This window comes from Xylaria bambusicola (genome assembly GCF_022495145.1).
Source record: "Xylaria bambusicola strain CBS 139988 unplaced genomic scaffold F5B22scaffold_29, whole genome shotgun sequence".
NCBI lineage: Eukaryota > Fungi > Ascomycota > Sordariomycetes > Xylariales > Xylariaceae > Xylaria > Xylaria bambusicola.
In genome coordinates this window covers 401,228-523,342 of record NW_025953582.1, presented here as the reverse complement: position 1 = coordinate 523,342, position 122,115 = coordinate 401,228, and the positions used below count along the sequence as shown (strand labels likewise).

At 37.9% G+C, this 122,115-nt stretch overlaps 30 protein-coding genes across 30 annotated transcripts; 17 read left to right on the top strand and 13 right to left on the bottom strand.

The window, feature by feature from the left end:
• The first annotated feature begins 3,731 nt into the window (after positions 1-3,731).
• F5B22DRAFT_249351 (uncharacterized protein) lies at positions 3,732-5,306 on the top strand. The gene is made up of 2 exons (XM_047969996.1): positions 3,732-4,342; positions 4,471-5,306. The coding sequence occupies exons 1-2, from the start codon at positions 4,273-4,275 to the stop codon at positions 5,133-5,135; spliced, it is 735 nt and encodes a 244-aa protein (XP_047829635.1). The 5' UTR covers positions 3,732-4,272; the 3' UTR covers positions 5,136-5,306.
• A 323-nt stretch (positions 5,307-5,629) lies between these two features.
• F5B22DRAFT_612160 (uncharacterized protein) lies at positions 5,630-6,575 on the bottom strand. The gene is made up of 2 exons (XM_047975331.1): positions 6,170-6,575; positions 5,630-5,999 (listed from the first exon to the last, which is right to left on the bottom strand). The coding sequence occupies exons 1-2, from the start codon at positions 6,381-6,383 to the stop codon at positions 5,842-5,844; spliced, it is 372 nt and encodes a 123-aa protein (XP_047829634.1). The 5' UTR covers positions 6,384-6,575; the 3' UTR covers positions 5,630-5,841.
• A 242-nt stretch (positions 6,576-6,817) lies between these two features.
• On the top strand, positions 6,818-7,867 carry F5B22DRAFT_637260 (ribosomal L27 protein-domain-containing protein; the record flags this gene model as incomplete). The annotated part of the gene is made up of 2 exons (XM_047977415.1): positions 6,818-7,046; positions 7,176-7,867. The coding sequence occupies 2 exons, from the start codon at positions 6,818-6,820 to the stop codon at positions 7,865-7,867; spliced, it is 921 nt and encodes a 306-aa protein (XP_047829633.1).
• A 1,908-nt stretch (positions 7,868-9,775) lies between these two features.
• F5B22DRAFT_612155 (uncharacterized protein) lies at positions 9,776-11,260 on the bottom strand. The gene is made up of 3 exons (XM_047975330.1): positions 11,022-11,260; positions 10,299-10,897; positions 9,776-10,243 (listed from the first exon to the last, which is right to left on the bottom strand). Exon 2 carries the CDS (start codon positions 10,694-10,696, stop codon positions 10,373-10,375), a length of 324 nt encoding a protein of 107 aa, XP_047829632.1. The 5' UTR covers positions 10,697-10,897; positions 11,022-11,260; the 3' UTR covers positions 9,776-10,243; positions 10,299-10,372.
• Positions 11,261-11,436: 176 nt separating this feature from the next.
• On the top strand, positions 11,437-14,210 carry F5B22DRAFT_612152 (cytochrome P450). Its single transcript, XM_047975329.1, has 5 exons — positions 11,437-12,283; positions 12,333-12,432; positions 12,512-12,580; positions 12,640-13,242; positions 13,309-14,210. The coding sequence occupies exons 1-5, from the start codon at positions 11,900-11,902 to the stop codon at positions 13,737-13,739; spliced, it is 1,587 nt and encodes a 528-aa protein (XP_047829631.1). The 5' UTR covers positions 11,437-11,899; the 3' UTR covers positions 13,740-14,210.
• A 1,580-nt stretch (positions 14,211-15,790) lies between these two features.
• Positions 15,791-16,446, top strand: F5B22DRAFT_612147 (uncharacterized protein; the record flags this gene model as incomplete). The annotated part of the gene is made up of 1 exon (XM_047975328.1): positions 15,791-16,446. A coding segment is annotated over exon 1 (461 nt), but the record flags the coding sequence as incomplete, so codon positions are not given.
• A 233-nt stretch (positions 16,447-16,679) lies between these two features.
• On the top strand, positions 16,680-19,821 carry F5B22DRAFT_647892 (uncharacterized protein; the record flags this gene model as incomplete). The annotated part of the gene is made up of 11 exons (XM_047978947.1): positions 16,680-17,319; positions 17,466-17,591; positions 17,724-17,968; positions 18,028-18,123; positions 18,180-18,258; positions 18,309-18,714; positions 18,791-18,809; positions 18,896-18,910; positions 18,978-19,134; positions 19,200-19,235; positions 19,322-19,821. The coding sequence occupies 11 exons, from the start codon at positions 16,680-16,682 to the stop codon at positions 19,819-19,821; spliced, it is 2,319 nt and encodes a 772-aa protein (XP_047829629.1).
• A 1,397-nt stretch (positions 19,822-21,218) lies between these two features.
• Positions 21,219-25,620, top strand: F5B22DRAFT_647891 (uncharacterized protein; the record flags this gene model as incomplete). Its single annotated transcript, XM_047978946.1, has 7 exons — positions 21,219-21,936; positions 21,989-23,241; positions 23,304-24,027; positions 24,080-24,321; positions 24,374-24,775; positions 24,860-25,097; positions 25,238-25,620. The coding sequence occupies 7 exons, from the start codon at positions 21,219-21,221 to the stop codon at positions 25,618-25,620; spliced, it is 3,960 nt and encodes a 1,319-aa protein (XP_047829628.1).
• A 1,585-nt stretch (positions 25,621-27,205) lies between these two features.
• Positions 27,206-29,388, bottom strand: F5B22DRAFT_249177 (uncharacterized protein). Its single transcript, XM_047969995.1, has 4 exons — positions 29,017-29,388; positions 28,680-28,881; positions 27,512-28,623; positions 27,206-27,462 (listed from the first exon to the last, which is right to left on the bottom strand). The coding sequence occupies exons 1-4, from the start codon at positions 29,185-29,187 to the stop codon at positions 27,388-27,390; spliced, it is 1,560 nt and encodes a 519-aa protein (XP_047829627.1). The 5' UTR covers positions 29,188-29,388; the 3' UTR covers positions 27,206-27,387.
• A 1,507-nt stretch (positions 29,389-30,895) lies between these two features.
• Positions 30,896-31,744, top strand: F5B22DRAFT_637256 (glutathione S-transferase; the record flags this gene model as incomplete). Its single annotated transcript, XM_047977414.1, has 1 exon — positions 30,896-31,744. The coding sequence occupies one exon, from the start codon at positions 30,896-30,898 to the stop codon at positions 31,742-31,744; it is 849 nt and encodes a 282-aa protein (XP_047829626.1).
• Positions 31,745-33,495: 1,751 nt separating this feature from the next.
• F5B22DRAFT_637255 (hydrophobic surface binding protein A-domain-containing protein) lies at positions 33,496-34,461 on the top strand (the record flags this gene model as incomplete). Its single annotated transcript, XM_047977413.1, has 1 exon — positions 33,496-34,461. The coding sequence occupies one exon, from the start codon at positions 33,496-33,498 to the stop codon at positions 34,459-34,461; it is 966 nt and encodes a 321-aa protein (XP_047829625.1).
• A 490-nt stretch (positions 34,462-34,951) lies between these two features.
• On the bottom strand, positions 34,952-35,713 carry F5B22DRAFT_647887 (uncharacterized protein; the record flags this gene model as incomplete). Its single annotated transcript, XM_047978945.1, has 4 exons — positions 34,952-35,036; positions 35,090-35,260; positions 35,324-35,476; positions 35,556-35,713. 4 exons carry the CDS (start codon positions 35,711-35,713, stop codon positions 34,952-34,954), a joined length of 567 nt encoding a protein of 188 aa, XP_047829624.1.
• A 2,073-nt stretch (positions 35,714-37,786) lies between these two features.
• Positions 37,787-39,568, top strand: F5B22DRAFT_248957 (uncharacterized protein). The gene has a single exon (XM_047969994.1). The coding sequence runs from the start codon at positions 38,238-38,240 to the stop codon at positions 39,390-39,392; it is 1,155 nt and encodes a 384-aa protein (XP_047829623.1). The 5' UTR covers positions 37,787-38,237; the 3' UTR covers positions 39,393-39,568.
• Positions 39,569-41,020: 1,452 nt separating this feature from the next.
• On the bottom strand, positions 41,021-44,700 carry F5B22DRAFT_612111 (putative amidophosphoribosyltransferase). The gene is made up of 11 exons (XM_047975327.1): positions 43,936-44,700; positions 43,796-43,859; positions 43,591-43,633; positions 43,335-43,381; positions 42,993-43,234; positions 42,635-42,872; positions 42,480-42,510; positions 42,063-42,384; positions 41,897-42,000; positions 41,799-41,846; positions 41,021-41,703 (listed from the first exon to the last, which is right to left on the bottom strand). Exons 1-11 carry the CDS (start codon positions 44,090-44,092, stop codon positions 41,296-41,298), a joined length of 1,704 nt encoding a protein of 567 aa, XP_047829622.1. The 5' UTR covers positions 44,093-44,700; the 3' UTR covers positions 41,021-41,295.
• A 2,530-nt stretch (positions 44,701-47,230) lies between these two features.
• On the bottom strand, positions 47,231-48,932 carry F5B22DRAFT_657015 (cytochrome P450; the record flags this gene model as incomplete). The annotated part of the gene is made up of 8 exons (XM_047980013.1): positions 47,231-47,300; positions 47,460-47,652; positions 47,705-47,809; positions 47,876-47,882; positions 47,913-48,034; positions 48,229-48,540; positions 48,610-48,648; positions 48,755-48,932. 8 exons carry the CDS (start codon positions 48,930-48,932, stop codon positions 47,231-47,233), a joined length of 1,026 nt encoding a protein of 341 aa, XP_047829621.1.
• Positions 48,933-50,145: 1,213 nt separating this feature from the next.
• F5B22DRAFT_612107 (trypsin-like cysteine/serine peptidase domain-containing protein) lies at positions 50,146-51,865 on the bottom strand. Its single transcript, XM_047975326.1, has 3 exons — positions 51,265-51,865; positions 50,706-51,197; positions 50,146-50,650 (listed from the first exon to the last, which is right to left on the bottom strand). The coding sequence occupies exons 1-3, from the start codon at positions 51,569-51,571 to the stop codon at positions 50,409-50,411; spliced, it is 1,041 nt and encodes a 346-aa protein (XP_047829620.1). The 5' UTR covers positions 51,572-51,865; the 3' UTR covers positions 50,146-50,408.
• A 1,772-nt stretch (positions 51,866-53,637) lies between these two features.
• F5B22DRAFT_647882 (uncharacterized protein) lies at positions 53,638-54,417 on the top strand (the record flags this gene model as incomplete). The annotated part of the gene is made up of 2 exons (XM_047978944.1): positions 53,638-53,667; positions 54,115-54,417. The coding sequence occupies 2 exons, from the start codon at positions 53,638-53,640 to the stop codon at positions 54,415-54,417; spliced, it is 333 nt and encodes a 110-aa protein (XP_047829619.1).
• Positions 54,418-56,657: 2,240 nt separating this feature from the next.
• On the top strand, positions 56,658-57,491 carry F5B22DRAFT_612093 (uncharacterized protein). Its single transcript, XM_047975325.1, has 3 exons — positions 56,658-57,047; positions 57,166-57,268; positions 57,335-57,491. The coding sequence occupies exons 1-3, from the start codon at positions 56,942-56,944 to the stop codon at positions 57,363-57,365; spliced, it is 240 nt and encodes a 79-aa protein (XP_047829618.1). The 5' UTR covers positions 56,658-56,941; the 3' UTR covers positions 57,366-57,491.
• A 985-nt stretch (positions 57,492-58,476) lies between these two features.
• F5B22DRAFT_612091 (TAF6-like protein) lies at positions 58,477-60,454 on the top strand. Its single transcript, XM_047975324.1, has 2 exons — positions 58,477-59,008; positions 59,072-60,454. Exons 1-2 carry the CDS (start codon positions 58,576-58,578, stop codon positions 60,070-60,072), a joined length of 1,434 nt encoding a protein of 477 aa, XP_047829617.1. The 5' UTR covers positions 58,477-58,575; the 3' UTR covers positions 60,073-60,454.
• On the bottom strand, positions 60,455-61,780 carry F5B22DRAFT_612088 (succinate dehydrogenase cytochrome b subunit). The gene is made up of 3 exons (XM_047975323.1): positions 61,511-61,780; positions 61,261-61,324; positions 60,455-61,163 (listed from the first exon to the last, which is right to left on the bottom strand). Exons 1-3 carry the CDS (start codon positions 61,548-61,550, stop codon positions 60,719-60,721), a joined length of 549 nt encoding a protein of 182 aa, XP_047829616.1. The 5' UTR covers positions 61,551-61,780; the 3' UTR covers positions 60,455-60,718.
• Positions 61,781-64,128: 2,348 nt separating this feature from the next.
• Positions 64,129-65,417, top strand: F5B22DRAFT_248698 (uncharacterized protein). The gene is made up of 2 exons (XM_047969993.1): positions 64,129-64,274; positions 64,367-65,417. The coding sequence occupies exons 1-2, from the start codon at positions 64,235-64,237 to the stop codon at positions 64,912-64,914; spliced, it is 588 nt and encodes a 195-aa protein (XP_047829615.1). The 5' UTR covers positions 64,129-64,234; the 3' UTR covers positions 64,915-65,417.
• On the bottom strand, positions 65,170-68,208 carry F5B22DRAFT_248684 (ankyrin repeat-containing domain protein). Its single transcript, XM_047969992.1, has 2 exons — positions 68,101-68,208; positions 65,170-67,918 (listed from the first exon to the last, which is right to left on the bottom strand). The coding sequence occupies exon 2, from the start codon at positions 67,888-67,890 to the stop codon at positions 65,425-65,427; it is 2,466 nt and encodes an 821-aa protein (XP_047829614.1). The 5' UTR covers positions 67,891-67,918; positions 68,101-68,208; the 3' UTR covers positions 65,170-65,424.
• Positions 67,676-72,436, bottom strand: F5B22DRAFT_248616 (uncharacterized protein). The gene is made up of 3 exons (XM_047969991.1): positions 70,234-72,436; positions 68,101-70,179; positions 67,676-68,014 (listed from the first exon to the last, which is right to left on the bottom strand). Exons 1-3 carry the CDS (start codon positions 72,130-72,132, stop codon positions 68,000-68,002), a joined length of 3,993 nt encoding a protein of 1,330 aa, XP_047829613.1. The 5' UTR covers positions 72,133-72,436; the 3' UTR covers positions 67,676-67,999.
• Positions 72,437-72,533: 97 nt separating this feature from the next.
• On the bottom strand, positions 72,534-73,703 carry F5B22DRAFT_248570 (uncharacterized protein). Its single transcript, XM_047969989.1, has one exon. The coding sequence runs from the start codon at positions 73,480-73,482 to the stop codon at positions 72,934-72,936; it is 549 nt and encodes a 182-aa protein (XP_047829612.1). The 5' UTR covers positions 73,483-73,703; the 3' UTR covers positions 72,534-72,933.
• Position 73,704: 1 nt separating this feature from the next.
• On the top strand, positions 73,705-74,713 carry F5B22DRAFT_248514 (uncharacterized protein). Its single transcript, XM_047969988.1, has one exon. The coding sequence runs from the start codon at positions 73,984-73,986 to the stop codon at positions 74,638-74,640; it is 657 nt and encodes a 218-aa protein (XP_047829611.1). The 5' UTR covers positions 73,705-73,983; the 3' UTR covers positions 74,641-74,713.
• Positions 74,714-74,796: 83 nt separating this feature from the next.
• Positions 74,797-75,219, top strand: F5B22DRAFT_647872 (uncharacterized protein; the record flags this gene model as incomplete). Its single annotated transcript, XM_047978943.1, has 1 exon — positions 74,797-75,219. One exon carries the CDS (start codon positions 74,797-74,799, stop codon positions 75,217-75,219), a length of 423 nt encoding a protein of 140 aa, XP_047829610.1.
• A 1,175-nt stretch (positions 75,220-76,394) lies between these two features.
• F5B22DRAFT_637248 (l-lactate dehydrogenase) lies at positions 76,395-77,351 on the top strand (the record flags this gene model as incomplete). The annotated part of the gene is made up of 1 exon (XM_047977412.1): positions 76,395-77,351. The coding sequence occupies one exon, from the start codon at positions 76,395-76,397 to the stop codon at positions 77,349-77,351; it is 957 nt and encodes a 318-aa protein (XP_047829609.1).
• A 356-nt stretch (positions 77,352-77,707) lies between these two features.
• F5B22DRAFT_647870 (uncharacterized protein) lies at positions 77,708-79,972 on the bottom strand (the record flags this gene model as incomplete). Its single annotated transcript, XM_047978942.1, has 2 exons — positions 77,708-79,154; positions 79,212-79,972. The coding sequence occupies 2 exons, from the start codon at positions 79,970-79,972 to the stop codon at positions 77,708-77,710; spliced, it is 2,208 nt and encodes a 735-aa protein (XP_047829608.1).
• Positions 79,973-85,866: 5,894 nt separating this feature from the next.
• F5B22DRAFT_612077 (uncharacterized protein) lies at positions 85,867-86,756 on the top strand (the record flags this gene model as incomplete). Its single annotated transcript, XM_047975322.1, has 1 exon — positions 85,867-86,756. A coding segment is annotated over exon 1 (272 nt), but the record flags the coding sequence as incomplete, so codon positions are not given.
• A 27,448-nt stretch (positions 86,757-114,204) lies between these two features.
• Positions 114,205-115,880, bottom strand: F5B22DRAFT_612073 (uncharacterized protein). Its single transcript, XM_047975321.1, has 3 exons — positions 115,828-115,880; positions 115,461-115,768; positions 114,205-115,324 (listed from the first exon to the last, which is right to left on the bottom strand). The coding sequence occupies exon 3, from the start codon at positions 115,176-115,178 to the stop codon at positions 114,489-114,491; it is 690 nt and encodes a 229-aa protein (XP_047829606.1). The 5' UTR covers positions 115,179-115,324; positions 115,461-115,768; positions 115,828-115,880; the 3' UTR covers positions 114,205-114,488.
• Positions 115,881-122,115: the final 6,235 nt, after the last annotated feature.

The window sequence follows — 122,115 nt, the reverse complement described above, 5'->3', positions numbered from 1 at the left end:
TATAATATTATTATAATATATAATAAATTTAAAATAGGTATAAAATAGCTTTATACCTTTTTATTAGTTTAATTATTAATTATATTAAAATAATTCTAATAAGTTAAAAGGAAGTATAAATATAATTTAATAAAGTAATATTAAATAGCTATAATATTAATATAAAATTTAAATAAATTAAATTAAAGTTTTACTTTATTATTATTTATAGCTTAAATGTTATTAATAATTATTTTAAGTATAAATGTTTATTAATTCTATTTAAGGAGTTTAATAAAGCGGATAATTTTAAAAGTTATTATAAATAAAAGTTAAATTTAAATAAATAATAATTTATATATAATATAAGTATAAAAATATTAATAGGTTTATATATTTAATATACTTTAATATATTTATAATAATTAATAAAGCTAAATTTATTAAATAAATAATTAAGTTTAAATAAAAAATTAAAATTAAATTAATATATATATTTAATATATTTAATATAACTATAATATATTAATATAAATAATATAGCTATAAGGTTAATATATTTATTATAACGTTAATTTTTTATCTTTATAAATTATTTATATTTTTTTTAGGGGTTTTTACCTTTAATATTTAAGTTACCCCTATAGCTTGAATGATTATTAGGTGGAGGGTTAATAGATTTGTTGTAGCTTTAGCTTAAACTACCCTTTTTGTGGTTATCGTTGTTGTTGTTGCCGCCTGGTGGCGGTGTTGGTGGTGCTAGCGGTGGCGGCGTAAGTATTTTGTTATTAACGCGTTTTTCGTTTATATCCTTATTGTGTTTGGATAGCGGTGGTGGTAGTAATGCTTTACCCTTACCGTTATAGGTAATGCGGTTATTTTTTAGGGCTTGGGCTTTACCTTTACCCTTTTTACCTTTAAAAGGTATAATTTAAACAATAGTAATAATAATACAAATATAATAAAAAAAGAAAAGGAAATAAAGTAAAGATAAAGGTAATATAATAGTTTTTAATTAAAACTAATTTTTAAAATTAATAGCAATTAAAGAAAAAAGAAAAAAAGAAAAGAAAAAGTTAATAAATAATTAATAGGAATATATATATAAATTTTATTATAAAGGTAATATATAATATATATAATTTATAATATAAATATAAGCTTAATATTTATATACTTTTATTATAATAATGCTTTATATAAATAAACTATATTAATATATTTATTATAATATTTTATATTATATATTTATATAATTGGACTTTTTATTTTATATTTAATTAATAAATTAATTATATATTAAGTTAAAAATAACTTAATTAAGGAAAAAGGAATAGTTATTATACTATAGTATTTTAAGGCCCTTATAATATATATACTTTATATATATCTTATACCCTTTTTATATATACTTTAAAGGAGATTTTTCCCTTTTTTAAGCTTTAATTTTATTAAATACCTATTATAAAATTAAAAAGATTTATAACATTATACCTAACTTTTAAAATTTAACCTACCTATAATAACTTTAAATAAAATAATCTTAAGCTTTATATTTAAATTTATTTTAAAATTTCTTTACAAATAATAACTTAACCTAATATTTAAAATTAAAACATATAATATAATAGCTTTATTATTAATAATAATTAAAGCTTATTATAATTAATATTATTAACCTATATTTTTTAATGTTAATTAATAGGTTTTACTTAAATTATATAAAAGCTATAATATTCCTTAAGCTATTATTTTTAAAAGGAAATTAGGATAACAATTTATAAAACCTTTTAAAATCTTTAAAAGAATTAACCGCTTTATATATAAGTTAAAATTCCCCTTATACTTTAAAATCTATAACGTTATCTTTATAAATTACCTTAAGCTTATATCCCTTATAAATATATTTAAATATTATCTTCCCTTTATAAGTAAAGTATATATTAAACTTTATATATAAAAACTAGTTAATAAGGATTATTAAAAGAAAAGGTATTTATTAAAATATATAGGATTAGGATTTAAATATTATAAATAGGTTATTTTAATAAAATTAAAAGATAAAGTAGGAGGATTATTAATAAATTATAGATTAAAAAGACTAGCTAAATAAAAGGTTTAGCTTAGGAAAAGCTAATTAACCCTTAAGAAAATGTAATTATCTTAGCAACGATGAGGGTATCGGCATTTTTAGCCCGGGGCACCTTGTTACCTAACCTACACTGGTTATCCCCATTATAAGTAGCATCCTGTATACAGTGGTACTACAATTAGACTACTACCACTTCTACAACTTCATACAAGCCAATACAACAGATGCAGCAGATTGCCAGGATCTTCCTACAATGGGGGATGCTACATATCATGATGTCAGCAGACGCACTCTGGGATAAGTGTGGGCTATGTAGACTGTACTTCTTCCAAACCATGACTCTGCATGGTGTTCAGGTGTTGGTAATGTGTATCCTATACCTATCACATTCTCATGGAGTCAGTCACGGAAGCGTGTAGGTACATGCCCTTCAAGCGCGGAATGTGGAAGTACCCAACATCCCACGCGGTTCCATTGTTCATCGATTTTGCCTACCTTAGGTACTTCGTAGTAGCGATCCAACCATGACAATGCTTGGCAATGACGACACCTTGGACCCCGACTTTGCGAGGGGAATTGTATTGGGTGCTCGATAGGACGTCGTTCGCGAATGCTACTGAAAAGGAAAGATCTAGATTTGGCTCCTTTTTGATTTGTAAATAGGTACTACGTGTAAGCTAAGTGAGGGATACATATGTACTTACCTAGGCCACTCGCGTTCTCTATTTGTCGCTAGATTGGACATGAATGATGTACGACAATGAGAATACGACGGTCCCAGGAAAAAAAAGTCACGAGGTGTAGGGTGTATGAAGTATGAAGAAAGGGAATTGGATTGCGGGTTTCAGCTCGGTCATTCCCCCTCCTCATTTGTACTCTACACCCCCCATACAGGCAGACGATTTGTGGTGTGAATTCGCACACAATTGGCCACGGTCTCGCGTTTATAGGCGATGGTGATATGTAGGGTGATATGTAGGGTGATATGTAGGATGATCCTGGGAGAGCCGGAATAAGAAAAAATTTAAAAATTCGACCCTCGTAATCGACAATGCCATCGATAGATCTACATCGGATTCGTATATTTTGCATGAAAATGGTAAGAATTAGCGTTCTCATCCTTATTCGAAGTACATGTTGTCTACTGAGAGACTTTTTGTGAATAGTCTAAACACGCTTATCAGTAGCTACTTGGTATAATCATGCAAGTGTCCGAAAAGAATAATCAATAAAATGTCTCGGTTTGATGCGCACTTAGGGTACACGATACCTACAATACAATCGAGATTGGCGGGTTGGGGCACGTTAGCTGGACCATCCATTGTTGCTGAATTAAGCAGGTCCTTTCCCTGTAGATAGAGGCTTAAAGTACTCGCCTACAGATCAAAGAGGGAGTGAAATATTCCTGACCTGATCTGTCAATCTCGTGTCTTTTGATACCGAAACAATCGAGAGGGGCTGGTAGATAGTGAGTGACCTGTATCTATCCATCCATCCCATCCCATCCCTCTCTCCATCCACGCTGCATCGCCCGCATCGTTCCACCTCCACCTCCGCAAGTGACTAAGAGCTTTCCCCGCGATATTTCACTTGAGACTTGACCTAGCCACCTATATACATACTTACTTATTTTCCACCCCAGATCCCTGGTTCCATCTGCCAATTCGTCCCTCCTGTCCATCGATTCTGTCATCCAGTCATTCATTAGCATCGGCATAATTCTTCAAGCTTATATCCTGCGCTTGGGCTACGGCCAGTGACATAAAGTACACCCTGCTCTTTTCAAGGCCGAGCGTTTCAAATAACCTTCAACTTACTTCAATTTACCTCACACCATCCTCCCCGCTTGCATACTATTCTTATTACCAACCAACTCTATCAACTCTATTCACCACATCCTTGGCCACATCTCCTCGGGAACACGGCAGTCAATCCAAACAAATAAACAATCCTTGGCTTTGCTGCCGCTTCACGATCCCCTCTACCCGAGCCCCTCAACGTACCGCCGCCTACGGTATCGGTATCTTGTCCTTCAGGCGACAGCCCAACCCCGCCACTTCACTGGTGAAAGCAGCCTAGGACAAGCTACCTCCTACTGTACTTCTCCCCGCCTCGACCCACTGCGCACCGCTCACTCAACACACTCACCGAGTGCTACTTCTCCAAACCTACCATCACTCTTCAAATCCATAAACATCAAAATGGCCACCGTTGAAACCAGTCCCAAGGCCATTCATGCGCCTCCCGCGCCGAGTGCGCGACGTCCTAAAGGTATGTAGATAGCCTGACTCACCCACTCCAGTCCATCGGTTCCCTCGTCCCCTTCCCTCCTCGTCTCCTTGTCTCTCTCCCTCATTACATCATCGCCAGTAGAATACTAACACAGCAGATGAAACCAGGCATCTTGAAGAACTCCTACCAAAAGTCTCCACCAGAGTCACCCGTCAAAGAAAAAGACATGTCCGAAAAAGAACTCACCATTCTCAACACCCAGACGAATGCCGGCCATCGTCGATCGTCTAGTAGCGCCAGCCGACCTGGAGGCAGCCGCCGCCGATCGTCGCGCACATTCTCCCACGGCGGAGCAGACGACCCGGCCGGCAACCAACGTCTACAATGGGACGAGGCAAATCTATACCTGACGGAACAGGAGCGCACATCGACCATGAAGATCACCGAGCCAAAGACACCCTACGCCCGACATTACGAGCCGTCAGAGGACGAAGACGACGAGATGGCCGATGGGGATCCGATATCGGGGTTTTCACTGGGCGAGCCTGAGGAGGAGATCCCTGACTCCGGGTTCGCGCGAAAGCAGAGCAAGGTTCACGTTAGCGACGAGGATGCCACGCCCCAACATGACGCTGAGCAAGACTACATCGGCATGACACCCGAGGAGAGGGAGAAGCACCGCAAATTCGAGCAGCTGAGGAAGAAGCACTACGAGATGAAGGGCGTTGCGAAATTCCTCGGCCACCCGGAAGAGCTCGACGACATGGATGAGAACGACGACCCGCCACCGATGCCTACCATTAATGGTGCCGAGGTTCGCGCTGACGACTAGCAAGGGCGCGCGAGCACCCCCGGCCTCGGAGGAGGAAGCGGAAGACAGAGACAGAGATACGGCATACTAAGGAAAGGTCGAAGGATATTCCCAGTTGAACATGGAAAGGGATGATGAACAGGGTTCTATCGCGGATGTCCTCGCGAACACCAATGCATATTATATGGAATTTGGCCAGTCGTGCCACATTACCATATTCCATATTTCCTTTTGTTTAAATTATTCCCCCCAACCCCTCTTAATTCAACGCTGGCTTGAGTCAAGGATATATGTTGCCACGTACCTTACTCGGATGAAGCAAGGAGAAGCAGACCTTACACATTCCATTCCAATGTGCGCAAATGAAAGTTTCCAAATCCCCTCTGTTCCCCGCGGTTACCTCTTTTATCAATTCATTGTACAATAGGATGATATCAAGGACCTCGCTGTCGGGTCTAAATCACAAACGAGGCTCAATGAGAAGAAAGCATAGACCGAGAGGATTCGGATTCAAATAAGTGTCCCGCCTATCTATCTAATTCTACCTCGTGAAACAAAACGAGAACGCCATCGTGAAATTCGTAAATGCTCCATGCCTAGGTATCCCCATATCACACGCTATCACGCGCGAGAGCTATATGTAGATATATAGATGCAGAAAGTAACATGGTCTGTAAAGGATGTGTAACTATGTAATTGTTTAGTAGTAGATATTGTAATTATGGATTTAGAGCAGCCCTTTCCGCGCTAATTCGACCTTCCTGCTTGCCTCGCCGGCTCGGAAACCACCCTTGGAAACGCATATCCTGTGGCCGTCGCCTGTCTCGAATTTATCTTCGTGGTTGGGCCAGGCGCAGGGGCAGTGGTGCGGGAAGTGTACGCATGCTAGATAGAGAACGCGGTTAGTTACGTTCTTAATTCTCTATTTGAGTATTCATGGAGAAACAGCGGTAGGAGATGTAGATATATGTGTGCGCGTGGGTGTATGTATGTATGTGTATATGTATGTATGTATGTAGGGATGTATGTAGGATGTGTAGGGAAATGCGGCTTACCGAGTGTATCGGGACATAAGTAATTATCGCAATGCATGCGCTCAAACTGCGCTTGATAGAACGAGGAGTCGCTTGGCACGTTCTGTGGCCGCTGCTGCTGCTGCTGCTGTCCGCCTTGTTGCCCGAACATTTGGTCAAAGAAGCCGAATTGTGCCTGGGCTACGGATGCCAGGAGCGCGAGGACGATCAAGGGGAATGGGTTGTGGGGATACATGGTTCTTTTTTGCGCCGGCTGATGCGATTTGGGTGTTGTGTTGCTTGTCGTATATATAAGATGGCTATTTCGAGATTTGGTCTAGGTATGGTGTTTCGTTATGGCCAGGTATTGTCGTCGTGATATTTTATTTCCTGTATGGTATTCTCATCGAGATATTGTTGCACTTACACCTGGCTACTAGGTAGGTATTACAGCAGCGACAGCTTTAGCCTACGTAGCTGCATCGCTGGCAACATCCCCCCAAAGGTATGGGTCTTATCGTTATCGCAGCCACTGAATACAGCGCCTAGGCCAGGTACAAGTACAGCAGTCAATGGGGGTCGCCGACTTATGTAAGCAGAAATTTTGGTCCCCAGTCCAATGAGAAAGCTCACCTTGGTACGGGCTCAACATCAGTTCGACCCTCACCACCACAAGACCACTTCCAAGCCATGCGGGTGACTCAATTGAGGCGGCCGCTTGTGGCCGCTACATCTGGAATCACGAGATCGGCGACGACTCCCACGATACGGCATGTTCAGGATATATTCGCTCAGCTGAGGATAGGAACCGGGGCCGTGGTTGAAGGCCGCAGACACGCTTCCGTTAAGGCGCAGGGAGCGTATAAAATACGAGATTCGAGCACGATTCCCAAGAAGTTGGGTGCGAAGAAGACAGGAGGTACGTCTATTACACATCGGCTCGTAACTCTCCTGCAGCATACGAATCAAGAGTTCAGAGGGGCATTGAATGAACGAGGCGAACAACCAGATGGATGGACCGACGAACATTTTACTAATTGCTTTCCAGACTCATACGTGATACCAGGCAACATAATCTACAAACAGCGCGGCACAAAATGGTTTCCAGGCGAAAACTGCGGGATCGGTCGGGACCACACAATCTTCTCCCTAGCCACAGGCTACGTGAAATACTACCGCGATCCCTCGCTGCACCCCAAGCGACAATACATCGGGGTAGTCTTCAACAAGTCCGACAAGCTCCCCTACCCCAAAAACGCCGTCCGCAAGCGCAAGCTGAACATGGTCTCCGTCCCGATCCCCCCTCCACAGCCACAACCCGATCTATCCCCCTCCGGCATCCCCACGCAAGTCGTCCGCCAAGGCCGCGGGCGTAAGCCGCACCCGCGCGACGAGCGGATCATCAAGCTCGTACAAGACGGATCGTACGCGTACCGCGAGGAGAACTGGCGTCTTGGCACGCTCGTCCGGACCGAGAAGCGGAAGATGGGATCACGTCGTGTCGCGATGAAGCATAGAAGGAGGAAGACGAGAGCGATTGGCCTGGAGATGAGGGCTATGAGGGAGGATAAGATTGCGCGACGCAAGGAGGCGCTCGATGCGCAGCGCAAGGCGAAGATGAGGAAGATAGCGGATTACAAGAAGCGCATGGCGGAGCAGAAGAAGGGTGGTGGTGCTGCTGCCGGGGCGCAGACGATGACGGGGACCACGACGCCGGATGCGACTAGGGCGGATGTGTAGACTGGCTTGAGCCTCGTAGGCGGATGATGATGGGGTTTCAAAAGAGCCGCGGAATAGACCCAGCTAGAATGGGACTACGTCAATCTTCTACAGGAGAATCACGATGGGTTACGTACACTACTCGGATGTTTCACACTGAGGACAGACAGTATACGCGGCTTTATGTACTATCATCGCATTATCAAATGTATTAAACACCTGTCTATCTATCTATATGTCTGCCTCGATAATATCGCTGCCACGTTCCTATCCTATCCTTAGCTTGATGAACAGGATGCGGGCAGGAGAGGAAAGTGTAAAGTGTAAAGTACAGGCGGAGAGAAGATATGAGATGTAGAAATGAGAATCAATGATCGAAACACGATGGTTAGGTGCTATACTAGCAGAAGCAGAAGGCAGGTGAGTACGCTTTTCATCATGTTGAGTTGAGTCGAGTCGAGTTCTGCCTTGATACGCCAGAGGATAAGATTCGCGTAGCGATGGGACCGAAACCAACTTACATTGTTGGACGGTCGGGAAAAGAGATTAGAGCGGTAGAAATTACCTGAGAGGACTCGGAAAAGCCACGAGGTAGAAAGAGTCATGCTGAGACTCCGGCTGATAATAACATTGCTCCAGCGAGAAAGCGCAAGGCCGATATCAAAGGCGAGGTCGGGGTTTCCATCATTGGCTATCGACGCTTGTATTTGGGTCTATTATATGTGCGATCTTGTATATATATATATAAATTTAGAAGCAGGCAGTCAGGCGTCAGATTTTCTTCGTTGACATCCACGTCCATGCGTCTCGATCGTAGAATTGTTCTATTGTGAAATATGCTGTAGTATCAGAATCCCAGAGTACCTTTTTAGACAAGAGGAACATTCCGTCTATGGAACGAGTAGAATGCCCTCGGCTTGGTACCATTGATCGATGAGAGCGGAGGATGATTCGTGATATCATTGTCGTTTCGGCGGAACGCGTCCATGGTATGTATGAACCGGTCATTGTCGCGCGATCGCAGGAGGGAAAGTGTAGATTCAGCCATTGATGCGTCAGACAGGCGGAGAGCTCAAAGAACTGAGCTAAGGTTTCTTTTTACGCTTTGATAAACTGCATGGTGATCTATGTTCTATTTAGCATAAGCAATTCCCCAACGTGCAGAGCGACCAAGTTACGACAGATCATTGATGATAACGATAAATGGATTCAGGAACTTCGTGATGTGCTACGGACTGGCGTTTGGTCAAGCTTCGTCGAAAAGCTCTTATCAGAATAGAAGCTGTCTTTGCATGACTAAGGTTCTTGTTTGTATTTCTTCTCCATAATCTTTTTCTTCATCCCCTTTCCTCTCCTTCTCCCTTCGAGCACGTCGATACTTGTACTATTCGCCTGTTGAGACTTGGGTGGTTGCGGCGAGCGAAGATCGTGGAGTATGGCTGATTTCCTTGAGGGAGAAACCTCATGAGGGGTAATGAGAGAGTGCGCGAAGATTTTGCATGAGGGTTTGCGAATCGAGCCTCCGATAAGCGTCGGCGGACGTGCAAATCGCAGTTGGAAGAAGAAAAGTTATATATTTAGATTAGGGGATGGAGACAGACTCCTTATATAGATTTTCAGAAAGGACTCCCGTACGTAGACTCCCGACTTGCGTTTGTACTCGTTCTCCTCTTCTTCCCCCCCTCTTAGCTTAGAAGGCTTGAAGGTGCGAGCTGAGCAGCAGAGTGGTATTTTATTGTGCTGTATTGTGGTGCGGTGCGTGTTGATCGATGTCCCGGTGCATATCAATAGCATTGATCGCGGAATGGGAAGTTTTTGCTTTCTAGCTCATGATGAATTGGTACTCAACGTTACTGAGTAGATTGATGTGATTTGTAATATTGGGCTTGCGATGTCGCTCTTCGTAACTCCGCCAATCGACGACTTGTCTGGGAAATGGTCCAATCTCTGCGCAATGACGGCGCACGCCATGTTGATTCGAGAAACTGGGGCTGTGCTCGGAACCGGACGTAGTGGGCGACATTGGAATGGCGCGGCGTTGAGGTGATCGAGTACAGATCTGTCCAATAGTGAAAACCAAACACTAACTGGTTGTAGCATCGCTTAGCAAGTTGAAAAGAACATTGAAGTTGGATATATATAAGTATGATTATTATGTCTTGAGAATATTAAAACTGTGTTATGGCGCGTCGGCCTTAATAGAATCTCAGTCGCGACTTGTTACAGATGAGAAAGGATTTGAACGCTTTCTGTTACTTGTTGCATATTAACCAGCAGCTCCAGTGGGCCGAGGTCTGTAAGGTCGCAAAGTTTTCCCTTCATCCCACAGCGCTCCTGTGCCAACGATCTTAACGCAGAACTTGGGGCAGAACCGGTCAAGTTGGATTGTAAGGCGAGCTATAAAACCTTTAGTTCACTGCTGGATGGCATCTTCTAAGTCAGGAACACTCACTGCGTCCGAAATTGCCAGTTATGACTAGTTCTCAGCTTCACCGTAGAGCTGCTCAGATTGGAAGTTGACAATGGTTATCCCGTGAAGGAAGGTGAAACGGGGGAATGTGGCATCGATTCTGGGAAGGATGACTCTATTTCCTTCACCTCTCCCTCTCCCTCCACCTCTCCCTCTTCCTCTGCTTCTTCCTCTAGTATGTCGGAAACGGCGGCCGCCAGTTCTGAGACTAAAACAGATGGAGATGGAGATGTGAATACCAATGCACCAATAATAACCGTAATAACGAGTGAAATAATGCTCCTCAAAACCATACCGACCACTATCCTATAGGGGATAAGTGCCAAATAAATAATACATCCAAAGAGGCCACCCAAGAGACCGCGGTTTGTAAAAGTCATGATGATGATGATGATGGAGAGATGAGAAGTAGTTGAGTAATGTGCATGATGGAGTAAAGAGAATGATTGTCCTGAGGGAGAGCGGGGGCAAGATTTATACCCAATATATCTAAGTTCTGACGTATCTCTAGGTGAGTTTTGATTGTGCTATTCCATCAGCCGTACTTGTGTTTTGTTAGGTTTGCGAAGATGTGCAGTAGTCTGGTTTCAGTTGGTTTGAGTTTGCAGTGCCAGGGAATCATGAAGACGCAGCGACATAAAAGCACACAGGCTGGAGGAGAACAAGTTTTGGCACTGTTTGAGGTAGAAGATAGTGAGTACCTACCTAACCGAAAGTTTGTCTCTGTCTGACCATTGCACTTTGCTTATTATTTGCTTAATGTGGTATCATTTGCTCTGGCAGGCAATTCAGAGCCATATTTGAGCAGCTTGAACCCTTCACTGATTCAATTGTGCAAGTTTTACTCACTTGAGGATTGTGTAAATTTGGTTGCCATTGTGGCAACACACCTCATGATGGGTTATTTGCGTCTGCCAATCACCACCATAACTTGATCGTGATCTTACTTAGCATCTCCGTGCTTTCTTGTATTCTGCATATGCAGGACAGTGTAGATAACCTCACTAACTGGATATCTTTAACAACTGTAACTTGTAAGCATAAACTAAATCATACTGAATTGTCTTGGCACCGGCAAGCAGGGAGTGGCCGAGTAGCGTCTCGGGTAGCTGTCCGCTGTGGATACCGGAATCTTATGTCAACGTCCTATCAACCAACCTTTCTCCTCCGGCGGTAAAGATTCTGAGGTGGCACAATGTGGTAACGCAGAGATATCGTCATGATATCTAGCTTAACATAAAGTGCTTGGTAGGACTCCTCTGGACTGCCTACTGGCAGGCTGAGTTTCGGTTATGAGATCTCGGACTTACCCTATTAAGGTTGGCGGCGGATTTGGCTTGGAATAGTGTACAGTAAGAGATCCCTAGCTTAAACGGTAGCATGATTGACCGTTTTGATGACCAATACCTCGCATCTCGTTCCCCGAGTGAATACCGGCGTTTGCGTTCCCCATCTTCCCCGGCCGTCTCCATAGACAGTCGTGATATCGCGGGAAGTGGTCCAGCGCAGCGCGCCTTTGCTATACGTCCAGGTCGCCATATTGCTGAAGTTGGGCATAGCCGTCCGTTAAAAGCACATTCGCCATGGATGCCGCGCAGCCTTCGCCGGCGACCACTTGGTCCTGGCTGGAGTCCGACGCTGTCCCGCATATCGTGTCACAACCTTTACCTATGATCGTGACTATTCTTGCTGCTATCTTCGTTGCTTATTCAGCCTGGAGCTCGAGACTTCGAAAGCTGCCGCCGATCCTTAACACTCCCAGTCGTTTTGACATGAGTAATTCTCTGGCCAAGCTAGATTTTCTCCAGAAAGCTGCCAGCCTATTGAAAACCGCGAACAACGATTACGCCAACAAGCCAGTTCGCATTGCGACGGACACTGGCAATTTGATTATTTTACCACCGAATCACCTCGCCCAGGAGATCCGAAATGAACCCAATTTGAGCTTTTTCGCCAGCTCTGAAGAAGTAAATGCATTTCCTATCCGTTGTGAGACTAGTCTTACATGCCCTACAGGACTTCCATGGCAAGCTTCCAGGCTTCGAGGCGTTCAACGCCGAGAAGGCCGCCGGCATGCTTCTTAAGGTGACTCGAAATCAATTGACAAAATACCTAAGTAAGTGGCGACACACGTTCATCCGACCTTCGTGTCTTCCAGCCTCCTCCTATAGCCCCGAGCTAAATGGTCTATATAGCGAAGGTAACAAAGCCGGTATCCTTGGAGGCAAGCTATGCGCTGCACAACCTGCTTGGGGACTCTCCTGGTAAGTTAGAATAGTCCTGGGTTGTTATCCCACATTACTCACCTTCCGAAAACCCGCAGAATGGAAAGAGGTCAATGTCCACCACACGAGCGTGAAGTTTGTGTCAAGTCTGTCTTCTCGCATTTTCTTGGGTGACGAACTTTGCCGTAATAAGCTCTGGTTAGACACCACCTCTCAGTATGCCATTAATTCTATGCACGCGGTCAAGAGATTGCGCTTGTATCCGAAGTTCTCGCGTCGCTTCGTTCACTGGTTCCTACCTGAATGCCGATTGATTCGCAGGCTGCTCAATGAAGCTCGGGGTATCATTCAAGAAGTCCTTGACAGAAGACGGGCGGAAAAGATCGCAGCTGGCAAAGAGGGTCGGCCAATTCCACGTCACAACGATGCTATTGACTGGGCTGAGGAGGAGTCGAAGAATGACCCTTACGACCCTGCTGTCTATCAGATTGGTCTCTCCATGGCCGCCATTCACACTACATCGGACCTACTAAACCAGACTCTGCATAACCTAGTTCAGCGACCAGAACTGATCAACGACTTGCGCAAGGAGGTTATAGAGGTTCTGAAAAGCGAAGGTCTCACGAAGACTGCGCTTTACAATCTCAAGCTGATGGATAGCGTTCTCAAGGAGACACAGAGGCTGAAGCCGATAAAGATGAGTAAGCGTGCTTGGCATCTCTTGCTCATTACTTAGTCATCTAACTGACCACATCTGACTGCTACAGCAACCATGCATCGTATTGCCCTTGCAGATGTCACGCTGTCAGATGGCACTGTCATACCCAAGGGCACCAAGTGTGCTGTTCGCTCTACCAAACGCCTCGACCCGAACGTCTACGAAAATCCGGACGTCTTCGACGGGGCTCGATTCATGCGTATGCGTGACGTCGATGGCAAATCAAACCAAGCACATCTCGTGACTACTGGGACCGAGGCGCTTGGCTTCGGCCACGGTCTCCATGCTTGTCCTGGGAGATTCTTTGCGGCGAACGAGCTCAAGATCGCGCTTGTCCATCTACTTCTCAAGTATGACCTGAAGCCCACAAAGGACTACGTCCACAAGGTCATTGAGCTGGGATTCGATCTTCGAGTCGACCCTAAAAGCCAAATCATGGTCAGGAGACGAAAGGAGGAGATAGATCTGGATTCATTATGATCGTCTGCGTTTGGCTGTAGTGCGCTCGACTCACCATAGTTCTGGTCATGTTCTGAAATAACCTGTATATCATCATTCTGCATATAACTCTGCAGCCACCTAGGCTACAGCTACTTTTGCAACGCCCTCTTTTCTGACCATTGGGGGACGCTTTTGCTACGTACACAAGTCTTGGGGAATTCTGCAGTCATCTTTCTTTTCCATTTGCTCTTAGGGTACTCTGAAATGGCATCTAGCCTGCCGTTATCTTCATATCGCTTCGTAAGCTCTTCGTGGATGTCCGTCTCGGCGCTTTTTTGTTGAAATCGTGACGATCGAAGGCCTCCGGACCAGGCTGCTATCAATAGATGCTCAATTCTGATAAGTCTCTATTCTATGGAGTGCATGTGGATAGTGTACTCGCAATGAAATACGAAAGTCCTGTATGGACATGAGTTTAGGTAGCTGCTCGAGTCCTAGGTCCCATAGTTAGCTGGGTCACGCTGGATGTACCCCAAAGTCAGGGTAAGAGGAATAATTTCTTTGATCTACGGCGTTCAATCAACTTATAACAAGGACAGAGATACTAGGCTTGGAACTAGGAATTCAGATTATAATGAACAACTAGGGCTGCATGAGTCCTTGACCAAACCAACTCCTTCTTGGCTGTTGGTGGCTTGACTCGACTCTATATACAACTGGTCTGCCAGCCCAGACCGCCTAGGTCTCTGGGGTCTGTTTCAAGAAGCGAAGTCTGTATAACCTCACTTTCCAATATTGCCCAATATTGCCTGCATGTCTTGAAAGATCATGAACAGCCTGCAATGGCCCTTGGTACGGCCGAAGTGCAAGGCGAACTGCATATTCAGCTGGCACAGCGGTTGTACGTGTAGCACAACTTGAAATTACAGAATTGTGAATTGTTTCAATGAGGCTACATCACTCCAAAATCCATTATTGGTGTTGTGTATTTTATGTAATGTCTTTATTAGCTCCTTGAATGTGATGCTACAATGAAAGTGAGTCGAAGCATTGATACCAGACCTTTTTGGTCCAGGCTCAGCACATCAATTGATATGTCCAAGTTGTCCTTGATAGGGATTTGGGGGAATGATGTATATCTGGTCATGGTGAATGAACACTGCATAAGACTCAATTAGCCATTGACTTGAGAACACTACCCTTCAACACAAGTATATCATCATTGATAATATAATGAACAGTGTGGCCACGAGACTTAAATGAAGTACCAGAGCTGTATTGATTGGTCATTATACTATGTTCATCATAGAAGATAGAAGTAAACCACTATTAACTAGAATCTACTCTGTTGATAGATAAATATGTAGCGTAGGCAGCTAAGCAGCGTTCAGTTAAGCAGCGTTCAGTTAAGCAGCGTTCAGTTAAGCAGCGTTCATTTAAACAGCGTTCATTTAAACAGCGTTCACTTAAACAGCGTGCAGTTAAGCAGCGTGCACTTCACCATAAATCTACACCTCTCCTCCGAAGACAAGGCCATGTTTGTTTTTCCTTTTCTTCCTCCAGACAGCTCACATTGTCATCTCGTGAGTCCCTACAATCACCCACTCTCATAGTCCAAGCTTGAAAGAGTACTCCCAATCAGGTATGTATGAGAATCTCTTGCAACATTAGGCACACACACTCTTTCCTGATTATGGGGACTTCCTGACTGATTTCATGGCCTAGAAGCTCTAAACGACGATGGAGATTGACGACAACGAGGACCATCGCCGGATGATTGCGGCTGAAGCTTTGCTTCTCTTGGCCTCTGTAAGACCTCATAATATCTCCAACTGATGAATGTTAACTCACATTGTTGCTAGGGACGCCTGCTTACTCAGCCTTCCGAATTGCCTCCACCAGACCAGGCCCCTACCGCATCCACCAACCCCAACTCTGTCGATGCCTCTACTAGCATGCAAGAGAACATAGTGGAGGAAGGAGATGAACATGAAGCCATGGAAGAAGAGGATGAAGAGGATGATGTCAGTATTGACTCGAAATTCATGACACCTAGGATACTAATCTGAAGAAAGGAAGCAGAGAACCCTCTCAAGAAATATATCCTGATCAAGGAATTCTGGGAAGTGGACGAGTCTGATTGGCCAGCGAATGTGGCTGATATGGCTAAGCTTCCCCCACTGAGAATAGTGGAGAGAACAAGAGCGGCCTTTTTGCCCGATCCGATGGAATGGGATATGCTGGCTGCCGTAGGGCAGTGTGTTGGTCGCCAGGTCGCCGAACCTTGTGATCGCTGCAAAGCCGGGAACGGAGGCTTCAGTGGAGGCTGTATCCTTCCACCCCTGGGAATACAAAATTTGAAGAAGCCTTGGTGCTGCTTGTGCTGCCAGTACCAGTGGCAGTATGGTAATTGCTCTTTCGAACCACCTGAAGAAAGAAAAAAGAGATTAAGTAAGAAAAACAAAAGAGGAAAGAAGGTGAAGAAAGCTCAGGTGAAGAAGACCAAGGTGAAGAAGACCCAAGGAAAGAAAACGCTGGGAAAGAAAGCTCTGGGCAAGAAGACTCTAGGCAAGAAAACTCAGGGCAAGAGAACTCATGGAATGAAGACTCGCGGTCATCGTAGTTAAATGATAGGTGCATGACTACCTAAGCAAGCCGCTTCCCCGTAAGGAATTGATGTATTCTTAGCACAACTTTCAATTCCAAATAAAATTGTCTCCGAAAAACTGGAGTAAATCATGCTTAATGAGAGGGTATAATAGATTGGGAGTGACAAAGGCTTAGGTGTGCTTGCTAGCAAGCTTACATACTTGAACACGGGGCTGTCCACCCTTTGTTTTGATGCACGCATCCGGCCATAATTCCTACTGGTGCACCTCTCAAAGGAAGCAAGACTATAAATCTATATCATTCGTGCATGTGCCGATTCATGTCTATTTTCTTGATCTTGTTACAAAGAACGTTCGACGATCTGTGATCATGAATGCACCAGGATCTGCCGCAGCGCCAGACACTCCGCCCTCATCACCTTGGGCGCAACGTTATCCACTGAAGGAATCTGTTGTCGTGGTGGGGAATAAGAAACGATCATTACTCCGCCCGCATTACCCAAGTATCGAAGATCCGAAGTACTATGACCAAGACCTGAAGCAGATTGTCAACCTGGGTATCTGGAATCCTACGGAGGTAGACACTGTTCTTTGGAGCGAGAAAATTCAAAGAAGAACCTTTTGGGGAAGTCGAACATGGCAACTTGCTGCCCTGAATCGTTATCTTAAGTTTCATGCTGGTCCGCCCTTCGTGCCCGTCCCTAGCGGTCACAAGCCACCTGTCGATAAGCTCGCAGCAGGCGTTGCTGGATTGAAGATCTCCTCATACCTAAGGCTCGATCCTGTTGCAGTACATGATAGAAGAAAAATAAAGATTGAAGAAAGAGAATGGCTAAGCTTTTTGCACAAAGATCGATGGTTCGACTGGATCCAAACTTCCCCGGGTAAACGCAAAAGACCGATTAAAACTTGGAGTGTCGATGAAGAGGATATTTGGCTTGCTTTAAGACCTGTGCTTGAGCTAACTAACCGCTTCTTCCAAGCCCTCATCGACGATAGTCATCCTGCTGGTATGCCAAAGGTTCTATGATGATATTGGATCAGAAGCTAACATGATTCTTAATTGTAGTAAGCGAACCATAACATCATCAACATCCGCTCGATGATTCATAGGCTTATTATAATTAGCTCCGGACATTTATATACGGCCGTATAGAAGACTGGAGGAATTTCAGCGATGTATTTGGCGAAGCACCTGTCGAAGACGCAACCGTTCTCATCAGTTACGAAATGGAAGAGATCATTGCTAAGAAACGAAACAAGGGACTTGAATTCGATCATGGTAAGCATAATGACATTCAGTACAATTAGTGGTAATTGATATTCACTGTATTTTGCGGGGGCCTCGATTGAGGCTTATTTTGTTCATTACTTTTATCTCTAGATATTAATACTAATATCTACCGTGAAATAGCTCTCGTTCGTACCAACCAACAAGTGCGTAACAGACTAGAGAAACTTCTGTCGAGTCTGATATGGGGTTTCGGAGATCTTCAAACATCCCATGCTTTCACCTGCGAGCCTTCAAAAGGCTTTGCTAGCATGGCGCATAATTACACCATCATGGTTACTCTCAACATCGCTAAAATCCAAGGTCTACTAAACCCGGATTTAACTATTAGGGAACTATGTGTCCTACAATTCGACTTAGCAAACTTGGTAAGTAATTACAACAAAGATTGATATGTTCCCAATGCATGAAACTTATTTCATCTCAGCTCCTCCACGAGATCGCGCATGCAATTTTGTGCAGTCGTAACTCCTTTGTCGGCAATCGCTCAAGTATGCAAAACGAAAACGCCACACGCGAGCCTGTATGACCCTCTAATTTTCCAAATTGCTGCCTAATCTCCTAATCGTGTTTCTGTAGTATTATGATGGCAAATGGCTCCCTGAGGCTGGATTCATAATGGAGCAGCTTGTATTTGGAGGTGTACATGAGTCGCTACGTATTTCAACCTTTGCCATCTCTTAAAGCACAGCTAACAGCATATCATAGCTTACAAGCCAGATGGCGTTTCCCCACCACCTATGCTACATGTGCTCAGGGAGTGGCCGTATGCGAGCCACGCAAAATTATGGCCACCTGCAGATTGGGACAGTACATATCTCAAAGATGGTGCATTAACAAGAACATATGTCTTACCTGCGACCTACTCCTCCAAGTTGCTCTCCGAGGAGTTTTGGGAAGATCCGTTGATAAAGTGTAAAAGCGACAATTACTTCCATAACAGCCGCATCTTTCGTGTGACTGCGCCTATTCGAAACCTCCGTACAACGAGATGTGGAACGCCCAAGGTTGTGAAAAAGAGGAGGAACCAACCCCGATACCCTGAAGATAAGATCCTAATACAAGAGTGGAATGCACAAAAAGAGGCATTGGAAAAATATCAAGAGATATGGCTGTAGGTCATTGTGCTCTTGTTTTGGCTTAATGCTTTATGAAATATCAATGGCTTGCGCTAATCTTTGGGGACCTAGTCACAAAGATTACGCCAAAGTACGTTAAACGGTTCATATGCGTTCTCCCACAAAGCCCAATAACTCTGATATCGTACAAAAGCATACTGATTTTAACACATCTAGTGGGATGCCAGCCCGGTATGTCTGACAAAAGTTTCCACCTTTATATCGCAACCCATGATCAGCTAATGATAAGGTTTGATAGTGGAGTGCAATTTGGCCGCGTCAAGCCCTTCGTTCGTTTGCAGATGCTTTTGAAGAAAGGGACCATATAGAATGTGCCAGACTTGCGAGAGGTTATATAGAGTACGTCGACTGGAGCCATGGCCATAACGAATTTGCAGAATGTATGCCAACAAACGGTTCGTATCACTTTTTATTACGGTTACTTATGGCAACAAGGCTAACAGTAGATTCTGCTCGATAGAAGTCGCTTCTGCTTATTGGATATGGCATTGCATAGGTACGTGTAAATGCAATCACCGGATCAGCTCCGAACCCAATGCTGTTAGGAGTGTACCTACATCTCCACGCTAATCATATAAACAGGACTCCTCATGCTGGCGTCGCTCCCCATCCGGACAGAACCGCTTGTTGAGAACGAGACTCCCACGCACTATATCGTCGAATTAGCACCTAGTAAGGCGGCCGCCGCCGGCGGTCGTGTAGAGCAAGTATATAACTGGCCGGATACACCAGAGCCGACAGAACTTGTTGTACCAGTCAGTGAATTCTATGACCAAACATGCATTAATGGGTATTATGGCAAGGGAAGAGTGAGAGACTTTTCTCAGCGTGATTATCTTGTGTTGGTTGGTAAGGTAATTAGGATGATCATGTATAGACAGGGGCGCGTATATATCAAGTTCGTGGACGCCATCAACAAAGCCAAAAAGAAGCTCTCTAAACAGCGATTCATGTTGGAGGAGGATTATCCGCGAGGTGCTCATAAGACGAGATGGGTCTCAAAATGGCCGTTCGAGTTGCCTGAGTATGACCCGACTGTCATGATACACAGCGGAATTGAATGGGAAAAGCCACAATCCTAGAATCCATCAGTATTATGGGAGTTGAGGGCGCCATTAAAAATTAGCACGTCGCCTTAGAGACTTTGGATGTGTTTCGGTTGTTTTATGTAAATATATCTTAGGTTATGCAAATCATATTCATCTCATCCATGCCTTGTAAAACTAGAGGATTACACCTCCGATAGTACTGATGTTTTCAAGGACTTTAGCGTGTATTCGAATAGCCGAGGACATCAATTCTCGTTACCAGAGTGTCGAATATTATCTATACTGACATAGCTCTGCGTTTTAGCGATACTCAAATAGCGTAGTCTGTTACATAGTCTATGTCTTTCTAAACCGACACAGCTTCTATACGCTTCTTGAAAGGCATCGGGTCTGAATTAGTGTGTACGTCCGCAAAGCTATAGGTACAATGCAGCTCTTCATAGGTTTGTTGAAGAAGCGCATGTGGCTGAGTGTTGCTCTGAAGAGTTGGGATCGGAAATGAAAAGTGAAATCTCAGGGTTGTCAGCAAGATGATCCTCGATGAGCTCTTGGGGAGCTGGGCGCAGTAGAGATTGACGCCGCTGTAGGACTGACTGGATTGCCTCGAATATATGGCATCATTTCCCATGTTGAATGATCGCGAGAAGGGAATATCACGATGAATTCCCACGGTGACGTTCATTGCGCCTGCTACTGTTCCAGGCTGTTGCTTGTATGAAATCATCGTCTGCCCTTGTTAGAACACGTCGCTGAAATCATCCTGAGCATGGCGACGTTGCAAAATTGAGAAACTTGCCACTGCATCACCTAAGCGGTAATGAGGCTCACATATTTAGGTTAGTCGAGATATGAGGCATGATTATTTTCAACAACTTTCCCATTTTGCCACGGAATTCATGAGATATTTGTTCTCGATCGCCTGATGTTGTAAGACGCTGGTCATTCGTGCGTATGTTGCCCTCTCAATGTGACAAGGATCTGACCCAGCCGCAGCTAGTGTGACGATCCGCCCGGAATAGGGTGCCATGCTGACCCCCTAATCCGCATTTGGGGTGTATTCTGCGCTTGTAACGCCACTTTTTGTGCGTCAGGTCAGCAGGGCTCGCGTTCATCGTGTTGCACTGAGTTCACTTTCGATCATAGTGTAGGGCTACGGGATGAGATAAACAACAAGTGTCCCGCTCAGTCTGGGGAAGTCGATCGGTCGATCACGTATTCTCACCTCACGTCAGCGGAATGAGAACCTGCCTCGCCTGCCTTATGATGAAGAACATGGATGGAAAGTGCTCATTAATGACAGCTTCTTAAAGGGTGTGAGTACCCCTCTCACTACTTGCATTTCTTTTCAAAATTGTCGCGTCAAGCCCGTGACCACTGACCAGCAAATCGCAATCGGAGTTCTCCGTGTGACATATTGAGCATGGGCTAACATGGCTTCAGACATGCGCGATTGGCAGAACTCCAATGTAATTGCCAATATGGAGATACAAGAAGCCGCCGCTCGTGGTGATGCGACAGAAGGCCATGGAGCAGAAAGAGAGTCACGACGCAGCGATGCCACTACAACCACAGATCCAGAAATGGCAAAATCGAATCGTAGTAGCGGCTCGCACTGGGGATCGGAACCTGGCTTTGAGCAAATTGATGGCGACGTGGAAGGGTGTGGTTATAATGAGACAACTGTCGACATCATTGCGGTTCCATGCATCGGCGCCTCGCCTATCGACACTTGGGCGCGAGACCCTCTCAGCGAGGGTTATTTCACATTCCCGCCGACGAACGAACTGGATAAGTACTCCACCGTCAAAGAGTTGCCAGGTAGTAGCGTCCTAACGCCGACCATCAATCGCGTCCTGCCAAAGGCCAATCATATATGGATTCGCCAGGGGATCAGAAGGGAAGTTAGCAAGGCTCGCGTTATGCTCTATCGACACCGCGAATTGGCAGAGGGGATGACTATCGAGACGGCTGCCGATGATCTCATTGAGCAGCTAGTCAAGATGCGCACAGGTCTTGAGAAAGCTCGCCCCATCTTCTTCATCTGTCATAGTATCGGCGGACTGGTGGTTAAATTAGCTCTCGTCAAGGCAAGGAAGCGCGACGAGTTGCGACCGCTCGTGTTCGACTGTCACGGAATCACATTCTTCGGTCAGTAAGTTCTTTGATAGCGAGGAACCCAATACACTAACTATCTAAACAGCCACCCCTCATCGCGGCTCGAGTTATCTATCGATGCCAAATCTTAGAGAGAGCATCCAGCATCTGCTGTTCTTGGAAAAGCCACTCCCCAGATCCATCACCGATGAACTTCGCTTAGGCTATAAGCCACTACTGAAGCTTCATGACAAATTCATCGATGTTGCTAGCGAGCTTCGCGTCTGGACCTTTTACGAAACTGTTGACTCTCAACTTTCCGGCCTCGGAAGCTACGACTTCGACGAGGTTCATTTCAGCGCACCGATTACTTCGATCAAGTCTGGTCTTGTTGGCTTACGGACAGAGCAAGCATTATCTCTCGAGAGTGATCATGCTCACTGTGCTTCATTCGGTCCTCAAAATCTTCATATCATGCACTCGTTTCTATATGATCTCGGCGCAGCAGTTCGTAAAGCCGAACTACTCAGTTCTTCATTCATACACACTCCATTACGCCTATCCAGTAAAGTAAAAGTTGAGCTCATAGGCTTTTATGATGATCCAGACGGTGAAGCGGACCGGAGCATACGGCTATACATCTCAAAACATTACCTTAATGAGTTCCTAGAAAAGGGACTGGAAGATTGCCTACGGGAACGGATGAAAACGATGGCCCCGAAGATCCGACGAGCTGTTCTTCCCCCATCCCGACGCACTGCCGGTAGTCCGCCGAGGATATCTGGTGTCGGAAGTGTCGTCTGGAGCGGCGTGCGTGGATTTGGTCAGAGAATACTAGGATCATCCCATTCCAACGAGGAATCACGGAGCCCAGAACGTGACATACCACATCAACAGTCTCCCGAAATAGTAGTAACAAGCCATACGCCTAGACGGCCGTCTCTCGCGGGCGCGACGTCGGAACCCCTGCCGGCTGTTAACGTTTCTCCGACAAGAAGCAGAGGGTTAACCATACCCTCTTCGGCGACTTCTGGGCTTTCTCATGCACCTAGTGGGTCGAGTAATGAAAGTGTCAGATCTAGTATCGATGATGTATTGAGAACTCAGTCCGAGCCTATCGCGGCCGATACTTCGCCAAAGACAACTGAGAGTCGCCAGGGCCGCGATAGCGGGCAGACAATAGGTGAAATACCTATTTCCGAAGAAGGGAGATCTGATACCGGACGTAAGAGTCGTAGAGAACAGGTGAGCCGTGCTGCATCGTGGCAAGACCTTACAGCCGGGTTTTCACGACCGAATCCAATGAAGAGGAAATTCATGTGGGTTCATTTACCATTCAACAATCCATATTGGGTAAAGGTAGGAGCAGCTCAATGATCATTAGCGATAAGTGGTGACGTGGATATGCTGATATCCCATAGAGTATATTTGACAAAATGTCCGAGAGCCAAGACCGGAGCTACTCCAAACTCCTTAGCAACGACTACTGGGCCAGCAAGCATGTGCAAGGCAGACGTGCGAACTGGCATGTTTCGTATGTGAAGCCAGGATGCGCGTTCGTCCCAGCGGAAACAACAGGCGCGCCTCGGTCCCCATCCCCTGGGAAGAGTGGAAGAAGTATCAGCCCCAACGTATCTCCCGCACACTTCTATCTCTATCTTCCCTACCTCCATTATGACACCTACATTAACATTATCGCGCGCCGTAATATCATCAGGCGTCGGAAGAAACACGGAAGAGCCAGACCAGTTCCAAAAGACATAGCCGAACTCGAGTCGCTAGAATCTCGCGTGATCTGGGAATTCATCGGGCACGACCCCCCGCTCAATTGTCGGAGAACGCTAGATCAGTATGGCTATCCAGCGCTTCAAGACACCTGGGCCCGTGATGACGATCAGATGTTGTACAAGCTGACCAGAGAGAGGATCATGGACCCGTTGAAACGCAAGCGAGATATGTATCACGCGGGCGAAGACCTGTCGAGCGCTGTCTCTCCGGCTAGTCGATTAATCTCAGTAGCAGAGAAGCTCGGCAGACCCAATGGCACAAAGGGTGACGAGGAAAACGAATCCGACGGAGACGCGGATATTATCAACGGGAATGTCCTGATGATAGACCAGCTATGGCTTTGGGCCGTTGATAATAGTAAGCACTCCCAAGTTTGTCAAGGCGTCATAGTAACTAATTAAACAATCAGCTACGCTATTAACCTTCTTCCCCAAACGAGAATCTCACCCGATAGAAGGTCCCATGTTCCAGCAAGCAGATCTCCGCAACAGCATCTACAACGAGCTGAACGGCGATCTCACAGGTCGATGTGAGAATGTGTTAGATCTAGCCGCTTTCGTCACTCTTCACGCGGTGACAGTCCTCCTAGACCGGGCTGCCCACCCGGACCTCGACATATTCCGAATTTTCGATGAAGCCATTGGAATATTAGTAAGATAGTTTACTCGCGATATACGCATTCCATCATTCTAACTCTACCCAGACCGAAAGAATGACCTCCTCGCTCAAGAGATTCCGCATGGAATCCTACAACAAAACGCACTCAGACTCGGACTCAGACACGGACGACCCCGACGACAACCGCACGGAAACCATCAAGAAGCGGCACAACCGCGAAGTCGAGCGCGCCGAGCGCCAGAACCGCGAAATCACGTCCGCCGTCCTGGAGCTGCGCGACATGGAAGACGAGCTGCGCACGCTGCTGAATCTCTTCGCGGAGCAGCAAGACGTGATTAAGAAGATGCGCACCGGCTCGCAGTATTCAGACGTCGCGACGCTGACCGATTACGGACGCGAGTATCTCAAGGAAGCACTGCAGCGCCTAGACGAGTACGAGAAACAAGCGCACGACATGCTGGCCCGCGTCGACGCGACACGAAAAGACGTAAGATTCATCCAACTCGTCCAAATTCACATGTCGTTAACAAGGGAAATAACACTAATATTAACCAACACCTGCCACGTCTAGTTCGAGAAACTCCAAGGCATGATCCAGCGCCAAGCCCAAGTCGACGAAGTCCGGTGGTCGCGTCTGCAAGCCGAGCTCGCGAGCTCGCAGAACCTGTCGGTGATGATCTTCACGACCTTCACGGTGATTTTCCTACCGCTCAGTTTCTTCACCAGCCTCTTCGGCATGAACACGCAGGAATGGGGCGGGCCGGACGAGAACAACTTCCCGAGCCTGAAGCTCATCGGGGCTATATCGCGTATGCTACCTATCCCTACCCTACATTTACACACTTACATTTTACACTCGCTTTCTTCCCTGTCTATTATCTTTGATCTATATCTTGTGTAGTCTAGAAACAAGCCTCTATGAATAATATCTAACTAACACCCTCCCCAGTCCCCGCCTCCGCCTTCCTAATAGCAATAACCCTCGTAGCCGCCTTCAGCGGACGCATACAGGGTCTAATCAAGCTGATATACCGGTACTTCGAAGCCTTCGAGGAGCTATGCTACCGCCCGATCAACGGCGCCGCCGACCGCCTCGGGCGGCTGCGCACGAAGTCCTCCAGGGAATCCGCCGCGAAGCGCAAGCGCCTGAAGGCCCTCGAGAAGAAGCGGCTGCAGCGCGAGCGCGAGCGCGGGTACGATTTCTGGGGCGCCATGCGCGCCGAACGGCGGAGCGAGTACGAGATTCCCGAGATCAATCGCAAGAGGGCTATGCGGAGCCGGGTCCCTGGTCGGGGGACGTGGGGGAGGTTCGTGGGTGATGATGGGCGGTAGAGGCCGTACTTGATACGCGGATGCTGTGAGGAGGTTAGGTTGTGGGGTTGATTTTGTGAGGCGCGTGGTAGATACCCTATTGTCATGTGAATTTGACAAGTTAAGATAATAAATGGAATAAAGCCCAAAGAATCTGGAAGTGAATGATAAGGATGAAAGTTTATCCTGACAAATACATCGGTGGCAACCGTTAAATATAAATATAAGAAGGAATATCAATATACATATATATATATATGCCAGATCACCCCGCAACATCTATATTTCTATTCAAGTGCAGCTGAAGCTCATTCACAATATCGTATCTCCCCATGGCCTGCGCCAACGGGATCCTATCGACAGCACTTTCAGGCTTCGCACCCTCTCTAAGAAGCACGCGGACAACCGACAGATGGCCGTACTCAACGGCCCACGAGAGGACTGTCCTAGCGCCCTTCTCGAGATCGTTGACGCCATGTGCAATGAGTGCTTCAACAATACCTGGTCGGTCCCGCTGAATCGCCCAGGCTAACGGTGTCCAGCCGTCGACGTCGCTGTCGTCGAATCCTTTCGCCCCGTATTTGAGTAGGACGCGGAGCGGAGCCTCGTGTCCATGTCCGCAAACCCAGGAGATAGGGTTCCGCCCGTCCTGGTCGACTTTATCCATCTCAACCTTCTTCTTTCGCGCGAGAATTCTGACCGTGCCGGCATGGCCGTTACCCGCTGCCCAGGACAGAGGCGTCCTGCCTTTCTGGTCTTGCAGGTTGACGTCGACGCCTCGCACCTTCAGTAGGTCTTTCAAAATGTCTTCCATGCCATCACCTGCAGCCCATGACACTGCGGTACGCCCTGCTCTGTCACGGCGGTTAATGTCAACACCAGGGTGTTTGACTATCATTGATACAATGAGTGCATGACCTCCCCGCGCTGCCCACATTAGCGGTGTGCCTCCAGAGTTGTCGCCCTCATCGGCTTTGCAATTGTCTTGTGCCAGAAGATGCTTGACGATGTCATGATGGCCGTTACCGGCAGCGAACGACAAGGCAGTCCGCCCACTCTTTCCTCTCACGTTCAAGTCATAATGTCCTCCCTCCAACAGCCTAATTACACAATCCATGTGTCCGTGAGCCGCAGAAGTAGTGAGTGCCGTCTGTGTCTCAACGGCATGATATTCGGGATTTGCGCCTGCTTCCAGTAGCGTAGAGACAATCCGGCTATGGCCGGCTTCAGCACCCCAGAACAGGGCTTGATCCTTGTCAAGTTGGGATGAATCAAGGCTTTCCAGAAAGTCGACCAGCGTGTCTTGGAGGTTAAAATACGCCGCCAGCGCGAGCGGATTGGAACTACCATATATGTCCTCAGGAGAATTAGTAATCTCTGACCGGTAGAAATGTAACCAATTCCGACAATTTGCGGTTCTAACATCCAAGAGGGACTTGGCCGCGTTTCTTAGCTCCATTGGCGCCGAAGCTTCGCAGAGGGAAAAGTGTTCCGTCCAGTGTAGCGACGCATAGTTGTAGAACGCGTGCTTGGAAGCAATGACTTGGGATATATCGGCATCTAAAGCATCAGATTCGCGAAACAGTACATCTGCACCAAGTTCTAGCCCACTCTCGTCCCATAGATCTCCAAAGGATTCGGCTACAGGTAGGTCATGGGATGATCTGGAAGAAAGGGAGCTAGATTCAACTGGTGAATGTTGCGGGGAGTAGAGATTCTCTGAAAAATCTCCCAAGAGGAGGTAATTAATACAAGCAGAAGCCATGCTTAATGCTGAGCTTTCAACAGTTATAGGAGGCATTCCCGGATAAGCGTCATATATATGACTAGCGGGTTCGTCACTGTCTTGGACCAGAAGAAAATCTTTGACTGTTTGGTGAACGAGAGATACTTTTGATTCCGAAACTCTTACCAGGGGGCCCAAGACGCCTAGAACAGTCTGATGGATTGCGGGCTGGCAGTCTCGAAGGACGTCTCCGGAAGACTCGTGGAAGGGTTGGATGGTGAAAGCTATATTGACTTCGTCCAGAAGGAGAGTTCTAGAACTCGCCAGCAGTAGCCTCAGCAGCTGCCATGCCGAGTCTTGATGATGGGAAGGTAGAGCGGACAGAAAATTTAAGTATGTTGCTTCAAGATCACGAGGTAGCTTGGCGATGATATCCTGAAAATCATTGATCGATGCGAGGGAGCTTCGTTCCAAAGATGCAAGGACCATATGAACCCACAAGAAGGTCTGCTCAGCCCTGGACAATAAAGCCTGTAGTAGAAAATCCTTTGTCTCTTCGGAGCAGCCACGTCTAGATGTAATTTCATTTACTTTCACCTGGATGAAGACTCGGAGATCTTCTCCATGGCCGGGCTGGCCTTCGTCGATAGCAAGTTGATGCCCGTGGAGTGGAATGGCGACTTTTTCCTGTCCCAGCGTCGGGCGACTTGTCAATAGAAACTTCACGTGCCTGCCACTCCCCGCTGATGAGCTAGAGGCGCTAATCAGTTCGTGAATTGAGTTAAGCAAGTCGTAGCAAGAAGAGCCCTCGCATTCATCTAGGGCGTCTATAATGACGTAAAGAGTACTCGACTTTAAATCTTTAATGATCCTCTCAAAGACACTCCAAAGTGCCGAGAATGAGGAAAGCATACTCATGCCTTGTACCTCAAACACTCTCCCTATGTATCGAACCATCGCACGATGGCGATGAACAAGTTGGGCAATGAGGCCAATAAGAATGGCTTTTGCATCCTTCTGCATGCTAATTTTATTGTCGCAGAAGTAAATAAGAATGTTCTGGGATGTTTCTTCAAGCTGTCTTTCCATAGAATAGGAAAGCATTGTCTTGCCACAGCCTGGGTAACCTGTCAGCCAGAGGAGAGTACTTTTGGCCTCCTCAAACCAAGAGACGAATAGGGGATGAGCCCGAATCCATTGACAAGTTCCCTCAATAGGCTTTGGCAATCTTCGTTTGTAATCGGTCAAATTGACCATGTTAAAATGCGCCATGCACAGCTTTTCAATGTCACTAAGCTCTTGAATTTGGTTAGAGCCTTGGAAACGCGTCGTACATAGTCATATCTGGACTTACTCATTTCAGAGGAATGGGTGCTTGTGCGAACAGGCTTGCGCTTCACGTTTTGTGGCTGATAGGTAATCCTTCGAAGAGCCCGGCATACTTGCTTGCAGGATTCAGTTTCGCCAGAAAATCTACACATGTCTCGGTGGTTCTCCCAGAGGGGTATAACATCTTCATGGTCAATGTTCATGATTGCAGATGTCCGATCTACGATCTAATTCGAAACAATGTCAGCTAATTTCTTGTGAACATCTTCTCCCAGCGATGCCCATGGCACGGAGCCTCAACGGATATTAGGAGTTTCAAGGTGGAAGGCAGAGTATGAAAAGAGACGGGGAGTAGCACGTACCAAGCCAGAAAGAGGAGGGGTTGGCTCAGTCTCATAGAAAGAAACAACCGTCATATTCTCTAATCGAGCACGAGCCTCATCCGTGATCTTACGTAGAATATCGGAGTCGTAGTTCAGATGACTCAGTAAATCAGTTCTGATGATTCCAGGTTGTGTTCCCGCCAAGACCATCCTGGAAAAGAGGTTGACGATTGTCCCTATGGTCTTACCCAGGTTCGCAACTTCACTTCCTCTGTGAGGAGTTCCTAGGAACGTGATACCAATGACGGATCTCAACAGAGATCCATATTCTCTGTTGGCCAGGTGCGCAAAGATCAGAGCCTTTCTGAGGTCAGCGCGTGCCTGTGCCTGGTTCAGTTCAGGTTAAATAAGGCCTACCTGCTTGCAAACAATGCCACCGAGGCTATGGCACACAAAAATAATCGACCGACGCTCCTATCGTCGACTTCAGCATCGCTCATGCAGAGGCGGAGTAAGGGGCCTCCATACTCTGCTTGCATTCTCCTCGTGAATGTCCCTTACAGAGCTTAAGAGCCCACGTGAGAATTCCTCGACGGAAGCGAAAGATGAACTGAAAGCCGCTTGGGAGGGGTAACCATAGGTATAGACGCGGCATCTGGGGATGTAGCTTGGAAGGATGTCCTTGATCCACATTGTCCCGTTGGGGTGTGTGAAAGTGGTGTAGGCATCTCCATTCAGACCATGGACTGCGATGATGTCAACTGGATAACGGTCGTCTTGCTCTGAACCAGCAGCACTTTCGTGAAGACAGAACAGCCCGAACCGTTCAGATCTTGTCTGTATGTTTCCGGAGGACGAGGCAAGAGACGGGGTAGACGGGAGAATGGGTGAGGCGGCAGGGGGATCACTGGTCGGCCTCTCGGAGCCTGATCGCCCACGGCGAAGCTTCTTTCTCAGTTCTCTCAACATGGTGCAGGTGAGTAGGCGCGAACAGAGTCGCTGACGTTGCGAGACTTAAGTTAACAACATCTTACACCTCTCCAGTTCTTAGTGATGCCTAATCTAATGGTGAGGTAAGAATCCTGGCATGCAGCCAGAAGTCACCGTAAAAAGAAATTGCACACATCGGGGTTACTTCGCATGCAGCTAACAGCCAAGACGTGGAGCGACTTTGCATCTCTCACTCTTCTCTTCTCTTCTCTTCGGCTGGCTGCTGGAAAACAGCCCCCAATCGTCATGAGATACCTTTTGTCTCCTACCGCAGGCAATTTTATATATGGTAGCTCTTACGGTAGCAATTGTCGGTGGCTTAGAGATACTGCATTTGATGAAATGAGGAGCTTGGTAGAGCTACCTATTGGGGGCGATACGATTTACTGAAGGGGTTTAACCAACCTTTGATAGCGGGCGTTTACCCCGCCGTTCTGTGAGGGGCCTGCTGTGTATTACCAGCAAACTAAACCGCCGATTTCCACTCAAGATTGATCCTGTAGATGTACATAAGCATGCGGTAAACCGATGCAGGATTTAGCTACCTATTGGGCATTTACTCTGCCTTAGGTGCTTACCTACTGTTAAGATACCTATTAAGGGCGCTGTCCTGGACTGAAGGTGGTTATCCGACGCAGCTCGTCCGCAGACAAAATTACCCAAGTATGGCTTTCATGGTATAGCTGTAGCCCCAGTGTCAACGACGTAATTTGAGGTCCAATAGGTAGTGCTAATAGGCAATACATTCCATCCATCAGTGACGTTATCATATCTACTTACTTTACCTACCTTACTACCAGAATCTCTCTTCCACGAACAAGCTTGCCATCAAAGCCTACATGCGAGCAGAACGGCGATCGAAGCAGCAGCATTCACATAAATCAAACACAAAGAACAACACTCACGACAATACTCACACCTGACCAGCATGGCAACAGTCGACACATCTCTCCCCGCGCACCCCACGGGCGCAGCAGCAACCCTCGCAGCATCCCATTCCGCCTCGCATGACCTCAAGCTCTACGGCGGATGGTTCTGCCCCTTCGTGCAGCGGTCCTGGATCGTGCTCGTCGAAAAGGGCATCGCGCACCAATACATCGAGATCAACCCCTACCGCAAAGACCCCGAGTTCCTCGCGCTAAACCCGCGGGGTTTAGTGCCTACGCTCGCCGTCCCTCCCGCCGACGACGGGAAAGCGGCGGCGAAGCCGTTATACGAGAGCTCGATTATCTGCGAGTATCTCGACGAGGCGTACGGCGAGGATGCCGCGGCGCTCCTGCCGCGGGGGAGAGGAGAGGTCTACGAGCGCGCGCGATGCAGGCTTTGGATCGAGCACATCGGGAGCAAGATCGTGCCTGCGTTTTACAAGTTCTTGCAGCATACGCCTGAGAAGGAGTACTCTATCGAAGAGGCGCGGGGGACCTTCCTGGGACACGTTGAGGCTTTTGTGAGGGAGATGGATGGTGATGAGCGGGGGCCGTGGTTTCTGGGGGACAGGTTTAGTCTTGTCGACGTCATGCTTGCGCCGTGGGCGAAGAGGATGTTCCTCATCGACCACTATAAGCCTGGTGGTGTGGGCATTCCCGCGACGGATGGGGAGGATGGAGGGGTTTGGAGGAGGTGGGGCGTGTGGTTTGATGCTATTACGCAGAGGCAGAGCGTGCGCGAGACCTGGAGCGATGATGAGATGTATGTCGAGGCGTATAAGAGGTATGCCGAGGATACTACGCAGTCCGAGGTTGCGAAGGCTACGAGGAAGGGGGGGAAACTTCCGTGATGAGTTGTCTTTTCATCTATCATACCCAATAATTCCCTCTTTTTCAGGTTTGTTTCTTCTTTTGGCATGTATCGCAGTTGTATTTACACCACGTCAGACTTTGACTTGTTCCTGCAGAAGGATGCCTCGCGTACCTGGCGGCGGCGGCGGCGGCGGCGCAGATCAGAGAGCAGCCTGCCGCTTAAACTTCCTTTCTACAAAAATATCTGCTCGTTAGGACTCCCATTCAAGCCGTTTAATTAGAGGCATCAGAGAGGCATGTTCCTTCGAACTAAATTGATCTACAAAGTCTGTGCATTGATCCCGCAGAAGATCTATCGGACCAGAACCAATGAACCCGCTCCGACGATCACAAACAATCAAGATACGGCACAGACGTCAGATCAACTATATTCAAAAAAGGGACAATGAATTAATTAATGAATCAACACATGCAAGGCGATCCGAGTGACACAATTGGCACAGTACGGTAGTGTAGGGACTGTACCTAGATCTCGCATTACACGCATATAATTAAACGACTGATGACATCGACTGATGCCGCAGCCCCGGCGCAAAGCTAACCAACATCATACCCCGGGCGCTCTCGAATCCGTTGGCTCCCGGACCCCATCGACGGGGATCATCTCAAACAGAAGCCGTTTCACCTCGTCGGTACATCTCAATGCGCCTGACGCATCTATTTCCGTACACAGTTCACTTCTACCAATGCCGTCTCTGCTACCTTTATAGCAACGAATAGGTAAGTTATTATCCTTTTCGGCCCTTCGTCGACTGTTGGTTCTCGTCGCTCGCTGGCCTGTCACAGCTTAACGAGATGCGTTGATTGCTTTTCATCCCTTTCTCATTCTACTTTCATTTCATTTTCAATGTCCTCTCTGTCCGCCTTGCATTCACTCTGCATCATGGAAATTGTTTTTCTAGGTAGTCAGTCGTACACTAATTAAAAATGTATTCTAACAAACTAGGTAGCCGGCGTATCGTGTTTCTACCCTCTCGCCCAATGGGCGGGCGTGCTTAATGCCTCACCTCACCTTGCGCACGAAACAGCTTTCACTCTCATAACAAGTGTTTCTCTTGGTACGTTTCACCGATAGGGAAGAACGTACCATCGCGACGTTTTACAATCCACGCACGAATACGGGACTGAGTACGGCAGTTCAAGCTACTCTTCTTCTCCTCCTCTCTTCCCTTTCCTTACCTAAGGGGAATTCTTTTCCTTCTAGAAAGGGAGCATCGTTTCAACGAATCCCGGTTAGGTAGTTACGTAGATCCCTCGCCATTTTCCCCCAGGATTGGGAGTATTCCTCCTAAGTACAGTAGCTCGGAAACCCCTTCTTGCTTGCTACTATCGGTAGGGAATGCCGGATTTGTCTGCGTGTTGCGGCCCCCGTCTTGGCTTGGCTTGGTCTGGCCTGGCCCGGTAGGTAGGCATATTCCCTTCCTGCGCCGCCCCTCTCATTTACGACGATGAACCTCGTCCGAGAGCCCTGTTGGGTGGAGGCTGTTGGTGTGGCGCGGTGACGAGATGTCGCGTGTTACAACGGTCCGGGTCCCATCTCACTCTCCATCCCTCCCTCTCTCCCATGAATGAATACTTAAGTAGACTACCTATATATGCCCCATGCCCCCTGTGATGACAGGCTCTTGTTTCTTCCGCCGCTCAAATCAACTCAGACTTGATCCGGCAAACACATATTCGCAATACACTTGGGAATAAAATAAAAGAAACAATTATCTACGCCAGCAAGATGAAGACCACCGCGCTCCTTCCCGCCGCCGTATTGGCCTACACGGCCGCGGCCGAGATGCAACTCTACGCCTTCCCGTCGGTAGACAAGCGGGACATGGACGCGGTCAACACGGCGCTCTCGCAGATCTCGAACGCCATAACGCAGCTCGACACCTCGGTCCAGGCCTTCGACAAGGACGGCTCGAAAGTGAAGGCCGACGCGGAGAACCTCGTGAGCACCATCAAGGAAGGCGCCTCGTCCGTGGCGTCCTCGGGCGCGATATCGCTCGAGGAGGCCCTCGGCCTCCAGCAAGTCGCGGCGTTCCTGACCACGGCGGGCCAGAAATTGGTCAAGGACGTGCAGGGCAAGAAGGCCGCGTTCGAGGCCTCCGACGTCTGCGAGGACGTCAAGTCCAACATCGAGAGCCTCGGGTCCGAGGCCCAGACCTTCGTGGACGCCATCATCAAGCAGCTCCCCGAGGAATCGCAGCAGGCCGCGAAGCAATTGACGAGCGGGATCTCCGCCTCGCTCACGCACGGCGCCAAGTTCTTCAAGTGCCAGAAGGGCGCGGACAAGGAGGAAGACGACGAGGATTACGAGTCCTCGTCGTCGGCTGTCCCTGTCGCCACGACGTCCGCCTTGGCGCATGCGTATCCGACGTCGTCTGTGCCTGTGATGACCCCCAGCGAGACATGCGTCGCTATCACGGTGACCGTGACGGCGCCGTGCGACTGCGGTCCCACGAGCTCGAGCTCCGTGCCCGTCCTCACGCCCAGCTCGCACGTCACGAGCTCCTCGGTGCCCGTCACCACGCACAGCACAAGCGTGCCGTACCCCACCGGCGCCAACTCCACGACTATCATCCCCACGGGCGGCGTCACGACGACCTCGGTCCCCACAGGCATTGCCACCGCCGGCGCCTCGAGCAACGGCGTCGGAGCCGCGGGTTTATTGGCGGGTCTGGCGGCTGCTTTCTTCGTTTAAGAGAGCCCAGCCTAGCCCTGCCCCTGGGTGTAATTCCTTATGTTTTAAAATAAAGGGATGTATAGATACAGAAAAATCGGATATATATGAAAGCGATGGCGTAGAATAGGGCTGGACTCCGCGGGCTGGTATACCCGAATCGACCGCACTTTGTTTCTGTTATATATTTTACGTTGGTTTTTTTTGTTCACTTCGATGATACCAAGCCTTTTACGGCAATTGTACATGTGATAAAATTTAAAACATGAGTTTACGTGTTTCAAAACTTTATTGTTATAGTGTGCTGGTGATGCTTATATTGTCTTATCGGTTTTACACGATTAAATCATCGTTTATAAAGTATCACTGATGATTTTGACGGGTAAAGAAGTGAAGTCTCAGGTGAATTGGTGGGTAGTGTGAAAGTCTTGAATTCAATCTCAACGATGACCACTGGATGAGAACTCATTGTATCACGTCGCATTACACCTGCACGTGATTTCTCGTAGATTTAAGCTGTGAAGGCAGCCGCGTAGGAGCTCGCGGTAGGACAAGGAGGTGGCGAATAGGTGGGAGTCTCGCACGCAGGATGGCATCTACTCCGGGTTAATTACTTCATCGCGTGGTGTAGCGAAGGCAGGGGGCTTACCCTCCATATGTTAAGTACGCCGTGGGAGTCGGTGACCCGCACTCCTTGATGTGGTCCTCACAAAGGGTGTACGTATTTGTGCAGCTGCTGGGATCAACGACAGTGATGCTAGGGGTCGCTGTTGGACAGCCTGGTGCAGAGTAGGTGACATTCACGCAGGCATCGTGACATCTGGGTCTCAGTCAACCACTGATTGTCCCTCCAAGCTTAACAGGTGTAGAAGGGTGTCCTTACGCTCCGTATGTCAAAGTAGTGGGAATAGGCGTCACACACGTCCTGTATAGTGTATCGCATACCGTCCCGGTTGATGTACATTCATCCATGGAACTGGCACCGGTAGGGCATGGTGGTACTGTGAAGGTGGGCGTTTCGGTTATATCGTAACATCTACAACTTCATTAGCAAGGGAAGGATAAACAAAGCATATCTCTATCATGTATCGGGGCTCTCTTAGGTTATCTCTTACCCTCCATACCAGACGGTTGCCGTTGGCGGGCTGCCACAAGCTGAGGAGTAGTCAGCGCAGATGCTTGTCTTGGTGGGGAACTGGTCCGAGGGGAGGCAAGTCGTAGTTGCGGCTCCAAGGCCAGCCAAGGCGAAGATGTAGAGAGATTGAAGTTGCATGATTGATGATGCTAGATTCACAGCTGTTTACTTTCTTTGGACTGTTTGATCTGCCTCGTCTACGTAGATCATTCAAAATGATGAGATGAGATATGGGCACATATATATTTGGGGAGCCATAGTTGATCCTCGCTTAAGTGAGCCCAATTTGGGCTTTTTGACTCAAACTCCAACACAAATAGCAGCCCTACAGAAGATGCTTAAGCGAACACGAGTTGTGATGCTTGGCGTGCTGCATCCTCAACCCGGGGTAAAGACAATTTGGTGAAGAATCTTACTATATCGGGCGAGACATGATGCTGGCAAGCGCAGCTGAGGAGAGCGGTCAAGTGTGTATGGGTGAAGCCGGGCGCCTCGTCCCTGCGATGCCGGCCAGGTGCTGGGCAAATTAGTATTAGCCTAAACTGCGTACCATTAAATTGAGACATGGGCGATGACTGTCTGGAACTACAGCTCGACGAGATGCGATGAAACGTTGTAGATCCAGCATGCTGAACAAGTTCGTATTGCCCATAAGCCGTCGTGAAGTTGCTGGGGTTGCAGTCAGCTTACTGACGCTTTCTGAACAAGACGAGATCTTGGCAAATTGGATTGCCAAGTGTCTAGAAACAAATTGTTCAAAAAGAAGTCTCGATATCCCAGCAGTATTTGGGCGATTGGTCAATTTAGATGTATCATCGTGTGATGTCTTGGATGGAGACGCAGTTCTTCGTGATTTCACGGCTACGATAGGATATCAAGCGGGTATCTGCATGCGAGTTCGGACAACATGTAGGCATTTGTATATTGCTTCGGTTTCTTGTTGCAATTTGTTCCAGCAATCACATCACGCAGTTTGCTGTGCCTGTTGTAGAGAGATGGATGCATCTCATACCCCAGATCGCCCGTTGTGTCTTGCAGTGCTTACGTAAAGATTTCTAGGTAGCTTCTCGTTTAAAGGCATCTATGCAATTAAGAGAAATAGTGATTTAGGTAGTGCTCAATGCATCAAAACAGTATTGCTGGTATTGGAGGTCAAGTCAGGTCGCATCCCGTCCCGGCCCCCTCCGCCTTTTGTCTCTTCCCTTCGTGGTCTCGTGATTCTAGCAAATGAGCTGATTCACCACGCAAATAAGCAGCAATCTCCGGTGCTTGCTTCTACGTAAACCATGTGAGAGTCTGCGTTGAGAGGTGACTGTGCTAGGTCGCTCTCGGGATTCCTTCGTCAAACGCTACACGGTACACGCTAGGTACACGCCGCTCGTCATCATCACATGGCAAGGCGTGTGACGCTCACGATTCACCATCACTGTCGCGATACTCCCAGCTCTCCCCATAATGTAAGTCTGAGCGAATCGCTGTGCTGATTAGCACGTCTTTCCAATAAGAAAGCATTCAGCACGGACACTAATCGAGCTGATGGCTTTGCCGCTGCAATATGACGCCGTATGTCGACTCTTTCTGGGTATTCCCTTCAAGCCCACGAATCGTCTTTTTGGTCAAAGCAGCATGCATCCAAGCAAGCACCATACTCGATTGATATGTATTGTCCACGGAATAGCGATATAGACCGTCAGCCTGTGCTATCAAGTGCATGACAAGTGGTGAGTTGGCACATCCGGGTCTTGTCCCACCGCGAACCATAGACGGGAGCCAGATGAGGCATATGCTCTATGAGATCATGCGGGGAGCTAAAGCGGGTCACTCGTCTCGTCCCTCTGATTCTATTCGAATCTGTTGCGGCGACGGTGGGGGGACGAGTCTGGGAGTCTCCGGCATGAGCTTACACCCAGGGCCCTTGGTCCTTCACGGGCTCCCTCTCTTGGCCGATCAATAGCTTCGACGAGACCTTCAGTACCAGGCGGCAGTTCCCATTTGAGTAATCACAGTTGTATAAGATAGAGTGCGATGTTGGTGGAGAGGGAGGGTGATTTGTTACGCACGCACCCAACCAACAACCCAACAAACTCGCTTGGAATGCGTCTTCTTTCTTCTCTTGGTTGACACGACGTCACCTGTTTGTCTGTGTCTGGTCTGTCTTCCTAACACGCACCTGTAGGCATCATACCATCGACTACCTACCTAGGCAATCAGGAGGGAGTCAAATCAGTCAGCCAATCCAGCCAGTCCCTCTCATTCAGTCATTCGCTCCCTACACCGCCGCCATACTGGAGCCTTCTACCTATCTAAGTAAACTAGACGCAGACCCAAGCGGGAGGCCCCTCCAAAAGGATCGGCTCACACCAACGCGCTTCTGCACGAGCTACGTCGAAGTGCAGCTCTCCTGCGTCGAGTGCGTCTGTCGAGACCCCTGCTTGCCATCATTGGCGCAGCAAACAGCCCGCCCATTCCCGGGTACTGACTGGGCACCCTAGTCCACACCTCGTCCTTTGCCCGTAGCTATCTTTAAATATTCCCACCATCTCTCATGACATTCTTGTACCTACAACTGTAGCTCTTTGGATAGAGTAACAGTCCCACGTCAACCAGAAGACCCTGATTTCTCCCAAAACTTATCAGTTACAGTATTTTCTAATTCTGTATCATGGCGCCCCGCTCGAGTAGACATCGTCATGATCGTTATGACGACCCATACACATTCGATGATCCCTATATTCACTCACCACCAACAGACCACAACCAGCCAGCCTATGAATACATAGGCACCGACGAACCTCTCTCTCCGCGCCGCGGCTCTCCAGCCCGTCATACATCTTCGCCAGATCGCGATAGGGCGCGACGATACGCTCGCACAACTAGCCCTCCGCGACACTCAAGACGCGACGCCGCCTATTCCCCTCCCCACCATACGTCACATCATTCATCATCACCCCGCACAAAAGATAGAGACAGGGATAGGGACCGCGGCCGAGACCGACACCGAGACAGAGACAGCGGCCAGGATACCAGAAAGAAATCTAAAGGAAGGCACTTTTACACCGACTTCGCTGAACAAAACCCGAAACTGCAGGGCTTTGGCAAAAAAGGCCTGAACTTCCTTAGTGAAGCGGCTGCTGCCTATGCCGCGGCGCAAGCTGGTAAAGATGCCGAGAAGGGTAGATCAAGTCGGTCAGTCGACCGCCACGACCGAGACGACCGATCTAGGCGGCACCATAGACGGCATGCCTCCAGTCCTTCGCTATCTCCATCTCCACCACCCCGAAGACGACATTCCACCCGTCATGGCGACCGGGACAGATCCCGTCACCGTGAACACGAGCGCCGGCGCCGACACAGCGCATCACCACCCCCACTAAGTCGAAACCCAGACTCGTACCTCGCTTCACAACGGTCCTCAACTCGCAGCCGAGATCGAGACCGTGGCCGGAGCGGAAGACATCACCACCGCCGTTACTCACCTTCCCCATCGCCGTCCCGTAGCTCTCGCTACCGCAACAGCACAGCACCGCCTGCAAACCCTGCTGCAGAGCGGTGGCAGATGGCAGCCAAGGCGGCGATAGAAGCTGGCGGCCTGACCGCTTTCAGACTGCGTAAGCAACCGGGAAGCTGGACGGGTGATAAAGCGGCTAAGGTAGCTACCGCCGCTTTAGGTGCCGCGGCTATGGACGCATTCATGGATCAAGATCCTCGTGGCTCCAGGGGAGGCATGAAAGGCATGGCGGAGAATGCCATCAGTAGCCTTATCGCGTCGCAGATCATGGGCAAGGGCGCCAAGCGGAAGGGGCGCGGCCGCTTCTAGAACATGGTTGCCGCCCTTTCCCAATCTCAGTTGCCTCTTTCATCCTTTTCATCTTTTTCAGATTTGTCTTTCTACTGTATTTCTGCCTGGCGTTCTTCCGGTGCGGTATGACCGTATTTCATTACCTATTTTACGATGTTAACGACACACCTTTTTATCTAGCGTAGACAAGATTTGCGAATTATTATCTCTTTCTACTTTACGTTTGAAATTGAGAAACTCCAAGGGCTGTAATTTTTATACAGATTATGCTGCGATGGGTACTGGTTACAACAGGAATGACTACGGTAAATTGCGATGACATGAAGGGATAGGGATTTATGATGGGATATTACGGTATTTGTGCGCATATATGGCTTTGATACAGGTTGGCATACACGATCGCGACGGACTGGAATTTTCTTATTCACTCTTGCTAGAGAGATTTCAGAAGCGTTGTAACTTTTCACAGAGGCGTTGTATTATGGACGGCGTCAGCAAGACAAAAAATACATCTTGTTTTATTAACTTTAGTATCGCGTTGAGCAATACAATTCAAACTATCTCGAGCCTGTCTGCTCCAACTAATTTAACCTCTATTCTCACATATTTATTAATTTCGTCAAGCTTAGAGCTTAGACTCGACAATGTCAACTCTCGCCTAGGAGCATCACAGTACGTTACGAAATCACGTTCCCGTGATATTTACTTTAAACTTCTTGGCTCTCAGCAGCATATGGATATTCCATGATCTACATGTGAATATTGCTGCTGCTGTACCTACCTACCTACCTACCTACCTACGTTAAACATCGACCGTGAACAATTAAGCCACTTTTTATCTCATCGCCGCTTACCTACCCACGCGCTCATTCATTCATACCTGAGCATCTTCATTCACTCAATGCTTCGAATACTAACTATCTTTATCAAGCATCCCCCAGCCTCCCTACCTCCCCGAATGAGTATCCGGACCAAGAGACACAGAGTGGGTAAGTAGGATAGAAATAAGGATGTAGGCAGCACAAGCAATACTGTATGGTAGGTACACTCACAAGGCTCGGCCAAGAAACCGTTTTTTATTTATTATGTATATCCATCGTAAGACGAGGGACTTTAATTTAATCAGCGCATACGTGCTTTACCTAGTAGTACACACCAATCCACGTACCGCCACAGCATCACAGCATCTGCGGTACGACTTGCATTACATTACCTGTCACTCTTATTAGGTATCTGCCATTCTTCCATGGAATCCAGTATGGTCGCATATGGGTATATTCCCGTGTGCTCCCACACTACCTACCTAGGTATGCAATCACGCTTTCACCGAAATATAGCTTCCTTCATTCATTCATTCATTTCTTACTTTGATCCCTGATTACCGATTTCATTCATTTAGATAGATAGTCTAGGTCCCTCAGTCCATCAACCCGCCTCTCACTCCCATCACTTAATCACCTAGCACCTAATCACTCACTCAAATCACCTAGCCTCACTCACTACCGTAACAACCCTCACTGAGAATAAACACCAACCCCTCATCCTAGTTAACACGAAATAAAATATTTTCCATTCGCTTCAGCCGAACTCATAATTTAATTCATCAAGTAAGCCAGTCAATAAATATCCAACCCAGCATCTCAACATATTCGCACATTTTGCATGTTTCATTCATTCATTTCACTCTAAACCCTAAAACTCATTCTATCATTTCTATAACAATCCCCGACCAATAGAGTTTCACTCCTATATCAACAGAGTCAGGCAACGTTAACAGCCATATTTATACCATTTGAAAAATCAACCCGCAAAACTCCGAATTTCAATGGTATACACCAACCAACCACTCAAGTTTATACCCAAGTTTCGACTCCCTATCAAGCCATTCTTTCCTCAGCTCTTATTATCACTTCCCGCCATATTAATAATGTTCCGAGGCAATATTATGGATACTAATATCCTCTCGATTCTCCGGAGTCCGGGGCGCATTCGACGCCGACAGCAGCGCGGCGGGGTCCGCGTTCGTCGGGAGCGTGTTAGGCGGGACATTGAGTCTAAATCCCCCACTCGCATTGACGCCGTTCACTGTACTACTCGCAGTGACAGCTCCCGCAGGCACACCGCTCTTCCGATTCTTATTTCTTATCTCATCCAGATGGTCGAAGTACCCTTCTGGGACGTCGGTCTGATACTTTCCACAGAACACGCCGACTTCGAACTCGTTGACGCCTCCTTTGGGTGCAGCTTCAGCACATGCTTGCTTCAGATCATCGATATCCTGGTATATGAGATCATCTGCGCCTATCAGTTGTGCGATATCTTCACGGGTCTGTTGGTAAGAAACGTTAGTATGATAGAGTCTTGTAATACTTCTACGGCATTATGAACGGGTCGACAGGGTGACGGAGGTTAAGGGAAACTCACCTTTTCGTGCGCAATCATTTCATGAGGTGATGCGAGATCAATACCGTACTACACACAATTAGCCTTGAAGATTTGAAAGAAGGGGAAGAGACACGCACGATATGAGGATACACCAACGGCGGCGCACAGCTAGCAAAGTAGACTTTTACAGCGCCAGCCTCTCGCGCCATGCTAACAATTTCTTTCGACGTAGTTCCCCGGACTTTGTAGTTGGTCAGTCAGCCTATATCTTTTCAAGCGCGACATCAACAATGATAAACTTACCTATAGAATCGTCAACTAAACAAACAGTCCTCCCTTGAAACTCCGACTCGATGGCGGACAGTTTGCGGCGAACACTCTTTTGTCTGAGTTTCTGACCGGGTAAGATGAATGTGCGGAAGACGTATCTATTCTTGATAAAGGCGTTTGACAGTGGAATTTTTAACCGCTCCGATACGACCGCGGCAGCTGTGTTAGCGGTTTCGGGTACCGGGATGATAACATCTATTCCACGGACTCCTGCGTCTCCTATGGTCTCGCGTATCTTGTCTGCGAGTTTGACACCCATGTTTTGTCTGCTCTTGTGTATGCTGATAGAATCCGACTGAATAGATCGAGAATCAGTACAGAAAGCTTCGAATGTCTTTTCGTATCTGATACGAGGAGCACACGATTGATTTCGCGGGAGAAAGAACTTACGACCGAGTCGGGTCTAGCAAAGTAGACATATCTATGTAATCATCGTGTAAGTAGACGGATTTCAAAAGAAACGGTAGGGAATGGCCGTGACGACGCAGTCATGGCTTGTATGCGTCGGGTCATGATCGATCCACGACAGACCAGAGCTGACTTACTCGAAAATATCAGGTGTATAACTCTTTCTCTCCTGAATTTGCTTGAACTCAGCCTTTCCTCCCTTCTGAATGAAGACGGCTTCACCAGGCAGGATATCTCTCCAATCTTTGAATCCAAGTTGGCGAAGAGCTATGCTTTCCGACGCAATCATGTAGTCTGTCGCACCCTCAATGGTGGCAGAGGGTCGTGTGCCGATGAGTAGAGGGCGAATTCCGTGCGCGTCTCTGAAAGCCAGAACTGGAGCAGTGATCAGTCACTTTGCCTTTGCCACGGGTAGCGAATTGTATGAAAGTAACCCGGATAGTATGGGATAGAATGGCACAGGTTATTTCGGAGTTATGGGATGAGATAACTTACTACCGAAGCCAGCAATCATGGCGGTGGCGGCCCATGCGCCCTGACACTTCTGGTACATTTGCTTAAGAGATCGGAAGATATCCTCGACGTTGACTCTAGCCTTGCCGGTATCATTAAGCGCATTGGCGAAAATGTTGAGCATAAGTTCGCTGTCTGAGTCTGTGTTCACATGACGATGGGCCTCTTCATCCAGGTATCTATGCAGCTCAGGAGCATTGATAAGGTTTCCATTATGGGCAAGGCTACAGTCACGAGAGTGTTAACTAAAGTCATAGGTGCTGTATTGCAATAATGAATTGAGCCGCATTTTGATAGGAAAATAAATAAGGGGCTTATACATACCAGATACCGTAAGGGCTGTTGCAGTAGAAAGGCTGACTTTCGGCACTCTATATGAAAGCGATTGTTAGAAACGACCAGTCTCGTGTTTAGGACATCTCTAGCAACACAAGACTATAGAACCAGGTATATTTAATGCAAGGCGCGAGAAAGCGATCTTGGCAAGGAATGGAAAGGGCTTGTTGCGGATATTTCACGCAATCAAGTGAAGAATGTCGGCAAAGAGTTTGGACTCGGCGATTGGTGGAGGATGACGCACTGAAGAAGTTCCAGCTGTGGGATACCGAAGATGAGCAATTCCCCTAAAGTCACGCAGTCAGCAAACATTGAATAATCTCTGGAGTTGCTTGTTGGGAATTTAGGGTTTTCGGGCCGGTGCAGATGCCGCGGTAAATCAATGTTATGTGAACTTGGTCGCGGCATCTACGGTAAGCAGAATTCGGTCGGAACGAGTAACGACATACATGTAGCCCGGGAGATCAATGACACGAGCACCATCCTGAAAAACCTTGGCGGCCATACCGTTACCTGTGTCTAGAATTAGCACACCAACCTCGTCATGACGGACGACAATGCAGCGCCGGTTGAAGGGGGGCACACAAACCTTTGCACTGGTATACCCGTCCCTTTGCGCCGCAGGTTGCAATGCCGCAGGCATCCTGGCCACGATGCTGGAGGTAGAACAGCGACTCGAAGAGCAGGTGTGACACCTCGGTGTGCGACTCGGTGTCGGCAAGGAGCAGGCCTACTACGCCACACATGTTGTCGAGGGGTATGACTGACGGGATATGGATCGTGGTACGAGGAGATGGGATTCGAGGCAGCTCAGGTTTCGCGATGTGCCGGTATTTGGTATTTGGAGTTTGCGACTCGAGTTCAACAAGAGACGGCGAGTGGGTGGGTCAAGGTAAGCTGCTCCGGTGGTCGGCCTTTCACAACAACGACGACGACGAGGTAGGATCACGGGTTGGGGAAGGCGGATTGGCAAGCCAAAGAATTAGTCACGGATAGACATGATCTACTATTTACTAGAAGCAGAAAAGACGGGACATTCCAGTTTGTGCTGATGGCAAGGAAGTGTTTGTCGCAAGTGACCCCGCGGTCGATGCGAAATAAAAAAAAATAAAAAGTGGGAGAGAGGCCACCTGATACCGCAATCTCGGAGGCTGCAGGGTCTGGCAGAGGGACCGGCCGGCAGAGGGAGGGACCTAGCATCGACCACTCAGGTACTTGCTATAGGTAAGTTGCCACTAATGGCCACTAACAGGTTACCGCATAGAGGTACCTAGAGGCCGCTCGAAACACTCACCACGCTGAGGTATCGGGCGGCTTGTGTCGCGATAAGAAAAATTTTGGAGGGGTACCGACGATAGGTACTTAGGTAGGTACCTCCTGATTGATCGATTGATTGATTGATTAATTGATTGCTCCGGCGATTGCGGACAAGCACGCGGGATGGCGGGGCACAGGCTCGATAGGGTCGCAATTACGGCATACTCTAGGCGTACTCTAGGCGTAATGGGGCGTAATTCTGCAGTGTGCATGCCATCATTTGCTCCCTCCCTAATGCAGGTAATGCGGGGTTCCCTGCAACACTGCACCCCAGCCTCTTACATAGTACTTACAGCGCTATACGTACAGCGCTTTACCGATCAAGCGAGAGATCTATTATAAGAGACAGAGTTATATTCAATTGCTAATAGATACCTACATACGGCCTTGGTACCATTCTTTAAGAAACTGTCATTCACCGCTCATTCGTTCACTCATTTTTGTCGAGTCCTCATTTTTGGGGGGTTTCGAGAGACAGATATATCCCAAGGTACCAGTATACCAGAGTAGGTGTACAAGTTGACGGCGAACACAGGCATCTCAAGTAGTACCATGTACACCATAGAAAGAGAGAAACACGACCGCGATCGATCGGCTGCATCTAAGTGCTGACGACAGTCATCTTTCATAGATCCTTATTGCAGCTGGTATTGTGTGGTATCCCGCCGGGAAGGGACAGGCATTATTACGTCGCACTCATGTGACCGACGTCGGATTCCTTTACGCGACGACATCCCTTGTCCGACCAGTTCCCAGTATTACAAGGGCACAGAAAGAAGGCCGGGATGAGATGCCGGATGCTTCATACACACAACATTTCCGGTTTTCCGAGGACAAGTTGATATAACCGACTTATAGGATGTCCATGTCAGAGATAGTTGCTTCGAACAATCCCTTATAAAGTACTACTGCCGTGAGATGACCGTTTCATGCAGATGACAGCCTCAAGCGAGGGATGATTAGGTAGAGATAATCGATTTTGACTATGTAAGCCCGAGATAGCAGAGCTTGGCGTTAAGGCCGGGACGCAAGGTTAGGCAAAGGATGACTCGAATTATGCAGTTTGGAGGAATGATCTGTACGCGCTTGAAAAGATCGATGAGTTTCTGATGTAGTTTAAGAGGTGAGTGTAATAGTAGGTGATCACCTCAGTAGCTAAGTTTGCATCAAACACCAGTCCAAAGTGCTCAATTATGATGAAGAGGCGTTTAGAAAATCAATGGTCATACTGCAGGGTGCCATTCAGCTCTTCATTTAATTTTGGGTCAGATAAAGGGTCGTAAAAGGCCAGTTGAAGTCAAGTAGGTCTAGTCTAATAGGACTCGATAGAGGAGTCATTTGATCCCTACCTTTTCAGAATGTTTAGGGGTGTAACTCCTACTAAATCCAATGCATCTATCCCTAGGGTCTATTGGTCTATAGCCCCTGACATTATCCCAATCTCTTGACTTTAACCTTCTCTCGCGCAAGGAAGCTTTCAAAGGTTGTTAGTGGCATAATGCCAGCCACCTCCTTCATGTCAACAAACTGTGTCATGAACTCCAGACATTTGTCACCCTTGACGTATGTGTTGTCAAAAGACCCAGCAGGCAAAGGCAGACACCTCGGCGTCATTCAATAAGATGGCCTTAAGCCCTGGTCGTCCCATTACGCTCCCAAGATAATCCATTGTCTCCTGCGGAGCCAAGAACTCACTGGCGAGACCTCCAAGAAATTGGCCATGAAGTATCCGGGACGTAAAACTGTAAATGATTCGAACCCCGTGCTCTTAACAGTGTCCTCGACGTTGTGCTTGACCTTCACCAAGGCATGGAGTATGCTGCCAGGTTCAAGAGCGCAGCCTAGGTTCCCCTCGTCATTGTGTACTAATATCAAATACATTATTAGATTTTTTATCATGTCAGAAAGTTTGAAAGGTCGGGAGAGACTCACTAGACACTCCAAGATTCGTAGATAAAATAGCCTATCTCACCCCGACATTATTAGCTACCATTGAGATTGCTGCTGCCTGTCAGCGCTCGTGGTCGAAGTCCTCGATTGTTGACGCTAGAACGATGAAGGTTTTATCACAGCCGACAAGACTTGTTCTGGGTGCCTCTTCATTGTACCAGTCTCCTTGAGCAAGTTTGACGCCGAGTGCTGCGAGAGCTAACGCCCAAGGGGCCTCGAGGTCTCGAACGGTTGCATGAACCGCGGAGCTGTACAAGCTTCCTAGCGAGAGCACCACCTTGATTGCCTGTCACGCCGCACACGAAAACGCAATTAGCTGGCGAATTCATGCTCATCACACTAGAAACTATTAGGCCGTCAACTTGAAAAAGAAAAAAAACGAGAAGTTATGGCTGGCTGGTGACTTGGAGTGTCTTACGCGATTACCACTTGAGCGATAAACCTATCACGGAACGGCCATGATCAGCCCCAGAAGACCGGAATTCTTAGGTGCGGGCTGTTTCCCCTACACTTCTGTACAATAATCATATGAAACTCGTAGACAAAACATGTCATCAGAAGAAAGAACTCAAAAAGCTAGCTAAGTAGCCTCCGCCCTATTTTCCAGCTGATACCAATTACTTGCTACAAATCTCAACACGGGCTTCTAAGAGTCCATCTCCACTAGTACCGATAACGAACTGGTCACTAATGCAATCAAAGTCTTCAGCTTTCGCCTGTACAAACTGGAAATTGAAGCGCCGGACAAGTGCGGCAAGTACGTTGTACAATTCGGCCCATGCAAGGCTGCACAGATGAGCATCAACTAGCATCGGCTGATTCAGTGTAGGTAAATTATCTACTCACTGCATGCCGAGACACACCCTTGTTGCTCTCGAAAACTGCGCGTATGCCTCCTCAGCATTGTTCCGGCGGCTGTGATGCGGCCGGCGCCCAGGATTGAAGGACTGGGGGTCCGGATACAATTTCTCATCTGTATGTATCAGGATTGTGGTCATTCCGACAGGAGTCCCGGCCGGGATTCGATAGCTCCCGTAGGCTAGATCCCGGTCAGGGGCGATACGTGTCATCCGCGTCGCTAACCCCAGGACTTAGGCGCAAGCCTTCCATGAAAGTCGCAGTTAGGTAAGGGAATTTCTCGAGGACTTTGAGAACCATTACATCTGGATGTTCTACTTCAGCACTTCTAATTTCCTCTCTTAATCGTCGAAGAATTAAGTTATTGCTAAATACGTGGAAACAAATCAATCATAAAGCGCTACCAGTGGTCTCAAACCCAGCTCAGGTCACAAAAGTTACATCCTCGAAGACGCGCTGAAAAGACTTGTCTTCTAACGGGAGCTTGGAACCAAGGGTTTCATGGACAATGGTTCGGCGAACGCGATTGTCTGGCGTAGGTACATTCACGCTAGCCATTAGATCTTTCGTGATTTTTCATAGTAGCCTAGAAGCTTTAAGAAAGAGTAACGCGAGTTCTAGATTTCGCAAGCAAACCTTCATATATGCGAAGAAAGTCTTCATGGTATCATCTAAGATCTTGATCGTCCAATTCACTGGGATTTGTTGACAAAATGGAAAACATATCCCACATGCTTGGTGATCCGCCACAACGGACCAGCCCCCTTTGCCGCATAAAGAACAGCGACGTCGAAGTCCTCACTGTCGAGACTATTATGGCTTCGACCCAGAATATACTCGAAGGACACGTCGCGGGCCATCGCCGAAATAGCAGCACCCACATTCACCGTTTTCGCCGAATCGGAGACCCTAGAAAGACGATTGCAGAGCTTGTCCGCATTCCTTCGGATTATCTCCTGTTGGCTAATAACCTTTGCTCTAGAGAAGAAGGTAGCTAGGGGCTGACGACGCGCCCGGTAGTGTTCGTGCTCTGCCGTATGAATCGTTGGGCGTTCGGGTCCCCAGGCGTCTCATGCCCACGTATGTCTATCCCAACGGCCTTCTTAGTAGTATAAAGTGTTATAGAACAGAGGGTCACTGATATGAAGCTCATGAGGACTAATCCGGATAATCGGACCTAGATCAACTGAAATCACACATGTTAGATGAGAAATGACAGTGTGATTGTTTTAAGTGGGGGAACACCGTATTTCCTATGCACCTCGTGTATTTTGAATGTGTACTGGCCGTTCTGGACGACGTCGTAATAGCCTTGAACCATCGTGTTGCTGCTGCTAGCTTTGGGCCGGGAAACCGAGCAAGAGGGTGGAGAAATAGACGATAGATTACGATGCCTGAAAGATACGATGAAATGATAGTGGCAGTAGTCGGCCATGACACTACGCTACCCAAATATTCCATTGAAACTTCATCAAAGAGAAACATGTCACTTTTAAACAATTGAATGGCAATACAGAAGGACGGGATATGAGTGACGTCGAAGAGAAGGTAACCTTCAGGTTACAAAGCGGGATGAGTGCGCTCATGTGCAGGAACATTGCTCGTTCCAAGCAGCTGCATATGTACGGGCCACATCATGCAACAATCCTATCAAGATATCCCATCGCCGCCCGAATTAGAATCCGGCGTTGGCTGTATGCTTGCAACTATTTTGGTGCTCGGCACCGATTAAAAGGATGTCGGGGGTAATGGCTTTAAACCGAGAAACTAGGCCGGCCCGCCTCTGATGTATTATACGGAGTATCTGTTTATACACTGCTACCTGTCGTACAGGGCAATAAAATGTCATGATCATTTATATCTAGAGATCTATCCCCCTTCTCTCTTCATTAAAGCTCACATCTTAGAAGAGAATTCAAAATTACTAGCAAGTAAATAGCCAGTTATGCATTTTAGATAATTGGAATAAGCCTACTGTAGGTATTATATACTTGTCCAGATGTTGCTTGCATCATTCAGCAGTGACTAAACTCTGAGCAGACCGTTTCAGCCTATCACAACAACTGCGTGTCTTTGATGTAGACGCTAACCCAAATACCTAGATCCCTGGAAGGATGCGGGAAAGGATCCAAGATCGCGTAGCATCCGAACAGCAGGGATGATGCTACAGGTCGGAAGGATGATAATTGTTAGCGTGACACTATAATCCAAGGGAGTAAGAGTACTGTTGTTCATAAGGCTGTTATACAATTTTTGGTGGAAATCTTGCTGTTGATCAGTCTTGAAGCTGTTTTGCCACTCTAAACCCCCTGCCTACAAAGTATATTCACAGAAATCTCCTACGAAAAACCCCGGCCTGTACAAAATTTAGCGTTGCGCTAACAATTATCATCCTTCTGACCTGTACTTGGAGCTAGATTGGAGTGCTAGGGTAGTCTATCCGGGGTTGTGGAGCAGAGATTCACTACTTACGAGTAAGTAGGTAATTAGGACCGGCTTAGGCTCGGGATTCTAGAATAAGTCTACAGTGACAAGTAAGCAATTACTCCGAACTATTATAGGAAACATATCTTAACCTTAGCATTTATAAAGATATTGATTAAGGGGCTGACGACTGTCGCTGCCATACTTTCTTTGCTAGCCTTCGTTTACAACGGTCTGAGCATAAGCTGGATTAATAGATAATAGGTTGACCTTCAACCCAAGATAAATCTATTCCAATTGAAGTAACTATATAACAAGATAGTAAATATCAAGGAAACAAAATTGGTATCTATAACATATCCCATCCCATCGAATGTTAGACCTGAAATACTCATATCAGCCTCTCATGTGCCGTTTTGCCTAGAACCACGATTTGCGCCAGCCTTTATTCACAATCCCCGTATACTTCCCAACATCCCCAAGACAATTCATACGATGGAGGAAGCGCTACCATCAGCCAAACAAAGTTAACACCTCTCCGGGATGAGTCACACCTCTAGCTTTTCCGAGCACTCCGACGTCTTGACGAAACCTCGCATGCTGGGCTCGCATATAACGTAGCACTGCAGAAAAGTCTTCAACTGTGTTACCGTTTCGATTCACTGCCGCGGCTTCGTTGTATCCCTTCGCTTTTATGAATCCGCTGTGGATGCCAACAACAAGGCTGTTGACAATGACTGGGCTGCCCGAGTTCCCTAGCATAGACATTAGTCGGCTTGCCTCGATGATAGTGGTACCACTCACACCTACCTTCGACTGTATTTATCTTGTGCTGCATTAACAGGACACCGTTCTTCTCCCGACAGTATACCGAGCCCGTGGACGAAATGAGACGTTTTCCAGGGGAGATTTCAGGCATGTCCTTGGGAAAACCGATAATCAATCCATCCTCATCATAGGACGGGCCGGGTCCATTATGACACCTGGGGATACGGACCCCTGAGTCGAAAGGCTCTTCGACGGCCACCATGCAGAAGTCATTCTTGGTCCATCCCCCTTTCCGCTCAAGTGTCTTGATATAGTTGACGTGGCAGGCAACAGCGACGCACCGCTTGCCACGATCCCCGTATCTGCCCTGGCGCTCATCTGGGGAGAGGAATGCCGACTTAGCAGGACCCAACTTCAGGTCGAACATGAGGTGAGCCGAGGTCAAGACATGGAACTTGCTAACAGCAAACGCAGTTCCTGTTTTCTTAATCCATTCTCTTCCACTTTTGAAAAGTGATGTCATTATGAAGACGCCTAGTCAAGGTTAGTTACATCAAGTATGGTATCATGGACTTTATGTATAGTTAGAAGCAAAACTTACCACTGTACTCTTTACCCTGTTTTATTGACCCACGGTCCACCACACCACGTGGAGTATAGGTGACGATGCCCTCGCTCTGAATTGGGTGTCTTCGGGAAGTGAGATTCCAAGCCGCAATTCGTGCTGGGCTTTTCGAGCCCAAATTGGTGAATTTTGCGTAGGGTAAGCTGGCCAAGTAATACTCGAGGTGCTTGTACTCCTCTGCTTCCTCAGAATTTGTCTGCGGGTGAGAGTTCGGGCGATTGGAGCTAGATACAACAAACCGTGAATAAAATGGTGCCAATTCCATGGCTGGTTGCTTCGCCATCTGAGTTGCTCGAAATCCCAAAAAGATCTATAAAGTAAGGGGGGGCTGGAAGGTGAATAGTATGATCTGGTGGTGGGCGATTCTCGATTGGCAAGATCAAGCAGGTTGAGAGACGTGTCTGGCCTCCGACGATTAGGATTTGTCTCGTGGGGTGGTGAAGGATGCTGGCACAAGAGACACAAGAGAATGCAAGAACTTGAAAGCAGAGGGAGGAAAGATTACAGATATATATAATAAACACATTGTGACGAACTTCCCCAGTCTACGAGGGAACGTGGGAAAAGAGTGACGGCGCGGTCGCGAGAGAGATATACAGGGGATCTCTGCAAGGATCTCTATAGGAACCTTGGCAAGAACCAGGGTCAAATGTACTACTAGTATTAGGTTTTAGGTCAACTAGTAAGTATATACTTATACTAGCCAAGAACTAGTACCTAGTAAGTAAATACTACTAGTATACTAGTTGTATTAAGCATTAGTTTCCAATTAGGGTTAGTTATAGATAAGATGGCATTAAGCCTAATTGGGCAATTGTTCTTTTCTTTTTGATTGTTCCGCTGTTAGTCCTATATATACCTCCTGTCAGCCCCATGCATAGCCATATACACACTGTACACAAGCCACATGCTTAACCACTGCATTTTCATTAAAATTTTGCGGTCAGTAGCTTTTAAAACGGTATGTACCATGTACCTAGGTAGCCAGTCGAGCCAGTCAGACCTAGCCAATTCAGCCCTACCTATGTACAGCTGTTGTTAGCTTCAACTACACACACGCTTCCAACAATAGATTCACGCCACCCTAAACCGTCTGATAATAAAGCTGTAGCCAATCATATAGGTTTTTTTTTTTTCTTGATAAGGTTATACGGGGTGTCTATAACTCCGGGTACGAAAGCAAAAGATACCTAAGGTGACGGTACGCAAATAGATTGTAGGCAAGAGAGAAAGACAAGGTAGGGGACTATCGGTTGTTTTATTCGGGTTGCTCTCCTCTATTGCATAAGTAGGGAAGGAGATAGCTATATACAAATGTAGTCCACAATCCTCCACACTGGCTGGTCGTCACTGCTCAAACTAAGACCACCTACCCAGCAAAAGTTGACAAACGTTAACGGGTATATAATTGTGTATACAGCAATAGTGAAGCCTTTGAAGTAAAGTATGGTGGTGGTCAACAGGGGTCATAATTGTTAAATATAAGCGATGGCATGTAGAATTCAGTGTATTGATTGATGTTGTTGTTCTTGTCTGTCTGACGCGCCTGCTACGCAGAGATTTTACGAGGGCCCTGGTCTTCCTGACGTGGGTCTACCCTAAGGTCCCCGTTTACCCAATATCCTGGCTTAAGATATAACCCCTTATATTTGACAGTTGATCAGTCTCGAAGGTAGGTAAGTCCTAGGTACGCTATCCTTATATACCCTTGCTGTCATTTACAACCCCTTTCACTAGGTATTATTGTCAAGTATAAGGGGTTATATCTTAAGCCAGGATATTGGGTAAACGGGGACCTTAGGGTAGACCCACGTCAGGAAGACCAGGGCCCTCGTAAAATCTCTGCGTAGCAGGCGCGTCAGACAGACAAGAACAACAACATCAATCAATACACTGAATTCTACATGCCATCGCTTATATCTGACATCAACAGTACTCTTACTCTCTTAGAAAATAGCGTCGCGCTAACAATTACCATCCTTATGACCCTAATGCACCACACTTTACATACCGTAGTATGTAGGTTGAAACAGCCTAGAAACACCGGGGACCTGCTATGGCGTACCTAGCTAGGTAGCTTGAAATAGGTATGCAGGAGCGGGGTGTGGCCGATCTACCTAACTCCGGGAACCGACATGGAGGGTGGACTCCGTTTCACAGCCCCCAATCCGCAAACCATTGGATTGGCTACGTTACATAAAGCTTCGTTCCAACATTATTCTTACCTATGGACAAGCTTTCTACAAATAGTTCTAGATTGTTGCTGGTCACACCGACAAATCTACTTCCCCTTGTGTGGTTCTTCTTGGTGGAACGTACCTAAGCTCGCTAAGTAGGTGCCAAGGCAAGATGAGTGGGACATCTGTTCGCGACTTTGAGGTACGTCTTCCTCGGGAATCCTGCTCTTCCCAGAGGTAGTTTTCTTCTTTTTTTTCTTTCTTTGTGAAGTGCCGAAAGGTGTTGTTGATGGACGAATCTAACTGTGTCCTCACTCGAGGCGCCCCAGTTCGCGCGGGCATGTGCCAATTTCATGTGACAAGCCAAGCTCGCCGTACCTGACATGACTGCATGAATACCACGTTCGAGGCGAATCTGATTGCCGTAGGCTTAGTTGACACCGTCAAGACCGATGTTAGTCGTTCACTCCCTCCCCGAGACTCCGACTGATTCTATGTCCGCTGCGCTTCGATTGCCCGCCATGTTTAGCTGACAGAGCGAGTCGGTGTCAGTCATCTCTCGGATAAATACAGAACCGCCAAGACCTGAGGTAACCGTCCTTCGACACACGTTGACGCCAGCGGCCTTGTCATCCGGAGACTTCTACAGGCCCTCGAGAAGCTTGGCGTCGTCGGACACGATGAGAAACCCGATAAGCGACGTATCACCGCCGCCGGACAACGTGATCTTGACCGTATTGCCCAGACGATAGTTGAGGGGCAGACCGAGAACGACGATGAGAGTGACTGGGCGGATAATGTTGAAACAGACTACGGCTCGCGCGGCGAGGGAGTAGCACACTTGAGAACATCCCGTAGGATGAAGATAACACATCGATTGGGCTTGTATCATGCTGAAATAAGCTCGTCAGATACCGCACGGCGTCTGAAGCCTTCTGTGTGTAGCAAGTAGGACCTGGATACCCCAGCATACCGGCAGTAGGTCCAAAGAAGATCTCCCCATACATAGCCACACCTCTCTTACTAGCAGGAAGGGTACTGTATGGGGTGAAGTATGAACCTTGTTGTCACCCACAGGCATACAACATCTATTGTTATACAGCAGGTTCCCATAGGTAATGAGACTGTAAACCCTTCCACTGAACCCATTTCTGATCTGCTTATATCGCCTATGACGCACCCCATGCGAGTTTTACATGACTGCTCTCGCGTATCCAGGACCGAAATCTTCACTTACACCCCTGTTAACTCTTGCTGTCTTTGATTTTAGGTGTATAAGCTTCCGTCTGCCTTTGTTTCGTTCCTTGTTCAAACACAACGTCCATATAACAAAGCTGAGCACAATGCCATTGTTCTTATGACAGGATATCTGAGACACCAAAATTGGACAGCCTTACTTCTACAAGTATCTGTGTTGATCTGGAAAGAAACACTGCAATAAGAATATAGAACAGCCGTGATGTTTAGGAACATGGGACTTGACTACAGGTCAAGCTGTTTAGGTTTGTAGTATATAAATTTCCACGAAGTTCTTGGTGAGCGGCTTCATTTTTCTCTCATCATCCAATATTATCACCTGGATACATCAGATCTCAACTTCAACAAGATATATTACACAGCGCACCAATTTACTAACAGAGGTTGTCAAGATGAGCTCTACTCGTACTCCTCCTACCACTCCCAACAGTGAGAACACCAGTGTTCCCTCTGGTTCAAGTGAACCAAACACCATCGAGCCTGTGCCCGTTGCAAACGCTTCAACCGAGTCTAATGGCCAAACCCCCAGTACTTCACCACCTCTTGCCATAGAGGACTCATGGGAATGCTGTTTCTGCGGGGAGAGGACCGAGCACGGTAAGCGCAATTGTCAAGCCTGTGGCAGGGGAAGATGTACTCTTTGTCTTACATTTGCCGGAGCTTATGATCACATCGAGGACGAGGCACTCGCTGTCAGAATGGCTGAAGCCCTTTTGGATACGCTGGGCTGGTCGACCTGCCATTGTGGCGCTGAAAACCTTCCTGATGATGGCGCGCCTTGTTGGGTTTGTAGTCATAGGGAAATTGTCTTCGTCCCCCCTCATCGGCAGTCACGTCGACTTCGCACCCCCGAGTAGGACATTGACAACTGTGCCGACATCATGCTTTCTCTTTACCACTGCGTGTTTTATTGTTCTGCAATCGGTCAGGGCCAAAGTGTATTCTTGATAACAATAGCGTTTGCCAAAGATGCACCTGCTTCAAAAAGGCCATATCTGATCTAGCGTCAAGAACACTATGACAGTAACTGCGCAGGTAGATTGAATATCTAGTATAATACCCCCCCAAAAAATTAAAAAAAAAATTGAAAATAATCAAAATAAAACTCATGCGATACTCTTTTTAAGTTTTTTTTTTTCTTTCACCATTTATGTAAATCTCTCAGAATTCGAGTGTAAACTAGACGTAAGCAACACCAAGATCATGTTTAAATATCTAGTGAATAATAGAACGGCTTATGGTTAAGCATGATATTGTATTCTCTTTTCTTTCTTGTTCAACATTATACTGTAATGCTTTGATACCTAGGTAGTCTTTGTTATTATTTGAAGATTCTTGCCAGTGTATGTTAGTTAGATGACATCCACAGTTCCGAGGGAAGATTGAGAAGAAGTATTACGTCATGCGGGGCAGCGAAGATAGTGAGACATGCCCCCCAAGCTTCACCGTTGGTGATATTTATGCGAAGCACCATTGAGGCGGCTGCGTAGATACTATATGTCTGGGAAGCGGCTTTACATAGTAAGTCTAATATGCATCAAATTAAGGCAAGGTATTGACAGGAAATATCCCTTGGCCTTCACCGCTCTAAACCAACACGTTTCGCCATTAGTATGGTAGCATTAGCAACGTGAACTCATAAGCATCCATAACACGGCTCTGTTAACCACCCCTCCCCACCACCCCGGTACCGAAGATCACTGCAAACACGAGCCTTGAATGTAGGGGTTGGACATGACGAAGCTTGTTTCCTACCATGTCGAGTCATGTCTCTATCATTGCCGGCTTTCCGGTCAGTAAGGTGAGACCCTGGAATCTGGGCAGGCTAATCTAGCCACACCAGACCACGACCCTGGCTGCATTTCTTGGCATGCTTTGCATGCTTGGGTCGAAGGGCTGAACGCCACGACGTCATAGCGCATCCAACAAAGATCCAGGCACGCTTGCGTGCAAGTCGCCCTTTTGTCAGTTACCTGTGTTACGCCATAAGTCAGAATTTCATCATCATAAGATAGGCAGTCAATAGTTCCTGCCTTGGTGAGTATCTTATCTACGTAACAAAGTCCTACTCTAGGCATATATAAACCGGCTGCTTTCGCGTCTTCTACATCTCAACCATTCATCTCTCTCCTCATCACACAGCAAGCAAGCAAGCAAGCATTAGCAAACCACCTATAACCAAATCACCAATTTAAATAACTTCACCTAAATCAATCATCATGGACGCTCTCAAAAACCTCGGTGGCAACAAGGGTCAGGGAATGACCAGCAACCAGGCTACCACCGCTCCCGCCGGCGGCCAAAAGGACGACTATGGTGACAAGGGTATGTTTTCCCTTCATTCCTTCATCTACCCATCTCCATTCTCTTCGTGTGCCATGTCTGCGAATAACTCACTCGGACTGGGCTTCAAGTGTGAGGGATCACAGCTAACTCTTACCAGCCGCCCAGTACCTCAACCACAAGTACAATAACGACAAGCTAGACCGCAGCCAGATGGAGAAGATTACAGATGGCGCTCGCGAGGGCTTTGAGAAGCTCACTGGGTAAGTCTTGCCGCTATCGCCGCGAATTCTAGCGTAATTCTAGAGCTAACACTCTTCCGTCTATAGAAAGAATGTCCCCTCGAAGATCTCCAACTAGATCGTTTTAATGATACCCACGAACGTAATGGAAGCCTGTGTATTAGTACGGTGATTGACGGAATGCTGGAATTGCAGGGGTCAATTGAATAATTACTATCAATAATAAAGAAAACCCTTACCAATATTCTGATTATCGAGATTGTCAAGACGTTCCTGTTCAGTTACAATGGAACATGTGATACCAGATTCATTTATGTTCTTAATGGAACCCTCTATTAACACAATATGTACTTAGAAGGTTCCGTTGCTGCGTCTGATTATTAATTATAGCGAAGCCCACGTGCAGTACCACATAATAAAAAGTAGCCAGCATGTCGAGTAACAGAACCCAGGTTGATCAACACGGCATAGATCTGATAAACACATTCTAAGATGGAACGCGGGCGCAGCCGAAGCACTCACTCGAACGGATCGGAGCGTTACGTCTGCTCGGTGGCTAAGTGCACCTTGATGCCATTCCATAAGCCACTCTAAGTTGGCAAGCCAATTACGCACTAGAACCTTATAAAGACGAGAAGCACATTACGTTTCTGAATCTGATCAACATTCCGAATCGCGATGCGACAAAAGATATTTATCGGCCGAACATCCGCCTGCTTCGCACCACAAGAACAGGTGGCTCGCGTGAGAGCCACGGTGATTAGGCGTGATCCTTATCCCATCAATTCATCGCACTTTGATGTGTAGATAGTATATCCTTTCCCATTACCACGCCTGGCGATCGATAGATTATGTACCTAGTGTCTTTCATCGGATCACTTCTATTGTCAATGGATTGGCGGTAATTACGAGCTTCAGACTGACACTCCTAGCCAATTCCGGATCAGTACACGAATAGAGTTGGATCAGCACAATACTTAGACCTCGCGATGTTGAGAGAAGAGATGAATCGTCAGTGATAATCTGTCAAAGTCCAGCATCGTGAGAGATCTACATACCTCCTAGGTAGGCGAGGAGGTAGAGGCAAGCGAGGCAAGATAAGGTTTGGGTGTACACTTACCCGAATAGGCTAGCCGATTGCAACTGGAGAAGTGGGTCGTCAAACACCAATCACAGCCGAGAATCCAATCCACGCTGCCATCATTGGAAATCAGCTCAACCTCTGTCGAAGCTATTCACAGCTTCATCTCCAGCTGTCACGCTTCGCGTCTTCCATCTTCGACCATCCCTCGTCCCACCCCTTCGCCGCATACAACAACCGATCCAATATGGCCACTTCACGGGATGCCCGTGCTTCTACGCAGGAAGGCGGTAACAAATCAGATTCCAAGGAAACGCGTCTTCTCTGGAACCCCGAGAACGTTAGAGATGTAGCTGAATCAGTTGGCATTTCTTCCCTTAGCGACGAGGCTCTGCGCACCCTATCGCAAGATGTCGAGTACCGCATCGGACAAGTACTGGCCGAGGCCCTCCGATTCATGCGCCTTGGAAAGCGAACCTCTATGACTGTCAAGGATGTTTCCCTCGCGCTGCGAGTGCTGGACGTTGAGCCGCTTTACGGATACGATTCAACCAAATCGTTGCGATATGGAGAGGCGACAATGGGCCAACCATTTTTCTACATTGATGATGAAGAGGCCGACTTCGAGCGCGTCATTAACGCAGCCTTGCCCAAGGTTTCTCGAGATGCAAACTACACGAGTACGCAAACATGGCAATGCAATATTTCAAAGATGATTGTGCTAATCAATATTTTTTTTTTAGGTCACTGGCTAGCAATAGAAGGCGTTCAACCGACCGTTCCACAGAATCCTACATCATCAGAGGCACGATCACAAGATCTTCTACCCAAGGGACCTGGCGCCAACTCTGCTCTTGCGGCCTTAGCGGGACACGACAACCCCAATTTCCGACCTGCTGTGAAGCATGCTGTTTCACAAGAACAAATTCTCTTCTTTGAAAAGGTTCAGGCTGCTTTGCTAGATGACAGCCCCGATCCAGAGGTTCATCGACTCCGCCAAGCAGCTCTAGCCGCTGTCATCGCTGAACCGGGCACACATCAGCTCATGCCTTACTACGTCAACTTCATCTCTAATCAGGTCACGCATTACCTCGATGATCTATTTATCTTACGGCAAATGATGGAGTTGACGAATGCTCTAATCTCCAACGAACATATCTTCGTCGACCCATACGCTAGTGCTCTATGTGCACCCGTTTTGACATGTCTGTTGGGACGACGGCTTGGCTCTGAGAATGGAAGCGATGCTGTCAAAGAACAATACCAACTCCGCGAGGTTGCAGCCTCCCTGATTGGACGGATTGCTCAGAAATACTCTGGTGCAAACAAAGTTCTGCGCCCGAAATTGACTCGGTCCTGCCTCAAAGCCTTCCTGAACCCCAGCATGCCATCGCAAGTCTGGTACGGAGCTATTCTAGGCATTCTGGCGGCCGGCGGGCCCGAAGCTATCAAGGTTCTTGTGTTACCGAATCTGAAAGCGTTCGATTCGACGATGCTGCAGCCTTTGAAAGAGAAAGGCGAGGCAAGTCGTCTTGACTTTGAGATGGTGATTGGCGCCATTATGAAGACCGCCCAAGCACTGGCTAATAACGACATAATAATGGACGGCTCGAATGGGGCTACCAATGATCGTGAAGCCAGCCAGATCAAGGACTTCCTTGGCGACATCATTGGAGAGCGGATCGTCCGACTCGCCAACCACAAAATCAACCGAGATGTGCTGGATGCTATGGACTTCCAGTAGACTTGGAATTGCAGCGAGGCGCAGTTTAGATATGCGTTCTCTCCATCAGATAGGTGGCTATAAGGAAGATGGAGACTCGGATGAAACACTGAAATAAAATATGAGCAGAAGAGTGAAAGGGAGAAAGCGCGGATGTTTATGTCCACTTGAAGCCAAGAGATGGGTGAGAGGCATTTTGTATGGCGTTTGGTCAATACCCCCGGGTCATAGGAATGGCGTTCGATCTTTATTACGGGGCTTTTTTTCTTGGTGTCAATATGAAAAAGTTTATTACGCAAGGGGATTACAGGGTACGTGTATTCTTTGGGTGAGGGGATAATAACCTCGTTTTGGAATCGATATCATAGCAGGGGATAAAGGCTTGAGACAGGGAATATACAATTCTTGTATTTGTGCATGGGATACCTCCATTTTCATCTGTTGTTGCACCGAAGGTATCGTAAATCAACAGCTATAAATATGAAGCAGCTGTCTAGCCCTTAGTGTCTGAGCCGATGTAGGCAGACAAGGTCACATTATAAACCTCAACCTTGCACAGCTTCAAGCATGATCATAGTTTTCAATTTTTTTCCTTCCTTTTTGTTACAAATACTAGATCATTCCCCCTCCCCTCTCCTCCCTTCTTCACACCCCTCCCTTCCATCCCCTAGAAGAAATACGCAATCCCAGCCGCACCAACAAAGCTGCCCGCCCAAACCGCCATATTCCCCGCGTGGATAACAGGCCTCTTGTACCCCTTGCCCAGGTCCCAGACTAAATGGCGGCACGCGTTCATCAGGTGGAAGACGAAGGGCCAGGTCATCGCCATCTTCAGCGCCCCTTTGCCGGCCACGGAGAGCGAACCCGCCGCGCTCGCGAGCGTCGCCGACTCCAGGTGCCAGCCCGTCAGGGGCGCCGCGAGATACGAGATCGAAAATAGGTACAGCGCGGCTGTCATCCCGCCGCCTGTGATGCGCGTCCAGACTGAGGTTGCGAACCAGGTTTGCTTGAAGTCGTAGGCTGAGAGGTGCGGGGATACGGGGCGGCGCGTGCGCTGCGAGGCGAGGAGGGCTTGGGCTTCCTCTGGTGTGGTCTTTGTTGTGGTTGCTTTGCTGGGGGGTTGTTAGTGGTTGTTTGGGTGGGTGGATTTATAGCGGAGGGGTAAGAGGGATGGGAGCGTGGTGATTTGGTGCTATTGGTCTTGCATACCGCGTTTGGAGAGCGCCTAGCATCGTGCGTGGGATATTCTGGGCGAAGACATTGGGTCGTGCGACTAGAAAGTTTGAGGATGTGTTAGTGGATGTTTCTCTTTTCTTTGCTTTTCTTTCTTATATTCCGACTCCTTTCGATTGCTTTCCGTATTCAAGTTCCATATGTCTGTCTCCTGGCCTTGAACTCATAGAAGAGAATGGCGTGGTAATATTATGCGGCATCCATGATCAAAAGCTCTCATTCATACCTTGCTGCAGCGCCCTGACACCAACTCTTTGTACGTTCATCTTGACGGGAAGGAAGAAGACGCTCGTCCGATCGGGTATTCGATTAATGTGTATCGTCGACGGCAAGCGAGCGAGGCTGTCTTCGTTGCGCTGCGCTGTGCGTGATCGGATCGGCTGGTTGTTTCGTAGTCAGGTCCGTTGAATTGAGGTTTATCTCGATGCGTTCATTGGCATCTCGATTCCGATTTCCCGAGGTCCCAGCCAGCCAATCGGGACGCACCTGAATGTCAACTGCTTCCAATTGCTGGGCACTGTCACGTGCTCCTTTACAAACCACAGTCGAGAAGTGGTCTGTGCGTCATTTCCGACCTAGCGTGCAAAACCATCGCGAATCTCCACAGTCTCTTGTTTCCTTCTCTTCTCTTTTTCCCTTTCCTCAGATAGTCCGGAGCGTCCGACTGGCGATGTCTGGCTTCGTTCGGCATCGCACAAGGTCACGGACGGCTTCTTGTCGTTATGGATGCTTCCAGAGGAAAGAGATCCTTCGTTAATCTCGGCATCGAGTTTGTGTTTCCGTCTCGGTGCCGTTTCATTCTGAGATCTACATTCTACTACCTAGTGTTTTCCTACTTGTTACTATCTTGACCGTAGTTGGATGTAAATCATGTGTGCTTACGAGTCGTATGATTGATATTGATCAACATCGACGATTGAACTATTCGCTACACCTGGTTTTGATCTATCGTGTGATGCTATGTTGATAGCTCTGTGCTTTTCGCTGAGGCCCTTGCGCTGCTGTTCGTGATTCTACTTGACTGTCAGGATGAGAAAGCTGCATCAGTTACTATCTATTGGTCGGACGAACACATGCAGCGCGCCTCGAATGAAGCGGCTCGCTCTACTTCCGTCACCATGAAGAGGCCTTGAGAATGCGGCCCTGGCTGCACTACATTTTGAGCGCGCTCCATGAAACGAGCGCAACCTCGTGCACGCTAATTTGCTCGGCATCTCACTGGCACCGAACCTCCTACACACGTTTTCAACTCCCATTGGAAAGTCAACAAACGCCGCAAAACAGATGGCTTTCCTGCTGTGTCGGCTGTCTGTCTTGTCGAGTAGAAGCATGAATCCAGTCGGCATTTTGTTGTGTTATGAAAGCTGTTGTTGGTTTCAGATGCATCCTACTTGTCGTTCTTAGACGACACTTTCCGACGAACAGAGTTTCTTCCTCGATCCGCTTAGATGGGATTTCCGTCTATCTCTAATGCGGTGGCAACCTAGAATGCCAAAAGCCTTGGCTATTGCCGATGGTTCGTAATGTTTGTCGTCTGGATTTTACGTGGTCTGCTAAGTTGTCATGTTTCGATGGTCATAAGTCCGGTCATATACTTTCCTCTCCTGCCGAGATCGTCGCATCAGCCGGGCTGGTCGTGTTTCGGGACGCTTACAACCCAACCCAGATCGAGTTAGTTGCCGTTCTGGTGAGAGGGGCAAAATGTCAAGCTGTCTGCCTTACGTCGTTGCGACCTGCTCATTTCAGTCTCTCCAAACGCTTGCAACACACTTGACAAGTCTCTCTTATTCCTAATTCCCCAACGTCGCCTGAGCCTGAGCCTTCTTTCAGCTCCGGAAGGATCGCGGCCGGCTCCAGCTCAGCTCCGTGACGGAGGTGGCGCGAAGCTCGGCGTCAATTCTCCACGACAGCGTAAGGAGAGTGAGAACGACAGCAAACTCATCGCATGTGCCATATCCCCACAATCCAACATCAACCCTATGGAGTTATGAGAAATTACCCGGAGTTGCACATGCTACAGTGTTGCCTCCACTCCTGCAACATCGATCTGTACTAAGCCTTCCCAGGGGTAGGAGGGCAACTAGCCAGTGATCGCCAGATCTTCCAAGTACACCGGTGGCACAAACAAAAAAATTGTCCGGCCCTTGTACTCTCACTTCTGCTTTACATGTTTTATCAGAGTCGTTTCGAAAATCCGGGGGATGTCATCCAACGTCCGAACATGCTGAGGTCGGCTTCATTATGGCCATATTACCTACACTAAGAGCATGGGTGTGTAAGTGTAGTCTATAGTACGGAGTAGATAGTGTAGGGTAATCTTCACTGCCGGTACTGTTCGCACTAAGCCACCTCCAAGCTTGACCCGTCGTTCTCCAAGTGGCTCCGCATTTGATGCTTCACTGCTACCGACAATCGTGATGGCTCTTCAGATACAGCATTGTAAATCTACCACGGTAAAAAACGACGTCAAACTGTAACAGTAGCGATATGTCCCATCTCATTCCCCGCCAAGTAATATGTCTAAAAATGGAGGAACTAAGTGGGCGATGAAGAGAAACGATGCCATTGGTCGCAAAGTCCCAGCCAAAAATTGGCATGTCAACCCCTTGTATGGGAAATCGTACATCAAACGCACAATGTCGGAGGCTCACGCAACTGAGCCTCGCGGGCGTCACTAACCCGGGTTGACAAGTCAGCGGATCTAGACGAAAGATGGCTCTACTAAGGACGATTTTCATATGTCTGTTCGACTGATATATAATGCAAGGAGATGGTCCTGTTTATCGAGCATGAGAAAACACTATCACCATCAGCATCACAGCTTCGACAGCATCTTTACGAGCAGGGACTCACCAATTCACTTCATTACGACTAATAAATTTATTTGAAACCCCAATCTTCCACCGACAAAGCCAATTTACAGCTTTATAAACCTTTTAATACTATCAAAATGGTTCGATTCTCAGCTCCCGTTGCTACTATCTTGGCTTGTAAGTCTTTCCTCCTATCACTCTTGCTTTCTCTCCACCTTTTGCGATGCATAGCACCATAACCACAACTGAAAACTAACATTCTCCCCCAGTGGCCATGACAGTCACCGCCATCCCTGCCCCCGCGCCCGCTCTGCCAGACCCAGCCGGCGACGCCAACGTAGGCAACCAGAACGGGGGCCAATTCATCGGCGGGCAATGCATCAACAGCCTCGACTGCGCCTCGACATGCTGCGCGACCTTCGGGTCCATCGGTCTATGCTCGGGTCTCGGCGCGCAGTTCCAAGCGGGGAAGACTGGCTGCGGCTTCGGCGCCAGCGCCACCCCTGCTACACCGGACAACAACACGGGCAATGATAACTCCGGCAGCGATAACAATGACAATTCCGGCAATAATAACACTGGAAATAACGGCAATGCTGGCGGCTCGGGCACGGTCACCGTCGACCCCAACACCGCCGGCTCGCAGAACGTCGGCCTCGGCAACGGCTCGCAGTTCATCACGGGCCAGTGCCTGAGCGACGCCGACTGCGCCTCGGGATGCTGTGCCACGGACGGCAAGTGCGCGGCGCGCGCGGTCGTTGAGTCGGCGCAGGACGCGAGGGAGTGTGGCTTTGTTGGTACGCTTGCGCGACTGTAATTGAATATATAGTTGGGCGCTTCAATAGCGCTTTGTTATGTAATATCCTCGAAGTGAGGATGGCGTGATCTTACTCCCATTGGCGGTGCTTGATAACTAGTTGGGATGTATGAATAAGGGATAGGGGTATGGGAATTTGGTGCATTGGCGGAGTTTTTTCTTTATTTTTTCTTCAGGGTGCCTGATGAAGATTGTGGTCGGGATTGAATTGTGTTATTTAGATTTAGGTATTGAGCTTACTATATATAAAATGTTATACATCTATCGAGCCATGTAGCAATTTGCTCGTCTGTTCGGAGCGAGGCTAGAAAGGCAACAGGTTCAAGAAACTAGTACACACGCTGTGATCTCCTATATCTATGTTTTCAAGGAATGTAAGGAAGCCGTTGCATAGAGCCGACACCTCCATCTAAGCGAGTATAAACAGTGGCGCGAAAGTACGAGCTGTGTCGTCGTAAAAAGAGTGACGAGCTGTAAAACATATCTGCGATTGCTCACATATAAAGACATTCAGCAATGATCCTTTCCTCCCCACCGGCAATCCCATCGATACTGGTATGACAACCAAGGCAACCCATTCCGCAGCTCAGCATGAAGCGCCATAACATCAACCTGGCCTAGCGGTCTCGTCACCGCACCCTTCGACCTAAGTAACTCTACAAACTCAATCTTCTTCTCCCTAGCCCAGTACGCTAATGTCAAAGGGGATATAACGCCTCTGTTAACATCTGCTCCGCGACTAATCAGAAACTCCACCATATTCCAGTCCGACCTAGCCAGGGCGAAGAGAAGAGGAGTCTGGTCCGGCGCATCGTGGTCTAGTGATACATCCCTTATCCCGTCGACGCTAGCTCCGTGCTCAAGGAGCTTCTCGGCCGTTGCGATGAATTCGTTCTTGTCGTAGTACTCACCAGCATGCTTGAATAGCACGGTCATAGCCGTGTCTGGACACCCCGGACATTGCGGATCGGCGCCTTCGGAAAGGACGTATGCAACGAGGTCTGGAATGCCGCCAGCGATCAATTTCTGGAGGAGATTTGTCCAGGCTTTTCCACAGGTACACCGACAGCGCTCGTTGAGAGAAATATACCCCTTCTGCAGCAGGAAGACTAGAGCCCTCTTCTGCTCCTCGGCTTGCCTTTTCGAAAACCGGGTAAATCCCTCGTCGATCAATTGACCGGCTGACAGTAGTTGTCCTGTTTCTGTGATTAGGTATTCTAGTAATTCACATGATCCTGCTTTCATAGCTTGGCGTTGCAGCTCGACTGCCCTGCCTGTGGGCGAATCGATAGGCGTGCCATGCTCGACGAGGAGCTTGATGATATCTAGGGATTGCGTAATCGGCATTTCGGAAAGACAAATCCCTCGTTCGAGCAATTGTTCAGTGAAGACCACATTACCGCGCTCGCTGGCCGCTTTAAGGACGGACCGACAGTCCTCGTCCCCTGCCCCAGCCTCAATGAGTAATTCGCAAATCTGCCAAAAGCGATCCCATTTTCTCCATTCATGGCCCCATTGCAGCGCTGCCTGGATCGGTGTGGCGTTGATCTTTTTTTCATAAGGGCGGAGGCAGCATCGCTCGGCTGATACGTCGGCGCCGTGTTTGATCAGACTTCTGACGATTTCAACATCATCCTTCACTGCGGCAACATTGATCGCGGAGCCGAAGTGTTCATCGTATTTCCGAGACTTGACGGGTAAGTTAGGGTTGACGCCGTACTTGAAGAGCTTCTCGAGTAACTCGATATCTCCGAATTCAGCGATAGCGTACAGAAGATTTCCCAGACTTTCGTAATTGGGTTCAATGCGCGATCCATTATCAAGAAGCTTGAAGACGATGCGCCCCCAGTTTTCGCATATATTCTGGGCGCCTGCTTGGAGGTTGATGCTGTCCAGTGTTAGTTTGAGAAGATTAACGCCATCTCCATCGCTGTTTCTATGCGAGTTGCCATCACTCTCTTCACACGGGCCCGGGGAATTGTCTTTGTCTTCGGAAATGCTAACACCATGATCAATGAGAGCCTGGAACGTGTCCACAAGCCCATGCACGCAAGCGCAGTGTATAGGTGGTCGCATGTGTTTATCTAACCCATTCACATCAGCTCCAAGGCCAATGAGCATGTGCACGATCTCTTGGAGTTGTTTGGATTCAGTAGGACTCGTATTTCTGCGCCAGCGGAGTCTATAGCTCGGGCTCATAGCCACTTGAAGAATATCAGGCATGACCTTGACGATTTGGGCCGAGGAGGGGTGTTCGAGAAGCAAGCGTCCTGTGCCAAGGTTTAAATTTCCAAAGGCCTCCCGGAGGGCTTTCTCAAGGTATACCTGGGAAACCTCTGATGGGCTGTATAGATCAATGACATCTCTCTCTTCGTTTTTAATCCTGCCAAGAACCCTGTGGAATGGACCATCTATCTCTTCAGTTATAATCTTATAAGAATCTCTGTGGCGCGCAGCTACCAGGAACTTGATCCCGGCTATATGCTCTCGCTCGGCAGGTGATGCCGTTTTATTGATGATGTCAAGAATCTTAGGATGATTATGTTCGGCTGCCTCATGAGCTATTTCTCTCAGATAGCTGAGGCGCGTGTCTGATGAAGGACTAATGAGTTGGAGCATCATGTTGACAATGTCGACATGCCCGCTAGCGGCAGCCGCACGAGCAGCATAGAGAGCATTTGCTCCCAGATCTAACCCACTCTGTAAGCTAGAGGCCCCGTGACGATTGGTAAGTAGCCGCCGGACGTTAGCTTTGTTACCTGATAGTGCTTGGAGAATGATTGCCGCACTAGGCTCAGGCCATTTGGCTGTTGCGTGATGCTCTAAGAGCAGCTCGATTATGGGCTCGTTTCCCCAAGCCATCGCGAGAGCAAGGGGACTTTTAACAGCTTCCCTTTGCTCCGGCCATCTTACTTGGTCCCAATGCTGGTAGTTTTCTGCTAAATTAGGTACTTGCAGTGTTTCGTCAATTGCCATTTCAGGCCGCTTGGAAAGGATAAGCCGTCTGTCATATCAGAGTATGTTAGTTCATTCCATGCTAGCTGCTTTCTAGAGTCGCATAGGTTGTGGTAGTTGTATTTCGGGATCAAAAGTTTACATACTGTAGAATTCGTTAGCTCAGGAGGATAATCTATCTTTCTACCAACACGAGGCCTCGGGACCTGTAGAGCAGATTTGAATACGTACCACGATATCTTTGCGGCCAGATTTAATGGCACATTGCAACGCAAATCCAACGGCTACGTTCCGATCAAGGAGTAATTCAACGATTTCAATATTGCCATGCAGGGCTGCGATCTCGACCAAGGGCGGGCGGCTGTCGCCATCAAGGGGCATACCCTTAGATAGGAGATTCTCGAAGGCTGCTCTATTTCCTCGACTAGCTGCCAGTCTCCATGTGAACTTCCTCCCTTGGGGATAGTCACCGTCAATGTCTGGTACACCTTCGTTGCCTGCTTCTAGAGAGTCTTTGAATGCACGTTGGACTTTAGTTTCCACAAAATCTGCTTCTTTGTCGTATGCATTGACGCCCGGACCTGTAGGAGGCGCAGTATTATGCTCGGTGGAAGGCATCAATTTCAACACGTCGCCCGCACTGCAACGGATTACCCCATGGCGGGTATAATCAGGCACTTCTTCCAGAGTACCTAGCAGCATTCTGATAACCTCGTCTTGACCTGATATGAAGGCAGCCTCCAGAGCTAATACTGCCGCCTTTCGAGCCCCATTAGCTAGCAGATATCGGACGATATCGGCATGGCCGCGAAGACACGCGGACTTCAATGCAGTCTCTAAGGGATTAACGATGCTGCCTTTCAACCTCATCGCATCCTCGTCCACAATATCAATCGCATCGGGGGAATGATTTATCAGCAAAGCCAGCGTAGATAACCGGTTCCGAGACGCTGCGGCTTCGAAGGCGTCGAACATCCCATTTCGCGACGGTCCACTTCTTGCTCCGGCTTGGAGTAAGAGACTCACCACTTCATCGTGACCGCCGAGGGAGGCCGCCTTGAGCGCGGAGCCGTAGCGACCGCTGGAGTTCACGTCCGCCCCATGTCCCAAGAGCCATCGCACAGACGGGAGGTAGCCTCCTGCACAGGCCGCTTGCAGGGCGTTGCCGAAGCGACCACCTTCACTATTCACATCGCCGATACGCTTCAAAAGTCGCATGGCAACTATTGAGCCAGGCCGACCACTATATAAGGCTGCTTGGAGTGTATCATGCGGAAATGGCGATTCGGATTGATCCGTTGACACGTCTGACTTCATAGACTCTTCCTTCCGCTTTAGCAGCGTGTCCACCACTTCGTGGTGTCCATAGTACGCCGCTCGAGACAGAAGTTCATCTATGTTTGGGATCTCTTTCGCCCAATTTCTTTCCAGAAGCAGCTTCAAAGCAACGTTCTGATTCCCTATGAGCGCCGCTTGGAATGTGTCGGAAAAACGCCCGCTAGCACAGACGTCAGCTCCGTGGTTGACTAGCAATTCTAATACGGCTGTATGGCCGTTGAATGCAGCTGCTTGGGCCGGGTTCCCAAATATACCCCCTTGACTATTCACATTAGAGTCTGTCTGAAGCAGATATTTCATTGCTTCAAGTTGTCCAAATCTCGCGGCGAGATAGATGGCGGACACGCCATGGGTGTTCGTGGTATTCCAGTCAACCCGCTCGCCACTAGCCGCTAGATATTCGAAAATTGGTAGAATTCCATACACAGATGCGACGAAAACAGGGGATTTGGTGGCCGAATGGGCGGCTGCTAACTCTTTGATTAGAGTTACAGAGCTAAGTGAATTTCCTTCGACTAAATCCTTTACTTGATCGAGCCATAGCTCGAAACTGGTACTTTCCATTCCAAATACGAACTCTATGAAGATTTCATTAAGCTGTGCTACCTTAGTGTGGTCCGTTACCAAGCCATAATGGCGAGCCCAGTAGCAAGCTGAATATTGTCTGAAGGAAGTTTCATGATCATCAACATCATTGACGGCATTAGCACGTAGGTTGCTTACGCCCTCATCACATGAAAGGCGATCTAACGCATCGTACTCATCAAAAGGGTCTGGCTCATCGCCATGTTGAACCAGTTGCGCGAGACAGCGATGCGCTGCCATGTAGTTGATGTCGGAATAACAATATTCGGGAAGTGATTGGAAATATTCCAATACAGATGCATGGGCAAATGCATAGTATTGCGAACTGGAGTTATGTTCTAGAAAACTAGAGCACAAGTCTAGTATGGCATCGTCAGTGAGTTTGGGCTTGCTAGATGTCAGCACATATGTAGCATTGGCGTGTTGCTGGTATTGTCTCACCTCAATTAGAGCCATTATGTGCTCGTTCTCATCTATGTGCTCGCTTACGGCATCTATGAGTTCTTTCTTCGTTAATGGGCGCTGAGCCACCAGAAGCCATGCGAATATTCTTTTAGTCACTTGCTTCGCCCGTTCAGGGTAGTTGTTGATGTTCTGGTACATTTGGTCGAAAGTCCTCTTCAAATCTACCGGAAGCGTCTTGAGTGCAGTGAAAACATCCTGTTCGAGCTTGTACCTCTTCTGGTCACAAAGTTGAGTGAGATGTAGAGAAGCCCAAAGGAACATAGGCCCAGCGCCGTCGCTCAAGCTAGAGATAAGATGCTCCTTTAGCTCTAGGGATACGCGTCCCTTTAGTAGTCTTTTCGTTTCGATAGCGGCTTCGACACTGCGGGTGACGAACTTCGCTATATCAGGAGAGTTATCTGAGCCTGTAATTGGTATCGTAATAGTATCCTTGAGCCAAACAGCTACGTCAGCCACATCTCGACTTGAGATGAATACTTTGACTATGTTCGTGGAGTCTTCCACAATGCGATTCAATACTTCCAGCAGCTCGCGGCTGTCATCTAACTCATCGATCCCATCGAGATATATCTGGATCGGATAATCCGATGCCACAGATAATATGAGATCGCCGCATTCTTCCAGAGTGAGAGCTGATATATCCATCCCATCTTTCTTCGCACCTTCCTTACGCTGTTCGTGCTCTTCGAAAACAGCACGATGGACGCCGCCCCCCGTTTTTGAACAAGCAAGTTGTTTCAGAATACTGCCTAGAATGGTTGTCGGGGTTAAGGGAGATCTGCTGTTCGTCTTGGAACAATAGAAGTAGGCGATAGGTGCTGCATTCGTACCGGTACGCTCATTCCCGATAAGACTTTTCTCAACAGCGAGTGAGCAGAGTTTGCTTTTGCCGCACCCAGGGATACCGCGCAGCCATAGAACTGAGGATGAACTGGAGTAGTGCCACTGCTGGTATTCGGGGCGTTTGAACATCCACTCGCCTGTCCCGGGAAGAAGGTCGCGAAAGATCAGCTCGTGTTGTTCACGAAAGTTGGCGTTCCCAAGCCATTGCGATAGCTTTGACCACTCCTGTTCCTCTATAATCTCTTCAAATCGAGCAAGATGCCCAATGGCACGGGTCATGGGCTGCTCTAGAGATTCCATGGCTATCCTCATGGCTCGCAAACTGGCCGTATGTTCCGTTGTAGATGTATTCAATGAGCCCATCATATGGCCAATTCTAAAGACCTCTTCTCCTTCAACTACTCGGAAGACCGCGTGAAGTTCATTTTCCTTTTGGCGAATTGCTTCTAGCTGCGTTTCAAATTTTGAGGATGTCGCTACTAAGCTTCCTATGATTCTTTTGTGTGCTCCTTTCCGGAAATATTCCGTAGCCTTTGCAAGATATGTTAGTATTTCCACATAGAGTTTAATGACAGCTTCTTTGAGAAGAGTCCTAGATTCTGCGGTCGGTTCTGCCATGGGCGCAAGATAAATCGCTTCATAGTATCCGCAACGCGTTATGAGGCGTGAGACTACCTCTACGCCGTCCACCAAAGATCCGAAAAGCTCAATATCGCTGATCACCAATTGCAACAGGAAACGCACCCCAGCCCATGGCAGAGCCGCATGGGTGGGGTCATAAGTGACGATCGTGTCGCCGATTTCTTTAAACTTGTTGATCCAATGGGCGATCTTCTCCAAAATATCTCTGACCTTCCAGCGCTTCTCTATTGCTTTTTTCTGCTGCGCTTGCACGAGAGTTAGTAGTGCCTGTAATGGCGATTGAGGCTTCTCGCCGACAGCGCTGTAAGAGAGATAAGATTGATGCTCGACCGCCAGTTGACTCTGCGCAATGGCCCAGAGGTCCGTCACCACAAGTGATTGTGCACACATCGTATTAGCGCCGGTCTAGGTGACTGGAATCATCGAATTGGGTGGCGCTCAGCGTGTCCGGGTCGCATTTCCGATGAACATAGAAGATATACTTCGAGTCTGAATGCAAAACTAGAACGTTTGCCAAATTTGAGCCGCTCCTTGTTTTGACGGTGCTTAAAGAGACGCCTGAATGGCCCCGGTCGCCGCAGGACGGCAGTGCTCGCGCAGACGGGCAGTGCATGGTGGCGCGTCAACCCGATAACTAATAACGCGTTCCCATTGATCCGTCTCTGACAGTATCTGAATCCTTGAGAATCCTAGAAAGAAGGATGACTGCAGCAGCTAAGCATTCCAATGCCACCCCGGCTGGCTTGACCCCGCTTCATGCTTTGTGAGGGTTAGTACAGTAGGTTGTGAGGCTAATTGCGCGGAATGTACGAGACCCAGCGACAACACTTCAGCCCACGATCAGTAAAGCGACGCTTAATGAGAAATCAACGCATCGTCGTCTTAAATCTCGCTATATGGAAATAGCAACCTGCTTTTAGATGATTCTTAGTAAAGAACGATAAAACCTCAATTCAAATGAATATAACACTAGTTATCCGAGGAATCCGAAAAGCCACCATCTGACAGTTTAATTAGATACTAGCTTCGGGCTATTACCACATACTTCCAGCAGTTCAAAATCAGGCCAGAGGCGGGGTAAAAGAGCGAGGACTTCAAGATGACTACCAGGGACTTTTTGTATAAGCGGTTTAGATTAAAAACTAATTAGTGATGAAATCGAGTTAGTAAATACACAGACAGGTAGTTTAATTACTCCCATTTATAGAAAGGTGTCACATATTCGTGGTTTTCAAGGCTTTGGATTCTTCTTGGCGGCGCTGCATCCTCCCAAGGCTGATCGTCACTCAGTATCGTCGTTTTACCAGTCAAGATATTCAGTGACAGCGTTTCACCCGTAGAAGGCTTGCTAGTTAGGATTCTCACATTATTCAGTGATGACATTCGGCTGGCAAGAACTTTTGCCTGTTCCTGCATGTCGGCTTTCAGGTGAAGTATGTTCTCTTCTCCCCCAGGACAACGTCTCGAATTCAATGCACGTATTACCCCACTCACGTTGAATCTCAGACCCATATTGATAACAACCGTATTAAGACGTAGATTGTCATCTGAATCTAGGACTTTTAAAATGTCGGGGCAGATGAGATGCATCCGCACATGAAGGGTGCGAAGAGTGGGAAGAAGGGCGATGGCCGGGCAAAGATGAAGCTGTTGCTCCTCCCCTCTCCTTGGGCCAATGGGGCCGGCATTTAGATCAAGCACCAGAGCATTGAGATTCCCTAATGAGAGTAGATCTAGCATTACAGGGAGCGGTAGTTAGTAGTTATATTGGAAACTAGACAGGCCAATCTCGAACGGCCGCAAACATATTATTTCTCCGAGAGCTCAGTGGCCCAGCTTTAGCAATCATCTAGGCGCCTACCTAACAGATTATGATAATACTCCGCCGCCAATCATCATATTTTACGCAAAAGAGAAAGGAATTTCTAGCACGATCATTAGTTACACTAAGCCATCGATGTGGTAAAAAATGATAAACGGAAGTTCTAGGGCATCAGAAGCTAGTTTCGGAACTAGCTGCGGCTTAGTGAAGCAGAACCAACAACACTATTCTAGGCACCCAACACTCCCTCCCATTGGTTTATTGAGGATCCTCTCGGTCACGTGCCATTGGTCGGCCATTTGTACACAGCCTAACCTTTTTCTCACCTGTCTGCTCATGTTTTATCCTCTGTCTTAAGCTTCAGCTTTACGAAATTTCTGCAGAAGTTGTTGTCAATTAGATACGAGAGCTCTAATATAATGATCCGACCAAGCGAGCACTGGCAGGGTTTTGCCGATATAGACTCAGGTTCGGACAAATACAGGCGAATTGAACTTCTACTCTCCTCAGCAAACTTCGAATATCTGAAGACACGGGCAATAGAATCACGGAGGAAGCACCAACCTGACTTGAATGATGATGTTGGATGCAGTGTGGATTTGACGCACTTCACATCAGGTTTCAATAACCTAGTCCTGGAGCTTGCATTTTCAGATAATACATTCTGGATTGCTCGGATTCCGCACCAACCCTTTAACGATAGTGATGAAACCTCTACGCTCAGCGAGATCGCTACCATGAGGTTAATAAAAAGGCACACCAATATCCCAATACCTCAAATTTTCGACTTTGGGATGTCCACTCAATCGTTTGGTTACCCTTTCATTTTCATGGACTACCTAGGAGGGCGCACGCTTTCGAATGGGTTAGCAGTAACCATACCTCATCAACACCGTAACAAAGTAGCCAACCAACTGGCCAATGTTCTCGCAGAGCTCCAGAATATGACATTCAGTCGTATTGGGCGTATTTGGTGCGGTGATGACGCTAATCAGCCTATCGAGATTATACCCATGGCTTGGCACGCTTCGCCTGGCCCCCTGGATACTTCGCTGGAGTACTTTTACAATCAGTGACAGAGTGAAAACCGAGAAATGATTTCCTTACATCCGGATGACCCGAACTGGCTGACAGCATGCTGGGTATTGAAATCAACTATAACCCACATTGTGGTTGAGGACAGAGTTCGGGGCCCCTTTCCTCTATGTCATCTTGACTTACATTATGGTAACATGCTCTTTGACGACGAGTATAACCTGACGGGTATCATTGATTGGAGTAGTGCGCAGGCTGCTCCTCTTGAGCAGCTGTCGGTCAGTCCAGAGCTTTTTACCTTTCCAGCGTTATCAGATGAAGAAAATCGACCTATCGTCGAGTTTAAAAAACTGGTTATAGAGTCTCTAACGAAAATCGATGAGGCTCGAGGAAAGAAACCGCCCCTGGATAACCCAGAATTTGACATGGCCCTGATATCCAACCAATCCCCTCTTTCCTCCTATATGGCTTCAAAGAGTACGGAAATCGCGTACTGGCAGTATATGTCTTCACCAAGAGCAGGCCTTGTGGATGGCAAGATAATTGCAAAACTTCTATATGGAGGGAATGTCACGTGGGAGCAGTTAAGGGGGATTTACGGCTCCATGCCTCTCTTCTAGACAATTTTGAAGTGGTGTAGTGTAATGGGGGAGCCTATGAGCTAACAAGTTCAAAGAATTCCTGTCAAAAGTAGTACATGTGATCCCATTAGATTATCTAGAAGTCTAAGTTACAGTTATCTGGCTGGATGAAGGTCTTATATACAGTTTCCCAGCGTTCCAGTGTGTGGATTGCAAGTATCACCGCCTTCCCTTTCTGACAATTCCTCCCGAGCCGGTCGACCCAAACACAAAGCGCGGTACCGAAAGCATTGCGGCCAGTACATTGTCAGCCAAGGCTCACCTCCGGTGGAAGGGCTGGTTAAGCGAATCAAATCAAGATTTGCCGCCACCCGCTACCAGAGCTGCTGCTCTAATCAGGTTGCATGCGAAAGGAAGGGAAAATGGACGACCGGATCCCAAACTTCAAGTGTTGTATTGGAGCAATTGTCTGCCGTACATGTTGTCTTTTTTCGTCAGTATAGAAACTCTAATATTCATTCCTCAATCATTACAGAAACAGCAGGGCATTAGTACTGTCAGAGGTTTAGAGATAAGCCAAAGCCAAGGTTACCACAATTTGTCCAACACAAAGGATGGCCAGATAGATTTCCGTCCAGAATGCCGAAATGATTGATTGAGCGGACTGTGTGCGCACAAGACTCGCTCGCTCTATCGTACCATAACATTGGCAGTCCATTCTTTACCATAATTTGGTTAAAATATCAAGTTCCCGTACTAACGCCCGAGACATGACGTTAGTACATATTGGAACAAGGGTAGAGATGCGAACTTGATCCTTGGAACCTCCAAGAGTCTTTGGCCTTACGGTCTTACATGCATGTTTGAAAGAAGCTTCCGAATCCGCGACGGTCTCCACAAAACTGCCGATGCGATGCGTCCCTTAGCCCGCGCCGTGACATTCCTGCCACCGGAGCCAAGGCTTTAGGAGGTCTTGGGTCTGTAGATAGTAACAACAGGACAGCAATCACAAGGGAAGTTTTATAATACCTCAACGTAGTTGTCGCTTCCGTGACATGTATGTAGTAAGCAGCAGTATAATAGTCGAGGGCGGGAGTCCCTCTTATCTCCTTCTAATGCTCCCTGTTCTTCTCGTTTTCCCCCTTCTTCAAAGCCCGTCTATCTGTTCTTTCCTAACTACCTACCTAACTACTTCTCCTTATCATTCACAGGCCATGTCACAATTTCAGGGACCTAGAATTGCCATCATAGGCATTGGCAAGGTCGGCGCCGCGGTCGCCTACTCCATCATTCACAAGCAGATCGCCAGCGAAGTTCTTATCCTCGACGTCAAGGAAGACTTCCAAGATGCCCAGGTTCAAGACTTGCGCGACTCAACAAGCTTCGGCGTCTCACCGCGCGTCAGGCCCGGAACATGGAAGGAGTGCGGCCAGTGTGACATCATCGTCTTCACTGGCGGCACAAATCAGAAGGGCGGCGAGTCACGGCTCGCCCTCGTACAGCGTAACATCTCGGTCATTAATTCCGGCTTCGAGCAGATGAAGCCCTTTGGTGAAAACACCATTCTGCTGATGGTCACCAACCCCGTCGACATCATGACCTACTTTGCCCTCAAATACACAGGGCTGCCTCCGAGCCGTGTTTTCGGCAGCGGCACCATACTTGACACAACGCGCTTGAAGGACACGATCGCACAGCGGGCCGAGGTGGCGCCCCGCGCGGTGCACACATATGTCATCGGCGAGCACGGCGACTCACAAGTCATCGCATGGTCCAACATGGCCATCGGTGGTATCCCCGTTGACCAGGTATTGCCGCTCGGCGGCGACGAGAGGCACGCTGTGGCCGAGTTCGTGCGTTTCAAGGCGGATTACCTCAACAGGATCAAGGGTGAAACATCATTCGGTATTGGCGCTGTCATCTCGTCTATCTGCTCGGCGATCCTTCTTGATGAGCGGAATGTCTTACCTTTGAGCCACTTCCAGGCAGACCATGGCATTTGTTTCAGTAAGCCTGCCATACTTGGTCGTGCCGGTATCCTAAGGACGTTGGAGATCGAGCTAGAAGACGAAGAGGCGGCTTCGTTGGAGAGGTCAATTGCCAAGCTAAAGGGTGTTATCGTTGGGACGGAGAGTCCGGGACCAGTCACTGAGATGAGCAGTAGGCTGTGATAACAGGATGCCGGCAGATGTTGAGTATTAGACAGAAGTGTTGGATTGAAGTTATGATCTCTGTAAATAAGTATATTGAAACCATTCCTTCATTAGCGATAGCCTGGAGCATTATTACCAAGATCAACTTTGTTTTTTATCGTATGGCAAGTCCATTCATAGTTCACTCCTTGTCAGCTATAATACACCTTAGTTATCGGGAGCCCGTCTTCACAATACTGGTCAGAACCACATACACAGCTTGAGAAGTCGCAAGGGCTGTCACCCTGTCTCGTGACGGGGATGGCTTTGGACAGCCCGCCGTCAAGTGAAAGGAAAATCAGACCTTCAATACTAATCTTCCGCTGTCAAGCAGTCTATATTTCCCCTACACAAGTCGCAGTTCTAAGCGACATTGACTCCGGGACATTATTTTCGCTGTTCCTTGAGACTGGAGCAAGCACGTCACCTAGACATTGGGCTTTTCCCACTATCTTCCATACTTCGCCCGGGCTCTCGCTCAAGCCTGCGTGGTTCTTGGGACCTTCGCCCTGGGGGATCCCCCAGGGCTCTAAAATCCACACTCGATTGGCAGTCCAAGGCATGTCGAGGAGATCTCGAGGTATAGCAAGACGCGCCCGCGTTGATATAAATGGGTATCCCTGGCGGATGGTCGGGCTGTGGATTATTGCGGCGCCGACATCGTTATTACACCTAATTCGCGCCATCCAGGGCGACATCACACGCGCTGAGCGGGGATCCTTGATGAAGCTAATGAGTTTTATAAGGATGTCCAGGTAACGTATATTCGTTGACTCTGCTGGAGAAATGTGCTCCAGAAGTTTCTTGGCTGTGTCCCGGTGTGAAGCATCCGGTGTAAAGGGCTCTGCCAGGTTATCGTCAAACGACGTTTGTAGGAATTGCTTCTCTACTGCCTCCCATAAATGGCAAATGTATTCTAAGCCACAACTGCATGAGTTGACCAATAAATTGCGCCGTGACGTATCTAGTTTCTCGTCTCTCTCAGCTGACGGCCCCCATGGATTCTGGTATTTATCTTTATACTGTGGCTTGTATTCGACTCGTGCGGATACGATAGGGTATTCAGGGAGAAACTCGCAAGTCAACTGTAGCTCTTCTTCGCTTGTATTGACAATGGGTGTGTCAAAAAAGACTAGGTCGAGTTTGATGTGATATGGAGAGAGTCCGTGGATGTACTTAATACCCCCAATAGTAAATCTCCTTGCAACTGGGTCCGGTTGTGCGACTTCGTTCGATAACCATGAGAATGTGCCATTTTTCTCGCTTAGCTGTAACATCTCCCCACTCATTGAGGTGAGCGGAGTCTTCTCTCCTGCAGCTAAACAAAGAGCAGATACGAAGAAAAGGGCGTCACTGGGATCAGCAACTCCAACATCTTCTATCTTTGATTTAAGAGCCAAACGCGCCGAAAAGAACAACGCCAAGCCACTAACATTCATGGTAATGGATATCAAATCTTCAAGGCGACGGCATTGGCAAATCGATGCGGCATTGAACCGAGCCATGATTGAAGACCTTTCAACGCCTTCCTCGCGGCGAGCTGGATCAAGATATGGGGATAGAGTGTTGGCCATTAAGAGCCAACGATATACCCTTCGAGATCGATCAAGAGTATCACCATCAGTGTATAAATCACTACTTGCCCTGATGTTAAAAAAGGCAGCGAGTTTGAAGGTGAAAGTACCTCCTTCACAGTTTGCTACTATCATGACTGCACCATGGATATAAGGATGCGCTCGGAAATCGCTCCAAGGCTCATTTATCTCAAACTCATGCCAGCACCTTCTCCCTGCATGTTAACGCAATCGCCCTTGTTATCGGTACATAACACAAACTTACCAGGATCGTGTCCACCACCGTGAAGTTTCAATCTTATCCACAATTCTTGAAATGCGTAGTTTCTCATCTGGCAGGGGCTTCCAAGCTTCTTGGTCGTGGCTTGTACGTTGCAAGTAGGGCTCGTATCTCTCAAAAATTTGGATCTCGTCGGGATATAAGACAACATCTTCAAGGACAATCAAGAGTTTTCGACAGCATTTATAGATGATGTCCATCATGGCGATACTTCGCGCTTTCTCTTCGGGATTATCCTGTGGAATGCACATCTGATCAATCCAGATCCCTTCGCGGCGGAAATTCACGTTTTGAAGGTTGGGGTCTGGGGTAACCACCCCTCGCTGCCCTAATATCGCATCAACGAATGGTCGGCTAATAGGCCATGGTTCATGAACAGGCATCTTCGGGCCAAGCCAGGTGTCATCGCCACCCTCAGATCTCCAGCAGTAGCTGACTGCTAAATACTGCCTGAGGACAGACTCTTCGTCGAAAGGCACGCCACCAGTGTCACTTTCGCATATTAGTCGGAATGGGACTTTGTAGATTAGCTCGGGCGTTCGGAGACCGACGAAAGAGGCTAACTCGGGCGACCATGTTTGAAGATTCCGCAAGATCAGCTCTGCTTCATCGCTGTTGTCATTAAGACGTCGCACCGCCTCTGAAAAGAAGTTGATGCGATTCTGACGAGATACCGTAACTCGATATAGATTATCTCCAAGCGGATGCACAAGTGGTGCATTATCTTCGGACTCTGAGCACTCCATTTTGCATACAAATGTTGAAGTGTTGGTATGGAAGCCTCCAGGACTGGAGGTTCTGGCATCCGAAACTGGAATCCCCCATACCACGTTTGCCCCACAGGGCGGAAACCTTCGCATGAGCCTCACCCGACGAAGTTTGGACGAGATGAATGATCGCGGCCATTTTTATAGCGTTTACCACATAATTGAAGATATAGAAATTCTAATCCAAATAATACGCCTAGGTAAATGTTGTTCATACCAATAGCTTTATTTAGAATGTCTTTTAAATAGAAGAAAGTGAATGTTATTTAAGAAGTTACTATTAATAGAAGCAAATGACTGTGGCTATACGGGGTGGTAGGAAAACGGATAATAACGGTCAGCTTTCACATTAAACAGTAACTAACGGTCGCATCATCTAGTACCATACGTATAAATTCTATATCACCCTTAAGGGGTATATCTAATAGTACTAATAGGATTAATTCCCGTTCCACCTTTTAAGAATTAATTATAATAAAGAGAATATTTAAAATGGATTAAAATTAATTATCGATTTTAATCCTAATAATATTAATCTAGGATTAAAGTTATTTTTTAATCCTAAAAGATAAAGAATCTTAATTAATTTATAAAATAAACTTTTTAATATATTGATTTTAAGTTATAGCTATTATTATATTATTTATTCCTATTATATATTTAATTATAAAGTAAATTAAAGCATTTATAATTAAATATATAAGTATATTATTATTAATGTCCTTAAATTTAAAAGGGAATGAAATGTTTTACCTATTAGTAAAGGTAACCTTTACTATACTTTATATAATTATATTTTAAAAATATAAGCTAGGATTAATATTTAGCCTTTAAAGATATTTAAAAAGTAGGAAAAGGGGTTAATCCTATTAATTAAAGAGCCCTTTAAGCGGATTTTTATAAATATTAATATATAGGCTATATACTTTAAAGTTATTAAATAAAGAGTAAGGCTTAAAAATAAAGAAAAAAGGAATTAATTTATCCTTTATTTATAAATATAAATTATAGCTATAAAGGTTCTTATTAACTTAATTATTTATATAATCCTTTTATAGGTTATATTTCTTTATATTAATAAAACTATTTATAAATAAATCTTTTAATTAATTTAATAGTTTATATTTTTTAATTAATTTTAACTATAATAGAATTTATATAATATAAGTTTATAATTAAGTAAATTACTTTAAAATACTTTTATTAAGGTATAATATTTTATATAAGGTAAATTTAATTAAAAAAAGGTAGGTTAATTTATTTAATTTTATATTTAATATTTATAAATACTTAAAATAGTAACTAAAATAACTATAATTAACGCTAATTTATAATCTTTAATTAATTATATTTATAAAGTATAAATTTTACTTTATTCTTTAAAATAATATAAGTTTATATAATATTATACTTATTAATAATTAATTATAAAGTATATTTATTATTTTAATTAACGGTAATTTATAAGGCATTTATATATAAAAAAAGGCTTTTAGTTTAAATAAATAATAAAGCTATATTATTTTATTATTTTATAATTTAAAAGAAAATAAAGCAATTTATACTATAGCTTTAAAGGAAGTATATAATAAAATACTTAATTAATTATAAAATTAATAATTTTATTATATTAATAACCTTATAAAATAATTAATTTATTAAATAAATTTTAAACTACCTTCTTTTTTATAAGTTATTAATTATAAAGCTTAAAGGTTATAAAAGATAATAAATATATTAATTTAAGTATAAAGTTTTATATAAAGTAATAAACCTAGCTAAACTAAATCCTATATTTAAAGGCTAATTAAAAGGACATTATAAAGAAGAGCCCTTAAAAATATAAATAATAACTTATAATTAAAACTTTTTAATAACTAGTATATATGCTTTACTTTATTATAATATATAAACTTTATTATAATAATTTATATTTTTAGGTTAAACTTTGCTAAATACCGATTTAGCTATAAGTTAACGAATGCATAAATGCTGTCACCAGTGTGAAGGCCTCCCTCGGCCATACGTCAACTCGCCTTGAGAGCTGAATCCAGGATATTACGAGGGGTGGAGCGCCTGAAATCATACTACGGGTCGCATGAAGGCTGGGAACTGCTAGGCTATCCCAAAATAGGGGCTTTATTGGGCTCTTAGCAGGGAATCGTTATCAGATGTCGATAGCCGGTTACAGCAAGTCGGCCTAAACTTAGTAATCTTACTCCTCAAAATCTAAACTAAGGGCTTTAGGTAGTTGCGATAGTCCCTATTTGATGCATTGCCGAATATAAACACTCTGTCTTCTACTTCTTCTAGCCAAAGAGTCCCGAATCTTCATTCTTCTTTCACTTATTACCTAAAAAAAACACTTTTAATCTTCCACCCATAGCCTACCATCTCTCACAATGCCGAATAATCTAGTTCACTAAAATAATGACTGTCGTCTTTGAGTTTATTAAAGAGACTGAACTAAAAAACGGTCAGGTGGGAGAGAACATCACCTATATCATAGGGAAACCTACCCTGCGTCCCGTTGAAACTACTCCTTCGGAAGATAATCAAACGTATTTCGTATTACCCGCTGGGCCAAATGGACCACGATGCAACATATGCTAGGGAGCGCTAAACAGTTCGCGCAGTTTGCAAACTTATACGTATAGTGATTGTGGATGCGTAAGTCCTATCTTTCCCACTCCTATCCCTCGTATCGATTAAGCTAACGATATATAGTAGCTTTATTACAATGCCTACGTGCCGGTTAATAAAGTCGGGCGGTGTAACATTGAAAGGCATAAGGATATTAGCTAGCAGAAGTCGATCTGCATTAACGGCCTTTTCGATCCTTATAAGGCCTGCCAAAATCCTTTACAGTTACCTACAAGGCCGCAGAATTATGGTAAGTCAAGTTCTTAAATAGCTAGCGCTAATACAATCTTTAATGTCAGGATAGGACATATATTTTACAAGGAATGCTTGAATTTGCATTGGGACATTAGGTACCGGATATGCTAGTATTGCCGCAAGCAGTCGTGTGAAAAAAAAAAGGGCTGTGGAATTAACTGCTGCCGTCCTGTGCTGTGTGATTGATTGATTGATTGATTGATTCCTACTCGGTTTCAGCCACACTTTCATCCGTGGCTGTGCTTGGTTGACCTGACTAGGTAACCCCGGCCAACGCGACTCGAAAATGGATCCAATGCTGCCCGAAAATTCCATGTCATCACCGCCTACTCAATTCGTCCAATAGCTTCGGGATCGGACACCGCTTGCCTAATCAATCACCACCTCTACAGAACACCGCCTTCTAAATTCGTCACCACCTGCTCCATTGAGGAGTGAAATATGAATCAATCAATCAAACAACTAGCTACGGGTATTCGCCTTAAGAGACATATATTCACTTATGCATTAGTATAGTAACAGAACTACTGTCTATACAAATGGTTGGGGCTATACTTGGAGAGAAGTAAAGGATGAAAAGGTAGAGAGAGATTGAGGTTAAGCTGGTTATGTTTTGAACTTTTAAAACATGGCTAAGTGGGGCGATACAAATCCATTTTTAAGCCGCGTTGGCGGGTCAACCAGCTCTTTCAACCGGGGCATACGTGGGCATGCGGCAGCGGCGGATACCCAAGACTATGCAAGGCGGCCCAACGGTCTTGATCAACATATTTCCATCGCAACCACGAGCCCCTACTACAGCCCAGTGCTTTGTGGCCAATTACGTGGAAACCTCTATACCGCAGATGCAAACATTTCTGCCGCAACAGACTACGGGAAGCTCCCGGAGGTGCTACAAAACTTGGTGACATGGACGGGTTCTGCGGCCTGGGCCCTCATGCCCAACACAGATAGGCAAGTTGGTGGTGCTTGCAACCTCATTGGGGTAATCTGAAATAAATTTATTCCTCAATATACCATGCTTCACTATAGTATATTATAAAGGAAGGGAATAAGGCTAATAAATATAATAAGATCTTGCTAGGTTAAGTAATTAAACAGTATTAACTTTTTAATATCTTAATACTTATAAGCTTTAATTAGCTTAATTGTAAAATGTATACTAAACGCTTTCGTTTACTTAAATTATATAATATATATTTAAAGCATTATTTAGCCCATCGAGTCCTTTGTTTAAAACCTGGATTACTTTTCCAAGCTTGACTACTGCTATCTATAACGAACCTCCTCGATTAAGGCTTTATAGCGCACAATATTTATAGCTCTTTAGAACCTCCTATAGGTTCCCGCTATACTATATGCTAGCTTTCATTTGCTACTAGGCATAGGGGACCCCAGCCTATCGCACAAAAACTGGGTTTCAGATTATGCAGAAGTCGCTTAAGAACAATTAGCAATATCCTATAATTTATCCTAGGAGGAATTATAGCAGCTTTTTAACGCTAAGGATGCTTTAAATAAAGTCCTCCTATTTAAAATGGTTTATCCTTTTAATAATATTAAAGAAAACCTATAAAGTAAAGGGAATAATGCTAAAACCTTTTATATATATATAGCCCTCCCCGTCCAACTTGCCTTTTAATAAATTATTATATAAAGGTCTGAAGTTGGGCTACTTAGTTCCACTAATTATCCCTAGATGGCTGACTTTACTTGGTCATATACGGCTTAATGCATATTGGTTAGCGAATTGAAACGGCATGGCACTATTAATCGACCGAGATAGACTGGCGAACAAGGTGTGAACAGCAACCGCATATGGCTTAGGAAGGAGCTGAGAGGGCAAGTTCCAAAATTTCTCCCGCTCAACCTCTAATGAGACTAATTGGTTGATAGTTATTGCCATAGGTATAAAAGTGCTGTCACAGTTGTATTTAACGGGAAGCATTTCTTAATTCTAATATTTCTTATATATAGCCAAAAGGCGGTACACAACGTAAACTGCTAAGTTCAAGGTTTAATTTTTAAATATATAGATGTTTCCTTACAATATGCTCTATACCGCACAGCTTTGCAGCAACTCCGTAGGTATTAGGCTTAAGCAGCACTAAAGGTAAACATAGATAGATATACGTGCCATTTTCAATGGTGGTTAGGCGCTCCATATTAGATTAATGCAAACGGTTAATATTCTTTTAATTACCTTAACGGCTATATATAATCCTTTAACCCTATAATTAATATATAGTATTAGGAGACTTATAATAGAAATATATAGGATATATTAAGCCTTTAATAATATGTATACAGAATTATAGTTGGGTTAAATTACCTTATATTACTAATCTGGCTGGCTGTATAAGCTCAGTTACTGTACTATGTAGACTGGTTTTCTAAGTAGCCTATAAATTTATAACTGTTCCTTAAAACTCTTCTACTAGATGGTAAATTTCCTTTAGTTTATATATGTTAAGTTTAATTACGCTATAGATCTTAAAAGTAAATAAAGTATAAAGGTATTATATACCCTTAAATATATGTTATTATTTTAACTTTAATTTTAACGTTTAGGAAATTTAGTTGGGTATATGCCTTATTAGAGCGCATGTTAAACGTATTTATAATAATAGGTACATCTTCCGTTTAAAGCTTCCTGCTACCCCAATCACCAATTGGTTCATATCCTGGGTACCTTAATTTGTTCAGTTTTAACTAAGATATATATTTCCCAAATGGTTTATTCTATCCATCGTGATTTTAAAAAAGAAGCATCCCCTAAAGCCTAATAAATATTAAAATAAAATTAAGATATATAAACGGCTTCAATCTTTATAGGGCAACATCATCCTATACTATTATAAAAAAGTTATTAACAATAACCACACTCCAGCTATTCTTCTTGAGTTTATTAAGGGCACACCGTTGCATCAATTTCTTAAAGAGGATCTTCTTAGCCCGCATATTCTTATAGCATATCGTCACAATATAACGCTACATAAGCTTTCAGACGACAACATCCCTAACCCGCAACTGTTACTGGCATTACGGCATATGTACCATCAATTCACACAACATGGTATTATGCACGGTAATCCCAAATTGCACAACTTCATTCGCACCGAGCATGGCGTTATGGCTATTAACCTTGAATTTTCACATCTTCTGCCCAACGATATCACAAATAAGCACGAACTAGCTAGTCTGATTGACGAGATTGGAGCTGTGATTAATGTCACATCGCTTGTACAAGCCAAGTCGCACCTTTTCCAGACCTCTATGCCTATGATGGGAGGCAGGTCTAGGCTGACGGATGACAATCATGAGTAGTAGGCGTCGTTGATCATTGCCGACGCCTGCAGACAGCTAGCTGTCTTGATGCAATCGCACTCTGCCCCCTCCTATATAATCGAATTGAAATACTCCCATATGACATATATCTAGAGTACCAATACAACACACAACTACTCTTGCGGCATAATAGTCTACCTGTAATCAGTCAGTTACCTACGCCCAGTATCAAAGGGCATAGCAGCTGCAACTCGCAACCTCCTCTTTAGCTTCGTTCCCGGTTCGGGCATGAAAGCATCGTCTCGGGAAGAGACCTGGGAGCTTGGCTGAATAGGGCTCGAGGACGAACACCTAGATAACCCGGCGCCCACTCCCCCCCGGACCCTCTTTCCGATTACCCCGCTACCCCGCCAAAGCCTCGCGCTAAGCAGCGGCCACTGGTTAGCTCAGGACTCTATTTCCTACTGAATTATAAAGCAAGAGAAAGAGAGAACGCGTGGTCAACCTTTCAGCATATCGTACTCTACAGCTATACGACGAAAAGTCTATCTTTCGTGGAAGCCGATATTTTCTAGGGGGAATTATTCGTAATTGCGGAAAAGAAGTAAGATCCAAAATGTTATTAATAACTATGCTCCTATAAGTCATAGGTTCTAGCACCTAAACTTAATTAATATTTTAAAAGATTTATTAAAAGGATATATATTTTTAAATAATCTCATTACTGTTAAAGTATTCCTTAATTTATTTAATAATTTAAAGCTAAAAGTTAATTAAAAAATAGTATTAAAAGTAATATAAGTTTCTTTTAATATAAATAAAAGTAATAAACCTATTAAAAAGCTTATAAGTTTATTTAAAAAATATATACTTTACTTTATATTCTTTAATTAATATATTTAATATTAATAAAAAACTTAAGCTTTATTATAATAAAAAGTATTTAAATTTTATAATATTTTATAATTAAAGCTATTATTAAGTATATAAGGCCCTTATATACTTATAGTTTAATTTTTTTATTATAACTTATAATAAAGGTTTTAAAATTTATTTAATTATTTAAAATATAATATATTAATTAATATATTTATTTAAAAAATATATAAAGGGATTATTAACTTATTAAATAATAATTCTTAAGTTATTAAAATAATAATTAATTACTTTTATTACTTTAAATATAATATATAATTAATTAAAGAGTTTTTTTAAATTTCCTTTAAAGCTATATATATTAATTTTAATAAAACCTTATAAATACCTTTTAGCTTTATTCTTTATATTATAATTTATACCTTTATTAAAAAATATAATATCTTTAACTTAAAGGATTTTATACTTTAAAAGTTTAAAGTAATAATTATTAAATATTAAATTATTATTAAATATTTAATTATACTTAACTTTTTAAAAGCTATAAAAAAGGTATATATATTTATAATTAAGGTTAATTAAGGGTTAAAGAATATTATAATAATTACTTTTTATAAATATTTTAAATTATTTAATTAAAAGGAAATAAAGTATATATTAAAAAAATTAAATATATTAATTTATAATTTATTTATATATAAATATATTAATTAAAGCTTCTTTTATTAATTAAATTTTACTTAAGAAGAAAATTATATTTTAAGATTTAATATTTTAAAAAAATAAAACATTTAAATTATAATTAAATAAAAAGGTTATTTAATAATATTATAAATATATAATATTAAAGGTTTTTATAAGGTTATTATTTAATATATAATATTTATTATATAATTAATTATATAATTATATTTATACCTTTTATTTTAATAATTTTCTTATTTTATTTTTAAATTAGGAATATAAAAAATAGTTAATTTAATTAAAAAAAAAAAAAAAACCCTTATTCCTTTAATTAAGCTTTATAAAGGGATTTATATAATATATATATATTATAAGGTTATATATTAATATATTTAACTTTTTTAAAATAAGCTATATCTTTTCTTTATTAAATAATATAAGGTATTTATATAAAATAATTATAATAATATCCCTTAACCCTTAATTTATTTTTATTATAAAAGTATATATATTTTTTATTACTTTTAAAAGGTTATTAAAGTTTTAATATTATATAATTATTTATTTAAACTTTTAAACTATAAGACTTTTAAGTTTATAAATAAAGTATTTTTTAATTAAATTATATATTAATATATAAAAAGTTAAATTTATTAAAGTAATTTATAAGTTTAAATTAAATAAGGAAAAGTTTATTATTATTTTATTAAAGGTATAATTTATAAATAGCTTTTTAATAAATAAGTTTTTAATAATATTTATAATAAACTTTAAAGAGAATATATAAATATTATTATTTTAATTAATTTACTCTTTAAAAGGAATATATTAAAAAGCATTATAATTAATATAATAAAAATAATATATTATTATTTTAATAATATTAAGATTATTATTTAAAAAGTTAACCATTTATTTATATTTATTTTAAATAAAAAGTTAATATATATCTTATTAATTCTTATATTTTTTATTAATTATAAAACTTTAATAAATTATAATAAAGAAGTTTAATTATAAATAAATAATAGCTTTATATATTTTATATTTTCTTTTATTATAAAAGATAATAAAATTAAAATATTACTTATTAAAATAAAGCTTAATAATAAAAGCTTAATTAATAATATAACTTTTAAAATAAAATAAAGAAGTAAGTAAAATTAAATACCCTTTTTATAATTTTTTTAATTTTTTAAATATTATAAAATTAAATTTATATAATATAAATTTAATCTTTATATTTATTACTTTAATAAATATAATATAAATTATTAAATTAATTAAAAAAGTTAAAAGAATTATTTAATAAAATAATATAAGTTAATAATAAAGTAATAAGTTTTAATAAAAGTAAAATAAATTAATTTATAATTTAATAATTAATATATTACTTTTAATAATAGTTTTATTATAATGCTTCTTTAATATATATATAATAAAAAGCTATTAAATTAATTGCTTTTAAGTACTTTAAAGTATAGCTACTTTAAATTAAACGTTATATTATAGCTATTTAATAATTAAAAAAAATATTAAAATATTAAAACTTTAATTTATTAAGTTTATATAAAGTAATATAATAATATTATACTTAAAAACATTATTATTAATAAGGTTATTATTATTATTTAAATATACTTTAACTATAATTATTAATTATAAATATTTAATTTAAATTCTTTATAAGTTATTTAAAAACTTAAAACTATATATTAATAAATTAAATATATATATAAAAGAAATAACTTACTTTTTATTTATATTATTATTTATTATTTATATTTTATACCTTAAGTAGTTAAGATTTAATAGGAGGAGCTTATAGGGTAGGTATATCCTCTTCCTTAATATTAATTATTATATATAACTAAGACTACTTAATAGGGTTACTATAATGCGGTGGGCTATTATGCGCTTATATAGGTATAGATTTAATCCTATTAGAAGAATAGTAGGTAACGTAGACTTGGAGTTTAAATAAGCTATATTAAAGCTTAATAATTACGGGTATAAAGCTAACCGGTTATATATTTCCCTTATTATAAATATAAGTTAAACCTTAAACCTTTAAATTTAAAAAGAATTATAAATAAATTTAACTTTACTTAAAGACTTTTAAAGAATAATCTTTATTATATTTATATAAATTTTTAATTATTACTTTTTAAATTATTATTTATTTATATCTTTTTATTATAATTATTATATTTATTAAAAGTATTATAAGTTTTTATAATAACTCTTTATATTATTAAGCTTAATATAATTATTTATTTTTAAAATGTTATTAAATAATTATAAGCCTTTAAATTAAGGTAAAAAAACTATAATAGTTAATATTAGCTTTATAGAAACCTAATAGGAGTTTAGACTTAAACTTTTTAAACTCTATTAAAAAAAGTCTATATTAAGCTATTTTATCCAATTTAAGTTAATCAACTATTATTTTAATTAAGGTAATAGGGCTTTTATAGGTTTTTTTTATTATAGGTTAAAAGATTCCGTTAAGGATATTATTTATTTATAAAACTAATTAGTTATATTAAAAGAATATATTATTATAACGGTTTATATTAATAATAAACTATATAAATAATATTAATAAAAGCGGGCTTTAAAGTAAATATATAATAAAAAGGGATATTATTTTAATAATATTAAATAAAATTATATTATAAATAATTAAGCCCTTTAAATTAATAAAATAAACCTTTTAAATATATAGCTATTAATTAATTATATTATATTATAATATAATTTTTAATTTATATTTATATCCTTAAAAAAATATCCTTTTATATAAAAGTTTATTATAGTAATTATTTTTATTAATACTTTTAATTAAGATATTAATAATATTATAAAAGAATTATACTTTTTAAATTAAATTATTTAAATATTAAAGGATTTTTAAGTATAGCTTAAGTTATAATTAAACTATTATAAAGAAGTAAGTTTAATATTTTACTTTATATTTTCTTTCCTTTACCTTTTATTTAATTAATTAACTATATTATATTATAATAATATTTTATATTTATATTTATATTTTAATAATATATTTTAATATAAAAGATTTATTATAATAAGTATAATAGTAAAGGTAAATTAAAATAAAAGAAATAAATTATTTTAATAAATATATTAACCTTTTAATATTTAATAAAGTATAAAGGATAAAGTATATAATAAAATAAATTATTAATATATACTTTAATATTATTAAGTTTTAATTAATACTTTAAATTATTATAATAGTTTATATTAATTATTAAAATTAATAATTTTATTATAACTCTTTAAATAAAAAGTTTATATATATTTTTTATATATATATATATAAATAAATTAATTAATATAATATATATTACTTTTTATTAATATATTAAGGTATTTTTTAACTTTTATTATTAAAGAAATATTAATTACTTTATTATATAAAACATTAAATAAATTTAAAGGAATATATTTTTATATATTATTTTTAAGTTTAATATAAATTAAATATAATATTTATATATTTTTATTTTTAAAGGTTAAATATATTAATATTATTATTAAATAAAAATAATAATTAAAGTATTAACTTTAGCTTTAATTCCTTATAATAGTTTATAATATTAATTTATTATAGTTATTTAATATTTAAAGTTATTAATTTAAAGGTAGGTATAATATTTATTATTATATATATAAGAAGAGTAATTTTATTACTTTTATTTTCTTTATTATAATCTTTTCCCTTTTTTAAATAACTTTACTTTTTAATTTTAATATTATTAAAAAACTTTAATTCCCTTTTTTTCTTTTTCTTTTTCTTTTTCTTCTTTTTTTTTAATCTTTCCTTTAATATATTTTAAAACTTAATATTAAAATCCTTATATTTAAATATAAATTTAAAAATAATTATTAAATTAAATTTAGAATTAATTATTAGCTTAATTTTAATATAAATAATAATGGATTTATTATAATAATTATAGTTTATATTTATATTATTAAAGTTTAAATTAAAAAAATTTATCTTTTTTTATTAAAGTTTAATAATTATTTAAAAAAAAGTATAAGGAAATAATAAAGTTTAATTAATATTATTTAAAAGGCTACTTAAAAATTTTAAAAAGATAGTAATAAATAATTAAATAAAAGATTTAAAGAAATTTTAAAGCTATATATTATTAATATTAAAGCTTAAAAGTTTATTTTTTAATATATTAAAAATTTATATTATTTATAATTAATTATTAAGTTTTTTTATTTTATATTTTATTATACTTTTAAGGTTAAAGAGCTTATACTTTTAAGTAATTATATATATTTAAACATTTATTATAAATTTAATAATATTTTTTTTATAATAAAATAATCCTTTAAGTTTAAAGCATTTATATATATTAATAAATATATAATAAATAAAAATATAATTAATATTATTAAGAATATATATTAATTATAACATTATATTATAATTATAATAAAAGAATAATTTAAGGTTTTTATTAAATAATTAAATTAAAATAAAAAGTAATAATTTATTTATAAAATAAAGAATAATAAATAGGTTTATATATAAGTTATAATTAATATTAATAAGAAATAAAAGTATAATTAATATATTTTATATAATAATTTTAATTATAAATTAATAGCTTTTAAATTATTCTTTTAATTAATAATAAAGCTTTATTTTATTATAATAAATTTTAATTAATTATTTATTTCTTTATTTTAAATATAAATATATAATTAAAAAATATTTTTAATAATTAATTAAAAAAAAGATAAATTATTTTATATTATAATAATAAAAGAAATATAAGATTATAAATAATATTATTTATTTAAAATATATTAATTATTATATAAATAAATATATTAATTTAATTATATTTTTATCCCGCTTTTCTTTTTAATTATTCTTTTTTTATTTTTATTTTTATAATATATTTAATATAAATATTAAAGTAAAAAAAGACCTTAAATCTATTAATACTTATAGTATTTTATATATAAAGTAAATACTTTCCTTTATTTATTAAATAAAATATAATATAAAAAAATGTAATGTTTTATAAATTTAAAACCTATCCTTTATTAATTAATTATAAAGAATTAAATATAATTAATTAAAAAAGGTTTTTTATTAAGGGGATTATTAAATATATTATTATTAATATTATTTAATTAAAAAATTAATTAATATTTAATTAAGCTATTTAATAATTTTAATTATATAAATTTATAAATTAATATAAAGTAGTATTAATTATTTATTTATTTTATAATCTTTATAAATTAAAGCTTATTTTTTTAAAAAGCTTTAAATAAAAACTTTTATAAAGGAAAACTTAAATAGTTCCTCTTTAAAGAAAAAAGTATATATATTTATTAAAAAATGTTTAAATATATATATATTAATAATTATATTAAAAAGTTTATTTAAGTATTAAATATTTAAAGTTAATATTAATTTTAAATAAAGGTATATTTAAAGTTAATATTAATATAAATAATAATAAATTAATTAAAGATATTTATATTTATATAATAATAAAATTCTTTATATTAAATAATTTAAAGTAATTTATATTAAAAAGGTTAAAATTTAAATTAAAAATGCTTTAAATTAATAAACTTTTTATTAATTATATTTAAAAGGTTTATATATTTATTATTAAATTTAAATATAAGTTAAAGAGTATTATTATTAATATTATATATATTAATTAAGTTAAGCTTTAAAAAAAGAAAGCATTTTAAAACCTTATATATAATAATAATACTTTTATTATAGATTTAATAATTAATTATATTAAAAGAAAAAAGTAATTTATTAAAAAAGGTATATTTTAAAATTTTATTAAAGCTTTAAAGTATTATAATAAATCTTTAATAATAAAAAATAAATAGTTATTTCTTTTTATATATACCCTTTAATATATTATTATAATTTAAAATTAATAAAAAATATAATTAAAAGGTTAAATAAATATTTATTAATTAATTTTTATATTAACTTATAAAGTTTTATAAAAGCTTTAAATTAATAAAATTTTAATTACTTTATATATAAATAAAGAAGTATAGCTCTTTTTATATTTTTTATACCTTTTATTTAATAGGTTTCTTATAAATAATAAATGTAATATAGATTTTAACCTTAATCCTATTTAATCATTTAGCTTTTAATATTTTAAGCTTAAATTATTAAAATTAAAACTTTAATTATATTATTATTAAATCTTTAAATTTATTTATTATAAGGATTATTTATTTTAACCTATTAAATAATAAATTATATTAAGCTTAAATTATTAATATAAATTATTAATAGTTCTATAATGCTTTCGACTAAACGTTTGCTAGAGTTTAGCAATAGGCGTTAAGATGCTAATTCCTAAACGTTCTTAAACGCGTTTTGTTGACTTGTAGCAGTAGCGGATAGGTAACCGAGAAGGAGCGGCTTGTTTTAGGTGCGAGACGTTAGGGCGTGAAATGTGCGGTCTGTCGCTTTTCTGTCGAGAAGTTCTGGAGCGTCGGGCTTGCGGACGACTGTCGCATCGTAGCAGACCTCGAAATCGTGACTTTAACACGCGGTCTATGGCTACTAGATTGGTGCGATTTAAAGAGCAGGGGAAAGCTAATTCGAATAAAGACTGTGGCCTATAATTAATAATAAGTATGACTTTTATTAGTGAGGCTATGGGAAAGGAGGGGAGCTAACCAGACTGCTTCGGTTACGATAATTCCTTAAAGTCGTTGTGGCGATGGGTATGGAACCCATAGTATCGCGCAACTATTCTTTCAATAAATCGTTCGGCATGACGAGCATTGGCGACCGGCTTGGATATCGCACGTGCCGGGCATGGGTCACGCTATAAACAGTAAGCATTATGGTAGTCAGCAGACAGATGAAGTGATAAAGTGATGCAGCGAGATAGGCGGATACTGTGAGTAAGTAGATAATCCAACTACGACTGGGTGAACTGCTGGCACAGGTAGCCAGGCTGACCTAATGCTGGCTGGGAAGGTTGAGGTGGTGGTAAAAGTGTAGATGGCTTAGTAGTGGATTGATTGGCGGGAGAGTTAAGTGGGCGAGTGCACTATCACCGGCAGCCATCTGATATAAGGTGTGGGGTATGGATATTGGGTATTGGGTATTGGGTTTAGAAGGTTTAGGGGATTCGACTGCCTAGGTTTAGTGAGCAGACCCTAGCCGCCCGCCCCCTGGTCTGTGGTAGTGGCCCACCGTCAACCCCGCATATAGTGCAGAGCAGATAAATGCACCCATACCTTCAAATTCCATATAAAAGCAATAAACAACTATAGGTATAAAACGAACCCAGCTTTATACCAACCACCTTAATATCTATTACAGTATACTTTATTTATAAATATAAACTGCCCTCTTATTTAATATTAAATTCCAACGTAACCTTCTTTAAAATAGCTTTTATATTTAATATTAGCTTTAATAATAATAATATATGCTTTATATTATATTAATATACGTTTTAAAATTAAACTAAATATAAATAAATATATATTGCCTTTTCCTAAATGTTTAAATAACTATTAGCTTATTATTAACCTTTTATTTATATAATTTAATACCTATTACTTTAAACCTGTTTTTAAATTCCCTTAACTCCTTTAATTAATTTAAATTTAAAGTAAAGATTTAATTTATAAATAAAGAAAAAACCTTTAATAAAAAAAGTATTTAAAAATAGCCTTTCCTATTTATAATAAACGCTATAAGGTATAATTAATATTTAAATATATATATAAATATAGCTTTCTTTAAGTAATTAAAAAAACTTACTATAATTTAACGGAGATAAAATGCTTTTATAATATAATACTCCTTTTATTAATCCTTAACCACTTTATTATTTATTAAATTATATATATAATATTTATTAATAAAGCAATAAAGATCCTTAATAAGCTATAATATTATTAATATTACTTTTTTAAAAAGTATATATAAAATATTATTTTTTTATATAATGCTTAACTTAAAGCTAATATATACCTTATCTATTATAAAGAATACTTTATAGTTATATATTATATTTAAATAAAAATAATAAATGTTTATATTAATTAAAATATTTAGCTTTACTTTAATTAAAAGTTTAATATACTTTTTAAATTTTACTTAATCTTTATTTAATATTATTTTATTATATAACCTATTATATATTTTTTATAAGTATATTTAAAAATAATTAATTAATTAATCTATTATTTATTCCTATCCTATAAGGTTTTAATTTATTAATAACGTTATTATAACTGCTTATATAAGTATTTCCCTTATTATATAATAGGTATTAATATATTAATATACCTCCTTTAATGTAATTAATGCTTAAGAATTAAATAAAGGAAGGGTAAAGCTTAATATTATAATATATATAACGTTAATATTATTAATTTAAAAACCCTTTAAAGTAAAAATATTATTTAATAAATATTAAACTTTAATTAGAAAACCCTTAACAGTATTATTTATTATCTTTTTAATATAATATTAACTATTTATTTAAGCACTTTAAGTAAAATATAATATTCTTTCTTATAATATATTATTGATAAAATTTATAACTTAAAAACAATATTTATTTTAATTAAAATTATATTAAATTAATATAAAGATATTAAAATTTTTAAATAATATAATAATATATTATATTATATTATAAAAAATATTTTAAATTAATTTATTATAATTAATTTAAAATATAATTAATAAAATAAAGCTTTTATTAATTTCTTTTATTAAATTAATAAAAAAGTAAATAAAGTTTTATAATTTTAAAGCTTTAAATTGTTTAGCTTTATTAAATAATATTATTATATCTTAAGGTAAACCTACCTACTTTAGCTTATTAAATAACTTAAAGGACTTTAATATTAATATAATTATTAATTTATAATAAAGTAAAGTTAACTTATAATATATTAATAAAAGCTATATTATTAAAGGAATAATATAATTTTATAAAAGTTTATATATTTTATAAAACATTTAAAGGGTATTTTTTAAAAGAGCTACTTTTTATATAATTTAACATTTAATAAATTATAATTAAAAGAGAATATCTTTAAAAATATTTTATAATAAATCTTTAAGGTATAATAAATTTATTACTTTATATTTATTTATTATATAATACTATTACTTTTAAGCATTATTAAATTTAAAATTTTAATTATAAAGATATAATAACTTCTTTAATAAAGTTTTAATTACTTTAATCCTAAATATTTTTATACTTAATTAAATAATTATTTTTTTAAAGGTTTTATAAATAACCTTTATTATATTAACTTAACTTTTATATTTAAATATATTAACTTAATTAATATAAACTTAATTAATTTAAATCCATTTAATATTACTATAATTAAATTTAATTAAAACTTATAAAACCTTTATTAAAGTTAAAGTAATTATAATTTTATATTTATTATATTATATAAATATTAACTTATTAAAGTTACTTTAATAATAGTTAAGTATATTAAATTTAAAAGCTTTATTAAATAGAAAAATAATAAGCTTATATTTAAAATATATATTTAAAGTAAATTAAAAAAGATATATAATATATTAAAGAAGTAAAAAATATATATATTTATTTATTATAATTATTAATTAATTATTTTATTAAGTTAAAAAGTTATAAAAGCTTTTTCTTTTTTAAATATATAATATTATAATTAAAAGGTAAAGTAAAGGGTTAATAATTTATCTTTATTTTACACTTTTATTTACTTATTAACTTAACCTTCTTTTAACTTTAATAATATTATTATAAATATTTATATAAATAATTATTTTAATAATTTAATTATAATTATAATTTAAGCTTTATATATATTTTATTATTAATCTTTTTAAAGTATTAATTTATTTATAAAATAAATTTAAATTTTAATATATAAATGTAATTTTATTTTTATTATATAAAAAGCAATTACCTATACTTAATTAAATTTAATAATACTCTTTTATTAACTAATTTAATTATATTTAAAAAGAATTAATAAAATATAATAAAAAAGGTATATAGGCTTAATAAGTTAAACACTTATATAAAAGTATTAATATAAGCTATTTAATTCTTTTAATAATAACTATTTTAAACTATAGCTTATAAAAAGGCTTTATAATATATATATAAGTTTTATTAATAAAAATTTAATATTTAATAAGCTTTTTTATTAAAAAGGTATTAAAGATAAATAATATATAATTATACTTTATTATATATTTATAAAGTAGGGTTTAAAAGGGGTTAATATAATAAAGCAGCTTAACTTTAACTTAATAAAATTAATAAATTATCTTTATAAATAAAATAAATAATATAATATTAATTTATTATTTAAAGTTTACTTTATAATTATTTTATATAATTTTAATTATTTATTTTATTTATTAATAATTTAAATATTAAGCTTTATTAATATTTATAAATATTATAAATTAGAAAATATTATAATAAATAAATTATTATATTATATAAATTTACCTTATAATTATTATTAAGCTATTACCTTTATATTTAATACTTAATAAAAAATATATTACTTTACCTTATAACTTTAATTATAATAATAATATATATATCTTTAATATTATTATAAGTTATAACTTTATTATAACTATTTACTTTAAAAGTATAATTAATAATATTAATATTAACCGTTTAATTAGTCTTTTATTTATAACCTTTTTTAATATTTATATAGCTTTACTTATTAATATTAATAATAATATCTTTTAATAATTACCTTTTAACTTTATTAATAATATATATATTAAGAATATTATAAAAGGTATATTTAATAATAAAAAGGCTATATATATTTATTATTAATTAAAGAGGTTATATTTTAATAAAAGGTTTAAGATATTAAGCATTATTAATTATTTAAACTATATATTATTTAATAGTTTTAAAAGGTTAAAGTTTAATTATAATTTTAATTAAAGTATATTTTAATAATATATTAAAAGATTATTATAATTAAAATATAAATTAAAGTTTACCTTTTTTAACTTTATATATAATTAACTTTTTTAAGCTTATTATTAATATATTAAGCTTTATAATTTAAGCTATAAAGATTATAATAATAATAAATTAATTAAATAATTAATATATATTAAGTAAAATATAAGTTAATTTATCTTTTATTATAATAGAATTATAATAAATAATTTAATAATATAAAATAGTAAAAAAAGGGATTATATTTATAAGTTATATAAAGGCGCCTTATATATTAAAATAAAAGTAATTAATATTAATATAAATAAACCTTATTTAATAATTTATAAAATTTTAAACTATATTAATTTATATAAAGATAATATTTAAAGGTTATATATAATTAAAAATATAATAATATTTATATAAAAGCTTTTATATAAAATATTATTAAATATAATAAAAATATAAATAAATAATAAAGGTTAATTTTATATATTAATTAAATATTTTAAATATATATATTATTAATATTTATTTAATTAAAAAATTATCTTTTTATATTTATAATATTAATTATATAATAGTTTAAAACTATTACTTTATAGTTTCCTTTAAGTATAATAATTACTTTATTAAATGTAGCACTATCTTTAAGCAGCTTTTTAAAATAATCCTATTAAGCATTAATTAAAACAATTATTAATATATTATTATTAAAGGCTTTAATAATATTAAAAAGATATAAGTTATATTTAAGGTTACTTATTAGGTTTATAATATTTATTTAAACTGTTTTATCTTTTAAGTTTTTATTATAAACTTAACTAGTTTTAAGAATGCTTATTATAAAATTAAAAAGCTATTTAATATTTTAAATATTAATAATAATAAAATAAATATTAAAGTATTAATAAAAATAAATTTAAACTATATATATAATAGCAGTTAGCTTTTAATTATTAATAATATTAATAATATAAATATATTATTTTAAAATATAAAACTAATTAATTATTTCCTTTTTAATTAATAAGGGTTAATTTTATTTATAATTTAACTTAATATTCTTTAAAAGAATATTATAACTATATAAAAAATGGATAATATTAAAGCTATTAAACAATTATAAAAAGGTTTAAAAAAAAGCTAAATTAATAATATTAAAAGTATAAAACATTTACTTTACTTTTTAATAAACCTTTCTTTAATAATTAAATAAGTATTAATATATATAGCATTTAATAAATTTATTATTATATTTAAATATTTTAAATTTTATAAAATAAATAACATTAATTTAATTAATTTATTTAATAAATAATTTAAAAACTATTATTAATATAAAGGTTATATTTAAAATTAAAACTTAATTATTATAATTTAATTAATTTTATTTAAGCATATTTTATAATATAACTTATAAGTAATAAATTATTTTAAATTTATATACTTCCTTATAAAGAAAGATATTTTATTATTCCTTTTATTAATTATATTAAAGATAAAAATAATAAAGGTAATTAAATTATTTAATATATATATATTTATTTTTAAATATAATATATTAAGCTTATTTAATATATATCAACTTATTTAACTTATTATATAAAGTTAATTGTAGGAAAAAGGAAAGTAAAAGAAATAAATTATTAATATAGTTTAATAATTTATAAAGGAATATTTATTCCTTTAATATAAAAATAAAAAAATATAAATTAAATATTTATTATATAGGTAAATAATATTAAAGCTTAATAATATAATTAATATAAAAGAAAATAATAACCTTTTATTTAATATAATAAAGAGCTATTTTATTTTTAAAAAGTATAATAAGCTTAAAATAATATATTAATAAATATTTAAATTAAAGGAAGAAATATTAAACTAAAAGTATTTATTTATATTTAATAATATAAATAACCTTACCTTTATTCTTTAAAGCTAAAGGAAGTATAATAAGGTTAAAATAATATATTAATAAATATTTAAATTAAAGAAAGGAATTTTAAATTAAAAGTATTTATTTATATTTAATAATATAAATAACCTTACCTTTATCTTTAATAGTTAAAGAAAGTATAATAAAGTTAAAATAATATATTAATAAAAATTAAAACTAAATAAAAAATATTAAGTTAAAAGCACCTATTTATATTTAATAATATAAATAACCTTATTAATATCTTTAATAATTAAAGGAAGTATAATAAAGTTAAAATAATATATTAATAAACATTTAAATTAAAGGAAGGAATATTAAATTAAAAGTATTTATTTATATTTATTAATATAAATAACTTTACCCTTATCCTTAATAATTAAAGGAAGTATAATAAAGCTAAAATAATATATTAATAAATACTTAAGCTAAAGGAAGGAATGTTAAGTTAAGAGCATTTATTTATATTTATTAATATAAATAACTTTACCCTTATTCTTAATAGTTAAAGAAAGTATAATAAGGTTAAAATAATATATTAATAAATATTTAAATTAAAAAAGGGAGTATTAAGTTAAAAGCACTTATTTATATTTAATAATATAAATAACCTTACCCTTATTTTTAATAGTTAAAAAAAGTATAATAAAGTTAAAACGATATTTATTATTTATTATATTATAATTAATAATTAATAATAAAAACTTATTTTAATTAATTATTAATAACTTATTAATTAAAAGAATTATTTATCTTTAAAGCTATTATAATAATTTATACTTCTTTAAAAAGGATTATTTTTATATAATATTATTATATAGTTCTTTATAAAAATATTAATAAAACTTTAATTTATATTTTATTTTTAATAAAATTCTTTTATAAAATTAATATTATTTATTACCTTTATAAAAAAGGGTTATAAGGGAATTAATAAATTTATAATAATTAAATACTTATATTTTATAATTTTTAATATATTTATAAATAATATAATTATTAAATTATATATATAATATATAACTATTAGTTTAAGTTTAAATATTAATGGTTTTTATTTCTTTTAATATTATTATAATTATTTATTTTATTTTTATTACTTTTTATATAGCTATTTTACCTTTTTTAACTATTATAATAAATTTATTAAGTTTTATTTTAATATTTTTTAACTCTTTTTTAATTTTTTATAATACTTATATTTTACTTTTTATTAACCCTTTAAAATAAGGTTTAAGCTTTTAATTATTAATTAATTTTAAAAATTTATATTTAATAATATAAAAACTTTTTTAAATTTCTATTTAAAGTTTTAATACTTAATTAATAATAGCTTAAGCTGAGCGTAAGCGAAAGCGGTAATGGCGTTAAGCCCGGTTCGTTACGCTCTTAACATTTAATAAAACCTGGAACCTAAAACCCAAGTTCTTAAATAGCAGGCAGCTATAAACGTACGCCTAAGGTAAACTAATATTAAATTGCTAGCGTTAAGTTGTTTACCAATATATAAAAGGTACCCTTAACCTTAATCTTTAATTATTAAATAAATTAATTTAAATATAAATATATAATTATTAATTATTTATAAATTTCTTTAATAATATTATTTAAATTTTTTAATTTAACTTTAAAATTTTAAATAATATTATAATTATAATAAAACTATTATTAAAATAAAGGTATAACCTATTAATTAATTAACTTTTAAATTATTAAAACTAATAATATTATTCTTAATAAAGAGGAGTGGTATATAATTATTAAAACTTTTTGGATAAAGACTTTAAAGGTAAACTATAAAATGGAATTGCTGCTTTAAATTAACCTAACCCATTTTAAATAAGTTTATAGTTAATTACTTTTATTTCTTATTAATTAAAAATAAATTATATTAAAGAAAAAATAATATAATAAGAAAGGCCTTTATATTAAAAATAATAAAGTATAATTAAGCTTATATAAATTTATAATTTTATTTTAAATAATATATTATTAAGCTTAAACTAGTTTAATTATTTTATTAGTTTTAATATTAAATTTAATAAAATTAATAAATATTTATTTATTAATTAAAATTTAATATATTATTATAATTTAACTTAATTCCTTTAATAAATTTAACTTTTTAATTATATATAAGGGTATTAATAAAGTTTTAATATATTAATAATTATAATATTTAAAACTTTAAATAATAATTTTTAAAAATAATTTATAAATTAATAAGGTTTTATTTTATAGCTTTTAACTTATAATTATTAACTATTAATTAAATAATATTTATAGCTATATAGTATTAATATTTATTAAAAATATATTAAAGGTCTTTAATATATTAAAGAACTTAAATTAATTATTTTATTTATAAACCTTTTTTTTAAAAAACTTTAAAATAACCTTTAAAAGATTTATATTAAATATATATTATATTTTTAAACTTAATAATATTATTAATATATTAAATTTAAAATTATTAATTATAAATAAATTAAATATAATAAAAATATTTATATTATATTATAAAAATATATATTTTAAAATTTATTTTATATATTTATTAATAATTATTAAAGGGTATATATTTATTTTATATTAGTTTTTAAATTAATAAAATTAAATTATTTAATAATAAAGTATAAAGTTAAAATTAAAACATTTTTAAAAATACTTATTTAACATATTTTAATAATAATTTCTTTTAAAGATAAATAAGCTTTTTATAAATAATTAAAGTAATATTTAAACTATATTATTAAAAACACCTTATATTATTTTATATATATAACTTATAATATAATAATAATTAAAATAAATAATATTATTTACTTTTTTTTTATTTAAAATATTATAGTTTTAATATTTTTTTTTCTTTTAATATAAACTACCTATTAAATATATTTTAAAGCTATACATTTATAATTATATATATAAAACTAATTTAAAGTTTAATATTTAAAGTTAAGCTTTTAAATTTATATATTTTTAAAAAAGTAAAGTAGTTAAAAATAACTTTTATATATATATAAAGTGTTAAAATATATTATATAATACTTTAATTAAAATATTTATTAAAATTATAAATAAGATTTAATATATAAAATATATTTATTAATTTAAAATAAAGAAAGGGTAAATAAATTTAAATATTTAAATATATAAATAAATATATATATTAATTATTAATATTTTTAATAATTATTTTATATTAAGGCTTTTATTAATATTATTATTTAATAATATTAATATAATTATAAATTTAAATATAAAAGTAAAGATAAACATTTCTTTTAACTTTATAATTATAACGTTTAAATAATATAAAGTTTTATTTATTTTTATTATTATATATAAATTAATAAACCTTATATAATTATATAAATAATATTATAATTATATTAAATAAATAACTTTACTTTATTTTTAATATTATTATAATTAATTCCTTTTATTATTAAGTTTATATAACTTAAAAGTAATTAATATAATGCTTTTTATTAGCTTTTTAACTATATATATTAAAGCTTATAAAGCTATTTAACCCTTTATATTAATTATTATTACTTTATATTTAAATTAATATCTTTTTAATAATATTTAATACTTTTTAACTTTATTTATAAAGAGCTTAACATTTTATATTAAAGTATATACTATTAATTTAAAAAATCTATTTACTACTTTAAGTAATATAATATTATATAATATAAGTTAGGACTTAAACCGTTATAATTAAGTTAATTATTTTATAAAGGAACTTATTCTTTATTTAAAGTAGGTTAAATTAATTAATATTATTTATTTCAATTATAATATCTTTTATATTAACTTTATAAGCTATAAAAAGTTTATTATTTTAAAAGTATTTATAAAATATTTATATAATTAAAGTTTATTTATTAATATTATAATATTAATTAATATTTTAACTTTAAATATTAATAATTTTATTATATTTATATATATTAATTAAAAGGTATATAGTTTTAAAAAATTATTAAAACTTATTTAATTAAATATTTATAATAAATATATTTAAAAATAATTAAAAAATATAAATATTTTAATTATTAATAAAATTAATAATAAATATTTATTAATAAAACTTATATTTATTTTAATAATATTTATAATATAAAACTTTTTATTTTAATTATTAAGTATTATATTTTAAAAAGTTATAAGTAGTTTTATTTAAAATAATAAATATTAACTTTATATATTATAATAATTAAGAATTTTTATTTTAAATAACTTAATATTATTATATAAAAAGCTTATAATTCTTTTAAACCCTTTAATAAAGTATAAATTATTATTATTAATAATTTTTATTAATTGTTTTTTATAAAGCTCTTTTAATATTATTTTTAATATAATAAAGAGCTTATTTATAATTAATTATAAGAATTATATTCCTATAAGGTATATAGTATTTTTTATAATAAAAATAAATAAATATTTAAAAGTAAAGCTTAAGCTTTATATAATTTTATTTACTTTTACCTTAAAACTATTTATTATTAAAGTAATAAAACTTTTATTAAAATTTTATAAAAATATTAAATAAAGTAATCTTTAATTATTATTAATATAAATATTTTAATAAATTACCTTTATTAAATAAAAGATATAATAATACTTTATTTATAATAAAAAAAGGTTTAAAAGTATAATTAAATATAGTTTAATAAACTTAAATTAAAAAAGTATATATTTATTTATATAAATAAATTTTAAATAAATTTAAAATATATATATTTTAAAAGGTATTATAAATGCTTATTTAATAAATTATTAATATCTTTTAAAGATTATTAATTTAAAGCTATAGTTAAGTTTAAAGAAAATATATTAATTATCCTTTTTATTAATTTAAACTTAAGCTTAAAACTTTATAATAAAAGCTAAAGCATTATTTATAATTATAAAAAATATAACTTTAAAAATCTCCTAAAAGTATTTATATAATAAAACCTTATATTAAAAAATAATGTTTATAATAATTATATAAAACTATAAATAAAGTATATTAAAATATTTATAAAGTAAGGAAACATCATTAAAAGGTTTTAACTAGTTGTGAAATTTTATAATAACTAAGTGTAAACTATTTATATAAACTGCTCTATATACTCTTTAAGGAATAAAGAGCCCTTTAACCTTTTAAATAAAACTTAAATCCCCTTAGCCCTAATATAAGCTATATTAATTTATAAAAGTTAAAGTTTAACACTTAATTATATTATTATTAATCTTATTTATACCTAGGGAGAAGGGTAGGTCTATATTGCGTTATTTAAAGCGAGGAGCTTATCCGGCCTTAAGATCGAGGGAGATCCAAAGGGACTACAGGTTAGCAAAGGGGGGAACGCTGAAGTGAGAAAATTCCACAGGAATAAGTTTAAAACATGCATTAAGAAAACCAACTGATTGCCTTAAGTTAAATATATTTCTTTAAATTCCTATTATAAAATAAGTTAATACGGAATTAGGGATTAAACTTTATATATATAATGGTATAAAGGCTATATGGTTTTGGGATGCTGCTTTAAGCGCGGTATAAGCTATAGCTAAACTAATATAGGGCAGGTTTATTAAAGCGTTCTACCTCCCCTATATCCCTTAAGCAGCTAATATTAATATTATATTATAACATTATTTTATATTTATATTTATATCTTTAAAATATACTTTTATATTAAGGTTTATTATAGTGGTTATAATAGTAAAGGTAAAATAGAATTAAATTAAAGCAATTTTTAAATACCCTTAATAGTTTTTAAAATTGCTTTTTAAAATTCCATTTTTATTTTTAAGAAAAATAAGGTTAATATTAATAAGGAAATAATAATATAAATTATTATTTATATTAAAGATTTATTATATAATAATAAATTATCCTTTAAGATTTATTAATTATTAATTAATTTATAATTTACCTTTACTTTATATTTTATAAAAATAATTAACTTTATTATATAATTAAATTTTTTTAAAAATATTATTATATTTATTTACTTTATTAATTAAGTATATAAGGTTAATATAATTTATTTTTATTAATAATACTTTTTACTTTATAATTAATTAAGAATTAAAATAATTAATTCTTTAAACCTAGTTTATATAAATAATATAAATGCGTTTAAAGGGTTTTAACCCTCTTTTTTAAATATTTATTAAATTAATAACTTATAGTTTTAAGTTAACTTTAAATTATTACCACTTATAAAGTTTTATTTTAATTTAAATAATAATCTTTATATTAAAGTTAATAAGTTACTTATAATATCCTTTATAGTTTATTTAAAAACTTTAATAAAAACTTTATTTTATTAAAATAAGACATTTAATAAGTAATTTAAAGAAAGTAGAAAATATTTCCTTTAAAATAACAATTTAAAGTGGATAATAAAATCCTTTAAAAATGCTCCTTAATTAATAATATTACTTTTTAATATTATTTATAATTATTTTAATTAAGTTTTTAATTATAAATTTATAATAAATATTTAATACCTTTATAAAATATTTATATTAATAAATAAATATAATATAATTTATATTTTATAACCTTAAATAAAAGGTTAATTATACTTTATATAATGTTTAAATATATAGTTAAGTTTATTTTTATAAAAATAATATTATTATAAACGGCTTTAAATTTTATAAAAACTTAATAATAAAGCTAGTTTTAAAAAGATTATAAATATTTTACTTTTAAATTCCTTTACTTTAATAAAAGATATAAATAATTTATAATATAATAGGATTTTTAAACCTTTAAATATATATAATAAAAAGATTTTAACCCTATTATCCTTCTTATATTTAATAGCTTAACTATTTTATTATAAAAATTTTAAAATAAACCTATTTAAATATAATAAAAGTACTTTTTATACTATTTAATAATATTATTTAAAGTTTAATTAAAAAGGATAAAAAGTTTTATTAAAAGATTATTATAAAATTTAAAAAAAAAAAGAACTTAAATAGGTTAAAGCAATTACTTTACTTTAATATTTAATATAAATATTTAATTACTTTATAAGATTAAACTTTAATTAATATTATAATTTATAAATATTTAATAAAATATATTAAATTTAATAATAAAGTTTAAAATTATAAAGATTAAAGGTAATTTTAAAAAGTATTATATATATTTATAAAAGTTAACTTTATAAGTTAAAGTAAAGAAGATTTTACATTTTATATTTTTCTTATTTATTAAAGTATATTAATGTTACTTTAATTTTTAAATTAAAAAATTTAAAATTTAATTTATTAAGTTAAATAATATTATTAATAGTTTAAAGAAGGGAAATAAATAAATATAAAGAAGTTAAAGTTAATTTTATTAATATTATTAATATTTTTAATATATTAAGCCTTTTAAAACCTTAATAACTTTAATAATAAATTATAATACTTTATAAATACCTTTAATAAAAGTAAAAAAAAAAAAAAAAAAAAAAAAAAAATAGGATTAAGCTTATTAAATATAATATTAATATTATATATATTTATTTAATTTATAAATTATAAATATCCTTTATAATATAAAGTAATAAAATAAAAAATACTTTATATAATAAATATTTTATTTATAACTTAATAAAGTAAAAGTTTAATAATTTAAAGCATTAAATTAAAAGTAATATAAATAATAATAAAATAATTTTAAATAAGTATAGTTAATTATTAAAATAGTATATTTATTTAAGATTTTAATATTAATATAAATCCTTTTAATTAATATATATAAAAAGAATATAAATTAAAGTATTTAATTATTTAAAAATACTTTAAGTGCTTTTTTAAATTAATAAATTATAATGCTTATAAAAAGTTTTAACTACAGTATTTATTAATCCTTTATTAAAGTTTAAAATAAATATATATACCTTTTATATTATATTTAAGAAATTATTTAAAGCTTAATACTTTTAAATTATTACTTTAAACTTTTATAATAAAGAAGAGCTTAAAACTATTAATGAAATACTTTATTATAAAGGTATAAACCTTTATATAAATAATAAAATTTAAATAATAAAGAAGGTATATCTTTTTCCTTTTAAATTTTAATATTTAATATACTTTTAAATAATAAAGGAATATTAATAATTAAAGATAAATAAACTTAATAATATATAATAATAATAATTTAATTAATTATAATATACCTTTAAGTATAATATTATATAGCTTTATATAAATTTAATAATTAAAAGTTTTAATCTTTAACATTTCCTTTAATTATTGGGTAGCTATAATACACGGCGGTTATTTAGGGGAATAAGAGGTGTAAAAGCTAATGGTTTAACAATCGCCTCCTCAAGGGAGCACTACAATAGGACCACCACCGAGAACAGCACACTGGCCTATGTAGGCACGTGGACACCCTATACAGCTCTCCGGCCCTTTAGGGGTAGAGTCTACCTCTAAATTCACCAATAGTAGCTAGCCCCTAAAATCCGATCTTAACTATCCGGTACACAGACTTCGCCACTGCTATAGTTAAGGCTAAATATATTAATAATCTATATATATTAATAAGGTAGTTCTTTTAATAAATATTTAATAATAAATAACTTCTTTACTTTTCTTTTTATTATATAAAGTATATACTTTATTTTTAAAATTATATTAATATAACTATTTAAAGATTAAGCTATTACTTTATATTATATTAAGCTTAATAATATATTTATATTTTAAAATAACTTATTAAAGTATTTATATATATAAAAAAGAGATAAATATTTATAATAATATAATAAATTATAAAGAAATAAGGTAAAGGTAAATTAATTAATTAATTATTAATAAAAAAAAGTATTTATATTATAAGAATAATTTAATAAAAGTTATTTAATTAAATAAATCCTTTTTAAATTATATATTAATTATAATATATAATTTTATTATTAAAATAATATATTAATTTACTTTTTATATAATAATAATAATTATAAATAAAATAAACCCCTTTTCCTTAATAGTTTATATTTATAATTAATTTATTAAATAATTTTAAATATTAATAAATATAATAAAGATACTTTTATTACTTTTAGCTTTTATAAGTTAAGTAAAAGAAATAAACTTAAAAAGAATAAGGGTTTATTATTTTAATTTATAAAATTAAAATAAATATAAATAAATTATAACATTATTATTAATAAATATTAAATCTTTAAAAGTTTAAATATTAATTTTATTAAGAATAAATGAAATATAGGTATTGTTTAAATAGGGGTGCTTAGGTTTAAGTTTTAAGGTTTAAGGGTTAAACTATTTTAAAATACTATTTAATAATAAAGGTAATAAAGTAAACGGTGCATTAATATTTATAAGTTTAATAATAATAATATTATATTTATTTTAATAATAATTATTAAATAATATAATTAAATTAATTATTAAATTTATATATTTATATTTATTAAATATAAACTTCCCCTTTAATAAAATTCTTTATATAAAATTATTTAATTTAAATTTAACTTTAATTATTATATTATTAAATATTATAATATTATTATTATAATTAATAATAAACTTTATAAAAATAAATTTAAAGTTAAATATATAAAAGTTAAAGTATATTTTATAATATATATAATATTATAATAATTAACTTAAAGTAAATTAATTAAAGTAATTAATATAAGTAATAAGGTTTTTTAATATTATTTATTTATATAATTTAACATTATTTATAATAAAACTTATATAATAATGAATTAAAATTTTAAAATCTACTTTAATAATTCCTTTAAATATAATATAATTTAATATATAACTTTTAAACTTTTAAATTAAATTATTATAAAGTATAATTTAAATAAATAATATATAAGAAATAATAATTATAAGGGGCTTATAAATATTATATAACGTTAAATTAATATAATAAATAAAGGATTAATTAAGGAAGTATTTAAGGTTTACTTTAATAATAAATATATAGAAGATATTTAAAATTATAAGTTTAATAGCTATTAACCTATTATTAAGGGGCTAGTTTAACTTAAAGCTAAAATGCTTAAGGGTTAATAAGGTATTAAGCTTATACCACTTTTATACTTTAATTAATTTAATAAATAAAATATATATTTAATTATTATTTAACGTTTATAATTAATTCTTTAAATAAATAAAGGGTTTATTAAGTAATATAAAGTAAAGTTAATAATAAATAAAGGGGGTAATTATTAATTATATTATAATATTAAATAAATAATATAAATATAAATATAATTTATAAAAAAAGGGAGTAGATAAATAAAAGATAAAAATAATAAAAAGTAACCTTTAATTATTTACCTTTATTATAAATGTTAAACTTAATAATCTTTATATATTTATATTATTTTTTACTTTAATTATAATATTTAATTACTTTTTTTCCGTTTTTAATAATATATTTATTAATTAATATAAGCTTAAATTTAATTTAATAATTTTAATAACTTATTTATAATTTAATAAGTTAATAATATATTAATAGTTATTATATTTAAAATATTATTTAACGTTTAAAGGATTAAAGCTTTTTTTAAATTATAATAAATATTTACTTTTATTTTTATTTATTTTATTTTATATATAAATCTATACTTAATATATATATAATTTATTAATTTTACTTAAGAATTATTATTATAAAAATAATACTTAAAAGTAATATTAATACCCCTTAACCTATAATAAAGGTAATGTATTAAAATTATTATTATATATATAAAAAGAGGAATATAATATTTATAAGTTTTTTTTATTTATCCTAAAGCGTTTAAGCTTAAATTAACCCTATAGTTAACTTTTAATGCTATATTTAAAAAGCTTATACCTATTAATTATTATTATTAATTCTTTTTTATATTTAATTTTATAATACTCTTTACTTTATTTATTAAGATAACTTTTAATATAGTATTAAATTTAATTATATTACTTTATTAAAAATTAATTATTATATTTTCTTTAAGGGCCTTTTAAAAAATCTTTATTATTAAAATATTATTATTATTTAATTATTTTATTTTAATATATTTAAAGAAAGTTTTATTAATGCCCTATAACTTTTATATTTTTATAATATTTCATTTTTTATTTTAATTAAAGATATTAAATTTTTATAGCGTTAAAATAATAATTATAATAATATAAAATCCTTTAAGCTTTTTTTCCTATTTAATAAAAAGGTTAAATAATTATTAAATGTTAAATTGATTTTCTTTATCTTTAAAGTAAAAAATTCTAACCCTACGTTATTTTATTTTATTTTACTTATATTTTATTAACCTTATTTTAATCTATAATTATTTATTTAACTTAATCCTTTATTAAAACTTACTTTATTAAATTATATAAATTAATAAGCTTTTATTATTTACTTAAGGGAAAGGTTAACCTTTTATTATAATAAATATTATTTAAATATTACTTTTATTATAATAAAGCTTATTTATTAAATTACTTATAACTTTATTATATATAATATAGTTAAAAAGAGCTATAAGGTTTTAAAATCCTTTTTTAATAAACTTATATTATTATTTAAGCTTAATATATTACTTAATAATATTTATAAAACCTTTTTAAGTTTATATATTTATATTATTAACCTTAAAGAATATTATAATTATATTAAGTTAAATTAAAATTTAAAAGTTAAGTTATTAATTAACTTTTTTATTATAATTATATAATTTATTTTTTATAAAGTTAAGGTTATATTAATCCTTAAAAAACCTAATAAAAAATAGTGGTAGCTTATAATAATAAACTTATATAACGCTTTTTTATTTAATTAAAAGTTAAGCTTAAGCTTAAAAAGAATTTACGCTTTTAATTTAAATTATTATTAAGATAAATAAATTTAATATTAATTATATTTATATATTTAAAAAAGGTGGATAAATTATTTAATTTAAAGTAATATAATATATATATTATTTTTAAAATATTAAATAAATTTTTATTATTATCCTTAATATTATTATTATATTTTTATATATAATTTATTATTTATTTTAAGTTAAACTTATAAAAGGTTATATAGTAATAGTAATTATAGGAGTTTATAAAAATAAAGTATCCTTTAATAGTCTTTTTATAAACTTAAGATAATTTTTAACTTATTGTTTTTCTTTAATAATGCTTTATACTTTTTTACCCAAATAGTTAAAATTAATATATAAAATGGATTAGAATTAATTAAAATAGCTTTTATTAAAGGTCTTTATTTTTATTTCATATGTTTGCGTAATATGCCCGTCTTATATAAGAAAAGGCATGGTAAGTCGAGTGGATAATCTCGCTATAGTTTTCCCCTTCTCGTATCGAACGCTCGCTCATTTCGAGTATGTTCAGGTACATAGCAAAGCCGTTCACAATGTCTTCATCCAGCACAGCACAAAGAAATCTCTGGACACTTGAGAAGATCGTACTATCATACCAAGTATTATAGTAATCCATTGCTTCGCACTTGACAACACTAGAAAACTTCGAGTCAGTCATCGCTCGTCTTCAGTCTAGTGGGTCCAAGGTTGAAAGCCGTCGGGGGCGTTCAGGAAGTCGATAAAACAGCAGCAATATAACACATAAGATTTCTCACCAGTCGGGGGTACGATGGCATCCATCCTTCAGTAACGAGCAATCAATCATATTAAACAACATGATCTGCCGCAGGCCTTGGCACTGTGACTGTGACAAACTCGGCGATCTCCACCCGAAATTCTCACAGCCGACCATGGGGGGTGCTGTGTAGCGGTGTTCGGTAAGATACCAGCGAGCTAGCCTATTGAAGCCAAATATAAAGATATCGTGGTTGGTGCTGATGTAAATGGCCCCTTTGGATGGATAATGGCTAATATTGGTTTTTAGATTATTATTAACGACGATCTCAGTTATTATCCGTAAAACGGAAAGTTGAGTAGGGTAGAGATCCGTGGCGACTCTACGGCTCTTCGATGTAGCGCAAAAGTGTGGTGGATATGTAAGGTTGCAAATGTATATTCATTCTTTTGGCGAACTTGTTCATCGGAACGAGCCGGTTTCGGTAGTATTCCAAGATAAATATTTCCCATATAAGAATCTTCAATTCGGGCGGCAGCTTGGAAAACAAGGGGAATTTCATTAAAGACGCCATCATGATCTGTGTGGAAACATAGCCAAAATAGCTCGTCGGGTTGGAGAAGGACAAGTGTAGGGAAGATGGCGAGAGAGTGTCAGAGATGGACCCAAGTTGGTAGCAGGTAGAGTAGTGACGGGCAGCCGAAGCACATGCCCTGTATGGGGTATATTAGCATATCAGCAGTAGCCGATAGTACTGTCCTCGGCCGGTGAGTGCTAGGAAACCACCCTAGTGAGGCCCGGGGTAGCCTACAGTTTCAGCGCTAAAACCACTAGCCCAGGGCAGCCAAGACCAGCAAGAATAGTACTGCGGGACAGGGTAGTGTCTTATGGCGATAATTGTGCGCCGTATGGGTGACCTGGAAGAATGCAAATTTGGACGTATAGCCTTTAAACCGCGGCCTTCCTTATAAGACATGAATAATGCTTATATATGATTAAAATTATAACTAGGAGCATGGTATTGGGCCTTTTTATTATAGTAGACTAGGTATTATTTTGCTGTATCAAGAATCCGACGGCTGCCAGCTTTACAATATGCCCTCCCCCCTCAATCCAACTCGAAAGACTTTGCATTTTGGAAACGCTTAAACGCAGGTCTTGAGGCGAGCTCGTCTTAGGGAGAACGATCCTCCACTTATATCGCAGCATATAGCTTACGCTTAACCCTTTTCTGCGAGGAGCATGGGATCTCATCAGGCAATAAAGACGCAATGCTGCTAGCAGGGCTTGCAGCACGCATGTTGGCAATGCCCTCTCTGATGGTCCGGCCAGGTGATGAGAAATTAGATTCTGAATTGTGAATGGAAAAGACTTCGTATCTCCCGTCCGCGACCGACTCCTCTTTGAGGTTTCGCTCGGGTGATGTGAAGTCAGACTCCGACCCATGGATGGAAATCACTTCGCAGTTCCGTCTAACGCTTTTGTCCATGCCACCCAAGGATAATTCTTGCTTGACGGCGAACGGCTTTGTTGTAGCCCGCTGACCAGAGATGTCCCCTGAGACGCGATCTGTGTACTGGTCCCTGGCCATCGCTGCAGCATCCCGCCGCCGTTTATACGTCTTAGCAGCGTTTGAGCCTCTGAGATTTTGTAGCAGAGCTGCGAGGAAACCATCCCCTCTTCTAGCCTCCTTTTGGTCGATTCGCTTGTCGGCGGCGAGCGTGTAGCGCTTGAAGTCTTCAAACTTCTCCGGCTCCCACACCACAACCGCGCTGCCGCGTCGCTTAGCGTCGATATAGTCGACAATATTCACCAGCTTGCTTTTCAGATTCGCCACGCATCCATTGATCGTATCGAGCGGTTCAAGGCCAACTTCGCGGCACATGTTCTGGTATACCTAGAGCTTCTGCTGTGCCCGCTTCTTTTTGCTAGGGCGGGCTGGAGCGCCGTCCTCTTTCTTAACCTTGTCGTTGTCGCTCACTTCATCGTCCTCGGGTTTGACTTGTTGCGAGTAATGAAATATCACCTCATCTATATTAAACTAAATTAAATACTTGCTCAATTGCCATAAAACTGCATAAGCTCTATTGAAAGAATAATAAGAAAAACGACGCCATCTATTATAAACTAGTAGCTGGCACATAATAAGACCATAGTAATGACTTACGGCGAATTGCCTTTATGCGTTGCTGCCGCCAGGCACTTGAGCCAGGGGTTATATTCTATGATGAAGCGAAACGGCCGAACTCTTCCTCGAAGCCAGCGTCATCGTTTGGCCTAAAGTTCGGAACTTGAGAGAAATACGACTGTGACGCGTCGAGAGCTTCGAGCTTGACGATTTGCGTCTGCTGGGCACTGCCCGATATACCAGTAGACTTGGCCATTTTTATTCCGTTTAAAATGCGGATCCAAGACGTGATGCAGCAAAAGGTCGGATAGCGTTTACGCAGGAGGGGTGAGGAATAAAGGGCGCGTCTAAAGCGCGTTAGCACATGACCTTATTGGTAATGTCGTGTTGAATCGACAGGGGTTACCTCGAGCCAAAGCACACGGAGCTCCTGGCGCGCAGAGCGTCGTCACCAATGCGCTAGACCCCGTTTGTTGCCTCGCAATGCACCTCGTTGGGCCAGTTAGTATACCTGCATCGCCCTGTAAGTTCGTACCTAGGGCAGATCTAAAAGTATATGTAGAGCAACCCAAGTTGCCGACCCTAGTGCTCCCTCTAATATATATATATATATATATTGCGTGCTCGTTTTTATAAGTATTGATTGCTTTCTCCCTTTTTTAAGCGTCAGCTCACCTTTTAATCCTTTGTGCTTATTTTAAGCTCCCACCACCTAAGATCTTTAAAGCTGAACGAGAAAAAAGTAGCAGCGCCCCTTTACCGCCACCAATCGTCACTTAAAGATATCCTTAACTTCTTTTCTTTATACCTACCTCCTTTAAAGATAAAGCTATATAATAATGCTAACTATAAATTCTATAATATTTATTAATACTTTAATATAGGTATATCTATTAATAACTATAGCTATCCTTAGCTTATTTATTTTACTTATAAATATTTATTCTTTTAAGAATTTAAAGACTACTTTTTATACTTTTTTTTAAAGCAGTTAATCTTTTAATTAATAAGAATAAACTTATTAATTTTAAAAATATATATATTAAGTTTTTTAACTTTATAAAATATCTTTTTAATAACTTTTTCTTATTTAATAAAGCTTTATTATAACTTTAACTATTATAATTATTAATTAATTATTAATATTTTATAGTAAAAGCTTTAATAAAAAGAATATTATAGCTTTTTTTAACTTTATATTTTATAATTTAAAAAGTATAAAGTTATAATGGGTAATAATATATTAAAATTAAACCTTAATTATTTATTTTTTAAAGATATTATTTTATTTATAATTATTATTACTATATAATATTATAAAGATTTAATTTAATTAAAGTAATAAATTAATATTATACTTTAAATAGCTTTTAAAATAATAATAATAATTTAATAATAAATAATTTAATTAAGTTAAATTAATTTAAAATAATATATATCTTATTATATTCCTTTATAAAAATAAATTAAAGGGGTAAATTAATATATATCTTTTATTTAAATAATCTTTTAAATTAAATCTTAATTTAAAATACTTTTAAATAATTTATATTTATAATATTTAATATATTTAATATTAATATTATAAATTTTATTTAAAGCTTTAAAATTAATTAATTATATATTACTTTTACCTTTATTTATTATTTTTATTAATTGTTTAATAATTTTTAAATTTATTTTAAACCTATTCCTAATAAAGATTATATTTATATAATTAAAATATATATTTTTAAAGATTATTTCTTTTAATAATTAATGCTTCCTATAACTTATAAGCTTTATTTTACTTTTAAATAAATAATTAAACTTTTAATACTTTAATTATTAATAGTTTATTATATTATTATATATATTTTATAACCTTTAAAAGCTAATAAATATATTAATAAAATTTATTATAATATAAAGAAATATAATATATAAATAAATAGGTTTATATTATTAAATTACTTTATATCTTTTATTATTAATAAATAAAGCTTTTTTATTTATATTTAAAAAGTGGAATAATAAAAGGTAGCTTTAAAGATAATATAGTTAAAAAGGTTTTTTAAAGGAATATTAAAGCTTTAAATATAATTTAATTAAAGTAATTTAATATTTATATTATAATTTTAAAGATTAATATAATAGGTTTTATAAAAATAATATTAAATGTTTAAGTTTAATTTTATATATAATAATAAAATTTTATATATTTAATTATTCTTTAAGTTAAGTTTTTAATTATTAATTTTATTTAAAATTTTTATTTATATTAATTATTAATTAAAATTTTATTTTATTTAATAAGAGGAGCCCTTTAAAGTATTTTAAATAAACTTTAATTAATTTATTTATTATTATTTATAAATTAAAAAAACTTTTAATATAATTACTTTTACCTTTTAAGTAATATAAAATAAATCCACCTTAAAAATCTATTAAATTATTATTTATAAGTTTAAATTTATTACTTATTTCTTTATATTTTTCTTTATATTTTATATATTATTATAAAAAAGATTTAAGATTTTTATATAATAATACTTTTAAAGATTTATTAATTTTTAATTAATTTATAAAATATTATTAAAAAATTAATTAAGTTTTAAATAAATTATTAAAAATTTATAATTTAAATTTTAATATATAAAGTTAATTTTATAAGTTAAATACTTTAAAAGATTTAATTTATATTAATTTTATAATTTATAAAAATATATTAAGTTTTATATATTATTAAAGTAATTTAAAAGTTAAGCCTTTTTAAAGTTAAGGATTTAATAATAAATTATAAAATTATAAATCCTTATTATTAAATAATTTAAATTTAAAAGTTATAAAATATCCTTAACTATTATATTAATTTATATTTAATTATTTTAATTATAAATTTAACTATAAAGCCTTTAATATTAATAATTATAAACTTTAAAATTTAAGTTTAAGTATAAATAAATTAAAATAAAATTATTTATATTAATAAAGTATAAGGGTTTATTTTAAAGTTCCCTTTAATATATATTAATTATAATATAATATATAATAAAGAATAATTATATATTAAAAATACCCTTTAAAAGTTTTTAAATTAAATAGCTATTTATATAATATTTTTATATAATTAAGAAATTTTAATAAAGTAATATACTTTTTTAATACCTTTATATATTTAAGGAATTTTATATTATAATAAGCTATATTATTATTAATTTTAAAGTTATTATTATTATAAATAGTTTTTTATTAAATAAAATAAATAAAAAGAATAAAAATTTACCTTTTAAATATAAAATAATAATAATAAATTTTATAATAATATATTATATTATTTAAAAAGCTATTTAAAGAATTAAATATTTAATAATTAAATTAAAATAAAAAAAAGGAAAGGATAAATTATTAAATATATTATTTATTTAATATAAAAATAAATAAATAAAAAATAATATATTATTTATTTAATATAAAAATAAATAAATAAAAAATAATATATTAAAAGTTAAATAAAGGGAATATAAAATAAAAATAAAAAGAAGGGGAAATAAATATAATTACCCCCTTTTATATTATAACCTTTATAATATAAAAATTTTACTTTATTTATAATTAATTATTTTAACTTTTTTAAAATAAATATTATATTAATAATAAAGTAATATTATAATATTTTTTATATATAACTATTATAAAAGATTTATTTAATCTTTTAAGTTATTTAATTTATTTTAAAAAATATACTTTTATATTAAATATTTAAATAATTATATTTAATACTTTATATATATTAAATATAATATAAAGTATTAAATTTTATTTATTAACCCTTTTCTTTAAACTTTTTATTAAGATTAATTAAGTTATTTTATTTAAATTAATAATTAAAAACTTTTTATTTTATATATAATAAGTTATATTAATAGCTTTTATAGCTTAAAAGGAAAAGGAATTAAATAAAATTTAATTTATTTATAAAAGAAGCATTTTACTTTATTTATAATTATTTATAAATTTAAACTAGCTTTTTTCTTTAAGCTTAATTTAATATATTTAAATATTTATTATATTTAATTAAAATAAAGTAATAAATTATTTTAACCTTATTTTAATTTCTTTAATTTATTAAATAAAAAGCTATAGGTAAGTTATAATTACTTTATAAATAAATATATTTATAATGCTTTATTTATATTATTTAACTTTATTTATAATTATTTATTTATTATTTAATTTAATTATTAAAAGATAATTTATTATACCTCTTATTATATAAATTATATTTAATTATAAATTAATAATATAATTATATTATTTAACTATTTAAAAATCTATTTAAGGGTAATATAATTAACTTTATAGGTTTAAATAAAACATTTAATAAAATAACTATTCTTTAAAAGATTTAATTATAATATTAATAGCTTTATTTTATTATTAATTATATAAAATAATATTAAAAGTTATTTAAGCTTTATCCTTAAATTTAATACTTTATAAATAAAGATATTTAAATTTAATAAGTTACCTTTTATTTAAACCTTTAAAACTTTAATATAATTTATAATACTTATATTAATGCTTAACTTTTTAAATATATTAAGTTAAATTAAGTCCTTAATATAATATATTTATTAATATTATAGTTATATAAAGAAAAGGGTGTAAAACTTTTTAAACTATTTTATTTTTTAATTTATTCCTTTAAGGGTAATAAATAAAGATAAGCGTTAATATTATAGAAGTAGCCCCCCCCTAAAATTAAATTATAGGATTAAGTTAGTTTTAGAATTGCTGTTACGTATAGGGAATCTTTTTACGTACTTGGCCGACCTATAGTCGTGTCCATTGGTTAAGTTAGATTTCGTTGTAGAATATATGGCATTCTGTAGTAGTGGATCTTTTCAACAGGCCGTTCCTTTATCGGTTCGTAACACTGTCTTATAACGGACCTATTATACTATAGTATGATTGGTTCGTCCGGGGTCTTGATTTGCAGGTAACAATAGGAACAACAGCGGTGGTCCGTTAGGGAGGTTTATAGGTACTCCCACCACTGTGCATCAATAGGGGTCTTGGAAGGAATTGAATGTAATGAATATATTGGTGCTCAGCGGTCTTAAGAAGTTGATAGCTGAGGAACAGAACTAAACGAGTGACTAGATACAGGAATTCATGCGATTATATAGACATAGGAAATAACAGTGATTGAGGCCATCATAGAGTACCGGTGTACCCTGGATCTGTTGGATCTATGGATCTATAACAGATCAAGAGATCCTAAGATCCATACTTGTCACGTGACCGCGAGTTGGAGTCCAACCAGGACCGAGACCCCTCCTCCTGTTAGGCCCGTCCTGCGACCGTGGGAACGGTAAGTTCGTAACATTAGCCTTGTTTAAAAGACCAACGCTACACAGGCTATTGGCAGCGCGATCCAGGCACGGTGACTTTGCTTAATACCACGAACGCTTCCAGCACGCTAACTCGAATAATCATTGCAGCTGTGGGGAAAGAAAAGCCCCTCAGCATATCTTCTTCTACGGACGACTGCGAGGGAACAGGCTGCTACCTACAAGGACACCGAGGGCAGCTTCCTCAACATTTCTAGGGGAGGAGAGCGTGGAATGGGCGAGGTTTATGGAGAAGACCAACTTCTTTAAAAGGATATGCCCGAGATAATAAATAAAAGAGGCAGAAAAGGACAGGTTGGAAAGACCTAGACCCCACAACAGCGTGGATGGGCACGTGCGTGGCACTGAAATGTAATGTTTAATTTTATAGAACCCTCCACAACCCTACAATGTATGGCTTTGGGAGGCGTGGTTTGCTTTAAATAGGGACAGTCCCTACGTTAAAAATCATTAATCAATTAATTAATCGATGTAAAACACTATAGCAAGGCCTTTAATTTTAATTAAGATAAGCAAGATGTTGTGGTTATAGCGGAGGCTAACCGCTATTGCTTTATTATATTGGTTAACCAATGGATAGTTTTGGTGGATTTCAAATAAGCTATTATTTATAAATTTAGTTTATTTAACAATTTTCCAAGATGCCTTAAATTGGTATACTATCCTATTATATCGGTTTAACCCTTTTTAAGTAAACGCCTTTAAGGAGTACTTAATATATATATAGGTATAAAAATAAATTTAATAATAGTATATAATATAATTAGCTTTATTTTTAAAGATTAATATAAAAGCGTTAATATTATTTATTATTTCCTTAATTAAATAAATTAGCTTTTTATTTTACTATATTACTTTTTTAACTTTTTTATTTAAATATTTATAAAAGATAAAGTTTATATAACGGATTATATTAATATAGTATTCTTTTTTATTAAGGTTAATTATATTATTAATTAAAAATAATAATTATATATTCCTATTAAGTTAAAGGAGTTTATATAAATATAAACTATTATAGTTATTTATTTTTATTATTATATAATAATGGTTAATTTTTTTAAATATTAATTTTTAACTTATTTTAATATATTTATTAAAAAATAAAAAGACTTTTTAATAAAAAAAGATAATAGAACTAATTAAATTTATAATATTAAAAGTAATCTTATTATATTTCTTTAATAAATTAATTAAAAGCTCTTTAACCTTATTATAGTTATAAAGTTTATAAGTAAAGAGTTTTATTTTTATAAAGTTATTAATATTATTAAAGTTAATTATAAATTATATAATAA

What these genes read in the sequence shown, in the direction of transcription:
- F5B22DRAFT_249351 (XM_047969996.1), top strand. Translation starts at nt 4,273, where the DNA reads ATGGCCACCGTTGAAACCAGTCCCAAGGCCATTCATGCGCCTCCCGCG. An exon ending in GAGTGCGCGACGTCCTAAAG is followed by an intron (nt 4,343 to 4,470) that starts GTATGTAGATAG and finishes AGATGAAACCAG; the next exon opens with GCATCTTGAAGAACTCCTAC.
- F5B22DRAFT_612160 (XM_047975331.1), bottom strand. Translation starts at nt 6,383, where the DNA reads ATGTATCCCCACAACCCATTCCCCTTGATCGTCCTCGCGCTCCTGGCA. An exon ending in CTTATGTCCCGATACACTCG is followed by an intron (nt 6,000 to 6,169) that starts GTAAGCCGCATT and finishes TTCTCTATCTAG; the next exon opens with CATGCGTACACTTCCCGCAC.
- F5B22DRAFT_612155 (XM_047975330.1), bottom strand. Translation starts at nt 10,696, where the DNA reads ATGACTTTTACAAACCGCGGTCTCTTGGGTGGCCTCTTTGGATGTATT.
- F5B22DRAFT_612152 (XM_047975329.1), top strand. Translation starts at nt 11,900, where the DNA reads ATGGATGCCGCGCAGCCTTCGCCGGCGACCACTTGGTCCTGGCTGGAG. An exon ending in TTTTCGCCAGCTCTGAAGAA is followed by an intron (nt 12,284 to 12,332) that starts GTAAATGCATTT and finishes CATGCCCTACAG; the next exon opens with GACTTCCATGGCAAGCTTCC. An exon ending in CCTGCTTGGGGACTCTCCTG is followed by an intron (nt 12,581 to 12,639) that starts GTAAGTTAGAAT and finishes GAAAACCCGCAG; the next exon opens with AATGGAAAGAGGTCAATGTC.
- F5B22DRAFT_249177 (XM_047969995.1), bottom strand. Translation starts at nt 29,187, where the DNA reads ATGGTCTTGGCGGGAACACAACCTGGAATCATCAGAACTGATTTACTG. An exon ending in CACCCATTCCTCTGAAATGA is followed by an intron (nt 28,624 to 28,679) that starts GTAAGTCCAGAT and finishes ACCAAATTCAAG; the next exon opens with AGCTTAGTGACATTGAAAAG. An exon ending in TAGGCGTCTTGGGCCCCCTG is followed by an intron (nt 27,463 to 27,511) that starts GTAAGAGTTTCG and finishes AAACAGTCAAAG; the next exon opens with ATTTTCTTCTGGTCCAAGAC.
- F5B22DRAFT_248957 (XM_047969994.1), top strand. Translation starts at nt 38,238, where the DNA reads ATGGCGCCCCGCTCGAGTAGACATCGTCATGATCGTTATGACGACCCA.
- F5B22DRAFT_612111 (XM_047975327.1), bottom strand. Translation starts at nt 44,092, where the DNA reads ATGTGTGGCGTAGTAGGCCTGCTCCTTGCCGACACCGAGTCGCACACC. An exon ending in AACAGCCCTTACGGTATCTG is followed by an intron (nt 43,235 to 43,334) that starts GTATGTATAAGC and finishes TCGTGACTGTAG; the next exon opens with CCTTGCCCATAATGGAAACC. An exon ending in TATACACCTGATATTTTCGA is followed by an intron (nt 42,511 to 42,634) that starts GTAAGTCAGCTC and finishes ATGATTACATAG; the next exon opens with ATATGTCTACTTTGCTAGAC.
- F5B22DRAFT_612107 (XM_047975326.1), bottom strand. Translation starts at nt 51,571, where the DNA reads ATGGCGAAGCAACCAGCCATGGAATTGGCACCATTTTATTCACGGTTT. An exon ending in ACAGGGTAAAGAGTACAGTG is followed by an intron (nt 51,198 to 51,264) that starts GTAAGTTTTGCT and finishes AACCTTGACTAG; the next exon opens with GCGTCTTCATAATGACATCA. An exon ending in CAAGATAAATACAGTCGAAG is followed by an intron (nt 50,651 to 50,705) that starts GTAGGTGTGAGT and finishes TGTCTATGCTAG; the next exon opens with GGAACTCGGGCAGCCCAGTC.
- F5B22DRAFT_612093 (XM_047975325.1), top strand. Translation starts at nt 56,942, where the DNA reads ATGGACGCTCTCAAAAACCTCGGTGGCAACAAGGGTCAGGGAATGACC. An exon ending in GGACGACTATGGTGACAAGG is followed by an intron (nt 57,048 to 57,165) that starts GTATGTTTTCCC and finishes AACTCTTACCAG; the next exon opens with CCGCCCAGTACCTCAACCAC. An exon ending in GGCTTTGAGAAGCTCACTGG is followed by an intron (nt 57,269 to 57,334) that starts GTAAGTCTTGCC and finishes TTCCGTCTATAG; the next exon opens with AAAGAATGTCCCCTCGAAGA.
- F5B22DRAFT_612091 (XM_047975324.1), top strand. Translation starts at nt 58,576, where the DNA reads ATGGCCACTTCACGGGATGCCCGTGCTTCTACGCAGGAAGGCGGTAAC. An exon ending in TCGAGATGCAAACTACACGA is followed by an intron (nt 59,009 to 59,071) that starts GTACGCAAACAT and finishes TTTTTTTTTTAG; the next exon opens with GTCACTGGCTAGCAATAGAA.
- F5B22DRAFT_612088 (XM_047975323.1), bottom strand. Translation starts at nt 61,550, where the DNA reads ATGAACGTACAAAGAGTTGGTGTCAGGGCGCTGCAGCAAG. An exon ending in TGTCAGGGCGCTGCAGCAAG is followed by an intron (nt 61,325 to 61,510) that starts GTATGAATGAGA and finishes CAAACTTTCTAG; the next exon opens with TCGCACGACCCAATGTCTTC. An exon ending in CTAGGCGCTCTCCAAACGCG is followed by an intron (nt 61,164 to 61,260) that starts GTATGCAAGACC and finishes ACAACCCCCCAG; the next exon opens with CAAAGCAACCACAACAAAGA.
- F5B22DRAFT_248698 (XM_047969993.1), top strand. Translation starts at nt 64,235, where the DNA reads ATGGTTCGATTCTCAGCTCCCGTTGCTACTATCTTGGCTT. An exon ending in CGTTGCTACTATCTTGGCTT is followed by an intron (nt 64,275 to 64,366) that starts GTAAGTCTTTCC and finishes ATTCTCCCCCAG; the next exon opens with TGGCCATGACAGTCACCGCC.
- F5B22DRAFT_248684 (XM_047969992.1), bottom strand. Translation starts at nt 67,890, where the DNA reads ATGGCAATTGACGAAACACTGCAAGTACCTAATTTAGCAGAAAACTAC.
- F5B22DRAFT_248616 (XM_047969991.1), bottom strand. Translation starts at nt 72,132, where the DNA reads ATGTGTGCACAATCACTTGTGGTGACGGACCTCTGGGCCATTGCGCAG. An exon ending in ACATAATGGCTCTAATTGAG is followed by an intron (nt 70,180 to 70,233) that starts GTGAGACAATAC and finishes ACATCTAGCAAG; the next exon opens with CCCAAACTCACTGACGATGC.
- F5B22DRAFT_248570 (XM_047969989.1), bottom strand. Translation starts at nt 73,482, where the DNA reads ATGCTAGATCTACTCTCATTAGGGAATCTCAATGCTCTGGTGCTTGAT.
- F5B22DRAFT_248514 (XM_047969988.1), top strand. Translation starts at nt 73,984, where the DNA reads ATGATCCGACCAAGCGAGCACTGGCAGGGTTTTGCCGATATAGACTCA.
- F5B22DRAFT_612073 (XM_047975321.1), bottom strand. Translation starts at nt 115,178, where the DNA reads ATGTGCCGCGAAGTTGGCCTTGAACCGCTCGATACGATCAATGGATGC.